A 132565-nucleotide genomic window follows, 5' to 3' on the forward strand; every position below is an offset into this window, starting at 1 on the left:
GAGAGACCCAATTGTCTTCTTAATACAGACCTCAGAAAGGAAAGCTTCCGAGTGGTCGGGGGAGGGAAGAAGGTGCAGACTGGCCCCCGAGGTGGTGGTGCAGGGGTGGGGGGGGCGGGGGGCGGGGGGTGGGGGGGGCGGGGGGTGGGGGGGGCGGGGGGCGGGGGGGGATGTGTGGTTTTCAAAAGGAAAAGGCAGGTTTAGATAGTTGCTGACAGCTCATCACTCCACCCGCCAGGATGGCTGTTCTTTCTTCATTCACTCCCACTCTCCCTCTTTAAATGTTTGCTCAGCATCTGTGGCCACAAGGCGCTGAGGGAATACAGAAAGAAACAAGATGAAGTCAGGACTGACCTCCCCAAAAAGAGGGTACATTTTATGGTATGGGAATTACATCTCAATAAAACTGTTATGAAAGTTTTGATAGAGCTAAACCTGACGAAGCAGAGATTTGCACACACAGCTAGTGCAGAGCATCGGGACTATGGACCCTGAAGTGCATACACTCCTAAGTTATATGAGCATCACCGATGCCTGGAAAACCGTAGTAACGAACAGGATCTAGTGAGTTACAAGCACGAGAGCAGCTCCCTTTTACAGCAACAACTCTGTGTCTTCCGGGGTGAAGACCACATTACAGGGTTGCTCGGCGTCTCATAGACGTTTTTATGTTAAAAATGGGGCTTTTATGTTCAAAAGAATGGGACGTCTAGGCAGAGCACAGAGGATTTTTAAGGCAGTGGGAAAAAGAAAAGGGAATACGAGTTTTTAAGACTGAGAAGCCGTGATCTGGAAGCAAACGTCACGCCTTCGGTGGAGCCGTTGGCACGTGTGACCGTTTGTGTTTCTGTCCCCTCCTCCTAAGCTACGAGGAACAGAACCGCATCTGGGGGGCAACCCGCACGGCGCCTCCCGCCCGATGGAGCGAGAGGAACGGGTGTCGACCATGACTGCCCTTAGCAGCTAGGATGCCCGGCAAGCTGCTTCCTCTGAGATGTTTCTCATTTCAGAAAATGCAAACGCCGCCTGTCACACAGGTAGTGAAAACCCGATGGATGACGCCTGGAACAGTGTCTGGAATGGAGCAGGCGCTCAGGAAACACCGGTGCCCTTGCCTCCAGCTGCGCACCTGTCCCAGGAGGGGACACAGGGCCTGGCCCAGATGCCTGGCCCCGCCCGCCACCAGCCCCTTCCCCCAACCCCTGCCCCAGGGAGGACCACCAGCCCAACATCCGTAGCCCTCAGTGTCACACCACACACCATAGACAAGGGTCATTCGCGTTTTATTTATGACAGCTTCTTAGAACACTCACATCTGGTCCGGGAACAGAAATGTACAGCATGAGGTTTAAATAACTTTCATACACTATGTACAGTCATCGGCAGACGTACAAAACATATATACACCTGTGCTACCACCCAGCGGAGGAGCTGAACCAAACGCAACCCTGCGCCCGGGCAGGGGATAGCTAGAAAAGAGCTGGTGGGCAGGGCAGGGCTTCACGGCAGGGGTCTTCTCTGACCCTCGGCTCTTCCCGGAACTGCCCCTGCTTCCCTGCAAGGCCCTCGGGACAGGAGTTCAAAGGGCTGAACTGGGGTGTGGTGCAGCTGGGAGCTCCTCTGATCACTGGGGGAGGGGGAGTAGAACAAAGATGTCTTAGAAGAATCAGAACTTTCCCTGTCAACTCTATCTTTGCACATCAGAGGGTTGGGAAGGGTTTGGGAGCCAAAAGAGGAGGGATTGTGGGGGGTGGCAGCCAAGCCCTGGCTGCTTGGGGTGCAAAGGGACAGAGGCGCTGGGTTTGGGCCACTTGGCGGGAAGGAGCTCAGCACTCTGGCAGGGCAGGCCCTGGCCACACAACACGGTGGTGAGCACACCGGGCGACGTGGGGATGAACGACCAGGGGGTGTGCCGGCACCCAGCCCAGACCGCTTCAGAGGACGCCCGGGAGCCACGCCCCGCAACGGTGGGAGAGGTCAGGACTCCCTGACCATACAGCAGCCCTGCCCGCGTCTCCGCCACCCCGGGTGGCGTGAGCAGGTCCTGGCAACAGTCCTCCCTCCGGTGGTTTGTGCTTTAAACTCCCTCTGCCCGAGCCACCCGGCCCCTGGCGGGCAGCAGGGCCGGACCATGCCTGGACCCACAGATGGCCTCCCAAGGGGTGGAAGGCGGCACCCAGACCGCCTCAAAGGCTCGGGCGTGCTGGCCTCTCTCAGCCTTCCCCTCTCCTTGGCAAGCTCGAGTCAACTCCAGGTGCCTCGGAGGAGCCAGCCCTGCAGATGGAAGCGAACGTTGGCCTGGTTAACGTTGAGCAGAGGCCTGGCCCAGGACCGCGCCGAGAAGGCCGTGGGCAGTGGCCGGAAGACGGTCCCGTCAGGGGCGCTTGCCAGCGCCTTTGAGAGCTTTCCCGGGGCTCAGCCCCGGGACAGGATACGGGTCAGTGGGGCTGGGATGGACCTGGGATCGAGCATTCAACAATTCGGGATGTCGGGGAAAAAGGGCGCCACTCCGGGGCCCCCAGCCCTGCAAGCCTTTGGGTGGGCACAGCAGGGCGGAAGTAGTAGGATGCGTCCCGGAATCAGGACAGGCTGCGGGCCGAGCCCTGTCGGAGCGAGGGCAGCCCCTGAAGCGGGCGTCCTCGGTCTCCCGCTGGGCAGAGCCTCCTGGGAGGAGCCTCCCGGCCGGGTTTGCCCAGGCCGCCTGCCACCAGCCCTGGCTTGTGCTCAAATCACAACCATTTTGTGCTTCCACATTGAGGATGCTTGTGCATCGAGGGGCGCTGGGGGCCCCCCAACCATGTACCCAGCCCATCCCCGAAGGAGCGGGCAGACTTCAGTGCTCTGGAGCACAGCTGGGAGAGGCTCCCGAGACCTCAAGTTCAGAGTCAGTGCTTCCCGCCAGGACAGCAGAGCCAGCCTGCCGTGAGGTAGCTGACCCACGAGAAGCAGCAGGAAACGGGCAGGGCCTCTGAGCACCTCTCGCGGGCCCAAGGGCCCGTCTGTGCAAGGACAGGCCTGCGGCCGCTGCCCGCTGGCCCCAGGTCGAGGCCTCCAGCCTTGTGTTTCTACAGCTTGTAAACAGTCACGCAGATTCTTCCTTACAGGAGGCAAGGGTGAAGCTTTCTGTTGAGGTGGGGGGAGGGCCGGGGCCCGAGAGGAGAATTGCACCCACTTCTGAGCGGCCGAGGGGGCTCCCGGCACCCCCGCGATGGCCCAGCAGGAGGGATTTCCAGTCCTGAAGACACTGTCCCGGCTCTGGGCGTGTCCCTGCTGCACGTCTGCTCCCCCATCGTCGACCCCAAGTCCAGCAGGGGGCCCTCACAGCAGGACGGCTTTCTGAGCTGGGGGGCAGCTCGGAGCAGTGGGGACAGGGCGAGTTCTGCCCTGGCCACGTGGGGAGGGGCACCGAGGGGAGAGCACAGGGCCACCTCCGGAAGATCCAAAAGTCACTGCGTCTTCTGAACAGAGCTGGGGCTCCCGGCGCTCAGACTGAGTGAGGCCAGGAAGCGCAAGACCAGTTAAGCGTCAGAGAAAGTGTGTAAAAAGAAAAAGAATGCGGATTGAACAACATCCCGGGAGCGGGGAGTCCACGGCCCCCAGGAAAGGAGAAACTCAGTGGAGTCCATCCTCACCGCTGGCCCTACAGGGAGAGACCCTGGCCCGTGCCAGTTAAGGCTTGAACGCAAGTCTCCTGAATAACCAGGGAAAGACGCCAGGGGCTCTGCCTGGCCGGGGTGAGATGCAGGGGGGCTGGGGAGGGGCCAGGCCGGGCGTGCCGCCCAAGCCCCTTCATGGTGGACGGTCTTCCGAGCTGCTTCCTACGTGGCCCACCCGGGGTTCTGGGAGTGGGGACAGCGGGCAGGAGACCCCGCGGGTGAGAAGACACATGTGGCTCTGCGGGCATGGCTGGTGTAAGGCTGCCCGGGGCGGGTGCCAGGCCCCGGCGTAGGAAGGCACTGACGCGCCAAGCGGCCGGAGGCGGGGGCACTAGAGCGGCCCCCGGGTGAGGTCGGGGACGGGCCCAGGCTGCAGAGTCAAAGGGGAGCCGCCCTCCTCTGCAAAGCAAATGGAGGGCGGGGGGCGGATCCCCTCTGGGACTGCTGGCCCCTAAGAGCTGAAGGAACAAGCTTGTGGGAAGAAACTTCAAGTCAGTTTCCAGGAGGCAACAGCAAAAAATAAAACTAAAAAATAAATTAAATAACTGAAGGACGCTGACCGTCTCCCCAAAGGAATCTTTCTAGCAGCTCCACCGTGGCCCCAGCAGAAAGGGACCCAAAGAATTGCTGGGGTCCACGGGGAGTGGCCACTGGTGGCCGAGGGGCTAAGGTCAGCTGCAGGGCCAGCTGCCTGCACCTGGTTTCCATGGTTACCTGAGGGCTATCTTTCTGGGCTCAGAGGCAGGTGCAGTGGCTGGGCCAGAGAATGTAGGGGAGGCCTGCTGGCCGGAGGGGCACGGAGAGGGCTGCCCCACCTCCCGGACAGGCCCCCCGGGCCAAGGCTGGAGGAAGGGCGTGGCCAGCGCGGCAAGAGAACCCGGGACAGGTGGGGGGGTGGGGGCAGGCTGCAGGGAGAGAAATGAGGGGAATTTGGCTTCACAGCTTAATTAGCTCCCCGACCTCCCTGTCCCCGAGAGGAGGGGCCGGGAGGGGGCAGTGTCCCGTAGGAAGGTCGGGGAGAGGAAGGTGGGCAGGAGGCCCACAGCCTCTGTCCCCCGGGCGCCGCCCCGCTGGGCCGAGGGTCAGGCTGTCCTCTGAGCTCACTTCTAGTGGGGGCCGCTGGGTACCAGGCGCCGGGCACTCCAGAACTTCACTGTCAGGTCACTGGGCGGAGCAAGAGAGGGCTGGTCAATTCCTGAAGAGGCCACGGCGGGCCACCCTCGAACGAAGCACGGGCCACATCCCCCAACTTGCCAGGCGGGGCTGGGACCCAGGGGCAAGCGTTGCTTAGGCCGAGGGTGGCTGCAAGGGTGGAGGGGAGCTGGGCAGAGGGAGGGGCCTGCGGTCACCAAGGCCCCACAGGCTTCTGAGCACGGCTGCTCTCCGTTGTTGCTATTTTGTTTTCTTGTCCAGGCCTGAATGCTCCCCCTCTGCTCTCTGCCCCCTGGCACCCCTCTCCTGGGGGTCTGCCCCCCGTCCATGCTCGGAAAGAAGAGGGGCAGGCGGGGCAATCTCGGGGCAGGCAGGATACAGGGGGAGAGAAGGGGGAGGAGTAAAACAATCTCGTACCGTCAAGAAGCAGCTCAGATCGAAGTGGAGAAAGAGGGGAAAGGCAAGAGGGGGAGGATGGGGTGGAGAGAGGAGAGCGGAGGGGCGCGGAGGTCAGGGCAGGGTGGTGGCTCGGCCCTTTATGGCCAGGACTCGGCGCGGAAGGCAGGGGGTGAGTCCAGGGACGTAATTCCACAACTTTACCCGGCAGTCACTGTGGGGGGAGAGGCAGGGGGAGGCGGGAAGGGGGAGGCGGAGACAGGGAACGTGGTCGGAACAAGAAGGAAAAAGAAGAGGCCGTCTGAGCAGCTGCCCCTGGGACAGAGGGCCTGGGCGTCCCTGGATGGGACCAGAGCTGGGGCTGAGGGAGGCGGGCTGCTCTGTGGTCTGAGATGCCTGCAAAGGGGTCCAGGCTGCTGTGTCAGGGGCAGGAAGGGCTGGGACACGGGGGGTGGTCCCAGCCTGGGGCCCAGCACCCCCCGGGCGCTCTGTGAAGGTGGGCTCAGGCCAGGGGCGCCGCGGGGTCTGCTCCATGCCCTGGCCGCGGGGACAGCGCCCGGGACAGGGTGGAGAACAGGAGCAGAGCTCTCTGCCCGGCACCCACCTGGAGGCGCTGAAGATGTGCCTGGCGTTGGTGCACATGGCATTGATGGGGCTGTCGTGGCCCTTGATCTCGCCAATGGGCGTGAAGTTGTCGACGTTCCAGACCTTGATGACGCCTGCGCGGCAGGCGCTCAGCAGCATGGGGCGGCCCGGGACGAAGGCCAGGGCGCACACCCAGTCCTTGTGCGCCGTGGGGATTTGCTGCGGGAGGAGCGAGCCGTGAGGGCGAGAAGCGGGGAGCCCTGCCCCAGGCTCTAGAGGTGAGTCCCTCGTTCCTGCTCCCATGCTCCACCCTGAGACCCTGCACTGGTACAGAGACCTTTAGCCCTCAGAGGGGTCGGAAGAGAAGGAAGGGGGAGACTGGTCAGACCGGGGGCTGAGAGCAGACCCTTCCTGAGAGCTGCTGCCTGAAGGCAGATGGTGGAGGCAGGAGAGGGTACCGACCAGGGGGTCACTGGGGGGGAAGAGGGTGACGGCCGGTGGGGGGGCACAGGAGGGAGAGGGTGCCGGCCGGGGGAGGGGCACTGGGGGGAAGAAGAGGGTGTAGACCAGGGGGGGCACTGGGGGGAAGAGGGTGACGGCGGGGGGGGTCACTGGGGGGAAGAGGGTGTCGGCCGGGGGGGCACTGGGGGGAAGAAGAGGGTGTAGACCGGGGGGGCACTGGGGGAAGAGGGTGCTGGCCGGGGGGGTAAACACAGGTGAGGAAGAGGCTGCAGAAGTGGCAGGCTTGGGGGGCTCTGGGCCAGGACACAGGGCCCCCAAGCCCTGCCCGGGGACCGCCTCTCCGCAGCCCACTGCACCTGCATGAGCTCCTGCTGCGCCAGGTCCCACTTCTTGACGCCGTTATCCCGGGAGCCGCTGAACAGGACGTCCCCCTGGATGGCCAGACACTCGATGCCATCGTAGTGCGGGGGCTCGAAGTTGTGGGTGGGGCCGACGGTGCCCGTCACACACTCGCCCAGCTGGAACATCTGCGGAGGAGGGGCGGGAGGGAGGCTGTCGGGGGGGGTTTCCCGGGGGACAGGAACTGGGGGCAGGGAGGCTGACTCAAGGTGGGTTTGGGGTGTGAGCCTCCTACTCAATTTTTTAATAAATAAACACTACTTGTACTTTAAATAAAACCATTCATCATAACCCCCCCGCCCTCTTTCCCTTTTTATCCACTGCTTCCCAGTCTCCGACCCTCTACCTACGTTTGCAATGACACAACCAGGGAGCAAACAGCACCAGGGCTGACTTGTGCTCTTTGTGGGTTTTTTTCGTATTTATCGTGTACTCAGTTGTGCTGCCTCCCGTCCTGTGGGTTTTCCCTAATTTTCTTGCCTGTCGTTCTACCTGTGGACACTTAGGTTCCTTCTGACTTTTCAGCACATGTACAAGATCACACGTCAATCTTGGCCTCCTGCACAGACCTTGCTCCTTGGGGGTGACTTTTCAGCATAAATCCCCAGGGGTCTCATTATTTCCCATGAGTCCCAAGGCAGTGGAGGGAGAGGGCCAAGGTAAGGAGAGTAGGAGGAGAACAGAGCCGCCACCGAGCCGGCCTCAAGGTCAAGGTCAAGGACTTCTCCGTACCTTAACGTAGTGGTCCTTGGAGCCGGTCACCACCAGGTCGTGCTGGCTGGCGGTCTGGGCGACTGTCAGGCACATCACAGGGCCGATGTGGCCAGTCAGCTTGCCGACGGGCTGGAACCTGGAGGGGAGGAGAGGCCCAGCCGGGGGTGCGGGGGTTGGATCGGGGGGACCCTGGGGTGGGGTTGGGGGTCTACCCTGGGGTGATACGCCAGCCAGGAGACTATCCCCCCTCAGAGCAAGATGGAGACCCAGGCACGAGCCGCCTGCAGCCCGGGGCCGCCCCGGGGGTCCCCCGCCCCTGCCCGGGCCCCTCCCCGACCTGTTGAGCTCCCAGATGCGGACGGCGTTGCCCGAAGCGGCATACAGCATGCTGCCCGAGGGGCTGAGGGCAATCTGGTTGATCTGGTGCTCTCCCTGAGCGCTGGTGATGGTGCGCGTGGACGCAGCCGCACAGGCGTCCCCTGAGACCACCTGGCCTGAGGACCTGCCCGTGAGGAAGAGAGGCAGGGTCAGAGGTAAGGGCTGGGCTGTCCCTCGCGGGTCTCCTGGGGTGGGTCCTGGCTCCTGCCCCGCCACCAGTGCGAGCCGGGCGAGACGACTTACGTGAGGGTCCGGACGCACTTGGCCGAGTCTCGGATGTCCCACACCTTGATGTAGGAGGTGGACACGGAGAACACAAGCCCAGAGAGGCTGCAGTACTTGATGGAGACCACGTTGCTGGGGTGACCCTTCAGAGCTGCGATCTCCTGCCCCGTCACCAAGTTCCACATCTTACAGCTGCGGTCTGCGAGAGAGCGGGCGTGAGCGGGGGACAGCCATCACGGCCGGGGCCAGGGGAACTCCCGTGCCCACAGCCACCGGGGCCGCCAAGGCCAGGGGAGGTGGTCCAGCGGATGGGCTCCGGGTCCGGGGGTGGAAACGTGCTCCCGCCTGCTCCTGTGGCGCACGGACGAGCCCGGCACTTCCCACCAGGGCTTCTCGGGCAAACGCCCACCAACGCCAGGTTCATGGAGAATCGCTGCGGCGCCGGGGCTGGAGTAAAGCTCCCGTGCCTGCCAATCGCCGACCAAATTAACGAACGATGGCAGCAAGTCTCAGGGGGAAAACTTGGAACCAATGAACCTCACCTCGATTCACAGCCCTCTCCCTCCTGCCACGCAGGTGGGTGTATACACACTTCCCACTGTTCTATTAGCCGGAAGGTAACGTTTTCTGACTGTCGCTGGGATTAAGGAATCGTAGGAAGTGCGCAGCCCTAAGTGCTGGGCTCGGGGAGGGGCTGAGATGAGCAAAGGCGGGGCACCTGACACGCTTCCTGGAGTTCCGGAGGCAGGTCTGGAAGGAGGTACTGGATGGAGACCCCATAGCCAGCTAGGAGGGGAGGCCCGGGGTGGGGAGCCCTGAGCCCCGGCAGGAGGCCCCACCTCCTCAACCTGGCGGCTGTGATCCCGTCTCCTGGGCAGCCCGCTCTGGCAAAGGGAGCGGGAGGGCGGGAGGCCCTGACCCCACCTGGCTGGTCCGGGTTCCGCCCACCTTTGGACCCTGTGAAGAGCAGCTCATCCGTGGCGTCCAGGCAGAGGATGGGCTTGGTGTGGCCCTCGGCCATGGAGACGCACTGCAGCGGGGCCGTCCGCGCGCCCCTGGCTCCTCCGACCGGGGTGATGATGCCCCTTCCCGGGAGAGAGGGAGAGAGGTGCCCGTCAGCCCGGGACCGCGGCCAGGCTGAGCGAGGCTCCCGGGTGAAGGACAGGCGCAGGGGCACTCGGGCTGTGGCAGGGGCTCCAGCCACAGCCCCCCAGGTCCGAGAGCCGCGTAGACGGGGGCCTGTGGTGCAGCCTCTCAGTTGCCATCCTGAGCACTTCTGGGGAGCAAGCCCGGCCGGGCACGGCCAGGGGCCAGGACACGCGGGAGTCTCCTCCGTCGCCTGCCTGACCCAGAACCCAAGACACACACGCCCCCAGGCCCCAGCCGGGCGGGGCAGAGGCCCCAGAGCTGGATGGGCTCCTCCGGCACCTCGGCGTCCACAGGGAGGGTGGAGGAGTGCGGAGAGGGAGGGCGCCCAGGCCGCCACGCCGGGGCAGAGACGCGCGCATGCAGGCGTGCACGTCACCTCCACCTGGGCCCCTTTGGACCAGTGTGGTCAGATCCGTGACTGTCATCTGCAAAGGGCTAAGTCCCTCTGGGGAGCCCTGCTCAGCTCTGTGGGAAGAAAGTGCAGGCCCCTGTGGGGAGCGGAGCTGGCATGGCCCCCTCCTCCCCACAAACACTCAGAGGTGAAGGACGCCTGTCCTGAGCGGACCTGAGGACTTCGCTACACACCAGCCTCCTGGAGGGCCTGAGGAGGAGGATTTTTTTTCCCACTGAGGGTCTCTAGGAACGAGCCCCTGGCCAAGCCACGTGCACGTCTGAAACATGGCCTGTTCTTTCCAAAGACAGCGCCGCCCCTGTGGCCGAGAGCGTCTGACGTGACCAATGCCCCGCCCTGCCCGCAGCTGCTCAAGAGCCCGCGGACTCCACCGGCACCCCCACGGACGGCGGCTGGACAGGCCCAGCTGTCCCCGGTGTCGCAGGCACACGAACAGCCCTGTCCCCAGCTCCCCGCTTCTGACGCTGGCTTGGGCCCAGGGGAAGGAGCCGGGGAAGGAGCCCAAGACAGCAGTGGGGAGACCCCAAGTTACAAGGATAACCCTCCGCCCATGGGAGGGGCCAGGGGGTGAGGGCGTGGGTGGCAGCCTTGCAGCCAGGGGCGTCACCCCCGGGGGCAGGAACAGTGAGTGGCGGTTGCCCCGGAAGAGCAGAGGGAGCCCTCAGCCCAGGGTGGCCCTTTCCCAGCCGGGGCTCAGGCCACCAGGTCCTGGGACTTGCCCCTTGTTATGCAGCAGGAGGGCTGCGCGCGCGTGCGTGTGCGCGCGTGTGTGCGTGTGCGCGCACGTGCGCGCGTGTGCGTGTGCGCGGGGCTGGCTGAGGGAGAAAGGTCTCCTGGTACTCCTGGCCTTCGGGCCAGGAGTCGTGGGCAGGGCCACTTCTCTTTCAGAGCCAAGGTCGGTGAGGGAGCCCCCGACACAGCTGAGTAAAAGCCGGGACGCTGAGCCTGCGCGACCTCCGGCAGCCTTCCTCCAGGGCTCCGGCCCCCCAGGCTCCCGTGCCCGCCCCTCCCACCCGGTGACAAGCCACCAGAAGCCATGCCCTCCAGAGCCCCCAGCTCCAGCCTGGCGCAGTCAGAGGCCACGAAGCACCCACGAGAGGGGAACCAGGGGTGAGAAGGGCGGGAGGGGGTCTGGGGAGCCACGGAGAGGAGGGGCCGCATGCTGAGGCCAGGGTGCGGGGAAGGGGGACAGAAAGGGAGCAGCGAGCCATTCTGTGTACCTCAGGACCTCCGACAAAGAGGAGTCGCTGTCATCAGACCTGGGGGCAGAAAATTAGCTGGATTAGGGGGAGAGAGGGACACACACGAGGGAGCAGAGGCGGCAGCAGCACGGGGAGGTCAGAGGGTGGTTATTCTCTGCAGGGGGAGCGGAGAGAGGAGAGGAAGGAGGGCCTGAGGGCAGCGGAGAGGAGGTGGGGCAGGCCGGGGAGCTTGGGGCAGGGATGGGGGTGCGGAGGGGCAGAGGGGACACGGGCCTTGCTGGTCCCAGGATCTCGGCTGCCTCACTGCACAAGCTGGGGGCCCCCTGCCCCCTGAGCGACGCTGCGCCTCCTCCCACCCCTCCCAGGAGCAGGCCTCTCCCAGCAGAGCTTCAGAGACCTGCTGATCCCCAAGCACTGGCCCCACGGGCCGCTGGACGGTGCCCGGCGGCTGCCTCTGCACACACATGGGCCCGACACCCGGGCCACCGGGCAGGACCGGGGTCTGGAAGCCCCCGGAGCTGGGATGCCAGGGTCCCACCCAGAGCTGCTGAGAGGGACCTGTCAAGGTGTGAAGGGCCCCTGGCCGGCATGGGCGTCCCCTGGCTGGTGTGAAGGGCCCCTGGCTGGCATGGGGGCACCCTGGCTGGCATGGGGGTCCCCTGGCTGGCGTGGGCTGGGCTCGGTGCTGTCTTCCCGCAAGGGGGGCCACGGCAGGTTTGGGGCAGGAGCGATGTTTTGCCTCTGTGAGGAGAGGCGATGCAGGCAAAGGAGTAGCACTTCGTAGCCTGGGCTCCGCCAAGCACAGAGGAGCTGTTGGAGCCGAGAGGAGCCCTCCGGGGGCTGCAGAAGGTTGGGTATCGGGGGTGCCCAGCAGTGTGGGGGGCCCAGAGGGGAGCACGGGAGGGCGGGGCCTCTCCCTTCGCCACCGCAGAGGCCCACAGGTCAGAGATCCCAGGTTTGGGCCCAACTCGGCTGCTTTCTAGGTGTCCCGGGGCCTCTGAGCCTCATCTCCTTTGTAAAGCAAGGGAGGCAGTCCTCGCGGCTGGTCTATATACTCCGGGCGGAATCACGTGCGTGCCAGCCTGGGGCGGCGCCGGGGGGCGGTGCCCACCGCACTGGGAGGTGAGTGTCCAGCGAGAGCACTCAGTAGGGGTGAGCTGAAGCCCCACCATGTGACAGAAACGGGGTCTCCTTCTGCAGGGACCCTCCACAAGGGCGCTGGGGCGTGGCCTGAACATTAGCAGGGGTGGGGGTGTGTGTGCGTGACTGAAGCGAACGGAGGGGCTTCAGAGAAGAATCAGCAACAGCAGAGAAGGCAGGGGCAGCTCTGGGTAGGCCCTCGGGGTGCCCGACTGCCTGGGCCTGGCCCCGTGGCTTCCTTCGTGCCCTCTCCTGCGGTCCCCACACGCTCAGGGGACGGGAGGGGTCCACGGGCAGCACAGAAAGGGCAGAGGTGCCGGGAGAAGGGCCAGCGCAGCACACCTAGCGTCTCCCCGCTGCCCGCCTGCCTGCGGCCAGGACCCGCCTGCAGCCTCCCTGTCCCCTCTGTGCCCCCCGCCCCCCGGCGCCCGGCTCTTACTTGTCCAGCGCCGACCCCTGGCTCTGGTTACTGGTGAGACGAGAGAAGACGTTTCGGTCGTTCCGGGGCCGAGTGGGAGGGGACGAGGGGGGCGTGAACCCCACGTCTGTGGACCTGGCAGGTGAGCAGGACAGAGCGGCAGCCGTCAGTCACCGCGCCTCTGCCCACGGGCATGCGCACGCGGCGTCGCCTGCACCACCTTCCGTCTGGTTGTGCGGGCGGCAGGGCAGGGGGTCCTACGGCCCAGCTCCTGCTCGGCCCCCAGGGGTTGGTCCTCGTGATCCGTGGGTTCTGCATTTGGGAATTAATTCACCTGCTCGCCAAAGCCTATCTGTCAGCCCCAAACAACACCCGCAGGGTTCCTGGTCATCTGCAGGCATGAGGACCCAAGTGCACATCTTCCCAGCTGAGGTCAAAAGAGGTGGCCCTACCTCCCTCACAGTGTACACAGCGCCCTTTCCAGTCTATTTAGTGCCATGATTTTCAAATGTTTGTGCTTTTGGTTGGTGAGTTCAGTGTTTAAAATGGCCCCGAAGATGGTGCTGCAGGGCCACCTGGTGTCCGGAGCTCAAGGAAGCTGGGACGTGGTTTACAGAGAAGATACGTGTTAGATGAGCTTCCTTCAGGCATGAGCTTTAGGGCTGTTGGCCCTGAGTTCAATATTAATGAGTCAACGGTACATATTGGATTAGGTGTCTTTAAACAGAAACTCACATGACGGGTTGGTGAAAACGCTGGGACCAGAGGCTCCCAGGAGCCCAGCCCTGTATTTCCCGGGAACAACGGCTCAGGATTCGCTAAGTCGTGTTCACGGTGACTTGACAACACAACTGCCACAAACAGCGCGACCTGATCTCCAGGGAAGAGTCCAAGGCCTCGTGACGCCACCCCTTCCAGCACCCACGGCCCTGCTCTTTGGAGGGTGGTCCTCAGGCTCAGCCCATCCTCCCTCCCTTTGGAGGGTCATCACGAGACCAGCCTACATTCCCCCCAATTGCAACTCAGTGTGTTCTCTCTGTCACGGGGGGGCGGGACGGTCTGTGGGGCCCCGGGCGCACAGATGCCCTTGCAACTCCTCCCACCAAAGGCCCATCTGCAGCCGCGGGCATGGGCGGCTGGACCGGAGGGAGGGACAGGCGCATGTCCCCCTCCCGACAAGGCAGGTGCATGAGGTCACCCTGAGCCCCTGCCCTTCTACTACTTCGCTGTGTGACCTGGGGAGGCCACCAAACATCTCTGAAAATTAAGGCGACCCTGAGAGGCACCGGGATGCCCGAAGAAGCCCGTGGGGCCCCATGAGTGAGTGGCTGGCCGGCTGGGGACTGTCCTCGGTCCTGCGTCCCCTCCCAGGACTGTCCTCGCTCACCTACACTCCGCCCACAGGACAAGACCTTGAAAGGGGCTGGGGCCTTCCAAGGACCCCTGGCCGTGAACGGGGCTGAAGCCCGCTGGCCCCGTGCCCAGGCCAGGCCACTGCAGATCCGCCCACGCTGAGCTCACGGCAGCCGGCAGTTTTTAGCAGCGGCCTTGGCCACCAGCTCCGGTGCTTATGGAGAGACTGTTTCCTGAGCCGCAGCTGACGAAGTGAGGAAGGGGCCGTGGGCGGGGGCGCGCGCGGGGCCGGATGAAAGTGTGCAGGACGGTGTACAGTGGGCCTCCCAGCGATTCCTGCCCCCAGGGTCTAGAACGAGTCCTCACCTGATGGGCTGCCCTCGGTCATATGACTTCCTTCGGGTCAGAGGGGACGTCTCCGCTCCTCGAGACTGCCGGGGGCTGGAATGCAGGGCCCAGTGAGGCCCGGGCCCACCTACCGGGCCCACCCACGCCCCCACCACTCAGCTCCCTCCTTACAAAGTGCTCCCTCTGCTGGGCAGGCTGATGGTCCGGGAGACCTTGTCCCGGTAGTAGGGATCTCGGATGGAGAAGCCCACTCCGTCCTCTTTGATCTCCACGAGGGAGGCCAGGGACTTGGTGATGTTCTTGGTGGACACCTCGAGCGGGGGTCCCAGGCACTCGGCAGACACGGCCTTCATCTGGGCGGACAGCTTGGGCTCACCCTGAGACAGGAAGGGCTGGGTGGACCCACTGCCCAAACACGATGGCACAGAACGGGGAGCTGGGGGAACTCCAGCGGGGAGACGCGCCGCCGGCCTGAGGCAGAGGAAGTGATGGAAGGGCCCCGGCAGCCATGACCCAGGCACGTCTCCCGAGGCTTCTGGAGAAGCCAGACCGACAGGAAATGCCTCTGCTGCCCTTCTCTGGACTTCGCAAACAGAATGGCAGGCTGACCTCTGCTGCTCACCAGCTAATCAGTTACTCAGAGGCTGTGCACAGGGCGCCGCTCCCAGTCTGCAGGGCTCTCCCTTCTCTCTTTACTCAGTCCTGTTTCGTGGTTCCATCTAGTCTAGCAGCTGCTCCCTCAGTGTCAGACAGACTCCCTCCCTGCTGAGTCAGCGATCCGCACGCACAGTAACTAGACATCCAGGGTGGGTCTCTGACTCACATCAGGAGGCAGAGTCTTGGTGGGGAAGTGGGTGAGTTCTGACAGCGAGGCCTCGGGCTATGATGATGTCATTCCACCCACTTCAAAAGGAATGGGCTGTAACGGGTCACACATCTGGGCACCCCGACCCTTTCCAGGTCAGACCCTTCTTGGCCACCGCATCCCAGATGGAGGCAATACTGGGTTGGGGCTGAGGGTAGGGGTAGAGCCCCAGGAAGGTGCAGGGGAGGTGCAGGGGAGCAGGCTGCGGGGAGCCCCCCGCCCCCAGCCGCCTTCTGGTGGGGCTCACCTTGAACTTGAAGTCGTCATGGCTGGTGGAGCCTTTCATGGTGAATGACTGGGAGAAGCTAAGGAAAAAGCAGAGGAGGGCCAGGATGCCGACCGCTGATGTCCCGGCTCCCTGGGACTTAGGTTCATGGGTCCTAAAGAGCCCCCAAGCCCAGGCTCAGCCCTTGACCCCCCGGCAACCCCCCAACCCAGCCCCAGGCACATGCTCGCTCCCAACCTGGAAACTCACCTCCCCTCCGAGAACTCAGACACCTCCTCATCTGTGCTGGCGTAGCCGTTCTCTGCCGGGGAGGAGAGAACCGAGGGGTGAGGCCCCACTGAGCCCTCCCCCTCCCTCCCACCCCTCACCCTCTGGGATCGGACTGCGGCCTCCGGGGAGCCTGGGGGAGGGAGGGTCTCTGAGGGGAGGCAGGGAGCCCCGGGGGTCCCTGGGGGCCCTGAGGCCTGCCCCCCGCCCTGTACCCTGCTGCACGTTGTGGATGAGGGCCTGCAGCTCGGGATGGGCCTCGGCCTTCTCGCGCAGGGCATCAAGCAGCAGGTGGTTCTGGGAGGGGCCCGCTATGTCTGTCTGCCTCAGCCGTCCCTCCAGCAGCCGGATCTGGGCCTCCTTCTGGGCCACCTGCAGCCCCTGAGGGCAGGGAGCGGGGAGGCCTGGGGTTACCCCTCCTGGCCTGGGGCTGGGGGGCCCCCGTCACTGCCCTCCCAGGATCTGCTCCCAACCAGACGCCTCCCCGCTAGCTCCCAGGCCCCAGCCTGTGCCCATCGCAGACCTGTGATGCACCCCCCAGCCCCCCTAGTTTCCCCCGCATCCACGCTGGGGGGCACACTCCCCGTCATGGGCAGAATCGTATCCCCAGAACGCATATGTAGGTGCTGTAACCTCCAGGACCTCAGAACGGGACTGTGTTTGGAGACGGGGTCTTCAGGAGAGCATGACGTTAAAATGAAGTCTCGAGAGGGGGCCCTAACCCCTGTGACCGGTGTCCTTATAAGAGGAGGAAATCAGGACACAGACACACACAGAGGGAGGACCTCAGGAAGGGCGAAGCTGAGTCTACAGGCCCAGGAGCGAGGCTCAGAGGGACCCGCCCCGCCTACACCTCGATCTCTGACCCCAGCCTCCAGGACCGGGGGCAGCAGACGTCTGCTGTTTAGGCCCCCCGTCCGCGGTGCGGGCCGCCGCAGCCCCGGCGGAGGAACACGCTCCCGAGTGGCGAAGCAGAGCTGCGAGAGCTCCCTGGGCGGGCGAGGGGTCGAGGAGCCAGGCCCCTCTGCCCCTTCCCCGAGTTGCCCCGCAGGCACAGACCCCAGGGGAAGGAAGTCCCCACGGCCAGCGCTCTGTCGGGCAGAGGGGACAGGGGACCGACACAGGCCAAGGGATGCCTTCTGTTCCTGCACGATGCCACTGACCCCACTCCTGGGCGGAGCACGTCTGTTTGTTCCTGTTGCCCCATTGGAAGCGCGCGCGTGCGCGCGCGCGCGCGCGCACACACACACACACACACACACACACACACGCTGCCCCCTCCACCTCCGCGGGCTCAGGCCCGGCCCTACTCTGGACGGGCTCGCACCAGATGCCAGGCTCGCCCCCGCTGGAGGCCCTGCTGTGTGCCAGGTGCCACGGCAAGCCTCTGGCCCCGTCATCTCGTTAAAGCCGCGCGCGCAGCAAGCCGTCAGCCCGCTTTGCAGCCTTGGTGCTCGCCGGCGCCTGTGAGGGACGCTGCCGGGCGCCCGCCCGGCCGGGAGCTGTATGCTTCGCCTCAAGGGCGGGTCCCGGGGCTGCCCGCCGCCGGCCTACCTTGTCGATGGACGCCTTGAGGAAGTTGTCTAGCAGGAGGCGGGCTTCGGCCAGGGAGCAGGAGCTGATGACCACCGACGTGTCTGTGGAGTCCAGCTCCTCCTGGACCGGGAGGTGGAGGGCCCACGTCACCAGGGCTGCCGCCCCCGGGCCCCAGCGCCCTCCCGCTGCCCCGCCCACAGGCACCTTGGTCTCCTCCAGCTGCACAATGGTGGCCTGGCAGTCGCCGATGCTGTCGTTGATGTAGTCGATGTTGGCCGCCAGCACCTCGATCTCCTCTGCCAGCTCCTGCAGACCCTTCTCCTCCTCCGGGCTCTCAGCCTGCAGCCGCTCCCGCTTCCTCCTCAAGGCCTCCTGCAGGAGGGACAGCTCCTCCCTTTTCTGGGGGGAGGGAGGAGGCCTCAGGCTGCTGCCCAGGCCGGCGGCCCTGCCCGCAGGGAGGAGGGACGGGGGGTGGGGGGAGCTGGGGGGCACCTTGATGAGCCGCTCCATGTCAGCCTCCAGGTTGGCGATGGCCATCCTCTGCATGACGATGTCGACGATCCTCCGCTCCAGCGACTGCCACTTGAGCCTGGCGGCCTTGCTGAAGCTCTGGCCGGCCCCCTTCTTCTGGAACTTCTTTCTGGGGGGGCAGAGGCAAAGGGGCGGGGGCAGGACCACCCTCAGCCCCTGCAGCCGACGGTCGAGGGGACCCTGGCGCTTGCCTCCCCCAGGGGCTCCCGGTCGCCTCACCTGGCAGGGCGGGCGCCAGACACGGTGGGCATGGGGTGGTTCTCCAAGAAGTGGCTGATCTTGTGGTCCCACTGGCGCACGATGGTGGAGACGGAGCGCGCCCCCGACTCGGCCTCGGACGAGGTGGTGCTGGCCGACACCTCGGCGCCCGAGTCCAGCACGGGCGACTTTGGTCCCACTCGGCCCGCCACCCGCTCAGACATGGGCTTGGCCAGACGCCTCAGTGCAGAAACCTGGGGGCCCAGAGGAGCAGGACCCAGTGGACAGGGTGCCCCCAGCCTGCGGAAAGGCCCAGGTTGGGGCGCGGGGCAAGGAGAATACAGGGCCGCTCCGTCCTGGCCTGGCTTTGGGACTGAGAAAGGTCCAAAGGGTCTCCAACGTGAAATGGACACAAAAGAGGCTCCCTGTCCTTTTGAAAAGTTAACCACTGCGGCAGGCATCTGGACCAGAGCCTGCAGCCCACCCCCTCAGCCTCAGCACTCTAGCTGAGAAAGGCCATCCCACGGGGGCCACCCCAAGTCAGCACGTGGCCAGAGGGAGCCAGGGCCACAGGGGGGTGCTCTCAGGACAGGGGGGCAGGGCAGGGGCTGTGGGGGAGGGGCCATGCTCACCTCCTGGGTTTTCCTCCTCAGGACCATTTCCTGCTGCCGCTTCTGGGACTCCAGAGCTCGGATCTGAAACTGTGGGTGAGAGGACAGGGTGGGGTCTACACCCGGGCCCTAAGCCCGTTCCACCCGGGCTGGCCCTGGAGGTGAGCGCCTTGTGCAGCTAAAACTCGCCGGTAAAGGGGACCCAGCATTTGGGTCTCTTTCTCCACGAGGACACGTCTCTCGGCCTCTTGTCCCCACCATGGGCGAGGAGGCTGGAGCAGAGGGCTGGAAGCTGTTGGTGACCTGGGCAGGGTCCTACCCGGCGGTGGGCTCGAGGCCTGGCTCGGAAGCCCACAAGGACTGGGCTGGGCTCCTGCGGCCGTCCTGCCCTCCCGCGTAGGGCTGCGCCTCTCCTCAAAGCACCACCGTCACCGCTTAGGCCCGCGTGGCCAGAAGGGGCGGCCAGGCATGCGGGGGGCCGGGGGCCCGGGGAACCTCGAGGTGCCCTCACCTCCTGCCGCCGCTGCTCCTTCTTGAGCTGTGCGATCTCCCGGTTCCTCTTGGTCTCCGCCAGCCGCCGACGGTGTTGCTCTTCCCGCATCTGCTTCATCAGGGCCACCTGGGACGGGGCGGGGGGTTGGGGGGGGTTGAGGGGAGGCCCGAGCCCTGCGTGGAGGGGCTGGCTCGGAGGATGCCAGGCCGGGGTGGAAGCCACCAGGTGGCAGTGCCTCAGGGGGTCTGGCCCCACGTTGTCCACAGGAGTCGAAGGTGTCCCACCACCTGGGCAACCTACCGAAGGGAGCGGCCTTACTGCCGGCCCAGCCGTGCAGATGGGACCACTCTGCAGGGTCCAGCCACGGCCCCCAGTGCTCTGCTCACAGCCCCTGGTGGTCCTCACGCAGAGCCGCTGCCAGTGCCCAGACATTCTGGGACCAGCCTAAGTTGCTAGAGGCAAGTGGTCCTGCCTGGACGGAGCAGCGTCCTCTCTCCCACCCGCAGCTGAGCTGCCGACGGGGCGCGTTCCCAGGCCAGGTTCTCACGGTGACGGCGATAAAAACCAGCATCATTTACTGAGCCCACACTACATGCCCAGCCCCGTCCTCATGATGATCAAACACGACAGGCATTATCACTCCTATTTTATAAATAAGAAAGGAGCCTCAGAGAGACAAAATGACTTAAAGTCAGAAAAGCAGTAAGGGATGGCCGGACTCCTGGCCCAGGTCGCTTTGCTTCAAAATCCAGCTCTTACCATGGCCGTGGGGATGGTACCAGGCAAGGTCAGAGCAGAGCCGGCGACCAAGCACAGAGCCTGGAGCCGAGCTCTCGGAGGGCCGGCCAAAGGCTCAGAGAGCATCATCTGGGAGGCCAGAGGGGACCCGGCACAATGGGGAGCCGTGCGCTGGGTCCTTGGAGCACCCACCCCGCTGGCCCCAGAGCACAGAGTGCGAAGTGCACAGGGGTCAGACTCCTTCCATGGGACGGCGCCATGAGAATCAGGTGCGGGCTGTCCCTCCTCTGCCACCGAGGCCTCAGACACACCAGGAATGTCACCAGCCTGTCCTGAGGACAGTTAAGAGAGGAAACGGCCCGGGAGGGAGGCTGGAAGGACTGCGGTGGCTTCTGCCTCAGAAGGCAGGCTGTGTTGGGGGAAGCTACAGAGACGAGGAGGGCTCCCTGCTGCTGGGCCTTTGGGGGTCCAGAACAAATGCTCCCCCAAAGGGCTGGGGCTGACAAGAGAAGCCAAGCCTGGGCTGGAAGCGGACGCAAGCCCCGCCCACAGGGAGCTGCATGCACACCGGGACGGCGGCCCTCACGGAGCCGGGGCCAGAGCCTTCCCGGGGAGGAACGTGTCTTTCTGGACAAAGGTCCATCTGTCCAACTCTGCCTGTGTGGCCAAGTCCCAGGGAGGTCACCACAGGGGTGGTGGTCTCAGAACGGGTGGGAACGTTCCAGGCAGGTGACAGCACGGCACCTGAGGCCAGCACTGCTCTGAGTGTCTCCTCTCCTTAGGACACCTCTGTAAACCGCAGGGCCTGCCCCTGAACTGTGGTGGCAGGGTCTTGGGCACTGGCTCTCGCGGCATCTGGTTAGAATCCTTGACGGCTGCCCTCGGTGCTTCTGACAGGAACCCTGGGCCCCTGCTGGGCACCCTGGGACAGCCCAAGGGTGCTCTTTTCAGCCTCTTTCCTAGGTTCACAAGAGCACAGTTAGCCGGGCAGAGCAGGGCCCCCGGCTGAAGGGCTGAGCAAGCTGAGATTGAAACCCGGGAACACGCAGGGACCCTCTGTCCCTCACACAGATCCTGGGCATTATTGTATTCTTTTTTCAGGCTTCAGAGCCATAGAAAGCTCCTCCCTCATACGGATCTACAGCAGAGTCACCTCCCGCTAAGATGACGGCCGGCCGGCACCAGCCAGGACCACCTCGAGAGGTGTTAGCCAGGGAGCCTCCAGGGAGACAGAGTTAGGACGCAGGCAGAGCCCCCAGAACGCTCCAGGAGCTGCAGAGTGTGCAGTGCAGCCTCCAAATGGGGACAACCAAGGCCCTGGTCCCTCCCTCCTACCACCAGAGGGCGCCCGCCGACCCAAGTCCCCCTCTTCCTCCTGCAGCCCGGATCAGCATCTGCTGGTGGAGGTCCCAGGGGCAAACCAGCTCCCTGGGGCCAGTGCAGGACGGACAGTCTGAGCAGAGCGAGACTGCCCCTTCTCCACCCTGGACAGGCTGATGGGCCCTGGATGTGTGGCCCAGGCGCGGCTGGGGACAGAGCCTGCCTAGGGGAGGTGGCTAGCCTGATGGCTGAGGGTCCACCTGTCAGCATCCGCATCATCACAGCATCATCTCTCTCCGCCGCACACCGGTCAACGCCAGCCCAGTCGGGCGGTGAGGACGCAGTTACTACGGCACCGGGTGGTCCCCTCTGTGGGACCTGTTCCCAAGGCCAGCTGTCTGCAGCTCACTGGGGTCCTGTCCCAGGGCCTGGCACAAGGCTGTGGGGAGCTGGGGTACATGGGGGGCTGGGGCCAGGGCAGGAACGCGGACCAGGCAGCCAAGGGGACAGAGGACGTAAAGGCAGCACGGATCTGCGGGCCCAGGAGGGAATGAGGACCCAGCCGGACGGGGAGGCACTAGAGACAGGAGCCAGACTTGAGCGCCCCGGACGACGGCAACTGGAAAAGGGTGGCGGCAGAGAACTGAGTCTGAATCCCAGCGCTGCCCCAGGAGGCGGGAGTCACTCTCCGAGGAAGTGGCAGTGACACCTGAGCTGCTTTCTCCAGCTCCACCTCGGGACCCAGTGCGGTCGTGGTGCTGGGGGACTGGCGGAGAGCCACATCCAATCATCACTACGTAATTATTATTATTATGAGAATAGGCAGATGTGGCACAGGTGGGAGGCCTCACGTGCACTGCGTGAGGGGCGGGGTCCCTGGGGACCCTCCCCTGCCCCTCCAGGGGTAAAGGTGCTTTCACCCTGGACAACGCACTAAGAGGACCGGGTCCAGGACCAGGATGGGGCTGAAACAGGCAATATCGTGTGTCAAGACAAGCAGCCACGCTGACAGCAATGATTATTTTTAACATGGTAAGTAGGCCTGAAACTACACCCCTGCCCCCCCAGCCCCCTTCTGACGCCTTCATCTCGGTCCCGCCCCCGCTCCACCCTGGCCCCGCCCCCACTTCCACTGTGGCCCGCCCCCGCTCCACCTTGGCCACGCCCCCGTCCGCCCCAGCCCCCGCCCCGGACCCCACCTTGGCCTTCTTCATCTCGGCCACCTCGGCCTGCAGCTTCTTGAGCTCCCTCTCGTAGCGAGACTGGTTCTTGAGCAGCCGCGCGTGCTCCTTCTGCGCAGCCTGCAGCTTCTGCAGGTCCCGGTTCATCTCCCGCAGCCTCTTCTCATAGTCCGCCTTGATCTTGTTGGCCTTCTCCTCCGTGTAGCACTCCATGGTACCTGCGTGCAGCGGGGCAGGGTCTGCGCAGGTCCCTGGGCCCCAGTGCCCGGGCAGCCTGGGCTCCAGTGTCGGCGCGTGACGTGGGCGAGTCACACCCTCCTCCGCCCGTTCCTTCGTGTGAACAAGGAGGGGCTCGGACTAGACACCCAAGGGCATTCTAGGGACCTTGAAGGGGTGATTTCATCCTGAGATCTCTGAGCCCCTGCCCGTCAGCTTGCCATGAGGGGCCTGAGGACCACTCCCGCTGGCTCGGTTCTGACCCGTGACTGGAGGAAAGGGCCGGGACCAGTGGGACGGGGAAGAGTTAGCAAGAGAAGACAGAGTGAGTGGGCTCGGGGAGAAGGAGCGACCTGGTTCTCCACCCTTGACCTTTCCTACCTGAACTGCCAACGTCTAAGGGACATGGCAAACTAGCAGATGCAAACCCACCTCCTCGACCTCCACCCCGTCACCCAGCAGTCCTCCCCATCTCAGTATCTCATCACGTCCTTCCAGAAGCTCCCTCCCTGGAGGCATCTTTGGCTCCCTTCTCTTAATCCCCCACCAACCAATCAACAAAGGCTTTCATTTCCACCTTCAAAATGGATCCGGAATACGACCACTTCTCGCTTCCTCCTGTCCAAACCATCTCTCACCAGGACCTTTATAAGAGTTTCCTAACTGGTCTCAAGCTTCCACTTTTGCTTCGCTGCACAGCAGCCAAAGCGACCTTGCCAGAATGCTTTCAAAATTTACATCACAGGGCTTCCCTGGTGGCGCAGTGGTTGAGAGTCCACCTGCCGATGCAGGGGACGCGGGTTCGTGCCCCGGTCCGGGAAGATCCCACATGCCGCGGAGCGGCTGGGCCCGTGAGCCATGGCCGCTGAGCCTGCACGTCCGGAGCCTGTGCTCCGCAACGGGAGAGGCCACAACAGTGAGAGGCCCGCGTACCGCAAAAAAAAAAAAAAAAAAAAAAATTACATCACACCCCTTAAAACCCCACACTTCCCATGTCCCTCAGAGAATAAGACAAAAATCCTTAAAATGACTGACACACCTGGTCCGACATTTATCCTCTGATCTCCTTGACTCTAGTGTCCCCTCTCACTGTACTCCAGCCATCGGGGCCCTCGTCATGCCACCAACACGCCCGGTGCACGCCTGCCTCGGGGCCTTGGTATCTTCTGTTCCCTCTGCCTGCAATGCTCTTCTCCTCACTCATTCTCTCCAGCACTGTCTCACCTCCTTCAAGTCTTTGCTCAGATGCCAGCTTCTCAGCAAAGTCTCCCACGACCATCCTTCTCAACACGCCCACCCCCTCCCTAGCACACCTTGCCCCCTTCCCTGCTGCATTCTTCCATGACACTTATCACCCCCGGCCATGCTATAGGATCTGCCACTTATCTTATTTACGTCTGTCTCTCCCCACTAGAACGTGCGTCCCAAAATCTCTAGCATCTAGAACAAGGACCCTCTGCAAGACACACTCAATGCATGTTTGCTGAGTAAGTGAACGAACGAGTGGATGAGTGCGTGAGTCATGGGATGAAGGGGCTGAGAGCCATGTAAGGAAGATAACATTGTGAGAAGCAGACTTGTAAATGCGATCAAAGGAGACACCCAAGGAGCAAATTCAGGAAGAAAGGCTGAGGGAGTTCACCTTCATGGGCCTGGAGACAGGATTCTAATACTTAAGGCGATGGTAAAAATAATAGAAATGATAAACTGAGAACGTAGCAAAGGGACCAGAGTTGGACACAAGAACTTTCTGACTGTGGGTCTAAGTGCACACAGTCCAAGGTCAGAATGCCCCGCCCAGAGGCCAAGGTAACCCGGTGGTGCCCTTCTGACGGGGAGGGGCCCCGGGGAGGGGGGTGTGTGGCGGGTACGGGGCGGGGCTTCACGGGGGCGGGGCTTCGCGGGGCGGGGCCTCACTGAGGTTCTGCAGCACGCGGTCCCGCTCCAGCTGCGTGTCCCGGATCTTGTTCTGCAACAGGATCAGCTTCTCCTCGTACTGGTGCTTGAGCGTCTGGAGCCGCCGCTGGCTGTTCTCCAGCTCGTCAATCAGCTTCTGCTTGATTTCGATCTCGCACGTCAGGTCGGCCAGGTCAGCCTGGTAGTTCACCTCTGTGGGGGCAGAGACAGGCTGGACCGGGGGCCGGGGGCCAGGGGCCTGGTGGAGGGGACGGGCCTTCCCCTGGCCAGCCGTGACCACTCAGTGACCAGTGGCGAGAGGAAGTGACACGTCCCATGGTGGGAAGGTGCTGCCAGGTGGCAACACCCTTAAAGAGCTGCCCGGGAAGTGCGCGCCTGGGCCAGGGAGCTGGGGGGTGGGGGGACCAGGCGTCCCACCCACCTCTGCTGTGCCCCAGAGGCTGATGCCCACTCGCCGTGGACGACCTGGGAGCCAGCAGGGCTGGAGGAGGGAGAGGACCCAGAGCAGTCAGCAGGACTCTGGGTCGGAGCAGAGCTGAGGGACACACGTCCCGTTTAGAGGAGTGGGCTGCAAACCAGCCAGACCTAGGTCCAAGGCCCAGCTCTGCATCTCCCACACGGGGAGGCCACCAACCCTCGTGAGCTTGCTCTTCAGTGGTGACAAAGGGAGGAGACCTAACACCTCCGTCCAGGGCGGTAGTGAGGATGCAGAGGCCAGGCCCGTGAAGGGTAGAGCTCACCTCAGTGCCCGGCACCCGCGGGCGCTCAGTGAGAGTTTGCTGCTGCCATCGCGTCCCTGTTGTTTCTGCTACTACTGGTCTCACGTCTCAGTTCGGCCGGGACACCCGCGCCGCAGCAGTTTCTCTGCGCCTGCGTGGCAGGCAGCCCCGCCCCGGGCAGCCCCACCCAGGAGCACGCACGCACGCACGCACGCACCCTTGTCCTCGGGGTCGGAGTCCGAGTCCACCAGGCTCTCCTCGCTGCCCGAGTCCTCGTCCTCACGGCCGCTCTCCTCCGGCTCCTCGTCCTCCTAGGCACCAGGCGCCATCAGAAGGGTGGGGAGTGCAGGGTGCGCGGTGCTGGCGGGGCCTCCCACCCACGCCTCCCAACAGCCTGGGCAGAGCCCCTCTTTGGAAGCCTCCCGCCCCCATCCCCCAGCTGGGAAGAGGGGCTGAAGGATGGACGTCACATGGTGACCAGTCAGATACCGCGAGGCATAAGGAGCCCCTCCCCGGCGCAAGGACGTCATGGCGACCCGCACCCCGGCAGGGACATGGGGGCGGCCCGAGGTGGGCGGGGGACCCTCACCTCCTCGGCCTCATTGTCATCGGTCTCCTCGCTGTTCTCCTGTTGGAGTTTTGCCCTCTTTTTGAAGGCTTCCTTCTCTGGGCTGCCCAGGAGTGAAGGGTGGACCGGTTAGGGTACTGACCTGCCTTCAGTGTGTGGGTGGGGCGGGGGGATGAGGGGGCAAGAGCGCCTCGTCTCTAGGGCCTTGTATGGGGCTGGGCTCCGGTTCTGCAGGGATCCACTGCTCTTCCCTGGCCCCCAGCTCAGAATGAACCCTGGGGGGACTCCACCCTCCCTCTCCTCGGGGAAAGTCCAGCGTCAGAGGAAGGTGGGAGGCTTCTGCCCACAAATGAGACCGGCCCACTGAGTCCCCAGGCCACCCGGGGTACGCACAGCCCCTGCTGGACACAGGGTCCTGGGGGGAGCCTCCCCTCACCTCTTTCTCCGCTGCCTGACCTCCTTCTTCTTGAGCCTCTCCAGGTCCTGCTTGGCTCGGCGGATGACCTCAGCGGCATCCTCCATGGAGCCGGTCGGGACGACCGGGGATGCACCCAGGGAGTAGGGACCCCGGGTCGAGGCCCGAGAGAGGCTGCGACGCAGGGACTCGTTCATGGCCTCGCTCTCCAGGAGCTTGGTCCTGTGGAAGGGAGGGTGGGGGGCGGGTGAGCGGCATTGCCTCGGCCCCAGGGCGCTCAGGTGCGCAGGGGCTCACTCACCGCAGGTCCTCAATCTCCCGGATGTAGTTCTGGATCAGAGCACCGATGGCCTCGCTGCCGTCTCCTGAGGGGGTGGCAGGGAGGAAGAACAGTTAAGATAATAAGTACAGCAAGGACCTTAGCTCCAAGCTGGTGGTCTTATATCACTGTCTCCTCCAACAGGGCCTTTTTCAAGGAGGAATCTATCAAAGAGGGACTTGTCTGTGGGCGCAGAGACACACAGGCGCAGCTGCTAACGGCGAGACTGGAAACAGGCAAATATCCATCAATAGAGGCTGTTATGATAAATTATTCGTCGCCATCACATATGGAACACTGTGCAGCTAAAGAGCATTAAGTAGGCTTGTATGTTTTTAATACGGAAAGATCCCAGGACTTCCCTGGTGGCGCAGTGGTTAAGAATCCGCCTGCCAATGCAGGGGACACGGGTTCGATCCCTGGTCCGAGGAGATCCCACATGCCGCAGAGCAATGAAGCCCGTGCACCACAACTACGGAGCCTGCGCTCTAGAGCCCGCGAGCCACAACTGCTGAGCCCGCGTGCCACAACTACTGAAGCCTGTGCGCCTAGAGCCCATGCTCCACAACAAGAGAAGCCACCGCGATGAGAAGCCCACACACCGTAACGAAGCCTAGCCCCCGCTCGCCGCAACTAGAGAAAGCCCACGTGCAGCAACGAAGACCCAACCCAGCCAAAAATAATAATAATTTTTAAAAATATACAGAAAGATCCCTACGGCGTAATGCTAAGTGGAAAGGGAGTCACAGGACAGTACATATGATCACATTTTCAGAGAAAGAAAACGCCGCCCTGCACGCCCCACGTCCCGGGCTGGGTGGGGGGCGGAGGGCCCAGCCTGCCCGTGCCGGAGCCAGCCTGGTGCTCCTGACTCACCGGCCTTGGCCAGGAGCAGGTTGGCCTCCTGGCTCATGAGCTGTGTGACACGGCTGTTGATGGCGTCGATGGCCTCCTGCATGGCCTTGACCCGCAGGCGCAGGGCCCCGTTCTCCTTCTGCAGCATCGCGTTCTCCCGGAACAGGTCACTGTAGCCCTCGGCGCCATCCTCCCCGATCACCCTCTTGCCCTGGGAGGAGGGGCGGGGCGAGGGGTCAGGGGCGGGGGGGGGGTGATGATACTCTTCCCCGCCACCCCAGCCCCGGCCCCTCCCTCGGCGAGGCGGCCCTGCCAACCTCCCAGCGCTCAGAAACCTGCCGTGGCCCCAGTGACAACAAAAAGTCCACATTTTGTGACCAGCCACTGCAGGCCACTGTGTTCTCACTCCACCTCCCTCTCTACTGCTCACCTTCCCGCCTCCCCAGACACGAACCCGAGGGTGGGAACCCGAAGGGCCCCGGTGGGTGGCACGAAGGAGGACGGCAGTCTGGGTGTGAGACTACAGGGAGGGGTGGAGATTGGAGCACAGAGTCGCCCTCAGTCTACAAGGCGCAGCCACTTGGGCCACTCCAGCCAGCTCAGCGCCAGATCATCACATCTTCAGATTTTTAAAGGAAAACGGAAACTCCCTGATTTTCAGAACGCATGACAACTACGTTGCATTCTTTTAAAGCAAAAGGCGAGTCAAACCAAAACCCACTTGTGTGCTAGGTTCGGGCCAGGGGCCACAGCTGGCGACTTTTGCCTTAGTCGCACAGAATGGGACGCACCCCCGAAGGCACTCGTTTTTCCTGTCTCTGTTCCTTTGTACGTGGCTTGCTGGCATCCTAGGACACCCGCTCCACTTCCTTTTGCTGGTGTCTCATTCATTCCTCAAGATCCACATAAAAGGTCCCCTCCTCCATGAGGCCCTCCCTGACCACCTGAGCAAGGAGGGCCAACCCTCTCCTGCAGCATCCCCCAGGCACGCTGGACCACTCACGTGGTCCCCATCAACTCTCCTCACTCTGTGCCGCAGCCTAGAGTCTTACCTGGTCCAACACGGCATATTCAGCAGACGGGAAACCCCAGCAGAGCGTCTGCCCTACACATGAGATCTATGCAAGCAGGGGTGTGCTCTCCCTTCTCTTATATTCTAAGCCCTGAGGGCTCCAACTTCGTATGCGCAGGTAACCCACCAGGTGAGCCTGGCACTGGGCGCCGCGGCTGGCACATGGCGATGCCCAGGGCGCGGGGAGGCCGGGTTGGGGGGGGGCCCGCTCACCGCCTTGTACTCCATCAGCTCCATCTGCAGGCGCGCAATCTCGGCCCGCAGCGCACTGATCTGCTGGCTGGTCTTGTCCTGGTTCACCACCACCTTGTTCTTGATGTTGCGGGCTCGGTTGGCGTATTTGAGCGTGTTGAGCGTCTCCATGAAGTCCCGGTCAGAGGGGCTCACGCAGGCGATCATGATGGTCTGGCTGGGGAGCATGGGGGAGTGGGGTGGGGAGTGAGGGACGAGGGCATGGCCGGCCCAGGAGCATCACTTCAGAGCAGATCCCGCTCCCGCCTGGAAGCCCTAAGGGCCTGGGCAGAACCTGGGACGTGGGGATCCGGACTACCTAGCCCAGGTTTCCACCCCAACAGTGGTGACCACAGCGAGGGAGGCCGTGATGTGTCATCGCCGAAATCATGGCCCTGTGTGTGTCCTTAGCGCCCCCGTCTATTTTCCCCTTTGGGCTCTAGCACCTCCTTTAGGACTATCCCTCCCTGCTGTGCAGATGAGAAAGCTGGGTCTGACCGTAGTGGCCGACGGGCACCTCGAGGCCTGCGGCCCACAGGGGCGGGAGGGCCCCCTGTCCACTGGGCCTTCTGCCTCCAACCCTCCCACCAGTGTGCCCCTGCGCCTTCACCCCTGCCCCTCCCTGGGGTGGTGGGCAGGTACCTGTTCCCGCCCAGCGAGTCCTGGAGGAGCCGGGTGAGCTTGGAGTCCCTGTAGGGCACGTGCACCACTTTCTTGCTCTGGTCCCCCAAGGCGCTGATCACGTTGCCCAAGGCCAGCTGCGGGAGACCACAGGCGGTGCTGGCTCGAGAGCACCCAGGGAGGGAGGGGGTGGGACCAGCGGCTCGCTGACCCCAGCAGCCCTCAGGCTCCCTGAGGGTTTAAAGGCAGATGTGTGATGGTTGGTGACGTCAGGCAGTCGGGGACAGGGGGAGGGGGAAGGTCCAGAGGCCCAACAGCAGTGACATACGGGGCTCCGGCCAGTAGCCGGCCCGAGGGGGGCCTGGGGAGGGTCTGAGGCTGAGCTGGGCTGACCGCCGCCTGCCTACCAGGCCACAGTTGATCGAGATGCCCTCCTTGGCCCGCTCGCCTGTGGCCCCCGTCCGCTTCAGCCGCTCTGAGCCCGCCAGGTCCACAAAGTGAAACTTGGCGGTGAGTGTCTCATACTCGCCCGAGGGAGCGGTGCCGTCGGGAAGCCCGGTCACGGCCTCGTTCACCTGCAGGGAAGCGGGCGTGTGACTCCCGGTCCCCGCCCACCCTGGGCTCCTCTGCTCTCAGCCCCTGCCCTCGGGATTCGGGGTGCAGCGTGGCTGGGGGGCTCACACACACAGCGCATCTGACTGCGTGCACGTGCCGGTTCTCCCCGCCTGAGAAAAAGAAAGGTCCGCAAGCCGGCAGGCTCCGTCCCCACCCCGCCCTCCGACACGCCGCCGCGGGCTCCTCACCAGGTCGGGCCGGGTGCACAGGCGCATCTGGCACACGTGGATGGTGAAGATGGCGTGGGAGCGGGAGCTCTGCACGTTCATCTGGGTGCTGGCCGTGGTGCGCGACAGGGCGCCCTGCTTCAGGCACTGGATCAGCTGGGGAGTGCGGACGTGAGGACCAGCTGGCTGCAAAGCCCGGCCCCCGGCCCCCAGCCCCCAGCCCCCGGGCGGCTCCTCAGATGCTCACCTCCTCCTGGGAGCTGACGAGGCGGGCGGTGACGCCCGTGGTGTAGATGCCGCCGTTGGCATCCTCGTGGATCTTGATGTTGGACCTGCGGTGGCGGGCGTCAGGGTCGCGGGCGCTGTCGAAGAGGTCGAGGATCTCCTCGTTGTAGAGCTGTGCGGGCGGAAGACAGCCGCTGGGCGCAGGTGGGTGCGGAGGGGCCCCGGGGGCTCTCTCTCGTGTCACAGGCCAGCTCTGCTTTGCAGGTGTGGAAACCAGGCTCTGGGAGGCGACCTGGCCACCCCTGGTCCTCTCTGGGCTCTGGCTCCGGGATCTTTCCCCTGGACAGTGTAGGGCAGCTGGGCCCCGGGGAGAGCTATCCTGAGAGCCCTTCCGCTCCCCAAGGAAGTGGCACCCAGTGCTCAGCCCTGGTGGGGGGCTAAGGACCTGGTGGGGACAAGGGGACTCGAGTCCTCACGTGGACGAACAGCATGTGACTGTGGTTGGGGCAGAGCCTGGGATGTTACAGGGCGGGAAAGGGGGGTGGGGGTGTGGCTCCAGGAGGGAGGGGGGTGGAACTCAGTGGAGAGCTGAGCAGCGCCCTGTCCTATCCCTATGGTCCCTGGGGGCTGAGGAATGTGGGATGGAGAGCAGTCTGGGGGTGCCACCACGGAAGGTGGCCTGGCCAGGAGCAGCACCCCATTTCAGAGGGTCTCAGGCTTGCACACTCTTGTGTTTGGAGTTGCTGGCAGGGAAAGTTTCACCTGCTGGCGTTTGCACCATGCAGGGGGCTGGAGCTGGAGAGCAGGAGGGATGGGGCAGCTGGTCAGTGGCCAACAGAATCCCGAGGGGGGAAGGGGCAGGCCACAGCCCTCGGACATCCGAGGCTTTGATGGCCTTAAAGGGACAGAAATACCCCACAGGAAGGGGAAGAGGAAACGGCAGGGACCGGTGCAGACGTGGGGGCCTTGGTGTCTGTCTGTCTGCCGGGACAAACGCATGGCATCATTTAACCCCTTGTGGGTCACCCTTTGGCATGGGTTTTCTAGGTACTGAACTGCTCTTTGGGCCTTTCTATGGCAAAAGGATGGAGAAAGGAAAAAACAAAGAGATGAGGAAGCTTATAGAAATACACAGCATAGGACACGCAGACACACACACACATATACAGACACACGCAGACACACACACACACATACAGACACACGCAGACACACACACACATATGCACACATATACCTACACACATATGCACACATATACACATGCCTCACACAAACATGCCCCTACACACATCTCCACATACGTATACACACGAACACACACACAGACACAGACACACGCACATGCCTACACACACATACACATATATACACATGTACACACACACGGAGGCAGACTCTTTATCAGAAGCAAAAGTCCAGAAGAATAAAGAGAAACTCTCAAGTCTACAGTACAGGTCCCCTAGGGGAAAGTAGCCACGCTGCAGGCCCAGGAAGGAGCCACGCTGGGGCCGGGGTCGGGGGGCGTGGCGGGGGGGGATCACGAGACCTGGGGATGGCTGGGGCCACATCTCTCCCCCGGAGGACAGCCTGGGTGCAGACTGAGCCCAGGGTGGCCCCACACCCAGCAAACGTCCCAGGGCCGGGGGTCCGTGGGCTGGAGCTGCCCGGCCCAGGTGCGCTAGAGCAGGAGCCTGGGGACACCGGGCCTCACGGGAAGCACCCAGGCCCGCCGGCCTTCCTGGAGACGCTTCTGAGAGGCCCCTTGGTAGGCCAGAGGCCCCCTCCCCACCCCCAAAGCCCCCAGCTGCCACGGTCCCTGGGCTCGGCACCCGGACATCCTCCCAGGGAGAGGCAGGGCCAGATGCCAGAAAGGCCCCTCAGGAGGACCTTCCTGCTCTGGGGTTAGGAAAGGCTCAGAGGGTCAGGAAGGACCTCAACCAGAAAGGGACAGGGCAGGCCGCTCTGAGGCTGGGGAGGGCCCAGCAGAGGCCAGAAGGGGCGAGAACTAGAGTCTCACCGTGTGCTGGGCAGGTGCTTCCTCATCATTCCCTGAAACCCCTACGAAGTAGGTGTCATCACCCCCATTTTGCAGAGTGGTGAAACGACTTGCCCAAGGGCACACATCTGGTACGTGTCGGAGCTGTAATCAGTCAGGCTTTGAAGAGATGCTACAGGTTCTCACTGACTCAAGCTCCGTCTGAGGCAGGAAGCCCCTTCAGTGTCCCACCAGGTGGCCCCCCGGCTCTGGCGGGGATACTTCCACAGCAGGAACCTCCGTCACATGCAGATGCCTCCCCGGCTCCCCAGGCTCTTCCTGCGGCCCTGGCGGGGAGCCCAGCTTCCAGGCCTTGCTGCCCCCGTCTCCCTCCAGCCCACCCATGAGGCCACGGTACCTCCAGGAACTGGGCGCTGACTTTGAACTCGGGCCCGGCCACCCCCTGCTCCTGTGCCCGCCGCTTGCGCTCAGCGATGCCCCCGAAGAGGTGCGCGATGGCCCTCGGGATGATGCCCTGCTCCTCCTCCGCCATCGCCACGTCGAAACCGGTGCCCATAGTGTACGTCTTCCCGGCCCCCGTCTGCGTGGGCGAAGATGGAAGGAGGGTGGCACCCAGCACCCTGGGGGCGCCAGCGAGCCCCGGACCCCGGCTGCGTCCCCCTCATTTACCTCCCAGCCTGGGTCCCTGCCCGGCCTGGTCCCAAAGCCGCAGCCAGCAACGCAGCAGCACCCTCGGACCACAAAACCGCAGCTGCGTCTCAGCTGCTCTGAGCGCGGCTCTGTCTCCCATCAGACAGGGAGCCCGGGGCAGCAGTGGCTGTGGGTGGGAGGAGGCAGCTTACCTGCCCGTAGGCCAGCACCGTGGCATTGTAGCCCTCGAAGCAGCCCTCCACGAGCCTGCTCACGCAGGTAGAGTAGATCTGCTCCTGCCAGGTGTCCAGGTCGAACACAAAGTCATAGGTGAAGGCCTTGTCCTTCCCCAGGAGGACCTGCGGCTCCCCCGGGGTGACTGACGTGCAGATGTGGCAGCCCTCAATCTTCTCTTTTGACAGCTGGGGCCGGATCCTGCCCGGGGTGGGGGGAGTCCTGGGTCAGACCCAGCTGCGGGGGGACTGCAGCCACCGTCCTCCCCGTCCTGCCACCAAGCCTCCACCCCCCCAGGCCCCTCCTGCCCCACAAGCGGGAGGAGAAGGAAGGAAACCTAGGATGAGGGCAGCTTTGTAATACTACGCTAACAATAACGGCAAGAGTAACGTCGACGCCCCCCGAAGCAGCAGCTGCTAACATTTTGTGAGCACTCTGTGTATCCGATCTACGTTAAAGGCATTTTACCTAAATGAATTCATGTATTCGTTACCATAAACCGGCGAGGGATGTATGATTTGCCTGATTCTACAGAGGAGAAAACAGAGGCTGGGAGAGTTTAAATGACTTGCCCAAGGTTGTGTAACGGACCGTGACAGGTCTGACTGACATGAAAGCACGCGCTCCCGACTGGAGCGCGTGAGTCTGTCCCACGGAGCGGGGGAGAGAAGGCAGCTGGCCCCCTTCTGGGGAGGCAAAGCCCAAGACCAGGCAGGGGAAGGAAGGGCGAGGCCTGGCTGCTCCCCCGGGGGCTACGTTCCACAGGGGACCTGCGTCTCTGCCCAGGCCTGCGGGGGCTGCAGGGATCCCGCAGCTCAGGACCCGCCCCCTCTACCGGATGCCGGAGGAACAGTCACAGGCACAAGCTCTTTCCTCTCAGGGAGCCAAGGGCGCCAGACCAGGCACAGCCCTGCGGAGCAGGTCCAGGCAAAAGTTGGAGAAAGGCAGGGACCTCCAGCAGGGGCACCAGCCACAGAAGGGGCCGCATCCCGGACCCTGGGGGCTCCCCGCTAAAGAGGAAGGCAAGCGGCATCAGGGCTAAGGGGCGGGGGGCGCAGCCTTGGACAGGGCCGTCTCCATGCACCGCCCCTTCCCCTCTTCCAAGCAGCCACTGCCGGAGGAGGTCCCCATGGCAACCAAGTGTGAGTCAGTGAGCATGCGTGTGTCGGGATTGGCGGGGAGCGCCTCCTGATGCCTAAAGTAAGGCGGGGGGTAGGCTCCGCGCTCATGGGCTCACAAAGCCAGCCCCTCTGCCGGCCTCTCACAATGAGCTACTTGTCAGCATCCCTCTCCCTAAGCCAACATTTACCAAGAGAAGAAAAGAGTGCGAGGGCCAGGCCGGCAGGCGTCCAGGACCTCGGGGCGCCTCGCTGCAGAGGCGGGCCCTCCAAGCCGCCATCCTGTCCCTGTCCCCGGCTGTCCAGCCCCCGAGGCCCCTCAGAACTGCAGGCCAGGTGAGGTGCTCACCTGGGCCTGCTACCTGCACTTTGCTGCGAGGGGGTTAAAGAGGCCGGGGGAGCAGGTGGTTAGAACCCCAGGTCCAGTTCACACCCATGGTTGGTGGCCTTCCTTCAGCAGCCTTTCCCCTGAGGTGTGGACAGGTCCTCGCACCATGGAGGCTGCCAGGTCCGGACATCCGAGGAGTCTACCACCCGCTCCCCTCATCCAGCCGTTCCGGGCCAGGCTGAAGTGAGAATCTAGCTTCTCAGTCTCTCCCAGACTGGTTTCTGGCTGGGAAGGGAGCTGTGGATTCCACCCATCCTTTCTGCACCTGCAGACCAGAAACCTGACCTGCCAGTAAGACGCCCAGGCTGCAGCGCTCCCACCTACACCGCCGGTGGAGGCGGCTGACACGCACGACCACACCGAGGGGGACGCTGTGGTCCCCACCGTGGACGAGGAAATAGATGGCGCCCGGCCAGTCGCAGGCAGCAGGGGCAGCAGGGTCTGAGCCCGGGCGGTGCGTGCTCTGCTGCTTCGATGCTCCCGTGCTTCATGTGGCTGAGGGGCAGGGCCCAGCGTGCCAGGCAGTGACCTCAGAGGGGACCGGGCCTCAGGCGGGAAACCAGGAGCTCGGGCCCGGGGGGCCCAGGGTGTCCAGGGCTCCCAGGGGGACGAGGGGCCTGGCGGGGGGCAGCCTCTGAGGCCCCTCCAGCTCCCACAGACACCCTCCCTGCCACGTGGGCTGCTTGCGATGGGATTTCTGGATCCGGTTCAAACACCATTTAATTACCACAGGCAGATGGCAATGCTGGTGATTGGAGGAAATTGAATCAGGGTCCCGGGAGCCAGTGGGAGCAGGGGAGGGGAGCAGCAGCCCTGCCGGGCAGAGTCCGTTGACAAGGGGCCAGCTTCTGCCCCACCCACCAGCCCCCAGACCAAGAGGGCGGCCGGAAGAGCAGCCTAGGGGACAGGGCGTAGAGGAGGGACCCCAGGTGTCGCGGGGTCAGCCAGGCATTCACCCTGGGACCCTCCAGAGCCTGGCACATCCCGGTGTGGGGTGCTCTGCAGTCAGAGAGCCAGCCCCATTCTACGCACCCGTGTGCTTGGCAGGTATGACGGGTGAGTACTGCTACGGAGAGAATGGGGTACCAGCTGGGGGACAGAGGACACGGGCCCAGGATGAGTCACTAGTTACCAAAGCCACTGACCTGGATGAGGAGGGGAGTGTGTTAGTCCCAGGAATGGGCCTTGAATGAGTAAGCGGAGATGGCGGCAGAGAGAATGAAGATTGCATAGGTGCCTTCCACGTGCAGGTGCTGGGCCAGGCACCGGCCACGGACCACCTCACTTAAGGGAGGTGATGAGCTGGGGATTTCAACGTCCATTGTCCAGAGAGGAACGTCGAGGCTTGAAGCAGTTGAGTCACACACAGTAAATACAGGGAAGCTGGGAGTCTGAAGCCTGCGGCTTCTCCACTTGTCCAGCTGCCTCCTGCCCGGGAAACTCAATGTCTAGGTGGATATATAAACTCCCTCCACGCATCACCATTAGGGGCAGGAGGCAGCCGGGGGGAGTCCTACCACAGCCTCACACATGCGCCAGGCTGGGCTCCGGCACCCAGCTTCAAGGCACAGTCCAGCGGGGGTGGGCATCCTGGGGCGCCTGCCCACCACACCCTGCCCAGTGGAGAATCTGAACCCAGGCCCTGCAGGCAGGAGATAAAGACGGTCCGTGGACAAGCCCCTGCCCCATCCTCCTGTGGTCCAGGAGCCCCCGCTTCCTCCTGTGTCATCTGGACGACCTCTTCCCAGCTTTAACTTTCTAAGAACTCCATCGCCCTCCCCTCCGGCAGCTCCTGTCCCGGCCCCGCCTGGGGTGAGGTCACTACTGTGGGCTGCCCTGAGAGCTAATGGCCCTCCGCCAGCATCACCGCCCCAGATGAGGGGAAGGAGGCTGCTTCCGTCTATGTAGGGTGGCAGGATGGCAGGATGACACCACTCCCAGCCCTGTTCCTCCCTTGGGGCGCGGGCGGGAGGTCAGGGGTGGGAACCAGGTTCCAGGGTCTTGCCAGTAAACCATGGACGCTGCGTGCTGTGGACCAGATGCAGGGCCGGGGTGAGGTGAGTGAGGTATTCGCCTCAAGTGCAAAATTTAAGGGAACATGAAAAAAACTCAGTAATCAATAGAGATCATGATTTAATGCAATGTTTGGAAACTCAAGTTGGCAAACCGTGCTGCCTGTTTTTGTCAAAGTTTTGTGGACCCAACGTCCAGTATCATTTCTGTCCAGAGACCCCCCTGAATGTCACCCATGGGCACCTCACCCCAAGCCCCATCCCCCCCAAACCTGCCCATCCCTTCTCCAGGTCCTGCAGGGGGAGGGCGGGCGGACGGCCCCACTAAGAAAGGCCCGGAATCTCCCAGAACAGAGCCCGGTCTATTCGCCACTCGGCAACCCGCAGAGAGGGCGGTGGGAGGGGGCGGGGGCGCGGAGAAAGGGGCGGTGCTAGCTCTTCGGAGGCGGGATCTGGCCCAGGGTCCTCGGTGCGCAGCGGGGCGGGGCTGGGGGGCTGTGGCTGGTGATTTTAGTATCTGTCCACACACGCTGGCGCAGAGGGACTGCGGGCGCTCGTGGCCGCCCCCTCGCAGGCTGATGCTCCAGGCGGGGGACAGAGGCCGCCAGCCCGAGCCCAGGCCTGCGGCAGCCGCTGAGCTCAGCGGTCCCCGGGCTCTTCGGGGAGCCGGCACAGGGCGGAAGGGGCGGACAGGGGAGACAGGCAGGCCCGGGAGATGCTGATACCGCCCAGGAGGAAAAGTCCCTCCCTCAAAGGGTAGCCGGCCGGAGCCCCACACTCCACCCAGTCCTCGGCGACATCACACAAAGCCGGCCAATCATCGGCCAGGGCTCCGCCCAGTAACCTTGGGCTGGGGGAGGGGCAGTGGGTGTAGCTCAGCTTCTCAGGTAAAATCCGTCCTGCCTGATCAGCTGCCTCCGGTCCCTCCTCTGATCCCTCATTGACCTGCCCCCAAATCTTTGCCCAGAATTCCTAGGGATGCGGCCCCCAGGCTCTTTCCCCTCGAAGAAGTCTTACTTTTCTCTAAGAGGTAATAGGCCGTGATATTAAGATAACTAACCAAGAACTGTTCCAGAATCCTAGAAGATTCTTCCAGCTGTGGTGTATGGTCTGATTCCTGACACCCTTTTTTGCTGGGACCTGGAACCCCATTACATCTCTGCTGACTCAATTCCCCAGTAGGTAATAACCCCGCACTTAGGGAGTAAGATGCCTCTTTGCTGGTCGCTGTACCTGCCACACTTTGCACACGTTCTAAGGGGGGTATCCCCCCCCCCCGCCCGCCCCAATTTACAAATGAGGGCTGAGAGAGAAATTAACGCAGCTCAAGGTCACACAGCTAATTAGTAACAACGTCTTCTAGGAAGACCACCTTTCCTGGCTGTGGGCCTGAAGATTCAGTGCAGAAGGAGGGAGAACCAGCCCGCATGCAGCTGCCCACCCGTGAGTAATGTCACTCTGGGGGCTTCCAGGCTGGGAGACACCCTCTCAGGCCTCACCTTGAAGTCTCTGAGAACCACAGACCCGGAAGAGAATCTCCCCTCAGATGGCCACGGTCACCCATGTGACTAGTTAGTCCCTTTGGAAAAAGCCCCAGGGATATAAGCCTATCTGCTCTTTTCTCCTTCAGGACCCCCTAACACCTTTCTGGAACCCTGAATAGGAGCCCCTGGGCAAGTGGGTCAGCCCAGGGAGGCCCAGAGAAGTAAGGACACCCAGCGCCCCGTCTTGGGGTGTGCTGCTCCCAAGGTGGCCCAGATTTCACGGCCTCCCCTCCTCAGGCCAGCCCACAGTCGGCGTGCATGGCTTCATCTGGAGCTGGGCTGTCGTGGCCTCCGTCGTGTGTGTGTGTGTGTGTGTGTGTGTGTGTGTGTGTGGCAGGGGACACTGAGAGGAGCCCCAGGACCTCCTGTCTGCCTGGCCCACCAGATCACTCAGCCATGCCATGACCTGCCGGGGATCACCTCGTCCCCATCAGTGACACAGCCAGACCAAAGGGGAAATCAGCTACAGCGGGAGGGATTCAGATAAGCTGGCAGAAGGAACTTCCCGCCTGCAAAGGCTGTGGAGCCCTGGGAAGGGGAGCCTGGAAGAATGTGCAGCCTTCCTCCTGTGGAATCATGGTCACTGACACCACCCGAGCCTCATCTGATAAGGACAGTGCCTAATATCTTTTGAGAACCTATGCGTGGAGCCCCTTTACATGCATGAACACATGTCATGTGTAAAGACCCATCTTTACTGAGGCCCAGAAAGGAGAATCTGAACAAGCCCGAAGTCACACACTCCTAATGGTGGAGGTGAAATTCAAACCGAGCCTGACTGTGCCCAGTCTGGCCTCACCCTCTAAGCAGCCCTGGCGCGGAGAGAGGTGGGCTGGAGAAAGATGATCCTGCTGCCAGCTGCCAGCAGGGCTGAGAGCTGTCTGCTGGGGAAGCATTTTCCCATTCCGTAGTGAAGAAAGCCAAGGCCTGGGCAGGGGAGGCAGGGGGCCGAGGACGCAGAAGGCTGCTTCCCTGCGTGAGCACGGCGCCCACCTCCCTCCGCGGCAGAAAGAGGACACCCGCACCCACTTTACCAGGCGTCCTCTCCTCTCCCTCCTCCTCCCACCGTGGCAGCCTGCCAGCTCCGGGAAGGCGGCTGGAAGCAAAATCCCTGCTCTCTCTGGGGAGTCTGCCTCCCAGACACCCGGGGGCTTTAGCCGACTTAGCGCAAAGCGTCTTCCCGTGGGGGCCAGTCCTCTCTGAAGCAGGGTGGCAGGTCCAGCCTGGGGTGCTGGCCCTTTCAGCTGCAGGGGTGCAGTGTGGGGAGCCCCGGGACAGCCAGAGGGCCCTGGTGTCCCCCCGCCGGCCCTTCTCCTGGCCTCCCAGACCCTCCCCAGCCCAGCCTTCCTGAGGCTGCTGCAGGGAAAAGACTGGCTCTGAACCCCCAAACAAGAAGGCTTTGTGCGGCGGGGTCAAAGGGCATGGGTTTACAGAGCTCAGCCTGGTGAAAGGGGTCTGTCAGCCCCCTCTGCCTACTTCTGCCCTCACACATCTTCCCGGGAGCACAGGGAGTGGTGCAGACACTCAGAGGGAACCTACAGGAAACCTGGGGTTCCGCACACCGACCCTACTCCCTCCTGAGGATGCCCTTAACCTCTCTCTCTCTCTCTCTGTTCATCCAGGGTTCTGGCCACTGCCTTCTGAGGAATGCCCAGACAGGCCGTCCAATGGGGGAGGGCGCGGGGAGTCTTATCCATACCCCCCCAGGGCATCGGGATCTCAGCTGGGCCCAGGCACCCCTAGAACAGCCGAAGCCGGCCCGGGGGAGGAAGCAGGCGGGTGGAGGGGCTGGGAGGGCAGGAGCTGGAGCGAGGAGGGGCCGAGGGCGGCCAGACCCGATCCGGAGCTTCACAGGCCCCTGCCTGCTGTTGGCCACGCGAGTCTGCAGGCCTGTGAGCCTATGAGCGGCAGCTCAGGGCCTGGCCAGAGGGCGTTCCCAGCTCAGGGAAGCCCGCTCAGCTGTGCTCCGGCATCCCGGGGCATCTGGCAGGGGTTTCCCATGACCTCCCAGGAGACGCGGCAGAGCCCAGAGCTGTGCCGGCATCTGCATCTGGTGGGGGACAGCTCAGTGGGGACTGGGCCCTGGGGACACTCCCCTGCTGAGGAATGCACAGCAACAGGCGCCTGGCCTGAGCCTCTCCCCACCCCGCTGGCCCTGGTCCCCAGCCGCCCTGCCAGGCTCTCCTCGGGGCACCTTAACTCCGGCCTCAGGAAGGACCAGTCCGGCCTAGAGGAAGGACTGGTGGCCTCTGCCACCACTCTGATGGCGGGCTTCCACAGAGGATGGCAGAGGGGTAGGGGCTCAGGCATCCGGGGGTCTGGGGATGGGGAACCGTGGCCCTCCATCCCTTCCACCCGCAGAGCAGCCAAGGGGAGAGAGGGAGTGCTCCAGAGGACAGGACGCTGCAGCCAACAGTGCTGCCACGGGCTGTGGGCTCCGTGGCCCCTGCCACTGAGCTCCACTGCCCCATCCCCCTGGGACAGAGAATTAGCCCCCGGGGTCAAGGCCGAGCATCCCTGCCCCAGCAGGAAGCCCGGCAGCCTCTCAGGGCCCCGCCTCCCCCTAAGGAGCTGCTGGGCTAGAGGTTAAAGGAGAGAGACAGGAGCCCACGGACACTTGGGGTGGGGGTGGGTGTAGACTTGGCTGTCCTGGAACTTCCCTAGAGGGTGGCGAGGTGGCACTCAGGCAGGAAAACAAATTCCAGGGGCAGCTGTGTGAATCTCAGGAAAGGGGAGAAGGGTGGCTCCCACCCAGTGGTGGGGGGAGGAACTCCCCCAAACTAGGAGCACGTGGGGACAGGCAGCCCACAAAGAAGGCCCAGCCGGCCTCACCCGCCACATCTGCGCAGCCCTGTGTGCCTCCCCGAGTACCTTCCCGCGTTCGCGGTCACGGCCATGACGTGTGGAAAGGGCTGGAGGAAACGGAGGCACAGAGGTGCCCAGAAAGAGCGAATCAGCAGCCGGATGACGAGGCCACGTGGAGCAGGGTGAGGAGCACGTGCTTGGAAGCAAGGGTGCCCCGGGTCCAAATCCAGACGCCTCCATTTACGGCTGTGAGCCTGTGCCCATCTCCACCTCGCGGGCTTCCGTGGGACAACGCAGGCGTGACACCTGGCGCTCAGTGAGCGTGCAGGAAATGACAGCGCCCAGCCCCGCCCTCCCTGCTCAGTCCTTCCATCACAGCGAGCTTCCTGCAATCAATCGTCAATCAATCAATCCAAGGGCTGGAGGTGAATTCCTCTTTCTACCTAACAGTCACTGTGGCTTAACCTAGAGAGACACCGCTTAGATACGCTTTAAGGGCTTTTTTTTTTTTTTTTTTTTTGCGGTACGCGGGCCTCTCACTGTTGTGGCCTCTCCCGTTGCGGAGCACAGGCTCCGGACGCGCAGGCTCAGCGGCCATGGCTCACGGGCCCAGCTGCTCCGCGGCATGTGGGATCCTCCCGGACCGGGGCACGAACCCCTGTCCCCGGCGTCGGCAGGCGGACTCTCAACCACTGCGCCACCAGGGAAGCCCAAAGGCTTATTTTTAAAACATTTCATTCGCACTTCGCTTCTCAAGAGTCACCCTTTAAGGACCGGCCACCTTCTACTGCATCCAAACCGCTCCTCTTCACAAATGGCCAAACCAGCACAAAGCGCTGATCCCATTCTACAGTGGGTAAAACTGAGGCCCAGAAGGAGAAACAGAAATGGGGCCCCACGACCCAGCCAGTAACCGACTTCGTGGGCCCCAGCCCTGCCCTCTGCCCGCACAGCTGTAGGAATAAGGGTGCCAGGAACATGTCACCTCTGCCACTTCCTCAGCCCCTGCCCCCACCCCCCTCTATGAGGTCTTCAAAGGCTGAGAGCCAATCAGGCAGGCTGGCTGGGGCGGGGTGGGGGGCACGCTTCCGGGGCCTGCGGTTACTACACTGCACTTCCTGGTGATGACATAAGCCCTATTTCTGCAGCAGAAGCCCGCCACCAGGACTCTCAGGTCTCCACTGGCCACAGGAGGCCCTGCCTGGGCCTCAGTTTCCCAGGTCTGTGAACTGGACAGGAGGGGCCACAGGCGGCACTGGTTGGCCCTGACTGGCCTTGGACTCCACCAGAGTGGGGGCAGGGGGCGGGGAAGGGGGTTTCTGAGGCACGGCATCCCCACCCTCACTCAGTTTTTTCTGTCTTCAGTGTCTTTGTCCCAAACCACCGATTCTCTTGATTCAAAATTTAGACGGACACTGAGACTTCAGAGGAGCCTGGATCCAGGGGAATACCTGCAGCTACAGAACCCGAGCGAGAGAGCAGGGGTGCCATCTGACTGTCCCGGGGCCCCTGGCTGGTGCGCCCCATGCCCTTTCCAGCCCCTGCCTGACCCTGCAGTGTCCAGGGATGGATGTGGAACCGGCAGAGCCCCCATCCCCACCCTAGCAGACTAAGGAAGGAAGCTTAAGGAAACCAGGCAAAGATAAGGGGGAAGGGGGTTAGGCCACCCTGAGGGCTCCCCGAGGGCTGGGGGCTCAGAGCTGGGGGCTTGAAAGGGTCTTAACTAAATGCACCACGTGACTTGGCTTCCTTCCCCAATCTCAGCTTTGCCAACTGGCATTTCTTAACAGCCACCCCTTCCCCTTCTCCCCCCACTGGTCAGGCCTATATTTCTGCAGCCTGGGGCAGGTCAGCTCTCCCCAGGGTCCCCCCCAAACCCCGGCCCCAGGTAGAAGCAGGGCCCTAGGCCAGCCTCGGAGCTGAGAGAGTCCTTATCCTACGAGGGGATTTATGGATAAACGTATCACGGGGCAGGCTGGAGGGGCTGGCCTGGGAGTCTCGGTGCAGAGCTCAGGGGCAGATGGGCCAGACTCCAGGGTGGCCTGGGGTGGGGCTTCGGGGTCTGCTCACACGCACACCTTCTCCCCTTATCCCACAGCCCCAGGTCCTGAAAGTCGCCTCCTCTGGCTCTGCACCCCCTTGGCCTTCCCCATGGCTCCGCAGACAAGCCAGCTTTGATCCTCATCAAAGAGATTATAGGGCCAAGAGCCCTGGGCCTAGCACTTCTTACCTAGTCTAGCAGCTCCCGGACCTCCACCCTTACACATACACACAACACCCGCCCCCCACCCCGCCACCGCCCAGACCAAGTCTGTCTCTTTCCCGGCCTCCCTGTCTCAAGAGTTGGACCCAGGGCTTGCCATTAGTTATTCTCAGTTAGATATAAGAAAGGGTTTCCAAAAAGACAGCTCAGCGCGTGCTGGGCTAGGCTCTTGGCAATTCCAAATCCCTGGGGCTTCCCAGCAATGCTCTACGCTACTCCAGCCCACCACCCAGTCCTTTAAGTGGGACAAGCGATTGCCGAGGGTGGGGATGGGGGGGTTGAAGGGGACCCCAAAGCCCGGAGAATTCTCCCCTACAGCCCCCCAGTGGCACCATCTGCTCCCCGTCCCAGCCCCAGCCCAAGCCAGGTCCTGTCCTCAGCTTTGTGATTAGAAACTGGGCTCTGTCCAGGCATTGTCTGCCCTCCACGGCCAGCTGCGCACGGAGGTCTGGCGTGTGCCTGGCTGGGCGCTTGGGCTGGGGTGGGAGGGGGGAGTGGGTGGGGCCTTCACCTTCCAGGAGGGCCTGCAAGCCCGGCTCTTCTGATGCTCAAATCTCCCCACCCCTCCAACCAGATCAGCAACAGAGGCAAGGAGTGGGGGCGTCCGGCTCCCCCCAAGGCAATCTCCATGGAAGCAGAGATGACGCCTGTCACTGGCAGAAGCTGGAGCAGTGGGCAGGCACGGTGCCCTCTGGGCGGGAAGGGTCCCGGGAACTTCTGGCGGTGGTGGGAAAGGAACACCAGCTCTTCCTCACTCTGCACAAGGTGCCAAGGCCATGGGTTTTCCCACGTCTTACGCTGCCCCAGTCTAGCCTGGGGGCCCTGCTGGGAGGGGGGGGCTTTGTTCGGCTCTCTCGGGTAAGATGGAGTCTAAAGGAAAGCCCCCTGGGAGGGGCACCCCCAGTGCCTTCCTTCCCAGGCCCGGTTCAGTTTCCTTTTATGATGCGCCCAGACTCTCCCACTCTGCTGCAGCTGTCTTATTTACGTTTCCCACTCCCACACTCCCACCCACACCGTGCCCTCGCCCTCGCCCCTCCAGGGGATCCTGCCGCACAGTCAGCCACGCAGCAGCCCGGCCCCGCCCAGCCAGCCCACCGGGCACCTTTGGGGCTCCTCTTTGTCTCAGGCTGTCCGGAGCCAACAAGTCTGTGCCCAATGATGCTCTGAGTGCAGCGGGGGACGTGGGGGGAGGGCACCTCGGTCTCCCTCCCTCAACCCCAGAGCTGCGGTCAGCAGTCCCCGGACCCTCTCCGGGCTGCGGAGGGCTGGCCAGGTGGCTGGTGTGTGTGTGGAGGGGGTGGTGGCACCTGCCCTGGGGTGTTTTCCATAGTCATCTCCGAGTGACTGCCCTGGAATCCTGGAATCTGGGTCATCTACAACCCAGGGAAACCAGAGACCTGCTCAGACCCACCCTAGACCCGGTCTCAGACTCCCACCCCCATCACACAGGGCTGAATGATGTCCTCCACCATCCCTTCATTGGTGATCAGTCCCAGACTGGCACTCTCCCACCATCAGACCCCCTCAAACAGAAAAGCCCAAATCAAAAACGGAGGGGTGACATGGCGTGAAGTGTCCCCACCCAACACAAAGCCCCGCACCTCCAGGTGCCCTGTCCTCTGCCCACCTCACTTCTGCCTCTATGTCCCTTCAAGTCCCAGGTAAGTCCATGCGGCCCTGCCCCGCTCAGTTCTGTCTGAAGGCCTGAAGATGGACATCAGCGTCACAGCATCCTGCCCTCTCAGAGGCAGAACCTCGGAGACACCCCATCCTCCCTTCCCAGCCCCAGCCCCTCTTGGGACAGGGCCGGCAGGGTTCTCTCCAAAGCGGCGGACTCCCCAAGGAGGGCCAAGGCCCCATCCCAGCCCTTCCATTCGTGCAGCACTCGATCTTTGTCTGCGGAACCGGCCCGGGGGCGACGTGCTGCCTCCCCAGCTGGACCATGAGCGCAGGACCAGCCGGCTAGGGTGGATGCAGGGAAATTTCCCCCCATCCACTGTGCCCGCATGAGACAGCAGCCCGTGGGGAGGCGAAGAGGAAACACACAGACGCTCCGGCCTGGGCCAGGGCTGGGTGTGAAATACCGGATTTCCTTGTTTATTCGATTTTCTGATCATTAAGGGCTCCCAAGAGGGGCCCGAAATTACCACCCAAACAAAGCCACCTCCAGCCGCCCGCGGGGCCGCCGATCCCTGCGGGGGCCGGGCCAGCACGCGGCGCCCCCCAGCCTGGCCAGCCCGACCTCCGCGGACGCCGACTGCGGGTCGAGCGGCTCCCCGGGACCCCCGGACCCCCGCCCCGCGCCCACGCGAGACAAAGCCGAGTCCTCCGCGCACGCGCCCCGCCGCCCGTCCTACCTGACGGCCACCTTGACGCAGCAGTCCCCCTGGCCCGCCATGGTGCTTCGGCGCCGGGTCCCGAGTCGATCAGGGGCGGGGGCTTGGGGGCCAATGCCCCGGGCGGCGGCTGCGGCTGCGGCTGCGTCTGCGGCTGCTAGAGGCGAGGGCGCGGGCGCTGCGGACGGAGGCTGCGGCGGCTGGAGGTGACATGCTCGCGGGCGGCCGGCGGAGGGCTCACACGCGGCCGGCGGAGAACCCCCGGGGCCGGGCCCGCGCGCCCCCTCGAGCCATCGGGCGGCGGCGCAGAGCCAGCTGACAGCCCGGGCGCGACCCGCTCCCCACGACGCGGCTCCCGCGCGCGCACCTCCAGCCCCGCAGCGCCTCCCGCCGCCGCACGAACAAAGGGGGCGGGGGCCGGCCCGGCGGAGGCTCCGCCCCCGAACCAGTCCCGGCTCCGCCCCTAGCTCCGCCCCCGAGGCTGATGCACCAATCGAAAGCCCGAGCCGGCAGCAGGGGCGGGGCGGAAGCCTTTAAAGGAACCCCTCGCCTCATGTCCACGCGTTTGCTGGGGGCCTGGCCGGGTGCCCCGGGGGGCGCGGAGGGACGCGGGCCGAGGAGCTGACCGCGCCGGAGCCTCGGACCCCGGAGCCGCAGACCCTCAGCCTCGGTGGGACCCCAGCCCATTAATGCGGAAGCCGGTACGCAGAGAGGGGAACTACCGAGGTTACACAGGAGTTAGTGGCTAAGCCAGGGTAAGAACCCGGGTCTCTGGGCCCAGCGCTTCTCTGCAAAGGGTCCCACAGCGCCTGGCGGTTTGTATTCTGAAAGCGCCCGGAAAACCTCCCTTCTGCATTTATTCCAGTGAATTTGCCAGCCTTTATTGAGGGGGATTCTTGCTAGTGTCTAACTAAAATTCCCTCCACCTCCACCCTGCACCCTTCCCTACAACTTCTGGTGAACCCTAAAGTTCATCTTTGGGTTGATCCCCGGCCAGACGGCCCCTCCCTTCTGTGAGACCACGGAGGCTCCAGTGACCTTTGTGATCCACAGATGACCCCTCTCCCCGCCTGGCTCACACGCTGCTTGTTGTGGCCATGGGGGCAGAGGGTCAATGTGGGAGGCCCGAGCTGCCCCAGGGAGACAGGGAACAAAGCGGGCACTCAGCTCCGGACACCTGGGTAGAGGTTGTGCGGAGGTGAGTGGGAAGGGGGTGTGGAGGGCAGCTGCCTTCGCTTGGGTATAAAGGACAAGGGGAGCCCTGGGAAGTTGAAACACGGGGCAGTGATGGCGGTGGCCAGTGCCGTGGGAAGTCACAGTGGCCTTTCCAGGCCCTCTGCCCTTCATCTGAGCCCGGCCCCATCTCCCTGCCCCCAGCTCCCAACATTGGGGCCATTCACGGGGCCCCTCACCAGCTGCCCTCCCCGCCCCCCCGCCCACTTCAACCAGCTCCCTCCCTGGAAAGCGCCCAAGAGGAGGACCCAGCTGCAGCTCCAGATGTGGAAGGAGCGCTCTAGGGGGGCGGGGGGGCGGCGGGGGAGGAAGGGGAGTCTGACTCCAAGCCTCTTGCATCACCCACAGATGATGAAACCATGCCAGAGATTTTGGAGAGGGTATGGCCTAGGGGCTGAGGATGCAGCTTCGGTGCCATCCCCCTTTCTTTCCCTCCCCCACCCAACCCACAGATAACTGCTCCATCCGTAGCCCAGATCCCAGTTTGGTTTGACCTACTATGGTCAAACCAAAAAATAAAGATAATTTCTAGGGCACATTTCAAGAGCAAATCAGCGCCCCCGACTCCCTACCCAGTCCTGATGGAAGACAGCAGCGCCCGCCAGCAGTGCCCCAGGGTGGAGGAGGGGCAGGGGAGTGGGGGAGCCCGGGGGGATCCTGCCCCTTCCACTAGCATTGGAACCTAGAGGAAGGTCTTTCTGGGGCCAGCAGGTAGGTTCTCCGGCCCGAGCAGGAGGCCAGCAGAGTGCTGAGTGAGATCCTGCACATTCTCTTCCAACCGAGATAAGGTGGGGAGGAGACTGACAGTTAGGGACCAGCTACACAAACGAGGTACTCTACATGCACGTTTGCATTTCACGCTCATCACCTTGTGAGCTAGGCTTTATTCTTCAGTTTTGCCGACAGGGACACTGCGCCTCACCCAGCGTATAAGCAACAGACCCAGGATTTGACCTCGTGTGTCGGGTTCGAGGCTCCCAGATCACCTCCGAGCAGCTGCGCAGGGAGCACAGCTCCCCAGCTTGTGTTCCAGGCTTGTGCTCTCGGATGACAACGTTGCATTTTTTTTTTTTTTTTTTTTTTTGACAACGTTGCATTTTGCAAAGCTGCTCTTCTGCCCACCAGACTCTGGGCTTCTCCGGGGCCCGACTCTGGTTTCCTGCCTCCAGAGGTCCTCTCTGACTTCCGAGAGTAGGTGACCTTCTGACTCACAGTTTCACTGCTGGGAAATGGCGCCAGAGCCGCTGTCTCCCCAGCCCCCCACCCCCCCCATCTCTCCAGGTCACAGGGTGTCGAGCCAGGAGGAGCAGGGAGGCACATGGGATGGAAAGTCAGGCCTCCTAGAGGTCAGGGCCTCAGGGAGGCTCCCTCCTGGGCCACCAGGGAGCAGCAGGGCAGCTAGATGTCCAGACTCCTGGAGCTGCTGTCCCGAGGCGAGAAGGTCAGATGGGGATCCAAGGGGTAGTAAGGAGGCCTAAACCACAGACTGGGCAGATTTAGTTACAGGGCCAGGGGAAGCCCAGGAGGGCGCCCGCCCTCTTTGTGGGTGTCCAGCCTCAGCGCAGCCCTGCTTCCTCCTCAGGTGTGTTCTCACCCCACCCCCTCCTCCCGCTGCCCCTCTTTCCTTCCCTCCTTCCCAAACCCTGAGGCTTCTCCGCATCAGCTGCCTGCATGCGTATCTCCCCCCCCCACACGCGCGCGCACACACACACACACACACACACAGACACACAGACACACACACACACACACACGCACACGCTACCCTGTGTTTGGCCCCATCCTTCCCCCTCCTGGACTGCAGTTTGAGCCTCAGCTCTTGTCCCGAGCCGAGGCCCTCCCCCAGGCGTGTTGGACCTCCATCATCTCTCCTGACGGGAGCGGTGGGCGTCTGGGCAGATGGGACCCTGGGGAGTTGTGAGGGGAGCTCCGCGGCAGGAGGCTCCCGGGCTACTGCGGTGACAATACTCCGGCAGCACCTGGGGGCAGCCATCTGGCCCAGATCTCTCAGGTCGGCCTGGTTCTCAACCCTACAGTAGCAAATCAAAACACCTAAGAGATACCCTCAAGCCCTAGAAAGCTCCCCGACGGCGACCTTTACTTCAGTCCCGTTCTGTGGTTCTTCTTTAGCATTCGCACCAGGCCCTGGCATTTGGAGGAAGTATCTGAGCGTCGACCTGGAGTTCTGGGCGTGCAGGGTACAGAGCTCCCGGCCTCCAGCTGCAGCCCCCAGCCTTGCCCAGCTGGGTTCCTGGGAGATCAGGCCTTAGCCCACCCTGCTGGCAGGCGGCCCAGCCAGGGACAGAGCCCAGAGTCCTGCTCGCCAGCAGGAGCTCCGAACCCCAGAGAGGGCCTACTGGGGTGCAGACGTGGGGACCTCTGCTCAGCGAGGGCACAGCCTGACTTCCCCTGTTATGGAAGGAGACAGACTTAGCCATAGAGGAAACCAGAATTTGTTATAAATAGCAAGAAAGAGAGAACTGCTGTGGATTACAAATACCCAACAGTCTCTTTAAAAAACAACAACACACTACTTTTGGTTTCAGATGTTGATGAGGGTTTAATACACAGTGTAACCTCAAGTACCGGGTCTTCGTCCATTCCTCTCTGCAGTGCTTTCTAATACAGTGTTAGAGCCCAAGGCGGGAGCAGGTGCGGGCAGCCTCAATGTCCCAGAATCCTAGAGTCCCTAAGGTCATCTAGTTCAACAGCTAGTTCCTCATCTTCAGGTGAGGAAACTGAGGCCCAGAGAGGTGAAGAAACCTGTCCAGAGCCACACAGTAAGCCTCTGAGCTGGCGCCAAAAGCCCCAGAGGGGGCAGTTTCCACCACAGCGTGATAGGACCCGAAGGCCGAACGCCCGAGCCTGGGCTGTGTGTGAGCTCACGACTTGTGTAAAAGTCAAGTCTGCACAAAATAGCAGAAGACAGCCTGGAAGCCGGAGTCACAGAGATGTGGGTCAGGTCCAGCTCTGCCACTTGAAGCGGGGTGACCTGGGCAGGTTCCCTAACCTCAAAACGAGGACGCTCACACGCCCCTCATCGTGGTCTATCATGAGGTCAAAAAGGGGTAACCTGGGTGGACCACCCAGCACGAGGCCCTGCACAGCAGAGAAATGAAGTTCCTTCATTTCCCGTAGAATCTCTGTCCCTTCTTTCATGCGCCCCTGTCCTCTGACTGGACAGAGGGCGAATTTGTCACAAAGACTGACAGGAAGTCAGAGATGACTGTGGGTGAGTCTGGGAGCAGGGGGTGTGGCGGTGAGGTCTGCCCACCCGAGGGGGTCCTTGTTGATCTGGGAGGAGGAGAGTTTCCGGCCTCTGCAGGCTGCTGGGTGGAGGGGCCCCGGTAGCTGGGTACGTGTCTGCAGAGGGGGGAGACCCCTGAAGAGCATGGATGCCCCTGGGCTCAGCCTCCCTGGGGGCCACCTGGAGGAACATCTGAATTTCATTCTACTCGCCCCAGGGCTACCCCGTGCCGAGGGTGTTACGTGTGTTTTTTATAATCCTCACAAGTCTGTGAGGCAAATACTGTCATTGTTCTCAGTTTGCAGAAGAGGAAATGGGCTCACAGGTCACTTGGCTAGTGTCGTGGTCATTAATGCCTCCACCAAATATTTCCGGCCCTCTGCCTGTGGCATAGGGCAGGCCGCATGCCCTCATTCTGGTGTTAGCCGTGGCCCTGGGACGTCCTTTGACCAATGAAATGTGACCAGAGCTCACACGTATTACTTGTAGGTGGAAGCTTTCTGCGCCCCTGGCATGGCACACAAGTTGATGTTGTTCAGAGCGTACGCGAGACGTGAACTTTCATTGTGTTCAGCCACTGAAATCACGAGCTTGTGTGTTACCTTGGCAAAGCCCACCCTACCCGAACTGACGTCCTTAGTAAGGCGCAGAGCCAGAATTCTGGTCTGGAAAGATGCCTGAGGGCCCAGAGCCTCCCAGGACTCTAGCTGCCCGCCTCGGACTCACAGACGCCCCTTTGGGCTTCTGGTCTCCGTGCCGCATGGAGCCTTGTGGGCAGGTAGAAGCGGGTAGCAGCCTCTCTGCTCCACCTGTCTCCGCCCCCCGTGATGTTTGCAGATTGCTGGCTCCTGGGGACTCACCGAAGGAGCGTGGTTTCCCATCCACCTCTGGCCGGCTGTGCTGAGCCTCCCTCAGCGGTCCTCGGGAACCACTAAGAAAAGCAATTAGAAAAACCCCAGGGCCTTTCAGTGCCACTGCCCATTGCCTGCCGAGGAACGGTCGTGGAGGTGGGTGTCAGGACACACCTGTGCTAACCCCCAGCTCAAAGCCTGGCCCTGCTCAAGTCACCCTTTCCCTCAGCCCTCGCTGAAATAGGGCTGCCGCAAAGGGTTGGGTAACTGCCCAGAGACCCCAGACAGATCCAACTTCTCAGAGGCAACGTACCAACAGCTGCCACTTCTGAATGTGGTGCTTGGTGCCGTGCAGAGCGCTTCAGATCTGGGCTGTCCTGTACGGCTCCCGGCTCCCCGAGGAGCTGGGAGCAGCTCTCATCCCTGTAGAACGAAGGACACCGAGAGGTGCCCAAGGTCGCACCACAAGTGGCAGAGCGGGGTTCAAACCCAAGCAAGGGTTTCCCGCTTCCTCCTGAGTCGGATCCCTGTGGAGGAAAAGGGTGGTGGGGCCCCGGCAGCTGCAGAGCTGCCACCTGCTGCAAAGACCCGGATGTTGGTGTCCTAGCAGCTTTTTGCGGCGCCGAACTGGGATGAAAGGGTAAATGTGGAGTATCGCACAATGGACGCTACTCAGCAATGAAAGGGACAGGACCATCGGTACACGATAGGGCACGGATGAACCGCAGAATAACTGTGCTGAGTGGCGGACGCCAGCCCCAGAAGAGCCCGTGCCTTGTACGTCCACGGAGGTGAAAATCTAGAAAATGCAACCCGAGCCATCGAGTGGTTCAGAGGGTGCCTGACTGGGGGAGGATCTCGAACAGAGTCGGGAGGAGCAGAGGAGGGGTCACCAACAGGCACCCAGAAATCATGGGGGGGTGGACATAGCTATTATCCTGGTGGCGCTGGCAGCTCCACGGGGGTAGACATTTTTCAGAAACAATCCAGCTGTGTACTTTATGTCCAGTTTATTATAAGTTAATTATCGCTCAACAAACTGATTTTAAAAGAGGTCATTTGCTCTAACCTCATTGCTCACACAGAGGTGCAGGGCGGCTGGTGACTTACCCGGGTCACTAGGACAGTCACCTGGAGTCCTGGCCACCTGAAGGTTAGCTGAGCCCTCTGCCTGGCCCCATGTGGCCTGCGGGCTCCCGGAGGGTCCCCCTCCGCCAGCAGGAGGACAGTGGTGGGGAATTAGGAGCACAGAGAGGGAAGGTGGACGCCAGCCAGGACCCGCGCTGGGGGAGCCAGAGACGAGGTGACGCCACAGGACTGGGGACCCCGAGAGAGGAGGTGTGGGGGTGGAGCCCCCCGCCCCACCTGGTGAGGCGGGGGAGACGGCCCTAGCCAGGGCCCCAGGGGAGCCATCCCCCTCCCGCTTCCTCTCGCGAAATTACAGATAACCCCACCCTGCCCGGGAGCTCTTGATTTCTGTCCCGGAGGGAGCATCCTTTCCTCGCGTTTTTTTTGTTTGTTTGTTTTTTTTAACATCTTTATTGGGGTATAATTACTTTACAATGGTGTGTTAGTTTCTGCTTTATAACAAAGTGAATCAGTTATACATATACATATGTTCCCATATCTCTTCCCTCTTGCGTCTCCCTCCCTCCCACCCTCCCTATCCCACCCCTCCAGGCTGTCACAGAGCACCGAGCCAATATCCCCGTGCCATGCGGCTGCTTCCCTCTAGCTATCTACCTTACTACGTTTGTTAGTGTGTATATGTCCATGACTCTCTCTCGCCCCGTCACAGCTCACCCTTCCCCCTCCCCATAACCTCAAGTCCTTGCGTTTTAATAGCTTTTTGCTTCACCCAAAAGCTGCAGAGCCAGTGGCCAGCAAAGGAGCATTTAACACGTTAAAAATAGGAGGAGAGGGAGGCGGTGGAGGGCGATCACGCAGGATTAACCTCTAAAGTGCCGGCTCGCCAAACATGCAGCCAGACTGAGTGCCAGCACCCCGGGGTGTGTGTGTGTGTGTGTGTGTGTGTGTGTGTGTGCTGAATCTCACGGGACGATTGTAGGGGAATCTCAAAGGCCCTTTGACAGTGACAGCCTGCATCGGCCTGAGGTGAAATTATCTCTTGAGTCCCGGGGGGGGGGTGCGCCCCCATCCCTGACTCCGGTACCAGTTGACAGTGGGGACTCTTTGCCTTGAGGGGATTAGGGAGGAGGGAGGGTGTGGAGAGCATGAAGGAACTTCTTTCCTCTTTGACTTCCAAACTGGGTTGGAGGATCCCAGGAGAAGGCCCGCCCTGGGGGGCCTTCGGGGGTCTAAGTCTGGACCTGAAGTAGCACGAATGCGGAGGGGAGGGGCGCCCAGGTCTGCCTCCCACCCCCAGGCCAGACTGAAGAGTGCCCCTAGGTCCGGCAGAGGAGGGGGTGGGCTCCGGAGAGACAGTTAAACTCACAGTGCCTAGTGCAGAAGCCGCTGGGCACCCCTGCAGACACTCCTCATGGTCCCCTGTCAGTGGGGGCCCCTCAAGTGGTGACAGGTGCCGGGAGCGCCCCCCACCCCCGCACGCTGCCCGAGAACAGCCCTGACCTGGCGCCCACCTTGTGAGACTCTCTCCCAGCCGATGTGTGTGATCAGGACATCAGGACACACATACACAGCCCCCAAACGAAAGGCGGGGCTCTGCTCCCCAGAGGGGCGGGGGTGGGCTTGTGGCGCTGGGCAGTGGGGAAACCCACCCTCATTGTAGTAGGTTAAATATTGTCAGATTGCCTATTTGTAGACAAAAGGGGTAGAATGTTGGCAATTTCAAACGATTCAATGTAATGCCTGTTGTTTAGCGGTTTACTTAGCGTGTCTCTGGCGGTTGCCCTTCCCACCTCCCTCTCTTCCCTTCTTCCTCCCTTCCTTTTCTCCTTGCTGGGGACACAAAGTTGATAAAGAAATCTACTACCTTTGGGAAACACTGTATACTTGCAAAAAACAAGCTGTAGCCTCCTAGGTATGATACAATGTAACAAGTGCTACAGTAAAAGTGAGTGCTAAGAATCATCAACTGAATAAAAAAGCGCACGATGCGAGAGCTGTGAGTTCAGTTTTGTTCGGGGACTTACTGAGGACGACAGCCCGGGAGACAGGCTCTGCGTAGCTCTGAAGGGGGGAGTCAGCATGCCTGTGATTTGGAGAAGGGGGGCTGCACTCAGGCACACCTCTCGGTAAGGGGCTGCTCGTCACCAGGAGCGGATGCTTCCAATGATGACTTTAGTGCTTTTCTGGGTGTGAGAAGATGCACGAAATTGGGCTCATCAAGTGTGAAACTATAGAACTCTCTGGAGGCCTGTTCTGCCAGTTTCTCACAAAGCACAGAGAGCCCCATTCCTCGTCGCTCTGACCTCGTTTCAGCGGGAGTCGAAGGTCCGCGACACAGTGTCAGTGACTTCATTCTTGTGGAACTGGGTGGTGAGTGGCCTTCTCTAGCTGGCAGAGTTTCCTGGGGCCATCAGAGGGGCCCGGCTGAGACGGAGGATGGAGGGCTACCGGGTGCAGAGGGGTGCTGAGCGCGTGGGGCTGCGTGGGCTTGGACGGGCGCTTGGCGGGGTGTGGGAAGGGGCTTGGGCCAGATCAGTAGAGGACAAGGTGGGACCGGGTCAGGGATTGTCCTGCGATCCTCCTGATAATACGGGGTGCCGGCAGCTCAAGAGCAGCGTCCAGGCCCCTGTCGGACACCTGGCCTCACTGCTTCTCGGTGGGTGAGTGACTTGGCTTTTCCCGGAATGGGCCCCACAGCAATACCCACTTCCTGGACGGTGTTGCAAAGGCTAAATGTGAGATTGCGTCCGTCAGGCACCGCGTGAACCGGAACCGGCCTTGATGACGTCAGATGTTATCATTCTCTGCATGACGACACCGCTGGTGGAGATATTTTAAAGGGCCCACGACTGGAAGTGGGCTGGGCTGGGTCTGCAGGTCTCACTGGCCTCCTTCTGGAACCAGGCTCCTCGCACGGACTCGGACGCTGGGCTCCACGGCCCTTTCCTCCTCTGGGTCTTGGTTTCCTTTCTTAACACAGTGGAATCTCCTCTGCTGATGGTTTTATTTAAACAAACAGCCCTCAGCTCTCCCTCCTCTGAATCCTCCACATCCCCGCCTGTGACCCTCAACGTGCTGCTGACATCCTAGCGTTTTTGAATTCGTGTTCGACACCAGAATTATTATTTGACCCTCTGTATTTATGGCAGGCTTCTTTTAAAATGCTTCTGTTCCCTGGCTTACTAAACTGGATTTAAGTTCCATTTAGGAGACAGCAGTATGGCACAGGAAAAAGAAGCAATGGGATTAGAAAGCTCGGGGACAAATCCAGCCCTGCCCCTTCCAGCTGGGAGACGCTGCCCCTCAGTCACCTCGTCGGTAAACCGGCAGCAGGAACCTTGGTGCAGTGGGGAGTGTCACTTGCCATCATAAGCCGTCAGTCCCAAGGCAGGAGTGACGTGTTACTGGGATCAGATGCCAGAAACTGGGTCAAGGTTAGCTCTGGGTCGTCAGTGCCTTTTCTAGTGACCTGTGGAGCCGGCCTCCGCACCCGAGGGCTACGGCTAAGAATTGCAGGGCCTGTGGGAGGACCAGGCCCGACGCTGAGATGCTGGGCTGAGAGCCGAGCTGCCCAGCATCCTGTGAGACGCTCAGCCTCCTGCCGTCGTAACCTCTGGATTTTCTGCAGCCAGCGTCTGACAGAATCGAAACAGCAGCTGCTCACTGAGGGCCGGGCCCTTCCAAGGTCACTTTCACACCTTCCAGCAGCCTGCACTGTAGGAGTTTATCCCCACTGTACAGGGCGAGGGGCAGAAGCTTGAAAGGGTCTGTGAGCGCCTCGCATCGGAGCATGGAGGCAGGTGGAGGGACTCGGGGCCGCACGGGTGGGTCCAACTCCAAGGCTGTGCTCCTTCACCCTGCAGAGGGCAGCCATGCCCCTGCTTCAGGGACCTCTCGGCCCCATCCAGAGCCGGGCCTGGAAACGCACTGGGACCACAGCTGGGGCGGGAGCCCCCCCGGCCCCCCCCGGCCCCCGCTACCCCGCTCTGAGGAGGGCCTGGAACCGAGCCCAGCCTCCTCGGTCCAGAGATGCTCCAGCTGAGCTCCGCACCTCCCAGAAGGCAGGGATAGCTCCCCTGGGTCTCAGCACCTGGCAGGAGGCTCAGCGCCCCCCCTCCCCCAAGCTGGGCCCCGCCCCCTCTGGCAGATTCCCCCCCTGGCCAGTGCCCCCAGGCGACAGAAGGTGGCCCGCCAGCCCCTCTGGACACCGGCTCTGTCGGACGGCCCGGCTGACAGGAGGGGCCTGCCTGCTCCCCGCAAGGCCCCGGGCCCTCAGCCTTCGACACCCGTGTTCCTTTTATACTTTACCTGAGTGGCCTGGGGGCCCTCTATGGAGAAACCCAGCGATTATTTGAAGGGGAGCCGGGGAGAGGCAAGATTTTGTACATTCTGACAAATTAGAACGTCCTGCACGTTGCAGAGGAAACTGCCTGAACTTTCGGAAAGGGTGAGAGCTGGAAGGTTCCTCAGAGCCCGTGTGCATGTGTACACCTGTCACGGGGGCTGGGAGGCCCGGCACAGACGTGCCGAATGGCGCAGGCCTCAGGGCTGTGGGGCTGAATCGCGCCTTGGCCCTCCTACCCGCTGCGGGGCCTTGGGCACATTACCTGTCCTCTCCGTGTCATACTTGGAAAAGGAGGATGATACTTCCTCGGTATCAAGAGGATTAAATAACTAATCTATGCAGAAGGCTTGGAGCAGGGCCTGCTGTACTGTTGGTATTCTGTACAGGTTAGGTACTGATATAAGATGCTCCGGTCCCACTTGTAAATGGAAACATCCTTCTATAGACCTTTGCAGCGTACGAAGCCCTTTCACGTGTGCCCCAGGTTATTTAGTTTTTCAGCCACGCTGCGAGGGGGATTATTTCAGCTCCCCGCCAAGAGGAGGCATTGGAGGGGACAGTTGGAGCGGCTGGCTGGGTGGGGCTGAAACTGAGGAGTCAGCCTGCACCCCTGGAGGCCGATTCCTGCCCCGCCTCCCCGGGCACTGGGCAGTGAGGGCGCGAGGCTGCAGCCCTGAGCAGGTGGCCCTGGGCGGGCGGGCTGTCAGCCGGGGCAGGGCCACACTTCTCAGCACTTCCCTGCATTGATCTGACAGTGACTGAGCCGCTCGTCTGTGTTGAAAAGTGCTCAGCTCTGGGGTTAAGGGCCAGCCTGGTGGACCTGCTCCTGCTTTCGTGGAACTTGGCCTCAGTCCGGTGTAAAATAAACATCACAGAGCAGGGGTGACCCCGGCCGCGATGGGGAAACACGTGTCCCGTCGCTGGGCCACCTCGAGCGTTTGGGGTCTTCCGGGGGATGCATTCTGCGGGAAGTATTAGAGAAGCTGAGATGTGGAAGATGATGGCCAAGGGGTCCGTGGGGTTGAGGGTTCGGGAAGTTTCTCCCCAGAACGGCATGTGGCGCTCAGAGGGGCGGGCAGCTGCCCCCGGCTGGGCTGCAGGGGGCTGGGAGGGCAAGCACCCCGGCATGAGGGCCAGGGCTGGGTCGGAGCTGCCTGCAGCCCAGGCAAGGGTTCTGCACCATATTCTGAGGCTTTGGGGGCCTTTAAGGGTTTTCCGTTGGGGGATAAGACAGCAGGTTTCTCTGTTTAGAAGGGTCAGGGTCAGGCTGGGAGGGAGGGGGGTGGTGCTGGGAGGCTGTTCCGAGGCACAATAGACAAGGCATGAAACGAGGACTGAGTGTCAGGAAAGTCACACGCGGAGGGGACAGGTTTGAGAAATACTTGGAGGGGGAGTCCCCAGGGCACAGTGGGGGAAGGTAGGAGTCCGGACAACACTCAGACTCCCGGGTTGAACAGGGGGTAGGGCCCTGAGGTCAGCAGGCTGCGGGGACGGGGGAGGAGGTCGACTTTGGACACGATGTGCTTTGGGCAGGAGTGGGACATCCGCAGAGCTGACAAGGAGCGGCACAGGATCGACGCCTAGAGGAGACGGGCCGGCCGCGCAGTGCGGACTACCAGCCCTGCGTTAGGAGAGTGATGGGAGCGTCTGGGGGACTGAGCCAGCGGGAAACAAGGATGCAGGACACAGAAGCCTGAGGACGCCCCTCCCCAGAGAGGTGGCTGGCCTGGGGACAGGTGACAGGGAGGCTGCAGGAGGGAGACGGGAAAGGGGAGGTAACTCGGGAGAGCCAAGGCCACGGGCCTTGCAGGAAGGAGGGAGAGGTGACAGCACCTCACGAGGGCTAGAAACTGGGTGAGCTCAGACTCCCAGGGTCTCAGAGCAGGGGTGGGGCCGAAGGCGGCCCGCCTGGCACCAGGTGAGCGCAGGGGAGGGGAGCCGGCCCAGGTGAGAGGCGTGGTCCTCAGGAATGAACTAACCAGGTGGCAGGGGAGAGACAGGTAGACAGGTGAGAGACGGCAGGTAGACAGCAGGTAGCTGGACGGCAGGGGGATGGCCAGGATGGACATGCAGGTGGAGGAGGGCAGTGAGGAGGGGCGGACGGTGGCTGGGCTGGCCGAGGGTCGGCTGCAGGAGAGCGGGCTCCTGCTGGGTCGGGGGGCCGGGCGGGGAGCGAGGGGCACAGCGGGCTGTCCGTCAGGCTGGTGACAGGAGCTGTGGGAGGGATCTTCTGGGGGCATCTCTGTGCAGGAGGGAACAAAGCCTTGCTGAGGGTGGAGTGGGGGCGGGTCCCTGGTGCTGAGGTTTGAGGAGGAGACGAGTGGAAATGGCTCCTCTGACGGGGACCCCGGGTCTGCAGGGCACCAGGGGCGTCATCCCCCTGCCCCATGCGGCTCCCAGTCTGGGCGGCGGGGTTGCCAGGAGGTGCACGGGAGGCCAGTGGGAGAGCTGACGGCGGGGGAAGCGTCTGCCCGGGGAAGAGGGGAGGGCGCTGGTGGGACCCCAGTGCTAACTCTGCCCCTGGCTGGCTGTGTGACACAGGCACGTGAGCCACCTCTCTGGGCCTCCAGTGTGGCATCCTCAACATGGCCTCTCCCGCTGCTGGAGAACGAGCGGGTACCACGTGCGACGGTGCTCTGGGGCTAGGATGTGTCCGCAGCCGGCACGCAGGAGGGAGTGGGGGCCACAGCCCGTGCTTCGTCCTGTTACACACTGCTCCTCGGTGGGTGCGGGAGGGGAGGGGGGCACTGCGGGCCCTGCTCCCCCAGGCGGACAGCAGGGCCCCCCCGAGGCTCTGGGGCCGGGCGGGCCGTGGACTCTGGCCAGGACAGTGGGGAAGGGTGGCTGCAGGGGACCTGCCCGGGGGGCTGCCCAGCGACGTCCAGGAGCACCGCCTCCTCCACGGTGGCCCCTCTGCTCCTGCAGAAGGATGATGCAGAGGGGCCTCCGTGGAACGGCGGGGGTGTGTGTGTGCGGAGGGTGTAGAAGGGCCCCCAAAGGAGACGAGCAGAGACAGGTGCCCTGTTGCAGGCCTGGAGGCTTTAATGTCCTGCTGGCACTGACCAGGCCTCTTTGAATGACCCCAGAAGCTCCATCCCATCACGCCTCTTGCTGGTGAGGAGAAGGGCCTGTCCATCTACCTCCTGACCTTGTGGGTGGTTCCTGTCTGTTTGTCCGTCTAGCTGCTGAGACGGGGGGGCTGCCGTGCTGGGCCAACCCTCCCGCGCCAGCCCCCCACCCTTGGCCATGCCGGCTCTAAGCCCAGGCTGACGCCGTGGCCTTCACAGCCTGCGGGGAATGAGGGTCTCCTGGGAGCCCTGATGCTGGTCGAGGCTTCCCAGGGAGGACCCGAGGCTCCAACGCCCCCGGGCACTGGCCACACCCTCCAGGGTCTCTCGTCCCTTCAGAAGCTCAGCGGCTGCCACCTCCACTTCCTGCAGTTCCATCTGGCAGGCTTCCACCAGGGTGTGGCCCGTTGCCATGACGAACTTAGCGTCAGCCGCCAACGTGTCCAAGCCCCCTCGAACCAGAGCCTGCAGACGCGAGCGGTGGCCGGGTGGGTCTTCCCGCGGAGCCTCAGCCCCTCTCCACCCCGGGCCATTGCAGAGCCACCCCGGGATGCAGTCCAGTGCCTTCCTAGCCCCCTACCTCTCGGATCAGCAGGGCCATGGCTGGGGCCGGGCACCCGGGGGTACCATCCTTGGGGGGTGCTTCCTCGGGCACCAGAGACTGTGTCCCCACAAGCTGTTCCGGGTGCACAGAAGCAAAGACCCCTCAGGAATGCTGGAGCCCACTGGGATCAGGAAGCCCCGGCTTTTCAGACGGAGCCCCAGCCAAGATCCCCAGGAAGGGGGGACCAGGGGTCCCGTCCCTTCTGCTGTTGAATTAGCACTGCAAGCTCCCCGGCCTGTGGCCCATTACCTGGCAGGGGTTGGCAGGTGCCCGAGCGCCGCGAATCGCCCTCCGGGGCAGCTGTCCCTGCAGCCTCTCCCCATGGGACTTGCTGTGGGGTCCTGTGGGCACGGTGGGCCGAGGGCCAGAGGGACTGCTGACTCCTGCTGGGAGCCCTGGATGGACAGAGCTCCCCTTGGCCAGTCAGCCCCGCCCTGAGATCCTCGGGGTCCTAGAGGGTGACACATGCCGAGGCCCAGCCCACCCCAGGCCTGGCGGGACTCCCCACTGCCCATCTCCCCAACTCTACGTGCCCTGGTCCCTGTCCCTGTGGGTTCGGGAGGGGATCAGGGCCAGAGCCTGACCAGCTCTGGCCAAGCTGATCTTGTGTTTGTGTGCGTGTGACTGTGCATGTGTGTGTGCGCGTGTGCGTCTGTGTTGGGGAACACAGCAAGCACCCTGGTCTCCTGTGAACTCCAGCCTCCTCCGGCCCCTACTGTCACGCACAGCGGTCCAGGACCCACTGAGAGGCTGCCCGGTCATCTGCTGAAAGGCAGAGCTGAGGTGTCAGTGTGTCCAGGGCCGTCTTCAGCAGGGGTGGAGGGGTCCGAGCTTCCTGGTGTGCCAGGGAGGGCCCTTTCACAGTGTACCACCCGCCCCCGGCTCCCTCAGTCACCTGGGTGGCCCCCTTCCTCTGCCTGGGTGAGGAGCTGGTTCCCATCGCCACAGGCTCCCAGCCCTCCCGGCCACAGGCTCCCCAACTGGACGGAAGAGCGGCTCCCCAGGCCTTCCTGGGAGAAGGTCAGCCCCTCGGGAGCACAGGAGAGACTGACCCAGGGTCCCCTGGGGCCGGGCGGAGGCTCCTCCTCTGGTGGCAGGCGTCTCTGTATCCCCTGGGAGCTCCCCTTCAGAGTGGACGCTGAAATGGAAGCACGGCTGATGGGGCTACAGGCTCCTGCCCTCTGTGGTCCCCACACCCTTTCCCTCTGGGTCTAGGCCCATCGCTGTGGAGAGGCCAGCCTCCTCTCCTCCCATCTGCACCCCTTTGCTCTCTGGCCCCTCCCACACCTGCCCAGCTCGGGCCTCACACCCCTGAGGACACTGCGTCTCAACCTCGGGTGCACGTGGATCACCCGGGAGCCCTCACATCTGGTCGCGGGGTGTCCCGCCCAGAGCCCACAGTTCTGGAAGCTTCCTCCATGCCCGTAACCAGTTAGGTCCTGGGCCCTTGGCCTGCTCAGGACCTACTCTTTGACCTCGTTTGGTCACAGTCGGATCACATGGCACGTTCTCCCGACAAGACTGCAATCCTCTGGGGGCTGGGCCGGGTCTGCACGTCCACAGCACCCAGCACCGCGGTGACCCCACGTGCAGGCGCCCTCCAAGACTTGTGGGCTGAATTTGAGGGGTCTCAGGCCAGAAGGGGGTGCAGGCAGCCCCAGCCTGGGAAGTAGTGGTTCCCCGGGCCTCTGCCCTGTCCCACCCATTCCTGAGGCAGGGGAGCCCAGCCTCTCCAGGCCAAGGAGACGCCCAGTCCCTGGGCCCGCTGTCTAGAATAGAAGCTCTGCTTGGAGCCCAGCCCATAGGTCACGACGGCCGAGACCCTCTCTGCTCATCCTGCTGTTTTTCCTGACACTCATGTAATCACAGATCATATTCAGCCCTGGGTTGGCGACATGGGAACCACCTGGAACCCAGATCCAAGGGCTGAATCTTAATTCTTCAGGTTTCGTAGGATGCGCCCTCTTCTAACCTAACGTGTGCCTTTCCCGGACCCGCCAAGACCACGGAAGAAAAGCACCGCTGGGCACTGCCCGACACCGACCCGAGGCTGCCCCCTGCCGGCTACACACGTCTCTGCCGTCCAGGCCCGGCCTCCTGCGCAGCGAGGCGTGGGCTGGACCGCAAAGGGCGCAAGGCAAGCAAAGCACACCCTCCACGTTTCGGGGTGCCCCCAAAGGCCCGGAGTCCACTAACCATGTCTGCCCAGTCTCACCCCAGCCCCTACGTGCCGGGCTGACGGTTGCCGCCACTACCTGAAAAATGCCGGGCTGTTGCCATGGTTGCTGTTGCCACCGGCAACGTTGGCGTTGGCATTGTTGGTGTTGGCACGGGCAAGAGGGTTGGTGCTTGGATGTTGAGGGAAGTCCTCCAAGAAGACGGGCGACTCCAGCTCCTGCATCTCTATTTCAGTAAACTGGAGGGGTCTCTGGTTGGCCATGTGTGGAGGCAGGGAGTTGGTCCTTTCCAGGAAGCTGTCCACCCGGCCAAACAGGCCTCCGGTCCTCTGGGGGCGAGGAGGACAGGGGAGGGACTGAGACCAGGCACCAGGGATGGATGTGCGGGGGCTGTCACCCTGGACGACAGACGGCGCCGGGAACAAGGCCAGAGGAGAACAGAGCGGGCTGTGAGGCCGGAGAAGAGACCATCGCCCTCGGGGCGTTCTCGGTTTGATGGGGTACGCGGGACACCCGTAAGAACTGTACGGGAACCAGACACCGGGACGGGAAATGCAGGGTGTCGGGGAGCCCGGAACCAGGCAGTCTGGAGGACGGGCTCTAGTCCAACCTCCGAAAGTAACTTGCTGAGCGGTACTGGACTCAGACGGTCTCTCTGGGCCACCATTTCCTCATGAATAACCCAGAAGGTTCAGCTGGGTGGTCGTGAGGGACCCTCCAGCTCTAGGAGGAAGGACAGTGAGACAGGAAGCAGCTGGGGCATCTGATAACGGGGGCTTTCGATGGATGGACGTTGCCTCAGGCTTGTGGGGAGGGGAGGCCGGGGAGGCTGGACAGAGGAAGGTGGGAAGGACGTGACACCTCAGGTAGGTAGGTCATTGGTTCAGAGTCCTGGGAGGTGTGGGCGGCGGGTATCCTCAGCTCCCCCCGTTCTGCACGGCGGGGCTCCTGGCCTCCTTTCCGTTCCCTGGCCTGGAACGCGCACGCGCTGGCGTGGCCGGGGCCTCACTCACCCGGAATATCCCTTCCTCCATCGCGGCCTCCACCATGGCTCTCTCCAGCTCTTCCTCGGCCGTCAGGTCTCCCGAGATGGTGCGGCGGATCTCAGGGGCTGCCTCTTCCTCAAGGGTCCGCAGTCCAGCCTGGGGACACAGAGGGACTCAGCGGCCCCCCCAGGCCAGGAGGGGAGGATGCACTGCTTCTCACGGCCTCCCCGTGTCTCCCTAATCCCGGCAACCAGGGCTTCCCTGAAGGCCCAGCTCCGCCCCACCCCCTCCCGCCCATTCGATCCCCCTGGGCTCCTGCTCTGCTGCTGGGCTAATCCTAACCCTGATGGCTCCCAAGGCATCTTCTCTAGGCCTCACAGGGGTCTCATCCCCCGCCCAGGCCTCCAGGCCGGGAAGTCCTCTCCTCAGTGCAGTCTTTTAGACAAGCGATCTCTTCCGAGGGCACGCGCCAGTTATACCATTTTTTGAGCTGATCAAAGTTCATATCACCAGCAACGGGACAAAGCAAGATTGGTGTCACCTGACAGTTTGCAGTGACAATGCAGCATCACTTCTGGGACATTGCTGTCCAAGATGCAAGCCCTCAGTCTGTCACGAGGCAACACTGCACAAACCCAGACCGAGGGACGCACTGGCTGGGAATCTTCAAAGTGTCAACGTCACTTCAAGGAAAGACTGAGGGACTACAGACTAAAGAGATATGACAGCTAAACGCACTGTGTGATTCTGGATCCGATCCTTTTGCCATAAAGGACATTATTGGGACCACTGGCGCAACTTGCATGGCCCTGAGGATTCCGTGGGAATCATGCATCAGTTTCCTGATTTTGGTGGCCACGTCGTGGTTATGTAGGAGGGTTATGGAGGAGAATGCCCTTGCTGGCAGGAAATACACACTGACCTGTTCTGGGTTGATGGGAATGACCCTCAAACGGTTCAGAAAGAAACATTTTTTTTGTATCATACGTGCAGCCTTTAAAATTGTGAGATTGTTTCAAAGTAAAAATTGAGGTACATTTGTGAACGCACAGCCCGAATACGTGAATATTTTTTGAATGTATCCTTTATGTGCGATATACTTAACATAAAAAACTGAAATTAAGAACAGGCAAGATAGCCCAAAGTTCTAGGTTTCTTTGCGCACCCAATGGGTCATTTCAAGCACCTCCCCTCCCCCGGGAAACCTGTTCTCTTTGGAGACCACTGCTCTTATCTAACCCAAATCTCTCCCTTGTGTTCAGGGGATAGGACCATGGTTTTGGGTCGTATCATGCAGGGCTGGAAGGGCTCCTGGTTCTTCCCTTGAGGTCGAAGCATCTTCCATCCAGAGCTGTCATCTCTCCCCCTACTCATCCCGGCTCCGTCCTGCCCTGTCTGCCTCCACCGCTGCCCCCAAGGACACAGAGAGGGAGCTGGAGGCTCGAGAGCATCTCAGCAGCGGAGCTCCCTGGTGCTCGGGATGGGCTTACCTGGATCTGCACGGTGTCCTTCTTGGGCCGGTACCCATAATATTCCTCCTGGCGCCTCATGAACTTCCGGAAGTGCTCCTGGATGAGAAACGTGGCGTAGAACTTCCCCACCGTCACCTCGTCATCTGCAGGGGGGGCAACAGGGGCCGGTGGGCTTCTGAGGCTGGGGTCAGCGTAGCCGGGTCCAGGTGCCCCTCGCGCCCCCCTCCTCTGCTTGCCGATGTGACCCCGATGGCTGCCATGGGGTCCACCCAAGGCATTCGCGGAGGGCCAGGCTGCTCTCCGACTCCCGCGGGGCTCCCTGGAAGCGACCTTCTCCCCTGCCCTCGGCCGCCTCTGCTCCCCGGTCTCCCAAAGCGGCGCCCACCTCCTATGGGCGGGATGACCTGGTCCAGCAGCTTCATGCTGGTCCTCTTCCAGATCTTCTTGATGATGGCCCGCAGCTCCTCGTTGGCCTGTTCGAAGTTACCTGGGGGCAAGGGACAGGCCAAGCCAACCGCACTTGACAAAGCCACCTAGCACTCCCCGAACCTCTCGCTCAGCAAACGTTGGCTGGGTTTTCCCTCGTGGCGGCTGCTTTGTGGGGAGGGCATCGCTGTTCCCTCGGGGCCGCCTGACCCTCGGGTCACACACGCACTCCCCACAGGCCTCGGCTTCCAGCACCTGGAGTGGCTGATTGGAGAGGCTGTCGCCCCCCCATCCTCCCCTCCGCCCACGCAGCAGCCTTCCATTCCCCACACCCCGTGGTCTGTCCCGCCTCCTCCAGGCAGCTGTCCTGCTCCTCTGCTTCATGCCTGTGAAGGCCCTGCTCACCTGGGCGGTAGCTCTGATGCCGCTGGGTCCCTGTGTGAGGGACACCCCCATCTCCTCCCCACTCCCATCCCGTCTGTCCTCCCGGCAGGGGGGCCTGCAGGTTCAGTGGGGCCCCGTGCGCACCCAGCAGCGGTCCAGCGGACCCCGGGTGGCCCCACCCCCGTGCTCACCCCGCCACTCCCTGGCCCACCCGCATCAGACCCGGCTGTGTGGGAACAGAGCCTTGGTGACCTTTGCCCTGCAGAATGTGGGGGCTCCCGCTGTGCCCTGAGGGGCATGAGAACGTTGTGGCCGTGGCCTGGGTCCTCCCTCTGCTTCTCCCCGTGACTCTTGATTCAGACCTTTAGCTCAGATTCTGGTAGAATCCGCTAGAAAACTCAGCCCCTGAGAGGAGGGGACTGCCCGCACCTTCCGTCTTGATCTTGAGCGCCGTGCGGACCAGGGCGAAGAGAGTGGCGTTGAAGGTGACCGTGCCGTCGCTGTTCAGGGGCATGTTCATGCCCACCAGCCGCTGTGCAGAGAGGGGGCTCACTGCCAGGCCGGGACCACTGAGCCGGGGGGCCATCCTCACCCGGGCTGGTGGCCGGCAGGGGAGGGGACCGGGCGCTACGCCCTCCGTGACGGAGGGGAGGATGAATTGGAGACACTGTTGAGAGTTTAGGTCCCAGGCGTGTGGGGACCCAGGAGACGACTGCTCTGAAATGACTCACCCAGTCGGGCCCTCGCCAGTGTCCCTGCCCCAGGGCCAGGTGGGGGACACCCCTCGCGGGCAGCTCTGGTTACCTTACATGCTACCCGGTGTGGGCAGAACTTCCCAAAGCCCAGAGGGGGCTGGATCCTCCTCAGCAGGGTCACCACGTCCAGGTGTTTGATTCTGCCCCTGCGGTAGGACACCAGACCTGTGCACCTGGCAGCCCCACCCAGACCTCCCTTCCGGCTCAGAGAATGGCCGAGGGCGGGGGAGCCGGGAGACAGGGGGACGCTTCCTGATTTCCAACCGTGCTTAGGGAGTGGAAGCTGAGTGTCCATTTTAAAGAAGAAACGATGTTTGAATTCACTGTTGCCCACCACCAGGAACGGGCTCTCTTTTTGGGGGGGTGGTAAGAGGCCAGAATCCCCTCAGATATGGGATCTCCGGGCTGGAATCTGGACCTCATTTCTCCCATGGTGGAGCCTTCGCTGGGTTTTAGTCAAGCTGCCTGGGGGCTCTCGGGATGTATTAACAGAAGTAGAGGGTATGGATCAAGGGAGGTGGAAGCTCACTTCCAGGGGCTGGTACGGAGCTGGAGACCGTGTCATAGGTTGGGAGATTAAGTGAGATACTGCACGTCGTGCTTGGCACAGCACCTGACACCTGGGAAACAGTCATCGAATGTGAGCTCATTACCTTCTTAGGAAGAAGGTAAGGCAGCTGTGCTTCCCAGCGTTAAAGTGCACCCGGACGCCCCGAGGGCCAGGTTAAGGGCAATGCAGATTCTGATTCCGTCATTCTGGGGTGAGGCCGGGGAGGTGGGGGCGGGGTGGGCTCTGCATCTTTCTAGAGCTCAGCTTCTTGGTCAGTGGACCACACTCTGAGTAGCCGGGGCCTAAACTGCCTGGGGAGGTAGTGAGTTCCCTGCTCCTAGAAGCATCCAAGCGAAGCTGGATGACCATCTCCCAATAAAGGCGAGGGGGCTTCTGCCCTGGGAGGCTGTAGGATCCCTCCCAACCCTGAGGAACTCCAAGTCTCTGTTTCGGGCCCTCGGATAATAAAGGGAGAGGCAGCCCCCTCCTCGTCGTTAGACTGGAGAGTGACTCGCTGTCGGACTCCAGGACGGGGTCTAGACCAGAGGAGTGGATGGTTGAGGGAGGGCCCAGCACAGAGCCTGCAGGAGGGACTCACTTAGCCTCTGGGTCATACTCTGCCCAGATGGCCTTGAATTCGTCCAGGTGATGAGGGCCCAGGATGGACCAGTCCCGTGTGAGGTAGTCAAAGTTGTCCATGATGACAGCCACAAAGAGGTTGATGATCTGCAGGAGGAGAACCGTGGGTTCCCTGCTTGGAAAGGCAGGTGGCACAGGGGGCGGGGCGGGGGGAATGGGGGCATCCACGGGGTCTGGGGTCCGTAGCTTCTCCTGCCTGGGCCCTGCCTCCGAGCCCTTCTGGTGACTACATCCCGCACACGAGCAGCCTGTGTCACTGCTCCGGCCCACGCGGTGTCCACTGCCGGGGCTTCTGGGGTTCATCCTTAAAAATCCCAACCTCAGCCTCTCGTCTGCCCCCCAGAGGGACGCTGGTCTCCCCCTGTGCCGCTCTTGTCTGTCCTGTATTGTTGGGTGTCCCTTTGAAATGCAAGGTGGCACTCAGTGAGCGCCTTCAGGGCTAAGGCTGTGTCCTGTTTGCCTTTCTGTCCCCTGCACTGAGCCCAGGGAACGTTAGACGCTCAAGCAAGCGCCTTAGTGAACATAGAAAAGAAAAAGAGTGAAGAGCGAGGGCCTGGGGCTGGGGGGCTCTTTGTCTCCCGCGAGTGCAGACAGCAGCCCCGGAGCCTCAAAGCCACCTGTGCTGTTTCCGAGCCCACTGCTACCTCCTTCGGGACCTCGTTTCAGGAGTCTCAGCCTCCTCACTGGGGGGCAACTGCCTCTTCCAGGGAAGAGAGAGGGGCGAACGGCTTTACTCTGTTTTAGGGTGGAACCTCACTAAATTCTTTTGATTACCAATCGCTAACGACAACAGCAAAAAAGGGCCAAGCTCTTAGCAACTCCTCTGGAGCAGGCAAACGCACTCGGAAAACTCAGCCACGCCCAGGATGACCAGAACAGGGACACCCTAGCCAGAGTCCCGTCTCCTGAGTCCCTGAGCTATAGGTTCCTGGAGAGACAGAGGCGACGGGAGGCAGCGGGGTGGGGTGTCACCCTGCCTCAGCGCATGTCCCCGCAGCCCGGCCGCCCCGCCCTCGGGCCTCACCAGGAAGGCACAGAGCATGTAGAAGCTAATGAAGTAGTAGTAGGCGAAGTCGGTGCCACAGGTGCGCTCCTCCCCCGGGGCGTAGTCCGACTCGGGGTCGCACAGCTGGCCGTAGCTGCAGGCCAGCAGGATCTCCTGCCACGCCTCACCCGTGGCACACCTGGAAGGCAGGGCGCCGTGCGCCTCTCACTCTGGGCAGCGGCGGAGAGCAGGGCGTCGGGGGGAGCAGGCCGGGCGCCCCTGAGGACCCCGGGTTCACGTGCTGCCCAGTGTGAGCCAGGCCCCACTGCCCCCTGTGCTGCGTGCGGTCCCCCCCAACTCTACCCCTCGTGGGGCACCATAGGCAGGAACTGAACAAAGAAAGGGGGCTTCTCGGACAGAGGGGCAAAATCAATCCAGGATTCAAGTCATCGCTGGGGCAGCAAGAGAGCAAGAGAGCTGACCCGGGGTCGGCGAGGCCTCCCCCTCCCCACAAGGAACATTCGAGCTCCATCGCCCGCCTCAGTGCAATGAGGGTGGGGCGATCTGCGGGACCCCACTCAGGACCGGCTGCCTCCTTTTCAACCCCCAGGGCACAGTGGAGACGAGGGCCACTCGCGCAAAAACGATTTAAACAGCGGCTCTGGCTGTACGGGGTGAGCATCTGAAAAGGACAGCAGAGCCTTGGCGCTCCGGCGCACTGGGCCCACACACATGAAGCCAGCCTGCCCGCGGACTAGGGGAGGGGTGGGGACAGCTGGGGCCTCTTGCCTGAAGAGCAGAAGCACGGCCTGGGGGAAGGTCTGGAAGTTGTTGTTCCGGTTGATCTGGGTCCCGTCCACCAGGGCAATCTTCCCGAGCATCTGCAGACCAGGAAGCACGCGACGGTGGCACCGGCATAGGTCTCCCCCGGCCCATCTCCCACTGCCCCCTACTTCCTCCAAATCCCCTCCACTTCAGGCCCCGTCAGACCTGAAGCCAGACGAGCTGGGCTGCAGTTGGCCCTCGAGCATCGCAGGGGTATAACTTTACAGTCAGCCCTTGGGCCCTCCGTATCCACGGATTCAAACAACCGCGTGGTACCACGGTACCACGGTACGTATTTACCGAAAAAATCGCGTATACGTGGACACGCACAGTTGAAACCTGTGTTGTTCGAGGGTCACCCGTATTATCAAGGTTGGGTGAAGTTCTTCTCCTCAAGCCAAAGAAATCTGGGGGGGGTGGGCCAGTTGTCCTAACCAAAAGCTAGTCAGGGACTCAATGTGCTCCAGGAGATCGTAGGCCGAGACCACCCGAACCTCTGACGGGGCCCTGGAGAGCAATCTGGCCCTTGTCCGTCTGCCCACAGAGCCTCCCCCGCCTCCATGCCCCGCGCTGCTTCTGCTTGACATCGCTGCGTCGTCTGGGGACCACCTCCTCCTCTGGCCCTGCAGCTGAGCCCAGGGCTGCCGGGAGGCCAGACGGGGGAAGGGTCCAGCCTGCACGCCGGCCAGAGGCTCCCCTCCCGCCCCTCACCTGCATGCCGATGACGGCGTAGATAAAGAAGAGCATGACGATGAGCAGAGCCACGTAGGGCAGGGCCTGTGGGCGACGAACGGAGGCTCAGGGCGCAGGGCCCCGCCGCCTGCCCCGCAGCCCCGCCCTGCCGTCGTTCACGTTCACCGGGCCCCGCCCCCCGCGGCTGGGTGGGCGGGGCCGCACACCTGGAAGGACTTGATGAAGGTCCAGAGCAGCGTGCGCACGCCCTCGGCGCGGCTCAGCAGCTTGATCAGCCTCAGGACGCGGAACAGGCGGAAGAAGGCGCTGGAGATGCGGGCGCTCTCGTCGGGGTCCTGCGGGGCGCAGCCCCAGGATCAGTCTGGGGCCGGGGCAGGGGGTGAGGGCAGGCAGGCGGGGCGGGGCAGAGTGTGCGGTACGAGTCGTGCTGGGGGGACTCCCAGCCCGCCCCGCGGCCCCTGCTGAGCACTCGTGCTGGCCCTCGGGGGCCTGCAACGCTGGCGGTGACGCGGGCTGGGCGCCAAGCAGTGCGCGGAGTGGACGGCGATTCTGCCCCCGGGGCAGCGGAGGAGGCGGCGGCCAGGCCCCGCGCCGGCTCTCCTGGGGCTCCTGCCTCATCCCACCTCCTCCCCGAGCTGCCACTCTGCCGAGGACCCTGGCAGCTCTCCCGCCCCTCCCCTAGTGTCCACCCAGTGCAAAGTCTCCCAGAAGCTCAGCTGCTCTGCGGCCATCAATTCAGTGGCCACACCCTGCCCCGCACAGGGCTCTCCCAAGCCGGGAGGCCTCTGCCCACGTGCCAGCCTTAGACACTGGATGACTCCGGCCAGGGAGAGCCCCCTGCCCGGCGTCCCGTGTCCCCACAGGCTTGGTGCTGGTGACCTGTCGCTAAGGTTCTGTATCAGCCAGTTCTCTCTGGATGTTGCCATCAGCACAGAGGCCCTGTTTCCCAGGGCTCCGAGAAAGCCACTGCATCCATGCACATTCTAGTAGCACAGAGCTCCCCCCCCCTCGCCGTCCCCACCCGGAGCCTCTGGGGCCTGCCTGGGGCAGGGGGCCCTGAGCGCGTCTGCCCCATGCAGTCCAGCGGCCAGGCCCGAGCATGCATGCTGCAGGGCAGAGCTGGCGGGCGAGCCCTGCAGGCTCATGCAGCCTGGAATTACAACGTTCCCGCAGCTGCCACCCAGGCAATACAGTCCCCCGCTGGAGGCCAGGAAAGTCTGTGGAGAGAGAGAGGAGGGGGTGGGGGGAGGAGAGAGAGGAGGGACACGGTGGGAGGGCGGTGAGGAGAGGCGTCAGAGAGGACAGGCCACATAAGAGCTAAAGAGAGAACGAGGCAGAGAGGCAGGGGGTGAGAGGCCCCTAGTGGCTGCCGGCCAGGGTCGGGCGGGTGGGTGTTGAGGACGGAGCTATGGGGACAGTGAGGCCACAGGCTGGGGGCAACGGAGCCAGGAGAGGAGGGGAGACCGAAGACGGGCAGGTCCCTTCTCGCCCCCAAGATGCAACCTGTGTGTCTGGCGTCTGTGGTGCTGGGGCCGTAGGGGGGTGGCACGTGGGAAAGTACCTGCGCTCATGGTCACGAGGGAAGTCACACCCCTGTCTCCTGAGTCCAGGGGTGCTGGCCAGGTCCCTTGTGCTGCTGAGGCCCTTACCGGGGTCCCATCCTCTGTGGCAAAGGCCCTCTGGGGGAGTCTGAGACCCCCCAGCAGATGCATCTCTGCCCACCCCCCCCAGCCCCCCACCTGGGAGCAGGACCTAGGCTTCCATCTCAGGGCCAGGCTCTTAAAGGGTGGGCACGGGGTGTGGGGAGCAGCCTTTGTTCCTGTTTACTCTGAGCTCCTCCCTTGGGCCACATCTCAGGAGAAGCCCTGTTTCTGGAGTCCTGGGATGGGGAATCATTGCTTTATCTCCTAATGACTTGTGGGGGGACTGGTTCCCAGTATGCTATCTCCCCACCAAGCAGCATTCTCCAGGGCAACTTTCATCTGGGACACTGGTTCTCAGCCCAGGGTGGGCATCAGAATGCCGGGTCCCCACCCCGGCCGAGTAAGTCAGCTCCTGGGGCCTGGGCCTGGCTTCCGGGTGTAAGTGCACCCCAGGTGATTTCACGTGCAGCCCGGGGTGACAAGCCACGTTCCAGGCCCGTGCGGCCAACACGGTACCACCAGCCACACGTGGCTCTTTGGGTTACAGTGAAAATTACATAGACTTAGAAGTTCATCTCCTCAGTTGCACTGGCCACGTTTCAAGCGACCAGTAGACACTTGCGGCTCGTGGCTACTGCACTGGAGAGAGCAGAACCGGGACTGCAGAGAGTGCTAACGGACGCTGCCGCCCTAGTCTGCTCCCTGGTTTATACGACAGGAATATAAATCCGTATTTTAATTCAAAGTCTTAACATGACTTCAAGCAAACAGTCCTGGTTAGGGGCATCTGCTGTCCCTAAAAACCAAAAGGTGAGCAGCGACGCCCTCGGCCCTCCTGCACCGAAGAAACTGCCCTGATTAACCCCAGACTCCCCGGCACAGACCTCAAAACTCCAAGAAGTAATTTGTCATTTGAGCTGAGACTGCGCTGGTGAGAAGTGCTGCTCTCAGACCCTGGGGCCTTTGGGGGGGCTATTTCCCAGCAGGTGTCCCGGTTTGCCCAGAAGGCAGCCTGCCCCCCTCAGCCCCACCCCCTCCGGGCCTGCTTGGACATGGGATGCTCCTCCCCACGCCGCTCCTCCCGGCTGCCCCTGGCAGGCACTCTGGGGGCAGGGGGGAGGGGAATGCCTTGTGACTTCAACCTCTGGCTCCGGGATCTGCCCCTCCCTGTCCCCTGCTCCCCTCCTTCACCCGGCAGCCACCTCAGCTTCAGATCCTCAGCGAGGCCACCTGGAGGGCTCCACCTCTGGGATCCTGCCCTCTGGCAGAATCCCCCCGCCCACGCCCTGCTGCTTTTCATCCCACCCCCAGGCCTCATCCCCTCCGTCTCTCCTGGGCCAGCTCCTGGGCTCACATACTGGCTACTTGTACTGAGACCCAACGAGCCGACCCTCAAGACCGCAACGATCCTGGTATCTGACCCCTTGTTCCAGGCCTCAGGGCTGCCAAGCATGACTCCAGGGAGAAACTGGGCACTCGCCACCACCCCCATCCCCCCGCCCAGACTACCTCCTGGCAGTGTGGCAGCCCCATCGGCTTCCTGCCGTGGGTTCATGACAGCAGCTGTCCCTCAGAGGCAAGTCACACTGTCACACCCACCGCCCTCCCTCCCCGAGGACTCTGCCCGCTCCTCAGATGCCCTCGAGGCACCCAGCATGGACGCTGCCTGCCCGCCTCCCCCACACCCTGCCCCCTTTCACACTCTGCATTCCTCACGGCTTCTGTCTTACACTCATCTTTTCCCAGGGCTCTGAATCGCATCCTTTCTACCTCCTGTGAGACCCTAACAGTTTCCTCAGCGGTCTCTTCCCTCCTCCGTGCTGGCTCCACCCACAGCCTCCGCCTCCTCAAAATGAACGGGAGAAAATATTTGCAAACGAAGCGACTGACAGAGGATTAATCTCCAAAATACACAGGCAGCTCATGCAGCTCAATAACAAAAAAACAAACAACCCAATCCAAAAATGGGCAGAAGACCTAAACAGACATTTCTCCAAAGAAGATATACAGATGGGCAAGAAGCACATGAAAGGATGCTCAACGTCACTAATCATTAGAGAAATGCAAATCAAAACTACGAGGTATCTACCTGACACCACTCAGAATGGCCATCATCAAAAAATCTACAAACAGTAAATGCTGGAGAGGGTGTGGAGAGAAAGGAACCCTCTTGCACTGCTGGTGGGAATGTAAATTGGTACAGCCACTGTGGAGAACAGTATGGAGGTTCCTTAAAAAACTAAAAATAGAGCTACCATACGGCCCAGCAATCCCACTACTGGGCATATACCTGAGAAAACCATAATTCAAAAAGAGTCATGTACCACAATGTTCATTGCAGCTCTATTTACAATAGCCAGGACATGGAAGCAACCTAAGTGTCCATCGACAGATGGATGGATAAAGAAGATGTGGCACATATATACAATGGAATATTACTCAGCCATAAAAAGAAACAAAATTGAGTTATTTGTAGTGAGGTGGATGGACCTCGAGTCTGTCATACAGAGTGAAGTAAGTCAGAAAGAGAGAAAGAAATACCGTATGCTAACGCATATATATGGAACCTTAAAAAAAAAAAAAGGTTCTGAAGAGCCTAGGGGCAGGACGGGAATAAAGATGCAGACATAGAGAATGGTCTTGAGGACACGGAGAGGGGGAAGGGTAAGCTGGGACGAGGTGAGAGAGTGGCATGGACATATATACACTACCAAAGGTAAAATAGATAGCTAGTGGGAAGCAGTCACACAGCACAGGGACTTTGTGACCACCTAGAGGGGTGGGATAGGGAGGGTGGCAGGGAGACACAAGAGGGAGGGAATATGGGGATATATGTTTACATATACCTGATTCACTTTGGTATAATCACTTTGTTATATAGCAGAAACTAACACACCACTGTGAAGCAATTATACTCCAATAAAGATGTTAAAAAAGAAAACCACTGAAGGGTGTCTGCTGCCCTCTAGTAACCGCCTCCCCCCAGACTCCTGAACTGGCCGCCGTGATTTCCCGGCCCTGCAGCCCCTGCTCCATCCTTGTAACTGGCTGCAGTCCCCCAGTCTGCTGTCTGTCACCCCGCAGCTCACGGGTGGCTCTCTGGTCCCAAGCCCCATGGCCTTGCCAGCTGGAACCCTGTGGAGCCCCAACCCCCCAGGCTTCGGCCACCCGCTCCCTTCCTCGATGGGGCGGCTGCCACGTTCTGGAGTCAGTGACCCTCGGTTCCTGGCCTGCGTTTCCAATGACGCGCGGCTCATCCGCACACGCACACCAGCACCCAAACCCCAGCACCAGAGCAGAATCGTGGAGGTGGCCCCCCATCCTTCTTCTCCTCGGGATACTGAGTCTCCTCGACGTCTTCCTTCCCGGGGCCCTGGGCGGCACTCACCTCGCCCCGCTACACCTCCCAGAGCCGCGAGCTTGTCCTTACGTCCACCCCGACTCTCATGGAACCCCTCGTGCTCGGGGGGCGAACTGCCGTCCCCAGAGCCAGCCCTCCCCGGGACACAGGGTCTCCTGCCCTCTCACCCAAGGGCTTAGCTCCTGCAGTTGCCCCTGTACTGCCTGATCCTCCCATGAGCCCAGGATGTGCTCTAATTTCTCCCATTTTCAAGAAAACTCTCCTAGGCTGCACGCTCTCCTCCACCTTCTAAGCCATTTCTCTTCGTAGCAAAAAGAGAGAACTGTCCAGGCTCACAGCCTGCCCTGCCTCTCTTCAGCCCACTCCAGCCGGGCGTTCTTCCCCGAGAGTCTCGTGAGACTGTCGGGCCGGGCTCCCGGGAGGGACACCACCAGGCGCGGCCTCCGGACCTTCGCTCTCTAAATACCCTCTTCTCTCCGTGGCTGGTCTCACCCCCTCCCACGACTCTAAATGCCAGTTCCTCCAGTAGTCTCCGATTTAGATCTCCAGCCCGAGCAGCCTCTGCGCGCCAGGGTCATGTCTCCATTCGGATGCCCTGCGAGCGTCCTGAGTTGTCACGCCCCAAGCGGGACTCTTGGTTTCTGCCCCATGCCTGCTCCTCTGGGAGTTGGCACGTCACAGCAAATGGAAGCTCCGTTTCTTGGGCAAAATCCTTGTACTCACCGTGGATTCGTTTTCCTCTCACCCTGAATCAAGCTCATCAGCAAATACTATCAGCTCAGTGCTCCAAGCAGCTCCGGTACTGGCTACTTCTCCTCTCCTGACCGCCCCCCGCGTGGCCCTTAGTGTCCCCTACAGCTTGCTGTCAGCACAGCAGCCCAAGGGATCCTCTGAGAACTGAGGGCAGACCAGGTGTACACGCCCCCGGGGCTCTCATCTCCCCGCAGCACAGAACCCAGGATCAGAAGCGTGGCTCTCCAGGGCCGACGCGACCCGGCCCCCGCCCTCTCTCTGAGCTCACCTCGCCGCTCACCCCTCACCCAGCCGCCAGGCCTCCCGCTGGTCCTCAGCCGGCCCACGTGCTCCTAACTCCCTACCCAGGCCTGCGCCCCCCGCCACGCGGCCCACCCTGTGCTCCATGCAGGGCTGTGCTCAGTACCACCGCCGCTACTTCCCATTCCCTTCTGTCGAAGGCTCCACCTGCTTGATTTTCTTCATCACACGCGCTGGCCGCACCGGCCACGCGACAGATTCACTTGCACTGTCCGTTCACCCCCCACCCCGCCCCGGTGCTCTCGTTCTTTGCTGTCCCTCTAGCCCGTGGGAGGCGCTCAGTATTTGAGGAGTAGATGAACCTCTGCCTCCCACACTGTGCCCCCTGCTTGCAGCCGCTCCCACCTCCCGCCCTTCGCCTCCAGGGTAACGCTTTAGAAGCGCAGCTTTCATCCTTCCACGGCCCTGTTCAGAGACCTCCAGCAGCGCCCACGCTGCCGGCTACACAAGGTCTGCACGCTCGTGTGCTTCTACCAACCGGACCTCTCCGCGCGCCCCGAACCTTCCGTTCATTCGTCTCCCTCCGGTGCCCTTGCGGCAGCAGCCCTGCCTGTGCCGCTTGCTCCCACCTCCCTTTCCTTCAGGAACCCCTTCACGTGACGCCACCCCCACGGAGCCTTCCCTGACCATGCCACCCAGGGCCGACCTCTCTCCTCCACCGTGCCGCTTGCTGTGGGCCGCCTGGCACACTCACTGTGCCTGGAATCTGAGGTGTCTGTCTGCTCCACAGGATTTGTAACCTGGGGTGACGGGCTGCACACGCAGCAGGTACCCCGCAAGGGTCTGTGGCCTCAGCCCCACCCCAGCAATGGCTGTGTCCACCCGGTACTCACGTCAATCTCACTGAGGATGACGTCGATGATGCTGCCGATGACAATCAGGAAGTCAAACACATTCCAGGGGTCCCCAAAATAGCCCTGGGGGAGGGGCCAGGGGTGAGCTGTGGAGGGGAGGGGCTGGGGTCCCCAAAATAGCCCTGGGGGAGCAGCCCGGGGTGAGCTGTGGAGGGGAGGGGCTGGGGTCCCCAAAATAGCCCTGGGGGGAGGGGTCCGGGGTGAGCTGTGGAGGGGAGGGGCTGGGGTCCCCAAAATAGCCCTGGGGGGGGGCCCGGGGTGAGCTGTGGAGGGGAGGGGCTGGGGTCCCCAAAATAGCCCTGGGGGAGGGGCCCGGGGGTGAGCTGTGGAGGGGAGGGGCTGGGGTCCCCAAAATAGCCCTGGGGGAGGGGCCCGGGGTGAGCTGTGGAGGGGAGGGGCTAGGGTCCCCAAAATAGCCCTGGGGGAGGGGCCCGGGGTGAGCTGTGGAGGGGAGGGGCTCAGAGGCCAGCAGAGTGCAGTGGTCCCTGTCGGGGGGATGCAGAACTGCAGGGCCAGGCAGGGCTGGGCCAAGATGCCACTTCCCACGGGTGTTCCAGGGCCCCACCCACTCCCGCTCCCCTCCCCTTGCCTCCCCTCCCCCCAGAGCATAAAGTGGTCCAAGGGGAGGGCGGTGTGCCTGGGAACTCAGGATTTGGGGTCCTGGTCCGCACGGGGAAGTCCTTCGTCCCCCACTTGAAGCCCAGTCCAGTCTGGCCTCGCAGGCAGACCTGACACGGGGGTCGCGGGTGGGGAGTGGACGTGGAACCCAGGACACAGCAGGACGCTCCCTGGCCCGGGGGCTGCTCTTCAGAGGCTTAAGGGAAACGGGGCCACGAGACAGGCTCAAGGAAGGGGCGGGGCAGGGGCAGCCGCATCTAGTCCTGCCGGCCACGTCTGGCAGCCTGAGCCGCCTGCCAGCCCCGGGCTGAGCAGGCTGGGAGCAGAAATGCCGGAGGTAGGGCGTCCTGTAGGACGGGGTGAGAGGGCTCCATGGGAAGGCTCATCCTGCCACGGGACTCACCCTGGCCTTGAAGGCCATGAGCTTGAGGACCATCTCCACCGTGAAGATGGTGGTGAAGGCCACGTTGAGGATGTCTGAGATGTGGTCCATCTGCTCCGACTGGTTGTAGTGCTGCGGAGGCACAGGGAGGGGCTGGGGGCCGGCTCTGCCCCTCGGGGAGACACCCCCAGAGCCCTGCTTTCTTCCTCGGGGCCCCTGCCCACCTTCCTTTAACCTCAGAAAACTAGAGCCCGCTCTGGCAACGTGCAGAACCCTACCAGGTCCCTGTAACATTTCCCAGGAATCGCTCAGCCTTCTTAAAATAGAGTTGACACGACCCCACTTCCTCCACAAAACCTTCCCAGGTAGTAGAAGGATCTGGCGTCTCCCCTGCCCCACCCCGTCTTGGCAAGACTTCCTGACTCTGCTGCCCAGCTCAGGCCCCCACGTGAGCCGCGGCTCGTGGACCCCTGTCCGCACTGGGCCCGCTGGCCCCGTGACTCCCTCCCCAGACCCTCCCCACCGGCAGCGTGGGGTCGTGTCGTTGCCAGTGGCTGGGGCTCCGGGGCCAGGGAGCCTTGCTGTGTGATCCCGTTTACGCGGGGCGTTAGGGATCAGGTGCTTGGTTAAGGCTTGAGAAGGACGCTGCGGATGTGACGCGACTGTAGTGTGTCATCTCCTCGGAGGCAACCGTTCTGTGAATACTACATCCCCTCTTCTCGGGACCGGAGCTGACGTTGCAGCCTTCTCCCCCATCAGGGCAACAGCAGAAGGAGAACAGAGGAGGCGCCCTGCGCTTCCCGCACAGCCCCACCCTCCTGCGCAGCCGCCTCCGGCCCCAGAGCAGCCACAGCCGCGTGTGCGCTTGAACCACGGCCCCGATGAACCGCTGAGGGCCTGACCCCCGGGCCGGCGTCCAGTCCACCTCCCTCCCCACGTGGCACCGCAGCATGGTGCCTGGCGCAGAGCAGGTGCCAGGAAGAGTCTACTGGGGGTAGTCAGCCTGGAGCCCCCTCCCCCTGCCCTGCCCAGGCCCTGGCCCGCTGGGCGCTGGTCTCGGGGGACCTGGTCCCCGGGGGCCTTACCTGCATGCCCAGGCAGATGGTGTTGAGCATGATGAGGGCGAACATTAGGTACTCGAAGTAGGAGGAGGTGACGATGTACCACACCTGGTACTGGCACGGGTTTTTTGGGATGTAGCACTTCAGGGGGCGGGCCTTCAGGGCGTACTGCACGCACTGGCGCTGAGACGGGACGCGATGGGCGGGTCAGTGCCCGGGGCCACCTCCCCCCCCCACATCCACGACCACAGGCTGGAGGGACCCTGAATTCAGCAGGCCAAGGGCCTCTGCTGGGCTGTCGAGGGGAAGAGTTCCGCTGGGCCGGATTCCCCTGGAACCATCACAGCCCATTTGCAGCATGGCTCTCACCCAGCCCAGGGGCTCTGGGCATCACGACGGGTCCACAGGAGACCCCACCCGACCACCGTGTGCTGCTTCAGGCGGGAGATGGGTCGGAGGTGGGGCTGGGCACCCAATGGAGGGTCTGGGATCACCCCCTGCCCAAGGGCCCCTTTCCCTGGCCTGAGCCTCGGCCCGGGGGGCGGGAGGCCTGGAGCAGGCAGCCCAGCACCTGGTTCTTGTTCAGCTCGCAGTTCTTGTACTCGGTCTCCCCCTGCTCCTGGAAGGTGACGATGACGAAGCCCACGAAGATGTTCATCATGAAGAAGGCGATGAGGATGATGTAGACGATGAAGAAGACGGCCATCTCCGGGCGCTCATTGTACACGGGGCCCTTGTCCTCCTCGTGAGAGTCAATGGCTCTGTACAGCAGCCTGGGGTGGGCAGAGGACACAGGGGTGGGTGCTGGGCGGGGCGGGATGCGCTGGCTTCCCCCAGTCACCGGGGCAGAGAGGCCCACACCGTGCCACCCCTGGTCGGGCTGTCTCTGGAGTGAGCGGTCGGCACCCCAGTCCCGTGCGCACCCCGCGAGAGCCAGGGTGGCTGCCGAGCCCCCGCGGCGCCCGGCGTGCTGCATGTATACGTGGCCTCTGGCCGCGTGGCTGGGCCCCGCCCTCACTCACTCAGGCCACCCCTCGAAGGTGGACACCGTGAAGAGTGACATCATGGCCGAGAGCACGTTGTCGAAGTGGAAGTTGCTGTGCGTCCACTGGCGGGGGCGCAGCTCCACCTGCGTGGGGTCCCCATCCTTGTACACATAGTAGTAGCCCCTGAGGCGGGGAGACGCGGTCACCGCACTGTGCTCGCGGGTCCCCCTCCGCGTCCTCTGGGCCCCGGGCGGTGAGTGTGAGGGAGGAGGGCAGGTCTGGACCGGGGACCCCTCCCGAGGTCACTCGAGGAAGGGGCTTCTGTGAGCCTGAGGGGCTCAGCTTCCCAGTGCCCCCTGCGGAAGGGCCACCCTGCCACCCCCCACCCCACACACCTGCACTCCTCCTCTGTCATCTTGGACAAGTCATTGCAGCTGAAGAATTTCCCCTGCATCCAGGAGGGAGGGAGGGAGACAGGTTGTCATGGAGACAGGATGGAAAGATGGGGTGGAAGGGAGGAGGGAAGGCAGGGCCTGAGGGCAGCCTAACCGCGGGGGCAGGGCCCCACGATAGTCTGCATCAGGTCACTGTTCCCTCAGCCGCCCGCGGGCTCCCCGCCAGGCGGACAGCTGTGAGGCTGGGAGCCAGCTCCTCAGACCATGAGCTTTGCTGAGTGCCCCAGGCTGGGCCTGAAGAAGGGAAGTACGGAGCCAGCTTGGCCTCTGCTTCCCGCTCAGGAGCCCCTGCCCCTGCCCCTGCCCGCACTGCTGGGGCTGCCCCATCCACCCCTTCCTTCTCAGGCCCTGGGGCGGTGCAGGGGTGGAGCCCAGCTGGGCCCGGATGACACATCTTCTCTCAAAATTGAGCAGGGGTCCCGGCACGCCCGCTCCCCCCAGGCTGAGTAGGGGAGCTCTGGGATCCCCTCTGCTGACTGCAGCCGAAGCGGTTTCTCCTTTGATTTACGTCACATATCGGGCGCCCACGGAAGATTTTGTTTCAACAAAAGGAGTTGATTGCTAGGTCTGACTGTGGCTAAATTGTTTGAATCCACAGATGCTGGTCCGGGTCCCTCAAAGGTCGGGAGAGGGAGATGCCTTGGCCAGGGACACAGGAGCAGCTGAAGACACGGCCACCCTGTCACTGCAGGCTCTTGCCGTCCCTACCACCTCCCCCTAATGTCACGGAGCAGAGGGTGAAGGTGAGGCAGGGGACGTTGGGGCAGGAGCCGGCAGAGGACGCTGCTGCCACTGGGCAGGCTTTTGGGCACTTGAAACCAAACACCCAATCTAGTACAGAAAGCAAATATAGTACGGATACGTGTGACCGGTGCATTACAAATATGATGAAAATGCCACCTGTACCTGGCGTTTGACTATGATCTGGGCGGGCACTGGGGGTCTATCGATAAGAGACTCACACACACAGGGGGTGGGGGTGGGGGAGCAGCTGCTCACTCATTCTTTCGGGGAGCGCGTCTTGGGGGCCCGGATGGGTGCCAGGGTGAGGATGAGTCCTGCAGAGACTCTGCCCTGAGGGGGTCCCAGGGCCCCCAGGCTGCAGAGGCAGAGGCTGGGGATGGGGCGGGGGGCGGCCCTGGCTGGAGGGGTGGGATAGGGCCGAGTGCAGGCCACTGTAAGCACCTGGTTTGGCGGCTAAGCTGTCTCCGTCCAGACACCCCTCCCGCCCCTCCAGGACAGAGACCAACAGGACCCGGTCCCCTATAGGTCCTCTGGGAGCCCCACCCTGATGGCCCTCCCCAAAGCCTGCCCCTGCCCATGGAGAGGGCCTTGTGGGGTTCGCTCCACAGCCCCCTCAAGCCCTAGCAGAGGCCCGGGCCCAGAGGAAATGCTCCATAAATGTTTGTTGAATGAATGAGTGATTGTAAGATGATGCCATTGTATGTCTAAGAATGACTGAGGTTACATGATCGGGATGGTGCTTTGCGGGTGGGAGCAGAGGGTCATGGAAGGAAGTGTCGTGAATGTGGGTGGCGCCCTCAGGTGTCCGTGTCTGTGTCCTGCAGGTGATCTAAGAGCCAGAGGCATCCGGAGCTGGGCGCACAGAAGATGGCCTGTCGGGCTGATTGCTATGTGGGAACGAATATCGGAGTTCTCCCAGGAAAGTGAGCACGGAAGCGGGGTGGCTTCCACATGTGAAACGACGGATCCCCACCCGCGGAAGCTTGCGGGAGACACACCTGCTGGCTCAGGGGGTGCGGAGGCTGGGGCGGGCGTGTCCTGGAGGGGGTGGAGAGCATGACAGCGGGCTGGGTGATGGCAGGCCCGGCGGGGGGCGGGGGGGGAGCCAGTAAGACAGCAGGTGGCCCGCAGAGCCCCGGGGGCCAGGTGGCGCGTCACCTAGGAACCAGACTCAGGCTCTCGACGGCTTAGCCTTACCCCTATGCGTTCAGGACATCTGCCGTCACGGTTTGGGGCTCCCCTCGTTTAGAGGGAAACAGACCGGCTCTTGCCTCGGCCCGAGAGCTGGCAGCGGAGCTGGGGGAGTGAGGGCAGGAGGGGCTCACCTTGAAGAGCTGGACGCCGATGCAGGCGAACATGAACTGCAGGAGGGTGGTGACCAGGACGATGTTCCCGATGGTGCGGATGGCCACGAACACGCACTGCACCACGTGCTGGGGAGGGAGGCCGGTCGGCACCTCTCCCCTCCCCTCGCTGGCCCGTGCCAGCCAGGGGACCCCCAGGGCGCCAGCCTAGTCGCCTCCCGGCTTGTTGGGGGCAGAGAGGGGCCCATGGGGGCACGGCTTCCCAGCCACGCCACACCCCCATTGGGCAGAGGGGATGGGACGGGCCCGGCAATGGCCGGGCTGACTGAGTGAGGCCTGGCAGCCCTGTTCTCCCCCCAGGGTCCCGCCGACCCCTCTCACCTTCAGCCCTTTGGCTCTGTTGATGGCCCGGAGCGGTCGGAGTACCCTCAGCACCCTCAGGATTTTCACCACGGAGATGGCGCTAGACCTGGGGGGCAGCCTGCTCAGCCCTCCGCCTGCCACCGGCTCTCCGCACCCACGCCTGCCTCCCCCAGCTCCCCTTAAGCTCCGCCCCGGCCCCTGGGCTGGTTTCCTCCAGGGCTGCCCACAGACCCTGTCTCTCCCATCAGACTGGAGTGCCCTGGGCACCGGGGCTGTGCTCCCCGTGGGGCTGTGGAGGGGACTCCCTGCTCCTGTCCGCATCCCCCCTGCTCTCTAGCACACGCTCTGCCCACCTAGCCTTGTCACTCAGTCCAGTTGGTGACAACCCAAGGGACCCCCCCGCCCTGGCCAGTGGTCCCGAGAGACTGTCCCCTGTGGCTCAGCGCCCACCAACCAACAGCGGCTGGGCTGCCACTCTGGGCCCCGGCTGCCCCGCTCACTCGAGTCCCATGGAGATGAGGGACACGGCCACCACCACCAGGTCCAGGATGTTGAAGTAGTTGCGGCAGAAGGAGCCCTTGTGCAGGAAGGCCCCATAGGTGGTCATCTGGGGAGAGAGGTGGCATCCTGGGTGGGGAGGACCCTGGGGACACTCGTTGCTGGGTCCTTAGGGCATTGCCCTGTTCTCTGCACCCGCCTCTGGGAGCACTGACACCTCTCATGGGCAGCGAGGCCAAGGGAGCCCTGGGTCTCCTTCCTTACCCAGCCACAGGGGGATGCCCTGCCCTCTGCTCTGCAAATTGATACAATTCTTCCTCTCCCTCCTCTCTCGAAAGCATCCTAGGCATGGTTGGGGCAGGCTGAACAGCCCGTCGAGGACTGAAGACCTTGCCCAGGCACCCACCCCTGCACGCGTGCTATATCTCAGCCCAGAGGGGCCCCTTTCTCCTCTCTGAGCACATCCCACACATCGCTGTACAATGCGTTTGCATTGTTTTGTCCTCCTTGACTGCCCCTGCTCTCTCTCTAATGAAGTCCTGTCCAATTTCAAGGCCTAACTCTAAAGTCACCACCTCCAGGAAGTCCTCCTGGACCTCAGGGAAGCCACCATCTCCCTCTGATCAATTTCTTTAATAATCGGGGCCCTGAAAGAAAGGACTGTCCTCACTTCATACTGCAGCCAGCTCTGGGCCTGCTCTCCCTTCACGGCTCCCCTCTCCCCTCCTGGTTAATGGAGGTGAAGGCTGGGGTTATGGGTTCTAGCCACAGATGGGAGGTCTCTGCCCCCAGACCCCATCCCCCACCAATGATGGTGTGAACCCGGTGTGTCCACCTTGAGAACGGGAGGGCAGTGGTGTGCTACGGACAAGGGGTGGGAGGGCCGTGAGAGGGCGGAGCTGCCAGAAACCCACCCAGGGCGACAGCCGCTTCTCTGGGATCCTAGGGGAGGCCTTTCAGTCGCTGGTAACAAAGGTCTGGGAACAGATCACTGCTCCCGGGTCCACGCTTAGGCTAGCTGCGCCCTGACTGTGGAAGAACGTGCCCAAGGCTTCAGAGACACGCAGGCCGCGGGTTGACTGTACCCCATGCCTCCACACCCCTCCCGCTTGCCCGCTCGCACCAACTCGTGAGCTGAGACCATCCGGGCTCCTGGGTCCTGGGAATCTTTCCCTGCTGCTCTCCACCACCTTCTTGCTTTTCCCTCCTCCCTGCAACCCAGCCCCTGTACGGCCTGTGTAAGCAGGAGCCACAGCAGGTCTGGTCCCTGGCCTGGAGATGCCCTTCGCCCAGGCTGTCTGTCTCACAGTCTTCACTCACCTTGAGTACAATCTCCACAGTGAAGACAGAGGTGAACACGATGTCAAAATACCCAAGGATCTGGTGACAGGGCAGAGGTCAGTGAGAGGAGGGGCAGAGCAGTGATAGCACCATCATCTTCATCGACATCACCACCATCCCCATTGCCACCACCATTACTGTCATCACCACCAGCATCACTACGGCCAACATCACCACCATCATCACCACCACCACCATCCCCACCACCATCCCCATCCCCACCGTCACCATCACCACCACAATCCCCACCACCATCGCCACCATCACCATCACCATCACCACCACCATCACCACCACCATCCCCATCCCCACCACCCCATCACCACCACAATCTCCACCACCACCATCCCCATCCCCACCATCGTCACCACCACAACCATCACCACCACCATCCCCATCCCCACCATCGCCATCACCACCACAGTCCCCACCACCACTATCCCCACCACCATCCCCATCCCCACCACCACCATCCCCACCACCATCCCCACCACCACCATCCCCACCACCACCACAATCCCCACCACCAACACCACCATCACCACCATCCCCACCATCCCCGCCACCATCACTGCTAACATCCAGCAACAAGAGCCCGTGTAGGCCGAGCGCTGTGAGGCAGTCTTGGCCCTCCAGGGATTTAAACTCTAAGCCACTCTGATGCCTGTAGCCACACAGAGGAGACAGTGAGCTCTGGGCATCAGGGTGAGGTGTGCGGTGACGCAGGCTGGGTGGGGATGGTGCCGAGCTGGCTGCCGTCACCTGGTTCCTCACGGACTCAGTCCGGATGGGGTCCTCAGCGGCCAGTGCGGCGCTGCTCAGCAGGATGAAGAGCAGGATGAAGTTGGTGAACCAGGTGGCGTTGACGATGCGATGGCACAGGACGCGGATCCTGCGGGGGCGGGGTGGGGGCGGGAGGCTGTGACCCGCCTCCGTTGCTGGACCCCGCCCTCCCGGTCAGTGGAGAAGGACAGCCGGCAACCGGGTGGTCTCTGGCTGGCCTCGCAGGGCCCTGTCCCACCTTCTGTTCCTGCAGCCCCAGTCCCATCCCGCACAAGCCCTCCCCCAACACTCCACCTCATCCCACGGCATCCCCACTAAAACAACGGGGCAGGCCCATCTCCATCCCTGAGGCCGACAGCTGAAACTCCATGGGGACTACAGTCTGTATTTTAAAGGTGTAAAATTGTGAAGCCAGTGAGAACTAGAGCTTATCCCCTTGTCCTGCTCTTGGAAAGGAACCCAGAGATGTGATCGCTCTTAGGAGTAAGTAACTGATAAGGCTTAAAGCATTACTTCTCCCAGAGATTCCGGCACTTTCAACCGGGCACAAGGTCTTAAGCTAAAGGAATGACTTTCTCACGGTGTAATTGTAGGCCCAGGAGAAGGGGGCCTTCTCAGAGCAGGAAGCAGCCCTCTCTGAGAGCCCCACCAACCTCCCTGCCCCGCCACCGAGAGGCCACCCACTTATTGGTGGGGCTGAAGATGAAGAAGGCGCTGGCTTCTGGAATGGGCACCGCCTTCTCCTTCAGCTGCAGCTCGGCCAGCGGGCGCGGCCGTGGGCTTATTGGGATCTCGGGCTCGTCTTCCTCATCGTCTCCTGTGGGGGAGGGGAGAGAGAGGTCGGGGTGTCTGTCCACGTTTCACTGTTCCCCTGGCTCCTGTGCTCTGACCCCAACCGTGAACCCCCCGCAGCCAGCAAGCCACACGGGGCACGAGGGCGCCAGCAGAGTCCAGCCAGGCACCTCCCTTCCTTGCGGCACACGGGGCTGAACTGTCCAGACAACGGTCAGGCTCAGAACCTCCCAGACGTCGGGCCGGGAGCAAAGGTCTGGGAGCCTTGCCGTTGCACCTCCTGTCTCGGGGCTGGACGCACCACCTCGAATGCTCACCAACTGGGGGTGCCGGGGAGGGGCCCTGCTTGGCACGAGGCCAGAGTGCTGGGCCCGGCTCCGCCCCTGACTCTCAGGCCAGGTGGGCTTCTGTCCCTCCTGAGTGTGAGACCCTCAGCTCACGACATTGACAAGGGGCAGGAGGCCTGTTGAGATAAATGGACTCGGAGCTTCTCTCCTGGGGCCGGGTCCCAAAAACCGTCATTCAGGGAGGAGCCGCCAGCATGAAAAGAAACCAGGATTCTTTCCTTCCGGGGCAGGTGTGGGGTGGGAGGGGCTGGGAGGGGGCCCCTCGGGCTCATTTGCTGAGTCTCAGGGCCTTGTGAGAGGGAGCTGTCCCCCCAAGTCCTCAGCCGCAGACTGGGGGCACTGTGGGAAGTTGGGGAGCCCTTTCCTTTGTCCCCTCGCCCACAGCTGTCTCCTGCCAGCCCCTGGCAGGGTTCTCCCGCTCTCTCCACCACGGCGGCCCCTGCAGGGTCTCCTCCCGAGACCCCACTTCTTCCTGCCAAAGAGCATCCTCACGGGACATTTCCTGCCTCGCCTGGGACCAAGGGCCCCAGAGACACATTTTATGCTTAATCGCAGAGACTGTTAATTCTTAGAACTCGCGTATTTGCTTTCTTTTCCCGCCTTAATTCTGATTTTCTCCGCCCGCGCCCACTGTGTTGACTTCGTTGTGCATATCTTTCGTTGTCAGCCATTTCAGATTATTTTTGGAAAGAAGCAAGATAAACACATTCAGCCCCCTTGGTAAGAACGCTCCTCCGCAGCCCACCCCGCGGCCCCTCCCCCACCCTCCCCCTTCTCCCCAGCCCCTGCCCCTCCCCCACCTCAGGTTTCCGGGCTCAGCCTCTCCCGCCTGCACAGCGGCCACTCCCATCTACTAGGAGATGGTTATTAGATGAAGCAGATGAAGTCGAATTATTCTAAAACCCAAATGTCCCTTCAGGCAGGTATCTGAAGAATTATCATTAGTCTTACCTATACCAGCTCCATCCTCCCTACATTTTACTTGGCAAAATCCTTGCATTTTTTCCTTTCTTTTTCTTTTTCTTGGATTTCTATAAGGCTTTTTTTCTCAGTTTTAATTTTTTTTTTATTAAAGTGTAGTTGATTTACAATGTTGTGTTAATTTCTGCTGTACAGCAAAGTGATTCAGTTATACACATATAGACATTCTTTCTTTTTTATATTCTTTCATTATGGTTTATCACAGGATATTGATGAATGGATAAAGAAGATGTGATACACACACACACACACACACACACACACACACACACACACAATGGAATATTACTCAGCCATAGAAAAGAACACAGTAATGCCATTTGCAGCAACATGGATACAACTAGAGATTATCATGCTAAGTGAAGTAAGTCAGAAAGAGAAAGACAAATACCATATGGTATCACTAATCTGTGGAATCTAAAATATGACACAAATGAACCTATCTATGAAACAGAAACAGACTCACAGACATAGAAAACAGACTGGCCGTTGCCAAGGGGGAGGGGGCTGGGGGAGGGATGGAGTGGGAACTTGAGGTTAGCAGATGTAAGCTTTTATATATAGAATGGATAAACAACAAGGTTCTACTGTATAGCACAGGGAACTGTAGTCAGTGTCCTACGATAACCCTTCATTCTATCTATTGATTGCCTGTCTGGTGCCAGACACTGCTATTTGGAGCACAAAGGGTCCCGCTGGAGCTTAGAGTCGCTGGCGCAAACATGCTAATCAGCTGATTCCACAAATAGGCATGAAATTGCACCAGTGACCCAGAGCTGGAAGGACCCAGGAGTGAGCTAAGAGACATCGCCAGCTCTTGGGCACCAGCCTCTCCCAGGTGGCCTTTTAACCTTCACCGGCTTGGGAGCTCCCCCCAAGTGTTCCCTCCTTGGCACCGACGACGAGGGCTTCTGCTGCAGCCACAGGCTGTTTGCACCTACGGGGCGTGTGTAGCGCATTCGTGGCTGTGCGCTATGCATCCCCCTCCCCTCCTGCACCACACGGGCGGCTACACTCCCCTTGTGAGTTATTCTGTGTGGCTGGAGGGGCTGGAACAGAAGCCGTGTGTGCCCACGAGTCTCTGGGCTCCTTGAAGACCAGATCCTTAGCCCTGAAGTGCACAGCCAGTACTCAGTAAATACGGGCTGAATTAATTGAAAATAAAATGTGTGCATTTTCCCACTGTGTGTATCACAGGGGGAGGCAGGCTGGCAGACGGCTCACTTGCAATACGAGGTACACGAGGGATGTCTGAGTCCTGATCTCCTCGTGGATGGGTCCAGGTAGGGGACACACAGGAGAGATTTCGTCCCTGGGGAGAAGTCACCCCAGCACACCCGCCCCGGGTCCCAGGACTCTCACCTGGGAAGTCGGCTGACGGGTAGGGGTCCTTCACCTCATTGACATTGGATTCAAACTCATCGACTTTCAGCTGGAGGAAGGAACACGATGAAGGTGAAAACCCGAGCTGTGGTCCCCACCTAAGGAACATTGACTGGAGGGCCGTGTAGGCGTCAGCTCACCTAAGCCTCCCTGTGGCTCGGGGCGGGGTGAGGCAGTGGGTGCTATTATGGTCGTCCCCGTCTTACAAAGGAGAAGCCAGGAGCAGAAAGGTCAGCCAGGCTGCCCAAGCTACCAGGACCCCAGCCTGTCTGAGCCTGAGCCCCTCACCCCTGCTTAGTTCTCGAGAAGAGAGTGGACTGCCCCAGGCCACGACCCCTGCTCTGGGAGCCGGTTCCTGCCCCTCTGAGCTCTGCTTCCTCAGCTCCAGGAAGGCTGAGCAGGGCCAGGCTGACAGGCGGGACAGGGTTAGAAACGGGGGGAGGCTGGTCTGGGCGGCTCTGAGGCGAGGGGGACACCCTGACTGGGGTGGAAAGCTGGGACTCAAAGGAAGTCTGGTTCCTGGATCGAGGCGTCTGTGTCCTCAGTACAAAGGATTCCGCGAGACAGAGCTGCCCTCACCTGGCTGGTGCCCTCACCTGGCTGTTACCCAGGCAGACAGCCCCTCTCCTGCCTCCCCCTGCCCCCCGGCACCCTAAGGCACCAGGCGAACAGGGGACTTTCAGAGGTCCCTCCCCGTGCGGCCCCTGAGAGCGCCCCCCGTGACGGGCTCACCTTGGCCGTGGTGGGAATGCCCTCCCCCTTGGGTTTCTGCTCCAGCTTCTTGGCCACCATCGACTTCTCCTCCTCTGACTTGTCTGGGAGCCCCCTGGGTTGGAAAACCAAGAAAGCCCAAAGTGGAGGACCAACTGGAAGATTCTGGGGGACGCGCCCAGCCTGAGGACACTGCAGGCTGACCCCGCGCCCAGGGGCCGGGCGCATTGCGTCCTCCCTCTGCAACGAGGGAACAGGACAGGCGTCCGCCTGCGGCCGGGCAAACCCAGGGGCCGTTGGCCAGTCCCCGGGGAGGGTCCCAGGCCGCAGAGGGTGAAACGGCAAACTCACAGGTGCCTGAGGCTCAGCAGAGGGAAGGGACCCCCTCCAGGAAGTGTGGTGACAGGGCGGAGGCCCAGCCTGCCTGGCTCTGCCCTCGGGGTCCCGCCTGCCGACTGGCCTGCAGTCCTGCCCCGGGGACACCTCAGAGACTCGGCCAGCGGCCGCAGTGGTTTGGCCTCTGCTCCCCAGGGAGCCCCTTGCCCGGAGCGGCCGGAGCCCTGCAGGTCCCTCCCTCTGGGCGCGCCCCGCTCACCTGGACATCTTCCTGCGCCTCCGCTCCTCGGCCTTGGCCTTCTGGGCCGACGTCAGGCTCTCCGCCTCCGCCAGGTTGTCCACCGCGATGGCCAGGAAGACGTTGAGCAGTATGTCTGAGGCGACCCGCTAAGGAGCTTGGGGGGCGGGGAGGGACGCCCGGGGGGCGGGACCTGCCTCCTCCCGTGCTCCAGTCTCCCCGGCTTTCTATGACTGATTCCTCCCGCCTGTCACCAGTCACCCTGTGTTTCTCTAACATCCTGCCGGAAGGAAGCGTCCTACAGCTACACCCACACTGCCACCAGCTGTGTCCCACCTCCCCACCCCCAGGAGCTCCCCAGCAGCAGGCCTGAGCACCGTGACCCCGCTTTACCCCCAAGCCTCCTCCCCAGGCCCTCTTCTGTGCCCTGCGTCTGGGCGGATACAGTTGCCGCAGACGAACAGGATGATGAAATAGATGCAGACGAGCACCCCGGGGTAGGTCGGGCCGCCGTAGGCCATGATCCCGTCGTACATCACGGAGTTCCAGTCCTCAGCTGTCAGCACCTGGCAGGGGAGGGAGGGTGGGGGATGCAGAGGGACTTGAGGGTCTTCTCTGGGGACTGCGCCGTCCAAAAGTCCCCTTCCAACCCTGCCCCCAGACCGGTCCTCTCTCTTCATCCCGGGTGAAGTCCCTGCCCTCCTGAACCTCTCCTGGGGGTCCAAGACCTCATCGTTGGCTCTTCGGGGCCAAGGAGCTTGATTGTGGCATGAAGGCTTCCACGAGCTCTGTTCCTAAGGCCCAGGCTTAGCTGTGCTGCCCACACTGGACCCCCTGCCTTTCCAGCCCCCAGAAAGAGTGCGAAATGTCAGGTGCCTTGAAAGACAGGATGCCTGACCAGCCGGTGGGGTGAATGGAAGAACGAGGGTGACACCCTGTGTAGGGCCGGCCGGTTGTCACAACTGCCCTTCCCACTGGCAACACCGAGGTGGCGTCCCCTGAGTACTGGCCCCACAGAGAGGAGCGTGTGTCTGCTCTGCGCTCACGCAGCTCGTTCTGGAGGCCGGCCGTGGCTTTAGTGAGCAGTGGCTAAGCCATGTCCCCGCAGTGGGAAGCGGTTTGTGTTCCTCTGGGGCTTTTGCAGCCTTGGGGAGGGACAGCCCACCTTGTCTGACCTTGTGCTCAGAGATTCTAGTAGCACGTGGGAAAGAAAGCTCCCTGCCCACCCAACTCCTTCACTCATTAACCGCTGGCCTACTGTGGGCCGGGGCTCTGCTGGGCGAAGGGATGAAGACACACAGGACACACTGGACACAGCACCCAGCCTCCAGAGCGTGGAGGAGACAGACAGGCGACTGTGGCCTGGAGGGGATGCGGGGGCCCAGAGGGCAATGTCGGATCACGGAAGGCTTCCTGGAGGAGGTGATGCCCAATCTCCAGCGGCAGGCAGCGGGCTTTAGCCTACCTGGAAGACGGTGATGAGGGCCTGCGGGAAGTTGTCGAAGTTGCTGCGCCGCACCTCCGTGTCCTCAAAGTCGTACCTGCCCCCGAAGAGCTGCATGCCCAGGAGGGCGAAGATGATGACGAACAGGGACAGCAGCAGCAGCAGGGACGCGATGCAGTGGATGGAGTTCAGCAGCGAGGCCACCAGGTTGCTCAGGGACGTCCAGTACCTGGAGGAGACGGGCAGCCCTCACCCCCGGCGTCCCTGCAGTCGGCGCGGCTTGGGGGAGGCTGGGGGCTGGTGGGATGCGGGGGGGTCGGGCAGGGCTGCCTGGATCCGGGCCGCACACCCAGCTTCCCTCCGCCAGAGCACAGGTCTTGGTCTGTCATTTCATGTTAGTAAGACGGCCGTTTAGCTGCTGGCGCCACCACTGGACTCTGAACCCCACGGGGGTGAGGACCACCCCTTCCTGTGCAGCCCCGGCCCAGACGGCTGTCCCACCACTGCCCCCTTCTCTGCTCCCCTTCCATCTTCCTTTCCCCCTCCCGCTCCCAGACGCTTCTTTTCCCCTTTCTTCCACCTTTTCCACACCACAGACAATGGTGAGAGGTAGGAAGACAGGAGAGGCCGAGGTGGAAGGGGGAAGGTGCTTTCTGCTGCAGAGGTGCAGGATGGGGCAGTGCGCGCAGGTGGGCGCTCACTTGGTGATCTTGAAAATCCTGAGGAGGCGGATGCAGCGCAGCACGGAGATGCCGAGGGGTGTCATGGCCCCTGACTCCACCAGCAGGATCTCCAGGAGGCCGCTGCACACCACGAAGCAGTCGAAGCGGTTGAAGATGGACATGAAGTACTGGCGCAGGCCCAGCCCGTACATCTTCATCAGCATCTCCACGGTGAACAGGGCCAGCAGCACCCGGTTGGCGATGTCTGCAGGGTGGGTCACGCAGCTCGGTGTCACTCTCCTCCCTGCCCTGCCTGCCTTGGCCAAGCCCTCCACCTTGGACACCCTCCCTGCATTTTCAGGGCATCTTCCTTTCCCTGCCCTCCGGATCCAGGAAAACCTGGTGAATTTTCACCATTGAAGGAACGCAGTCCAGATTTCTAGGAAACTAAACGACACTGTGTTCAGCAGGTCCACCCTCCTCACTCCACTGATCAACCCGTGAGCATTTTAACCCCATTTCCCTGATCTCCCAGAAGCACTGACACTGTTGCGGGATCTCAGTTCCCTGACCAGGGATCGAACCCGTGCCCCCTGCAGTTGGAAGTGCAGAGTCCTAACCGCTGGACCGCCAGGGAAGTCCCTTCTTGCTTTTTCAGATGTTCCCTTTCCTTGGCTTCCAGGACGCCACATCCTTCTGCACTTCTCCTGCTTCTCCTGCTTTTCCTGCTTCTCCTGCACCCTCTCTGCAGACGCACCCCTACCTCAGCCCTGAGTGCTGGACTTGAGCTGTGCGCGTGAGTACACACCGTCCTCTGGGGATCTGGTGATGTCTTCTAAGACCACAGCTTCGATTGCCATGCCTGCCAATGACTCCGGATTTACACTCTTCAACCCAGACCTCTCCACTGAGTCCCAGACCTACTTTCCATCTGTCTCCTCGACATCTCACTGGGATGTCTCAGAGGCACCTCAAACTCAACATGCTCAAGTCTAAGCTGATAGGTACTGCCCATCCTCCCCCATCCCCCCCAAAATACCTGGTCACTGACTGTCTTCCCCATCTCAGCAAGGGGCACTACCAGCCATCTATCTGCATGGGCCAGGAACCTCAAATTCATCTCTGACTCCTCTCGGCGGGCACTGTTCGCATCTTGTCCACGTTTGGTCATTGACAGTGCATTGACAATGCCTGGCACATTCAAGGGGCTCTCAGGAAGACTGGTTGCAAGGAATAAATGGATGGACGGATGGACGGATGCAGGAATGGTTGCATGGATGGATGGATAGATGAATGGGTGGATGGATGCGTGCATGAAGGAAGGAATGGATGGATGGACGGATAGATGGATGCCTGGATGGGTAGATGGATGGATGGATGGACGGATAGATGGATGGATGGATGGATGGATAGATGTATGCCTGGATGGGTAGATGGATGGATGGATAGATGGATGGACGGATAGATGGATGGATGCATGCCTGCATGGGTGGATGGATAGATGGATGGACGGATAGATGGATGGATGCATGCATGCATGAATGCATCTGATCTGTAGCATTGTCTCCTATCTCCTTTCCACAGAAGAAGACAATCTTCTATTTTCCTTCTTTTATCTCTTTCATTATTTTATTTTAGGCCACACTGCATGGCTTGCGGGATCCTAGTTCCCCGACCAGCGACTGAACCCAGGCTACAGCAGTGAAAGCGCTGAGTCCTGACCACTGGACCTCCAGGGAATTCCCTCTTGCATCATTTTAAACATAGTGTCTTCCTACCATCCAACCTCCCCTCCTCTGTAATCCGCCTCTTGTTACCTTGTATTGACCTCCACTGTTGCCCTCCCTATACTGACCTGACGTCACTTATCAATATCTGTCTTTTCCTCTGGCTCAGGAAGCTCCTTGGCGGCAAGAGAGGTACATTCCTCCTCCGTGTGCCCTGCATTCTTTACTGGGCCTGACCCAGAGTACGTGTGTAATACACAGTGGGTGAAAGATTGCTGTTTCTGGAGTAAAACTTGAACTTGGATGCGTGAAGCGCTCAATTACTGGTCATCTGTACGTCCAGTGTCTGTGATAATTTGCCCAGACATCTGGCGAGCACCTGGAGTGTCCCCAACTTGTTGCTGTTACGGCCCCTGGTAATGCCACGAGGAAAAGAGTACCACTGCCTAGAAGTTCTAGAAAACAATGTCGACATCTAACGACTTCTTCTGCAAAACCTGAGGGGCCATTGGCCAGCACTGGCCACCGGCCGCGTGTCTCACCTTGCAGGTGGGTCAACCAGAGAGGCTGGTGGTGGTGTTCCGAGGCGATCGACAGGGTGTTGAGGGCGACGATCAGGATGACCAGCCAGTAGAAGACCCTGGACTTCACCGCGTCGTGGCATTTCCAGCGGAAGACGCGGTTCCACCGCCTCCATTGTCGGCTGAGAAGGCGGGGGGCGGGGCCGAGGCTGAGCTCCTCCAGCTCCTCCCCAAGGCCGCCACACTTAAGTCTCACCACCCACTCCCTCCTCCAGCCACATGAGAGGGCCAAGGACCTGAACTGCAGAGACAGATCGCAAATCTTGCCTCTTACAGCAAATGTCTTCACCTTTCAAAGGAGGATAGTGATGATGCCGACCTCAGACGGAATGAGAGACGAGGTCCGGCGCAGAGCAGGGCTCCGTGCGTTTCCAACTTAATCAAAGCAACCCTGGCATGCCCCGTTTTGCCCGTCATAAAGGCAATTCTTTAACAAATTGGTCATATCTGGTGTCGGGGAGGGCGCGCAGAAAGGCACCTCCACGGTCAGATCGACCTCTGTGTCGCAATTACCAAGGTTAGAACCTGTGCTCCCTTTGACCCGGCAAGCCTGTTTCTAGGCATCTGCGCGGCAGAAATGTTCACCCTTATGCACAACGGTTCCCTGGGGCACTGTGTGTATTGCCCCAAACTGGACAGCTTACGTAAACAGACTACAACATATGCGCACTGTGGAACATTTTACATTCAAAGGTACAACAAAAGACGGTGTGTGAGCTATATCACACCTTGCAGAGATGTGGAGGGACCCGAAATGCACGTCACTAAGTAAGAAAAGCTGATCTGAGAAGACCACACGCTGTGTGAGTCCAATTAAAGACATCCTGAGAAAGGCAACACTATGGAGACAGGAAGATCGGTGCTTGGTTGCCAGGGGTGGGAGGTGGGGTGTGAACAGGCAGAAACAGAGGATTTTTAGGGCAGCGAAAATACTCTATGTGGTACTATAACGGTGGGTACACGTAATTATACGTTTGCCCAAACCCACAGAACGTCCAACACCAAGAGTGCGCCCCAATGTACACTATGCACTTGGATGACGCAGGTTCATCAGTTGTAACAAACGGACCATCTGCTGGGGATGTCGATGGTGGGGGGCGCTGGGCGTGGCTGGGGGAGGGGCAGGCGGGAAATCTCAGCACCGTCGGCTCAATTTTGCTGTGAATCTGAAACTGCTCCGAAAAAAGAAAGTCTTAGAAAAAAAAAAGAAGGGTTGTGTCTGTATAAAGTTGCCCTCAATAGAAAATTCTAAATTTAAAATGTCAGTTGCCAGTTTATGTGGGGATCGTATTCATTTAGCCAACGAGCCCTCCCGCGTGCTGGGCACTGTGTTTGGTTCTGAGGTGACAGTGGTTAATATGAGAAACCTCATCGTGTAAAAAGTGAAAACAAAACCGAAAAAAGCTGGGGTGTGTGTGTGCGTGCGCGTGTGCGTGTAAGAGAAATGAAAGCGTGCAAGAGGCTTCAGAGAGATACAAATCTAACTGTTACCATGGTTACCTCTTTGAAGGGCAGAGAAGGCCATCTTTTCTTTGATGTATTTCTCTATCGTTGGATCTTTCAAAATCACTGTCACGTATGAATTTGGAAAAGGAAGCAGCCAAACAGAACACACGGTCCTCTCCAGCTTCCTGCCTCCAACCCCCCCGCCCGCGACACTCATGGTGGTCACAGGCTAACTCCCCATCTGGAGCAGAGGTTTCCGGGACTAATTATCCCACCGGCTCCCAGTTTCTTCCTTACGTGGTGAGTAAATAGGTCATCTGCCCAGTGCTCTCCAACTGCGCTAAGGGAAAGAGACCCAAAAGCCACCTAGGGAGGTGACCGGGGTCTAACTACATGTCTCAGGGAGCTGCGGGCTGGGAGGACCCGCAGCTGGGCAGATACTCACATAAACTGGATGACTTTGTTCAAGCCTGCGATTTCATACAGGCTCTCTGTGTCAGAGCCGCCTTCATCCAAAGCCAGCTTCCCTGGGGACAGACAGGTCCAGTTGGCCAGGCTTCCGGGCCCCTCTGGGCTGGACACACCTGGAAAGGGCCCGCTGACCGGGGACACCTGTGACAGCGACCCTGGGTGGGCCTGGACCCCTCCCTCTGTGATTTCCTGAGCCCTAGAGAGCCTGCATCGGAGGGGAGGGCGGGTCCCCAAGGGGCGGTGCAGCACTTTGGGACCTTGTGCTCCGGGAGGGCCCAGGGCACACCAGGCCGCCTCCACCGCAAGGTGTCAGGCTAGGCCTCTAGGGGCCGGGTTTTCTTATCTGCAAAGTGGTGATGCTGTTCCTGCCCGATGGGCCCCCTGGGGCTGCAGCGGGGGGGGGGTGGGGGGCGGGTGTGGAGGTGCCCCTGTGGGAGCTGACTGCGAGGGCAGCTCTGGGGGGGCTGCCGACCTCGGCCCGTGGCTCCAACCTTCTCTCAAGTCGTCCACATCCATGACCTCGCCCTGCGTGATCCAGCTCAAATAGCCCCGCAGGTCCTCATCCAGCTGCTGCTTCTCCCGCAGCTTCTGGAAGGTTCCCCTGGACTTGGCCTTCTCCCGCTCCTTGGTGAATTCCCTGCAGTGGGGCGGGGGAGGGGGAGGAAGAACGCAGCTTCCTGGGGCGAGGGAGCCCGTTCTGCGGCTGGACGTGCCCCCCCGGCCCAGTGTTGCTTGGGGTCCGGGGCCCTTTTGGGAGGCTGAGGGGCGGCCCTCTCCCCCTCACCAGCCCCGCCCTCCGGGGCGCCCCCGACCCCGTTCCTTCTTTTCCTCCCATCTCATTTCTCCCGCCTTGTCTTGGGTGACCTTGGACATAGGGGTTAATGACATGACCGTGCATTGCCCTAACAGAATTGCCATGAACCCTCCGATTTTCCGTACTGCCCCGACCCTTTAGGCTGCCTGAGTAATTTAGCTCTGCTTACAGACTTAAGGCCCTGGGGGACATGCTCCTGGGCCTGGAAGAAACCAGACAGCAGCAATGGAAGGAAAGGACCCGAGGGTCAGCGAGGGCTCAGAGCGGCAGGGGGAGCCCTGGGCCCCCACGCAGGGTCCGCCCTCCCTGGGCTCCGAGGGGCGGGCTGGGGGCAGCAGGGTCGGCCCGCACCGCCCGCACCCTCAGCGCTGCCCAGGGCAGGGTCCAGGAGGGGCTCTTGACCATTTTGAGCCCCGGCCCCTTTGGGGGTTCCGCGAACCTATGGGTTGCTCCTCTGAACAGCGTTGTAAAATGCTCCAAATGAAACCACAGCTTGACAAAGGAACCGAGGAGTTAAAACATAGTTGTTGAGCTATAACGTGGTGATAAAGTAACATATATGCTTCTTTATTGAATCATTAAGTAGCAAGGTCAGGCGCAGTCTGATAACTGTCATAATTTTGAAGTAGTGATATTTGCAACACCTGTGATATGACAAGGGATTCCTGGTGGGACAAGTCATGGGCAGAGCTGGTACCACGTCATGGAAGGAAGCGCTGCATTTCAGTTGGACTCAAAGAAATAAAGGCAAGTTCTTCCTACCCTAGTCCACGGACCCCCTGAATTCTATGTCCAGAGTGCCTGGAGGGAAGCTCTTGCGGTGGGCACAACGGGGCCGATGGCCACTTCCAGGCTGCCCACCGTAGCTGGGTGGAGCCGTCACGGACAAATAAGGACCATGAGTACTTAGCACTTCTGATGTGCTGGCCTCCATTCTAAGTACTTTACGGGTATTAACTCATTTAATCCTCCCAACAGCCCTGTGAAACAGGCACTGAAATTATTCCAATGTGACAGATGTGGCTCATGAGGCACAGAGAGGTTAGGTAATTAGTCAAAGGTCACACAGCCACCAAACAGTAGTGCAAGGGTTTAAACTTGGGCCTCTCGCTCCAGAGTCTGTGTGCTTAGCCCGAAGGCCATGCTCAGTGCCGAGCTTCAGCCCAAGCACCTCCAGGGACAGGAGGCTGGGGTCTCGGGGCTTCACGTGGACAGAAGGAAGCGAGGATGGGAGAAGGCTTGAGGAGAAGGGAGAAAGGTGAAGACTGGAGGGGCTCCTGCCTGCATCTGTTCTCTTCCTGGCTAACAGGGAGAATGCTCCTGGCTAAAGGGGAGCCAGGGATGAGCGGGGGTTCTAAGCCACATCTCCCTGCCCACTGCCTCCCCTCCTTCCCCTCCCCCTCCTTTCCCCGCCCCCCCTTCTTCCTCCCCTCTCTCCCAGCTGTCTTTGAGCCCCTTACCCGCTCAGCACGCCCAGCACCAAGTTGAGGATGAAGAAGGAGCCCAGCAGGATCAGGGTGACAAAGTAGATCCAGGGCCACTCGTTCCCAATGGCATCGTTGACCTGGTCCAGACGCAGGTGTGAGCCCCATCCCCGACGTGAGGGCTTAGGCCCCCTTGTCAAGCTGGCCCATGCACCGCACCCAATGGCGGGTCAAGGAAAGAGGCCATCTGGGTCCGGAGAGGAGCCTCTTCTAGCCTGAGGACCTGGGACTGGGCCTTGCTGATGGCTACCGGCCGGTGAGACTGAGCCCTGCCTCCCTCCGGTCCCCAGGCTCCCTACCTGCCCCTGTCATGCCGGCCACCTCCAGTCGGCCCCTTTACAACCGAGATCCCTCACAGTGGAAGAAGCACTAAAAAGCCTTGGCCTGCGCTTGGCCGGCTCCTTCAGGAAGCACGCCTGTGACCCTGGATGAGGCGCCGGCATCTCTGAGCATCGTTCCATCTGCCTCCTGAGCTGATGATGGGAGCTCGCTCCTCACAGGCTGGTCACGGGTGAAACAACACGCGTGACCGTCCTTGGAAACGTTTAATAATTGGCTCTCATAATCTGAGTTTACGAGAGCTACTCCCACTAATCTTTCATATTTGCAGAGCATTTGATGGGTTTACAAGCAACCCCCATAGGTAGTGTCAACCCGCGGCTGAGCTCCGGGGTGGGAGCCGGACGGTTAGAGGTCAATCCTTGGCCGTGTCGCTCACTAGTCCAACAGCGGCCAAGTTACTGAACGTCCCTGAGCCTCGGTTTCCTTATCCGGAAAATGGGATCAATGCCTCCCACTGTTGGAGGATCAAAAAAGAAATGCAGCCTAACTCTTGTATCACCAAACAAGTCAACTTCTCCAGCAAGAGAACGTCTACGGCACTAGGTGCCCGCACTGCGGTAATTCAGTTAGTGCCCCCGCTAGCCATCGTAACTACCCTGAGATGGAGTTATAGTATTTTTATTTTATAGACGAGGAACCTGATATCCAATCATATTTATATGGAAAAGCAATCTCGCCCAGCAGCAAGAAGAGAGACTCAAAGGGCCCTTCCTTCCTCGGGAAATCTGAGATTCCACGCCATCGGCACCAAGTCACTCACAGCCAGGATTAGGGACAAGTTAGGACGTGAGACCAGAACCCGCCGAGCTCCGGGTTTCCGTCCCTTACCTGCTCTTGGGACTGCGGACACAGGTGGTACCTCGGCCTCCCCCAAGGATGCTAGGACACACACCTGAGGCCCAGAAGGGCTCCCCGGGGAGGGGCGAGGAGAAGCGGGAAGACCCTCAGCCCGGGACTGGCAGGCCCCACCCGCTCCCGGCGAGCCTGTGCTGGGGAGACAGCCGGCGGGCTCAGGCCCAGACCCACCCAGTAGAGGACGTCGGTCCAGCCCTCCATGGTGATGCACTGGTACACGGTGAGCATGGAGAAGCCGAAGTTGTCGAAGTGGGTGATGCCGTGGTTGGGGCCTGGCCAGCCGCCCCGGCACTCGCTGCCGTTGATGGTGCAGCGGCGCCCTGACCCCGTCCGGGCACAGGGCGACGGCTTCTCGTTCTCCACCGTGGCCACGATGTCTGTGGGCGGGCGGGGGTGGTAAGCACCGGCGGAGGGGCAGTAAGAGGGGGCAGCAGGGTGCGGGTCTCAACATCAGTTTAAAGTCGGGGAGGAGGCCTTGCTGGGAGAGTGTGGTGCAGACCATAGGGGGCTGGGCCGAGGGCAAGGATACGGATACGGATACACAGATACGGACAGGGACACAGGCGTCTGCAGGCAGGAGCTCGGGCCCAGGGCCTCACTGGAGGCGTGGCTTCTCTGGACTACAACCGATGAAGCAGATGTGATGTATCGTTTGTACCCACAGAGCTTTGTAAAAGGAGGCAGCAGCCCAGCGGGGCCGGAGGTGTGGGCCGGGCCTCACGCTCCGGCTTGAGAGCTCTGTCTAGGATACAGAAGTGGGGATGCGCTGGACTGGGGGGTGGGTCTGCTTTTAGCGGGGGGTCCCCAGCAGGACTTAGCATCCAGGGAGCCCCTGAATGGTGCTCTTATTGTCTCTAAAGCCTGAAATTTGGGTGACGTCTGGGTCCCCTTTTCCCCTGGGTAGGTTTGGTCTCCCCTTGTGTTCAGAGAGGTCAGACCGTGAGAGATCGAGTGGCCTTCCTTAACCTTGTTACCAGGGGGCTCAATCCTCAGGAATGGGACAGGGGGGCACAGATGGTCCTGAGCTTGGTGTGTGGTCCCCAGCCCCTCGCAGCTGGGTATCCCCCATCCCAGAGGGGCTTGGGAGCGCTACTGGTCAGCACTGGGCAAGACCTCATGTGAACACCAGGCGAGACCCTCGAATTTCGTTTGAAGGTTGTGCTAGAAAGCCCCCTCCTCTCTGCCCTGATAATGTCGACGAGAGGCCAGAGATCGTCATGGGGACAGGAGGAGGCTGAGACGGAGCAGGTTAGGAACAAGCCCAGCGAAAACGCCGTGAGAGGTGTTGTTGGAGCTGGGCTGCCGTCCCCTTAGGCGAGCGCAGGGAAGTGGGGAGGGTCCCCCAAGACTCTGCAGGTCTCCGCCACCGAGTTAGGGGCTCGTCCTAACAGAGGTCACCTCTGTCTTGTGCTGGGTCCTGTTCCTGCACCCCCAGTGTCAGCGGCACTCGGCCCGGGGAAGCTGAGGACCAGTAAACCGCTGCTACCTGAGAGCGGGGACCCGGGAATACGGTCCATCCTTTCATCAAAATGCCCAGGGGCTTCCCAGGTGGCGCAGCGGTTGGGAGTCCGCCTGCCGATGCAGGGAACGCGGGTTCGTGCCCCGGTCCAGGAAGATCCCACGTGCCGTGAGCCATGGCCGCTGAACCTGCGCGTCCGGAGCCTGTGCTCCGCAGCGGGAGAGGCCACAACAGTGAGAGGCCCGCGTACCGCAAAAAAAAAAAAATGCCCAGACTCTATGTGCCCCCTCGTTTCTCATTCTTTGAACAGAGGTAGGGGCGGGGTTTTCCAGATCAATGTGACATGTGATGTCGCAACAGACCGAATGCAGCGATGGGAGAGCTCGGCCGACATCCACTAAGCCAGGTCAGTAAAGCGGTCCAGAGAACATGTAAAACGGTACCACTCTTGTCGCCAAACATTTTTGGTTTGGTTTGGGAAAATAAAGTTATTTTTCAGTAATTTTTTTCAACTTTGAGAAAGTACATTATTTATGTTAGTATGTAAGTGGTCTATTACTATTCTTTTTAAAACGAGTTAATAAATTAATACTATGACATTTTTCTCGGTTTTCATTCCCAACACCGTACACATCAACAGACAAAACCTATATAAACAAAAACTCTTTGGGACCCTCAATAATTTTGAAGAGTGCAAAGGGGTCTTTTTTTTTTTTTTAATTAAAAAATTTTTTTTTGGCCACACGGCACGCAGGATCTTAGTTCCCTGACCTGGGATTGAACCCACGCCCTCGGCAGTAAAAATGTGGGGTCTTAACCACTGGACCACCAGGGAAATCCCCCAAAGGGGTCCTGAGAGCAGGCAGTTTGAGAGATGCTGGTTTAGAAGGTGTAGTTCAAGTTCATCCAGGCCCCGAGGTAGCTCATCTCTGACCAGGGGCCATTCGGCCGTCGGGTGCTTCCTGAGTCCCATTCAGACCCCACCCTGTGGGCCCTGGACTAAAAGCTAAGACTCGAGCTACAAGGCAAGTACAGACAGAAATTCGGGCTGGTCCTGAGCCTACATGTCAATCCACAAGTGGCCAGAAAGCCCAAGGGCACCAGCCTTATGTGGGGCAGGGGTGCTCAGAGGAAGCACCTGACCGTTCACCCCCCTTGCCCCCTGACCCCAGCAGAGCTATTTCCCGCCCAATCTCCCTTGTCCAGGAGAAAGCCATCCCCAAAGTCAGTGGATGGGGGAAGCAATGACCTAGTCCTGGGGCTTCTCCACGGCTGGGTGAATCCCCCTCTCGAGACATCCCCAGGCCTTCCCGACACGCCGGCCCGGAAGCTCACCCGTCCCGATGAAGTAGCAGGTCTTGTGCATCTTGCCCTTGAAGAGCTCCAGCCCGATGATGGCATAGATGATGGCCATGAAGAGTACAAGCAGGGCGATGTGGAACAGGGGCTGCATGGCCTTGAAGACGGAGTTGAGGACCACCTGCAGGCCTGGGGGGGCGTGAGGCCAGGGGGAGAAGGATGCCTTAGCCCCCCTCTTGGTCTCCTGGCCCTCCCTCGGAGCCTCCTCCACACCAGGGTAGGAGGGGACCCAGGACTGGGGCGAGGGGGAGGGGCTCTGCCACCCACTGGGCACCCCGGACACCAGCCGGAGCGGTCTGAGCACGCGGAAGGCCCTCAGAGCCTTGACGTCCAAGCCAGCGCCTTTGCTGCTCATGGGGGCTGTGTTGGTCTGGATGACGTTGACCTGCTCCAGAATCACGGTGAAGACCCTGAGAAGGACGAGAGGGACAGAAGGTGGCCCAGCGGTCCACTAAGCCTCTGGCCCGGGGCTCAGGGGCCCCGTGTCCCATCCATGCTCAGGGTACCGGTGGAAAGACTGGGGGCAGGCGGCAAGGTACAGTTCATCAGTCGCTAGCAGCTCTGGTTTGGTGACGCCCGTCTGGGGAATTTTAGAAAAAATCCTGAGGCCACGTTCAGGCTCAGTAAGAAGAGTGTCGGGTCCATGTGTGATGGCCACTCTGGGTCCTGGAGGGGGCAGCTACGGTCAGGCCGGGGGCTGAGCACAGCCCGTGGTGGGTGGAGGGTTCCAGCAGCCCACACTCGCGCTCGGAGGAAGGGGGAACGCGGAGGAGAGAGCCCGCAGCTGGTTCTCCGTCGAGCTCTCCTTCACTGCATTTCTGACAAAGCCCCGTTATGGTCCTTCCTGCTCTCAGTGTGCTCAGATTGCCACTATCCTTTGAGGTCCATCTCAAGTCCTTCTTTAGGAACCCTTCCGTTGATATCTGAACCCCCTGGGCTGCACCGCGTGTGAAACAACGGTGCGCTGCGTGGCCTTGTTCTGCACAGACTCGTGGCCTCCAGCCAGGCAGTCCGTCAAGGCAGAAGCTGACTCACAGAATTCTCTGTGTCCTGCTGTGCCTAAAGGAGCACTCGGCAATTAGCAGAGAAGGGATATGATTTTTAGTGAGTGGAAGGGCAGCCTAGTGGTTAAGGGCAGGCTCTGGAGCAAGAGTGCCTTGGTTTAAATCCTGGCACCGCCACTGGCTGGCTGTGTGACTTTGGGTGGGTTGCTTGACTTCTCTGCGCCTTACCTTCCTTAAATGGAGAAAATAAGAGGATTGTTGGGAGAATCAAACGAGATGGTACATGTAAAGCACAGAGTAAGTGTATGACAAACGCTGCTGTTATAATTAGGTCGTGGCTACCAAATCTTATGTTATGGGCTCAACCACGCTCCCCCCCACTCCAAATTCATACGTTGAAGTCCTAACTTTTGGGGCCTCAGAATGTGGCAGTATTTGGAGATAGGACCTTTAAAGCGGTGATTCAGTGAAAACGAGGCTGTTCAGGCGGGCCCTAATTCAGCCTCCCATCCTGGCCCTTGGAAGAAGAGGGAACTTGGGCACACACCAAGGGTGCGTGTGGATGGAGGAAAGACCACGTGGGGACACAGCGAGAAGGCGGCCGTCAGCAAGCCAAGGAGGGAGGCCTCAGGAGAATGCAGACCTGGCCACACCTTGATCTTGGACTTCCAGCCTCTAGAACAGTCAGAAAATACATTTTTGTGGTCTCAGCCCCCAGTCTGTGGCATCTTGTTACAGCAGCCCAAGCAGGCTCATACGGGTTATTAAACGTCTGTTCTCATGGACCCAAATAACAGGTGCTCAGCACAGGCCCATGGAATAAATGAATAGATGATAGTAAAGCATGAGAAGTTTATGAACGTCCAGAAACTGCTGGGCACTGGAGCCACTCACACGTTTCCAGTTTTGTGTGAAGAGAATAAGGAGGGCTTCCCTGGTGATGCAGTGGTTAAGAATCCACCTGCCAATGCAGGGGACATGGGTTCGAGCCCTGGTCCTGGAAGATCCCACAGCCGCGGAGCACCTAAGCCCATGTGCCACAACTACTGAGCCTGTGCTCTAGAGCCCGCGAGCCACAACTACTGAAGCCTGTGCGCCTAGAGTCCGTGCTCCACAACAAGAGAAGCCACCGTGATGAGAAGCCTCTGCACCTCAACAAAGAGAAGCCCCCGCTCGCCGCAACTAGAGAAAGCCCGTGCGCAGCAACAGAGACCCAATGCAGCCAAAAATAAACTTATTTTTTAAAAAAAGAGAGAGAAAATAAGGAGACTGGCGGTGCCTGGCTGCGGAGGGTGTGAGCTGTGGGCGCCCCCCCACCCCTGTCCCCGGCCCACACCCCTGCACTGCTGCACCTGCCTCCGGGCCCTCGGGCAGCCCGCTGAGCTCAACCGCACCCCCGGGCCTCACTCACCCCAGGAAGACGATGATAAAGTCCAGCACGTTCCAGCCGCTGCGCAGGTAGGCGTCCGGGTGGAACAGGAAGCCGTAGGCAATGATCTTCATGGCGGCCTCAATGGAGAAGACGATGAGGAAGAAGTACTCCAGCTTCTCCTGCAGGGCGAGGCAGTCACACCACGGCTCCCCTACCTCTGCACCCTGTTCCGCCGCTCTGCGGCCCGGTCCACGGCGTCCCGCGCCGCCAGCTCCCTCCCTCCCTCCCTCCCCCCTCCCCCCACGGGTGGTCCCTCCCCAGGGGGCCTCTGCTACGTTGTGTTCCTCCTCCCACTTTGTCTTCTTAGCTGATCCCTAGCTGGAAATGCCACATGTATTTCCGTCTGGTTCATTTCCTATCTTACGCACTACAGTATAAACTTCATGAGGTGTGGGGGTTTTTGTTATTTTTTTTTTTAATGACTTCACTTCTCAGGCCTAGAACTGGACGAATGAATGAACGGTCAGGGCAGCCCCCAGAGTGAAGGCCCCCAGATGGCTCTTGTTTGGGCGGCTTTCTCCCCCCTCGTCCTGACGACTCACAGTAGGAGGTGGGGGACAGTCCTCGGGACTCCAGCTGGGCCTCCCGGCTGCTCAAGGTCTTACCTCTCATGTACTTTTCTGTAACCCCCGGCCCACCCCAGCTGCCCACACCTGCTGCGGCCTGCAGGCAGCCACTTAAAGGGCACAAGCACCGACGCGCCAGGCGGGTGTCGGGGGTCCCTGTGCCTGGACGAGGCCCCACAGCTCGGAGGCCAAGGGCTTCGGCTTAGTGCCCCCTGCAGAAGGCCTTGCCCGCTCCCCCAGACCCTCCCCTGCCTGTAGGCCGGCTCTCTCAGCCTCCCATCCTGGCCCGGTCACCCTGCCCCATCCTCTGGGCCCAGGAGAGAGCTATTTCCGGAGAAGCAGGTCACTCTGTCAGAGCTCCAGGCTGACGCCGCTGTCCTTGCAGCCATCCCAGCCAGGCTGGTGGCTTCTAGAGCTCTGCACACGCGCCCCCACCAGCGAGCCGCCCCCCAAGCCCACCCCGCCCCGGACTGGGCTGCAGCCCTGCAGGACCACAGGAGCACATAGAGAGAACTGGACCACCGTCCTCTGGACCTCACAACCCAAGCCCATGTCACCGTCAGTCACCCACACCCAACCCAGAAAGCCCGCCACCACTGGGCCAGCACACTACGGAGCCATCACTGTATTGGGGCCACCCCGCTAGTGACCTGGAAGAGAATTTACTTTAACTTCCGAGTGGGTAGATGTGGAAAGCAAGGGAAGAGGGCGCCAACGGCTCGTTACTACGGATCTGGTCCCAGAACCCTCCCAACTTGGTATTCAGAGCATTTTCCTGAAAGCAAGTTCTCCCTTTGTATGTTGAGGGGGAAACTGAGGCACATATGGGCTAGGCCTGCTTTCCTTAACCTGGACCCTAGTCCCTTCCACCAATTTGTAATTCCAAAGCTTTCTCCTTCCTCCAGAAAACAGTAAGGTAGGGTTAGAATGCAAAGCAGAACCGATCCATTCAAGGGCCTGTGTAGGGCCACCGGTGGGAACTGGGGCAATCGCTCCACGGAGAGGCCCTGCCAGGGGGTGGGTGCAGCACGGCCACGGCAGGGCTGAGGGGGCGGGGGTCCATTCCCCCACAGGGCAGGCTGCCCGGGAGGCAGACGCAGCATCAGGAGAGAGGCAGGAGGCGCAGAGTGAAGTGGAGTCAGTGTGTAAATGCCCAAGTGGCTGCCACCCCAGGGGCAAGGCAGAAGTGGGCTTGAGGGGAGGGAAAACAGGGCCCAAAATAGCTGCTGTGCTCACAGGCCGGGCGGCCGGCCATGTCCCCGGAGGGCCGCCTGCACCTGCCCCTGCCTGTCCGGCTGCCGCCTGGCTCCCAGGGGGCTTGTCGAGGGCCCTGGGGTCCCGCAGGTTCCGCGGCCCGAGAGCTCCCCCGGCCCGACTCTGGAGCTCCTGGAATTAGAGCACACTGCGTGGGAGCCCTGCGTATGCACACCCCCCGCCCCCGCCCTAGGAGAGGCAGGGGGACGTGTTCCTTCCTGTGTCACAGAAACTGTGCCACTGATGTCACCTTGGGTGGCCCCCGAGCCCCTCCGGCCGGGGCTCTTTCCCTGGCTGCCGCGGGCGGCGCTGGCTGTCTGTCCGAGATCCACGTCCTCAACCTTCCCAGCCCCCCACCTCCCATCCCCGCTTCCTTAGGCTCCCCACTCCAGCGGGCAGAGAGGAGCAGGGGGTTTCGGGCATAGCGGTTCTCCCGGCAGCTCTGTTTCCCTGGGTGAGTTCCTAAGCCTCCGTGAACCTCAGTTTCCTCGTCTGTAAAACAGAGATGACGATTGCTCCCTGCCTGAATCAGCGGAGGACAGGAGACCGTCGTGTGGGAGCGTCCGCCTTGCCGGGCCCCTCCCGACACTCAGGGGGTGACAGCCTTTCCGCACCGCGTGCTCTGGTTCTCGCGGAGCTGTGGTCCGAGGTCTTGTCTGGGGGCGGCTCACGGGCCTGGGCTCCGTCCGGCCCACCTCTAACCCAACCAGATACTCCCTGCCCCAGAGCCTGCTCCTCCGAGGGGTCTCTGTCTTGGCCAATGGCCCTGAGTTGCCCAGTGGGGACACCCGGGGTCTTTCCGGACCCCTCCCGTTGCTCTGCCCTGGGTACCTCCACCCACCCAGCCCAGGCCTTTCTGCACCCTAACATTTGCTGGATCCACCTGCACTCCGCACCGGCCGGCCTGTCCCCCAAACTCGTACAGCCTGTGTCCCCACGCCTCCCCACCTGCACGACCCCCTGACAGCCCCCGTGTGATGTCCAGGCCCTGGCTCTCCCGCTGCCCCGGTCCCGGCGCCCCTGTCCACAGCGGCCCCTCTGCCTGTGTCCCCAGGTCCGTCACCCAGCCGACGTGTCATCTGCCCAGATCCCTCTGAGCCCCCAGGGCGAGCTCCCCCTGTGTGGCCTGCAGTCCCCGTACCACCGTGCTGCTCTCCACCACCCTCCGCCAAACTGCAGCCCCCCGAGACCACGAGCGGGGATGCCCCTGGTTTCTCTGCCACAGGACGGAAGAGGTGACATTCCCTCAACGGCAATGGGAGCTGGGTGGGGGCCAGGGGCACCCGCGGGCAGCTTCCCTGAGTCTCTGATGGTGGTGGCTAAGGCGGGGCTGGTGGCAGGACTCCCCCAGCCCACCAGGCAATGATGCTCACCCTGGGCACGACTCCCCTCCCACCCCTAAAGACCTCTGGGGCTCAGGGCTTTCGCCCTTGCCATTCCCTCTGCCTAGAAGGTCCTTCCCAGACAGCCCCACGGCTGCTGTCTTCTTTCTTTAGGACCCCAACCCCAAAGTTGCCAGAGGCCCTCCGGACCCCTCCTCCCCTCCCCCAGCTGTCTTCTTCCCCTGCTTGGGCTCTTTGTCAGCAGCTGTCACTGCTTGACGTGCTCTGCTTCTCTCCTTCCTTTGACTGTCCCCCCCGACCTGACTGTACAGTCTAGAGCCTTTGCTGTGTCACCGGCATCTAGAACCACGCCGGCCACGTGGGTGTCTGATGTGTCAGTGTCCCTGGCGCTGACCCACTGTCGTCACCCTGGGATAAGCGATGTAGAGGCTCTGAGAAGCAGCATTTGGGAGCCATCAGAGCGACGTGCCACACCCTCCAAGCACGTGGGTGGGTCACAGACCAACATGGGCTGTGAGTCCCACACGGCACAGGCTGTGCCACGGTCCCGCGTGGGAGGACGGCTGGTCAGCCCACGGCTAGATGAGATTTAACAGCGACAAAGTGGTCTTTCCTCACAGATTGTCTGTGGAGCTCTGCTCTGGGGCACACAGTACCGCCTGGCGCACAGTAGGTGCTCCGGGAGTGTTTGTTGAATGAATACACAACGGAAAATTTAACCTCTGCCGCCACATACCTCCAAAGCAGGTGTGGCCTCACGATCTCTGTTCCCGAGAAGGGATGCTAGACCCCAGGCTCTGGCTCCAGGGCAGGGAAGACGTGCCTGCCCCGGCCCCCCCCCCCGCCCCCCGACCTCGAGGGAGGACCATAAACCTGTCTGTCTCTGAGGCGAGGGCTCCGATACCAGCTCCCTAGAAGGAAGGACCTTAACTACCAAACGTCCCTCCACAGACAGGCCTCTCACTGGGCCCCTGGGGCCACGCTTGGCCGGAGGTGGGCCTGGAACGTGACCCTGACCCACAGGCCTTGCACCTACTTCTGGGGGTGCTGGAGCCAGACCCTCCCAAAGTCCTGGGCTGGAAACAGCAGGGCTCAGGCTGCATCCGCCCCGCTCACTGCCTCTATTTTCGGGCTGAGTCCTCTCTCTCCAGGGGTCAGCCACCCTGGCCCGACGGCTCACCCGCCCTGGCAGGCCCCGGGCTCTGTGGGGAGGGGGTGGCAGTGGGCTGGGCTCCCTCCAGGGGGCCTGCTCGGCCTCAGTCTCCCTGTCTGACTGCAGAGGGGCCGCACTCCTGCCCCGGGCACTGGGGCTTGCCCGACAGCTGGCCTGGACCCCAGCCTCCCCGCCCCCCGCAGCCCCTTGGAGGGCTCTGGGATCTGCAGGGTCCACAGAAAGACCCTAACAGGCTGGTCGGGGCAGGGCTGCAGAGAAGCCACAGGCAGCTGTGGTCACAGGTCCTGGGAAGGCGGCCGGCCCATCCCAGGGCTGAGGCTCCTTCCTTAGGCTCAAGGCACTGTGACCTGTTAGGACACAAATCTTACTGGGGGGCGAGGGGAGTGGCGTTCCACTCTATCTGTTAACTCTTCAAGGCACGTCTGCTTCAATGAGCCACAGTGGGTTTGTCTGAGGGTCGGGGAGCTGGCGCCTGGAGGGGGGTGGCCCGTGGTGGTCCCCAGCCAGCGCTCGGGGCAGGCTGGCGGGCACGGCTGCCACGAGATGCTTTTGCCAGTCAGGGACTGTTTCCCTCCTGGCGTCATCCCCTGTCTCACCCCTTAAGCAGATGCTGGGCCCTGCGCCTCGGGAGAGGTTTGGAGGCAGGTCCCGGATGGTGGTTTGCTGAGGCCCGACCCTGGTGTGGGAGGCATGGTGGAGGCGTCTCCCCAGCAAAACCGAGACTCACCCCAGGGTTTGGAGGTTCAAGGGTAGATCGACCTTGGGCCTGCTTCCCCACAGCACCCTGAAGATGTGGCTGGATCTGGGAGAGGGGCCCTGAGGACCCCTGAGAAAGCAGGGTACGGGCTTGACAAGGCCTCCTGCTTCCTGAACGTGGAGACAGCGGACGGCGGCCTGGGGAACCATATGGCCAGAACAACACGGCCTCGGCCCGGCTGGGCGAGGCCCTACAGCCCCTGCTTCTTGGTGCTGCCTGAGACCCGGGGCTGGGGCCGCAGGATGACCAGAGAACAGCCCTGACTGAAGAGGGATGTGGGCTTAGGACCCAAACAAAGTTGGTTTCTAGGAATAAAGATGGTACTTCTTGGGCACCCCAGTGGTGCGTTGAGCTTCCCCCCTGCTCTGCTGCTTTTCCTACGTGCAGCTGAGGGAGGTGGGGCTTGGAGGGCAGTGGGGCTCCAGCCCACCTGCCCCGACTCGGCCCACAGCATCTCGGGGAAGCCGGCCCGGCGTCCTGTGACCACACCGCCCGCAGGTGTCCCGGGCCCTGGCATCTGTCTGCATGACCACCTGAGCCTCCAGGTCTGGAAAATGACCTGTTGGAGTGAGGGAAGTGGCTATATTTATCCCAGTGAACTCTCACCCAAAAGGGTGCGGTCTGAGCGGGCTTCTCCACCACCCTGCCTTCCCCCTGTCTTCCCGCATGGAGACCAGCTCCCATGGGTCCGGGAGGGTCAGGCATGTGGGACAGTCCAGAAAAGGGAGCCAGCGGAGCTGCGGGTCACAGAGGAGGAGCCTCTTCGCCTGGGGCGGGGTGGTGATGGCGGAGGAGGGAAAGCGGGGAGCCCACCTGGGAGAGGGTGGGAGGTGGTACTGTCTTGGGTAATCGTGGTGACAACAGCTCTGGGTCATTAAGCTCCTGTGCCAGGCCCTGTTCTAGCCACACACACACAGTTCATCCTCACAGGGACCCTGAAGGGGAGCACTCTTACCCCCATTTAACAGATGAGGAAACTGAACCACAGAGAGGTTAAGTAATTTCTCCAGGATCGCTGAGTGGCAGGGCCATAATGTGAATCCAGGGTCCGTGGCCTCAACCACGCCGTGCTGGGAGGGGGAGAAAGGGCACCCAGGGACCCCTGGAGGGGCTCATCGGAGCCTGTCCCTCACCCCCCAGGCCTGGGCTCGGAGGGGCTTGGCTGTGGGCTAGGAGTACTGTGAGGGCAGAGAGGGGACAGAACGGCCACCTACTCTGCCATCCCCGTGTGTCTGCCAGACACTCGTCACCACGACGGTCCTGGGGGGACTCTGAGTCCCCTCGGTGGGAGAGGGCAGGCTCCGAGCGGCGCCTAAAAGCCAGGCTCTCCTGTCATTTTGCCAGAAGCTTGTCCGGTGGCCCCGGCTTGGACGCCTGTGCCCTGCAAGTCCAGGGTCTCTGACGGGCCAGGCCAGAACTGGGGTCCTTCCGAGGGGAGGTGGAGTGGGCTGTGGCCTCAGCAGGCACATTCCAGACCCTAAAAAAAGACAGCGCCCTGGATGCCAGAGGCTTAGCCAGCAGCAACCGGAGCCCCAGGAATGTGCAGGGGCTGCGGTCTGAGGGCAGGCGGGCTTGGGAGGGAGGGAGGGAGGGAGGGAGGCCCCGGAGGAGAGACAGGCCCATCCAGTCCCGCCGGCCTCCCCACGCCTGCAGCACCAAGGCTAGCTTGACCGTGCTACCAGAAATCATTTAGAACTCGGAAATCAGGCACCGCGTGCTTGTTGGAACCTTTGCTCACAGGTCCGGCCAAGGGGTCTTTCGTTGTCTAGGGCGGGTTTCTCAGCCTCAGCACTCCCCGCGTTTGGGGCGGACAGCCCTTTGTCGGCAGGTGCGGGGCTGTCCTGTGAGTTGCAGGGGGGGAGGTGTAGCAGCATCCCGGCCTCTGCCCTCTAGACGTTAGCGGAGCTCTGGACACAGGCTCCTCCCCAAGTTCCAGGCGCCGCCCAACGCCCCTCCCTAAAAACCACTGACCTGGGGGCTGTACCGTTGTTTGAGTCTCAGGATTCTGCCCAGGAGAAGCACAAATGGTTTCTGCCTGATAGAAACCGTCATCCCACGGCCACACTTCCATGGCCCTGTAGCTAGCCCAGTGTGCCACCCGGCAGGCAATCCTAGCCTATCACTTTTTCTCCGATAGCATGGATTCCTGTTTCTCAAATTCTCTTTGAGCCAACTCTACCCTCTTCCTTGTTCCATTACCCGTTGAATTAACCTCTGACATGCGTTTCTTCTATATTTTAATCAGTTTTTACTTTTAGTTTGTGGGCGAAGTGATAGATCATTTCTAGCCTGTCCCCAGCACTGGTAACTCTGATCACGGCTCTTGTTTTTCCACGTGGGTCCCCTCAGGCTGGCCCAGGCTGGAATGGAGACCCTCCCAAAGGTTTCCTTTAATTGATTCAGTCAGGGAGTCCCCCAGGAGCAGGGCTCCTTCTGGCCTCAGGGAGCAGGTAGCCCTTCGAGGGGCAGAGCTGGACTTGCAGGGTCCTGGTCTGGTGCTGGTCTCAGCCTTCACCTCCCTGCCCTTCGCTGGCCCTGGGGCAGCTCAGGGTCTATTCCGTCCTCCTGCTCCCCTGACCCACGGAGCCCCTTTGTGACCGGAGTCCCCAGCCTCCACTCGGCTGCAGAACCCTGGGACAGCCGTGTTAGCCACTGGTCCTGCAGGCCTAAAGCAGCCTGCTCTCTGGGGCAAGGAGGGGTGGGGCTAGATCTCAGCATCTGTCCTGGCCTGGACAGGCAGCACCTCCACAGTCGGGAGAAAGTGGGGTCTCACGCAGGGAGGGGCCGGGGCCTGCTGTCCTGGGACCCGCCCCCCGCAGGCCACTCCCCAGGGAAGCAGAGACCCCTCTCTTCCTGTGTCCCCTTCTGATGTCCAGGGAGCCGCGCCCAATGCCCCACCGAGGGTACAGGTCTGCCCGCGGCGTCCACTGGGCATGCGCTGTGCCTCAGTTTTTTCATCTGTAAAAGTGAGAAATAGTGCTGCCTTGTGAGGCCGTGGTGGGCACTCAGGGGGACAGTGCACTGAGAGCCGTCAGAGCAGCGCCTGGCGTGGGGCAGGTGCCCGACAGCCGAGGATGAAGATGATGATGGCGATGATGACGATGGAGATGATTGGCTAGAGGATGGGGCCGGGGGCGGGGTCAGGAAAGCCGTTCAGAGGACTTGGATGTTGGAAGGAGAGGAGAAGGTTTAAAGAGATTGGGGACAGGTGCGGGGGGGTGAAGAAGAATTTTTTGTCTGAAATAATCCTTTGGTCATAGCTGCTAGAGATTATACCCTTTGACTCTGGAACAACCTGGGGTCTCTGTGACCAGGGGCTTTGTGGCTGGGGAGCCCACGCTGAGGCACTGTGACCCCCACATAATAAAGATTCCTTGTGTCGTTAGACAACGTGGCATAATTTATAAGGGCTTGACTCATCCAGAACCTTCTCTGAACTTTACAGTGTTATCCCCATTTTACAAGTGAGGGAACTGAGGGCACAGAGAAGTTAAGTAACTTGCCCAAGATCACACAGCTGCAGCTCCAGAGCCCATCGTCTGAACCACCGTCAGCTTCTCCAGCCCGGCTGATGCAGTTTTCAGCCTCAGTGAGAGCTGGGGCAGGGGCGGGGGGAGAAGGAGGAAAAAGCTCCCGGAGGGGCCCCCTGGGAGGCCTGACACCCTGATTGTTCCCAGGACAGGTGTCGAGGCTTCCCTCCCATGAGTGAGGGTGCCAGCTGCCTGGAGTCTGCACACCAGGCCCCTGTGGGAAGCCTTTCTTGCCCCCTGACCTTTCCCCCTTCACCCCAGCTAGTCTGCAGTCACCCGAAGCGAGGGAGCTTCTGTCGCCCAGTGCTCAGACCTGCAAATCTCCGTGCTGGGTGGACGCAGGCCTCTGCACCTGCACCGTCGGGGGTTGACCTCGCCGTCCCCCTCCCCCAGTCCAGCCTGCTCCTCCCCCAGGAACGCCTGTCTCGGAAAGCAACACCACCATCTGCTCCGTCACCCTCTCTGAAACCCGAGTGTCACCCTCGCCTTCTTCCTCCCCTCCCCCATGCTCTGTCCCCACGCCCATCAGGCCCCGAGTCCACAGATCCCCCCCGCCCTAAATCTCCCACTTCTCCATCTTCACCGTCACCTGGGCCTCAGCTCCACTGGACACCACTCTCCCTGCTTCCGCCCCCCCAACCCCGTTCTACCTGATGGCCTGAGACATGCTCCGAATCCCAGCCCGTCTCTCCACCTCGTGCCTCCAGCCCTTTGCCCGCGTGCCCCCTCACCCAGAGCGCTCTCCTGCGGGGCTGCCACAGCCTCTCCTCCATGCCCCACACTCATCTGCGACCTGCTCCAGGACTGGCTGGCCCAGCGCAAGAGGCAAGTGCACGGTGCTTGTTCACAACCTGTGCCGCTAAAGGTGCGGAAATGCCTTCCTTCCACGCTCCCTTTGTCAGCCTATCGTGGTGGGGTTTATGGCCTATTTAGTGTTTTGAGGAGGGTGCAGACCCTCCCAGGCACCTCCTCTCCGTGACCCAGCGCACATGCCGCCCCCAGCCATGCCCTGGCCCTTCACACGGGCCCAGTGCCTCCACCCAAGGTGGACAGGCCTCCCCCAAGGAGACACAGAGCACCGGGAGGGAGGAGGGCCAGAAGCCAGACCCTGCAGGGCCCTCTCTGAATGGGCCATGGTGCTGTCAGCCCAGGCTGGGGACAGCCACCTCCACGGCTGTCCTGACACACCGAAGGGCACGTGTGCCAACCCTGACGCTCCCGGGACCACGCCCAGGCTCTGCCAGGTGGCCTCCCAGGGGACTGAGCTGAGAGTCTGCTCTCAGAGACAGGGGAGGGGTGGGAAGTGACAGAGGCAGGACCACGAGTGAGCCACGGCCCTGTGCCCCATCCCCGTTGAACTTCACTTACAAAACATGGACTCAAAGATGAAATTATCAGATGTTTCGATGCCATGACCCCAGAGCATCACCCCCTGAGCACAGGGCCCTCCCGAGTGCAGGTCACACCCCGTGAAGCCGGCCCTGCCCTCCAGGCTCAGGTCAGACATGCCATCCGCTGGGGCCACCCTGACGCCCCCGTCTCACTCAGGTTCTCCTCCCGGACAACGTCTAAGTGCACCCAGACCTTGCATGTTTCCCATTTCATTTTAACTGCTTGTTTGATTGATTGGATAAATTAATCTCTGTCAAGATGGGAATTATGTCTGTTTGGTTCACAAGTAGGTCCCCTGTACGTGCCAGAGATGTAACAGGCACACGACAAATATCTGTTAAATAAGAAAGTTAGTGCAGAGTGGGTCCTTGGGCCTCCCTTCTCCCAACCATGGTTCTGTTGGATGACTGGAGGGGTCCCAGACCTTCCTCAGATTCCTACAAAGTGGCCAATAGGGCGACGAAGAGAGGAAGCCCCCATCTCCCTCCCTCCTGCTCTAACTGCCCTCCCTTCCCTCTTGCTGGCTTTTGTGGAGATCAGCATATAACTACAAGGAGAAGCGGGGAGGCCTCAGCTAGGAGCTGGCTGTGTGACCTTGAGTATCACCTGCCCTCTCTGGGCTTCACAACAAAGGGTCCCTCACCGACGAGCAACGACCCACCCAGCTCTGACCTTTGACGTGATGGTCGTTACTTTGGGAAGGTTTCCGGTCCGGTTCTGCCAGAGAACTCATCACCCTGTCTCTACGAACCCTAGAACTTACCCAAGACTCCATCACTCAGCCCACAGGCCAAAGGCAAGCACACAGCACCGTGTGAACGTTTTAGGGTAGCCGTTTTGCTTCAAGATGGCAGGCGACATACCCGCTAAAGTCTGATTCTGCACCTTCAAGGAGGGTGGAGTTTCTTTCCAAAATAGTCAACTTCTTAAGGAGTTGAAATGGAACCGAGGCCCCCTGATATGAAGTCCTAAAGGGTGGAGTGGATGCAGGCCCCCCCTGGATTCCAGAGCAGAGACAAGGGACCGGCCTCATGGGGCCCAGCCCCCGAGGAGCACCGCCCCCGCCTGCCTCACCGCAGGGCCTGCCTGCTCCGGCTCCCACTCTCCGAGCTTTTCCGCTTATAGCCAAGCACACACTTAGAATCCCAGCTTCTCCCCAGCTCAAGATAGATTCCTATGGAAACCAGCGCAAAGCAGAGGCAGAAACAGATGCCATCCTTCCAGGCCCTGGACGCATGCGTGACGGTTCTCCTTCCGCCCACCCCGCAGAGTTAGTGCAGGAAAAGGGCGCTGAAAGGGCGTGTCCATCGGCCTGTCCCCTCAGCGGCCTGGTAAATGCCCAACACCTCCAGGGGCTTCCCCAGGGACCCTCCTACCGTCACCACACTGGTGGCACAGCTATCCAGGCCAGGTCTGAAAGTCAGAGCCCCGCGTCTGAGACCCTGGGAGAAGACGCGTGCATGGGGGTGACCCCCTGAGCCTCAGTTTCCTTGTCTTGTAATGGGTCTAATAACGTTACTGACTTCCTGGGGGCAGTTACAGGAAGTGATTAGCACAGAACCTGGCATCCGATAAGCACTTAATGAACACCAAGCATGTTATTGTGATCTAGCTCTTGGGTAAGTCCGTCTTTTACCCCCCCCTAAGCCCCAGTTTTCTCATCTGTAAACAGAGTGAGCTGGGGAGGAGCCAGGACAGCCTGGTTCTGGAAAGCCCCTCCCAGCCGCGGCCTTTTCTGGCCTGTGGACTTGTCACTGGTGCCGGTGTGAGGATGGCGTGGCTCTAACACGTGTGCTCTCTCGCCGTCAGGCCATCCCGGAAAGGCAAGCCCCGCGGAAGCACGGTCCCTCCGGGTTACAAGCAGGGGAGGGAACTCGGCACTCAGCCCCCATCGCTGGCCCTACAAAGCCTCAGTTTCCACATCTGTCAAATGAGCCTAGTTTAGGGGCCATGGGGAGGAGGACGTGGCTTACTGGCGCAAGGAGCTCAGCACAGCGCCCCTGGCACAGTACTGATATCATGGAAGCCAGCCCGGCCAGGTTTCCCTGCAAAGCTCTGAGCCCCTCAGCCAGTCCTGCAGGTGGTGGGGACGTGGGGTCTGTATCCTTGGGGGCTGCAGCTCCAGTATCATCTACCAGCGCGCAGCCTGGGCGGCAGGCCGGCAGGAGGAAGGGAAGACCCCTCTTACCAGGCCAAGGTTCAGAGCGCTGCTGTCGTCCTCCGGCATGGGCAGGTACGCGGCCAGGGCCACACAGTTGGCGAAGATGGTGAGTAAGATGATGGTCTCGAAGGGTCTGGTGCAGGGTTAAGGAGAGCCCTCGAGTGAGGCGTGGGATTCGTGGGATTAAGGGGAAGGGCGCACTGGGGGTCTGTCTGGACTGACTACAAGGCCAGGCTGGTGGGCCCACGTTGCCCTCCTGCAGGGCACAGACGGGGCCAGGCTCCTGTGGGGCACCCGCCTCCCTCTCCTCCAACAGGGAGCGTCCACTGAGACGCTTTGGGACCACGAGGCTCTGGCTCCTGGCTGGGGGCTACTCAGACTCAAGGCCCGGGGAGTCTTAAGCCCCCGTCTCAGTACCCATCCCCCCAACCCCCCAGCTCCACCGACCACTGCTCTCCCCGCTCCGCAGAGCCACGGCCAGACACGCCGTGGCGTCCTCGCAGAATCAGCAAGGGAGGCTGGGGCTGCTGCGGCCTGGGCTAAGCACCCCCGGGAAGCGGGCCGGGAGGGATGAAACCTCGACTCTGCAGCCTGAGGAGGGGACGGTAACCGACGGTAACCGACGGCATCCGTGGCCCCAGGGCCATGCACCCACCCACACAGGCCCTGCCAGCCATTTTCCGGAGGGCACTCCCACCAGGCTCCCTGGATTTGCTGGTGAGTAGCACAGCCCCCGGGGAGGCTGACCGTTACAGGGTGGCTGTGGAGGGCACTGAGGGGGAGAAGCGGGGAGGCCCGAGCTCTTCATGCGTGGTTGGGGGATGCCCTGTACAGATGGCTAGAGGGAGACCCCACGCCTTTCCCAGCCACCTTCCTCTGCGGTTTGAAGAGAGGCGGCCTCGGGGCAGAGGACTGGACAGGGGACAGGATGCAGGCGAGAGACACGGGTGGGGAAGTCTGCCCCCGACCCCCAGACAGGAGGGCACGAGGCTCCTGGGTGCCACGTAGGGGCAGGGCTGACTCCTACCCAGACCTTCCAGCTCCGCCTGGGTTTTCCTTGTCCCTGCGGCGCCCTTACTCTCCTTTCTTCTAGGGAACAGCTGGTGGGAGCCTGGTCTTCCAAAACCCTTCAGAAGTATTTCAAATATGCCCGAGCAGCTCACTCAGCCCCCACTTGACGATGGCCTCCCCCCTCTGCATCTCCTTCCTCTCTGCCCCAAAGAAGCTGGAAATTTTCATCATTCTTCCTCGCAGAGCTAATGCCAACGTAGAAGGGGGCTCATGTCCCTGTGCCCACGTGGTGCCTCCCACCCAGGCCTGCTGTCACAGCAGAGCTCGGTGCAGGCCCATCTCTCCTCCCCGCCCTGCCCGCTGTCGCCTCCCCCCACCCCAGTCCTGTCCCATAACCCAGGGAGGCTGAGAGGAGCCCTCGACGCTGGGGACTGGGGATTTGGGCACACCTTCCAGCACCTTCCAGAGACACTACAGAGGCACTCAGGCTGCCTCCAGGACCTGGGCCTCAGCCCCGGGGGCCCCTGCTCCTCGGTTGAGGGCTTCCTTCGCAAAGGCTCCCTGCTCCATCGCCAGGCCCCGGTCTCCGGCCCCCCAAGCCTGTGATCTGTGAGCCCCGCTCCTCGCCTCCCCTGACACACACACACACCCCGTGCAGCCCCTTGGCCCTGAAGGATACTTCCATTCCACGATGCTGATGCAGGCCCTCCTCACGGGGTTCTGGAGAGTCAAGCAGAACAAGGCCCGCGGCGGCCTGGGCAGGACCTCGGGAACCGGCTTCTTGGGCTGCTTCTTCCTCAGGCCCTCATCCTGGGGCGAGGACGGCTCCATGGCTCCCGGAGCCTCAGCCTCTCTCCTGCTCTCCACCCGCTGCCCTCTCTTCCCCGAGTCCCCAGTGCCCCTGCCTTGGGGACTGGGCGGCTGAGCCCCTGGGCGAGCCTGCCCTGCTGAGCCAGCCGGGGCGGGCCGGGGATCACTCTCCCTGCTCCCAGCGAGTAAAATTAGCCTCCACGGGCTCTCTGCTGCCCAGCCGAGCTCCCGCGGCCAGGCAGCTGTCATTCCTCCCCAGTCCAGCCAGTGACAGCCCAGTATGTCCCCAGGGAGGCTGGGGGTGGGGCTGGGGGCTCACACATGGGTCTGGGCTGGGGCAGAGGGAGACAGGATGGAAGGTTTGAGGCTGGGGCGACCGAGAGCTCACGAAGTGCTATGAAGCCACAGGCTTCAGACTAGCCCCTTGGTGTCAACGTTCAACCCACCCCTCCCCGCAGGCCCAGGACACTGTCCAGAAAGGGTGCCGGGTGGTCCAGCTCAGTAGGAGTCCACAGCCCTCCCTCACATCTCTACCTGCAGCCGTCAGGCCAAGATCCTCCACCCTCACCCCATGCCTACGCCCCGTGGGGGGGGCTCCTGGCTGTGCCCACCTTTCTCCCCGCCCCCCCCCCCCAGCCTGCCCCTAGCTGTGCAAGGGGCGGTGTCTATCTCTGGGACTCTGTGCCCTCTCCACACTGCCCCTGGCATGTACTAAGCTCTCTGTAAATGTTAGTTGAATGCGTGAGCTAACAGAACACCCCACACAAGTGCTTGAGTGGGAAGGAGACAGGGGTGCCAGGGAAGGGAAGGCGGACAACCACCCGGGAATCACAAAACCCAACGTCTTTATTTAGCCCCGTCGTGCCGGTACACCCATGCGGTCCCCATGCCCACAGAGTACAGTCTGAGGGGGGAACACGCAGTCCTCACCCACCCCAGGGGCGGGGGAAGGGGGGAAGGAAAGGGCCACACTGGGGCGTGGGGTGGGTAAGGCCCTCCATTAAGGAAGCCGGAGGGCACCACCAACGCACACACTCCGCCGCCTCCTGGGCTGAGTGCACGCTGAATCTGGCCTGCGCCTCTCCCTCTGGGCTCCTCTGGGGGGCGGGGGTGGGGGAGGTGACAAGCAAGTCCTCGAATCGGACGCTGGCGTCTGAGGCCATCTCGTGGAGAGCAGGGGCGTGGCGTGCGGACCAGAGCAGACTCGCCTCCTGGGCTGCGCCCGTGGCCACGGAGGGCGGAGCAGGACCTCCACGACCGGGGCACCTCCGACCTTCCCTGCGCGGGGCTGAGGCCCAGTCGGAGCCCGACCCCGGGGTGGCCGGCATGGACGGGGCGTGCGCCCTCGCCGCCCCCCGACAGCCGCTCTGGCCTCTCTCGTGCCCCCGCTGGAAGGGACGGGGCCGTGGTGGCGCTGGCGGAGGGAGGGTGCCGCGGACGCTTGAGCACCCCGAGCCCGGGCGGCCCCAGCCCGGTCAGTGACTGCAGTCCTCCGACTCGAAGAAGGGCGAGGAAGAGCAGCACGACGGCTCGGACGAGTCGGGCGCCAGGGGGGCGCGGCCGCGGGGCTCGCGGGGCCCAGGGCCGTCGGGGGCGGCGCGCAGCAGTTCCTGCAGGTGCTTGATGTAGCGGATGGCGGCGCGCAGGGTCTCCACCTTGCTGAGCCGCTTCTCGGCCAGGGCGCCAGGCAGGTGGCCGCGGAGGCGCGCGTAGCCCTCGTTGACGCAGCGGACGCGCTGGCGCTCGCGCTCGTTGCGCTTCTGGAGGAAGGCGGGCTCGAAGGGGTAGTGGCAGGCGCCCAGGGCGCCTGGGAAGGGCGCGCCGGGGAACGCGGCCGCGTAGGCGTCGCAGTAGGGCGGTCGGGCGGCGCCCGGGTACAGCAGGAAGGGCACGGCGCCCAGAGGCTCGGCGTGGGCCGGGGTCGCCGGTCGGGGAGGGGGCCCGATGCCCAGAGGCAGGCAGCCGGGGGGCGCCGCGGGCCGGCGGGCCGCCAGCGCCCGGCAGAAGTCGTCGTTCATGGTGCCGCGCGGAGCCGGACCCGGAGCGTGCCCCGAATCGCCCCGACTCGGGGTTTGCGCGCCCTGCCCTCGGAGCGAGTCACATCGCCAACCGCGGCTCCGGGCGGCCGGACTGGTCAGGGCTTCTTTTCGCTCTGGGAGCAGGCTCCGAGGTCCCCCTAAGGCGAGCCATCGCGGCGGACCATGAGGCCTCTGCAGAGGCTCCGCGGGCACGTCTCAGAGCAGCCGGCAGGGATGTGGGATGGGCGCGGGCCTTCCCAGGGCGCAGCCCTGCAGCTCCAGCGGGCCCCACGCCAGGGTCTTGGTCCTCGGGGCCCTCGGGGTCCCCGGGCTGTGCACCGGGCAGGAGAGGGTCCCGGGTGCCGTCTCTAAAGAAGAGGGTGAACATATCAATTAGGAGAGGCCTTGCTGCATCGTGGGCTCGTTTGTGTCACCCCGCCCTCCAACGCGATGGTAAGCATCACGAGGGGAGGCAGTGGGCTGCAGAAGACATACGCGCAGAGCCGGGTTCAAATCCCGGTTCACCCCTTGATGCTTGGGTGCCCTCTCTGAGCCAGTTTCCAGTATGGAGATAATTAAAACATCCCTCCCAGGAGATGAATACTGAATGAGGATCAAATGAGAAAAAAATATACCCAAAAACGCCTCCTCCAGGGCCTGCCTTATAAAAGGTGCCCAGCGACGTCATTTCCTTGGAGGAACACGTCTGGTCACTCGCTCCTGCCAGGGCCTCACATCTGGAGGCTCCGAGCCTGCTTACGGAGTTGGCAGTGGAAACCCCAGCGGCAGCCGTAAGGCAAGTAAGGGTGGGACTCTATTGAAGGCAATGCATCTTTGGTTCAGAGGAGCCCGCATGTGGTCGGGACTTTCAAAGCCCTCCCGTGTGGAGTGGCACCACCAGAGCGCTCTGTGCCCCAGTCCCCGGGGAGGGGGGCTGGGATGTGCCCCCTCAGCCCTCCTGGGTTTGTCCTTTCTGCCACTCCACACAAGTGCCTGTGATTTCAGCTCCGTGTGGGCAATGCTTGTTGCATAACTGAGAGGGAGGATGAGACAGGAAGCTGGGCTGGTAGGGGGTGGGCCTAAGTCACACGCAGCCCCTTTCCCAGACTCCAGGATGCTGTTACTTCAGAAATAATTGGCCTGGTTTGCATTTAAGTCACCAACTCCTCTCAGCCGCGGTTATCAGAGTCCACTTCGTCGTCATGTCCTCTAGGCATTCTCTCTGACCTGCCCCTTCCCCGTGTGTCCAGTATCCTGTCGATGCCATCCTGCACTTGTCACACTGCCCTCCACGGGAGATCTCAGGGTTCCCTGAAGGAGCAAGTGAGCGGGTGCTGCAGCCCACGTAGCAGTGATGGGGCAGCAGGGCCTCAGGTGCGGGCCAAGGCTTCGACCTGACAGAAGGCCCAGCTCTGTCCCTGACAGGGGAAGGTCGCTGCCACACTCGGGCTCCCGAGAGTCCCCTGCACCTTCTCGCCTTTGTCCTTTATCCGGGTCCCAGTCTGTTCCCAGCTAGCTCTGCCCTCCTGAACGGAAACCGGGAAGATTCAACAGCGTTCAAAGCACTGCCCTCGAGAGACTGTGTGAGGCAGTGCAAAGTCACATGCCCCTCCCTCGCCCCGCAGCCTCCCAGGGCTCCCCTTGGAAGGGAAGTGTCCTTCGAGGGACGGTTCTAGAAAATCTCTTCCAAATACCCCTCGGCTCCGGACGCTCTGCGCATTCCTGGCCTCACCCTCGGCTGACACGGACCAGGCGGCTCACGGGGGCCTCTCTGCTGCCCCCGGCCCTGCCCCAGGCTGATTGCCTGAGTTCTCCAGCCCCCGACACAGACTCTCCAGGCTGTGCATTCTGAGTCTTCAACCAGATAGTAAACCGCCGGAAGGCAGGGCTTTCTCCCATTCTTAGGTGGTGCCCCTCAGTCCCTCGCCCAGTGCTGGGCACGTAACCAAAATTATTTGCTATCAGTGCTTTTGTTTTATAAAACTATGGGATCCAGGGCTTCCCTGGTGGCGCAGTGGTTGGGAGTCCGCCTGCCGATGCAGGGGACACGGGTTCGTGCCCCGGTCCAGGAAGATCCCACGTGCCGCGGAGCGGCTGGGCCCGTGAGCCATGGCCGCTGAGCCTGCGCGTCCGGAGCCTGTGCTCCGCAACGGGAGAGGCCACAACAGTGAGAGGCCCGTGCACCGAAAAAAAAAAAAAATATATATATATATATATATATACACATATATATGGGATCTAGACTCTCCTCTCCTGCATGATCCCTGTCTATTCATATTTGACTTAATTATTTAAATATAATTTGATTGAGGTCAGAAGCTCATTTACATCTAATGACAATTTTAATAAATACAACTTAATATCTATTTGTGTCAATTCAATACCTATTCATTTTCCTCACGTGCTGTTTATATTTTTTATGACTCTTCAGAAAAGTCACTCAAGCAAGAAACCTCGCAGCTTGACCATGTATTTCTTGAACTAGTTCTCTTTTTACTGTTAGAAAAGGACCGATAACCTGGCAGCGAGCTCAGGTGAGGGCACAGCTGCAGGCGAAGTGTGATCTGCATTTTCCTCCGCGGAATGCTCTACCCTGGCGAGGAGCGGAAGGACACCGGGTTTAGCAGGCTATCCTCAAGCGGCCTGAGAGCACGTACTTCCCGAGAGAATCTGTGCGTGGGACTGCCCTCGGCTCTGGGATGGAGTGGTGGACAAAATCCATGGTGAAATAATAATAATAAAATAATAATAATAATAGCGATCGTTTATTACTCTTGCTGTGCAAGACTTCGTGCCAAGTGCTTTACGTGAAACACCACACTTAATTCCTACATAATTCTTGTGAGGTAGGTGCTAATTTCATCCGGTTGTACAGGTGAGAAAAATGAGGATTGTAAAGGTTAAGTTACTTGCCCAAGGTTCCACAGTTAGTGATCTCATGAACTAGTAAATGCTAGTCAGCCCTACCCTTCTCCCCCTGCCCCCGATTCTCTCACTATTTCTCCTAGAGCTTCACGTTTGAACCAGAAGTTCAGAGGGGCTTGTGCTGACCTAACACGAGTACCTTACTAAACTATGACTCCTGTTGAAGGGGATGTTCCACTGCAGATTCTGATGATCACGCTGTTTGAGCTCCTGCCCTGGTAAGAGTGGTACCACAGCTCACCTGGGTGGTCCTTGGGAAGGTAATGGCCCCTTGCAGATGCTCTTAGGAGGATGGCCACTGACTTCTGTCGTTGGGAGGGGAGGACCGAGTTTAACCAGAGTCAAGTACCGGGAGCCGTACCCCTGGGAACGTGGTGAGGAACCCCCTCGCCTGAGCTTAAAAACACGAATACTGGGATCTTCCTTAACCTGCAGTACCTGGACAGGATCTGACCAGCAACGGAGAACCAGCCCATGGGCTCAGCGCCCAGACTGGGCCGAACCAGTTGTCGACAGCGGCACCGTGTGGCCGTGAGGAGAAATGACAGTAGCAGGTTGCTGAAATTCCAGGTCCCGACTCCGTCATAACTACCCGCCCCGGGGACTGAGTCCCCAGGTCTTTTGGAAAATTCGGGGTACTGGAGGACTCCCAAGAAGAGCCATGGGGTGTCTCGTTAACATCGACTACTTTCCTCCCTGAGTGGGTGGATCAGTTCACGTCACTTAAACGTTCACTATACAAATACATAAAAGACGCATCGTTAAAAATATTTTGTTTCCTGCAATTTATTTGTAACAGTATGAAGCAACTTACTAGCTAAAAGCCTGCTTCTGAAATAGCGCGTGGGGGGCTGGCCCCGCCCACGTGAGCCGGAGGAGACTACTGTCCTGGAGGGAGGGGTTGAAGCAATACTCTCCACCTTTCTAGGACCCTAGTTCCTCCCGGGCGGAGGCTCTCGCCCTCAGCGCCTCAGGTGTACTTTCCCGGGCCTGGGGGCAGATGTGCTCGGTGGGAGGAGCCTGATCGTCCACGAAGCTCACTGCCCGATGGAGCTGTCCCGGCTGCCCTTTTATGACCAGGACGTGTTCACAGTCATGCCCGGCACGGTCATATATTGTACAAGGAACGTGGTGACACCCAGTCCAACTTGCAGCAGACAGAGTCAGGAAGCCCCAAGTGGGGTCTCCTGGGCCTCCTTCCCCAGTCCTTGCTGCTCCTAATTCTGCATCAGGTGGCATTTGCCCCACCCCACCCTAACAGCTATTAGCTACTTGTGGTCACATCCTGCCAGAGGCTCTCCCTACCACCCCCCATGGCGCATCATTACAACTTCCTGTTGACGGCTTCATGAGCACGGCCTGCCCACCCCAGGCCGTCCCTGTCCTAGGAGTCCGGCGTCACCCGACCCCACCTCCCCCTTTCCCCAGCCCTACACTCTTTGTGGCCAGCGGGCAGACAGAGAACACTCTCCCCGGAGCCCTTCCTGACCCCATCTCCCGCCCCAAGTTGTAAACTCCAAGTGCAAGAACTCCTGTCTCGGGCTTCATCTTTGAAACACACAGTCCCCGTTGCATAAATGTTTGTTGATTGACACTGGGTATCCCTGCAGAGGGCTGAACCATCTTGATGGAGCAAAGGGGGCTGTGACCTCTGAGTGGGCTGGACCATCTACAGAGCAGGTAACATAATTCTCCCTTTCCAGGTTTTCTCACTGTCTTCACCGGGACCGGAGCCAGAGGTGGGGGACTGAGGCCAGAAATTGGCTGAAAATGTCACTTCAGACTCGGAACAGGGCTCGGGAAGTGGCTTTGGGAGAGGTGAGTTCACTGTCCTCTGCCTCTCCTTCCACTCAGGGGTTCCTACAGCGGCTTGTGTGTGGTGGAGCTTATCGGCACCTTCATGAAGACATCTTCCAGAGCCTCTCCTACCCCTGCCATCCCAAGCTGGGAGGATTTGTAAGGAAACCAAGGACTTGGAATGACAGCACGCATGGGCTTCACCCATCCCCTGCCTCCAGGCAAGGTAGCCGCTGAAACCTTTCCCCAAAGGGCTCCACGAATACGTTGAGAAATGCAGCCCCTTTATTCAGTCCCTGGAGATCCCCAGGGCGCATCCCAGAGAAAGCCCTGCAGTAACGAAAGCTGCTTGCGTTTAACCCAGAAATCCCCAGTGGACCTCAGAGCGGTTTGTTGTTTTCTTTTCCTCAGGCCTCCTAACATCAAGTAGAATACATTTCAGGGAATTCTACCTTAAAATCTCCAGGATAAGCAAATGTTTTTTTCTTTTTAAAATAAGAAATGTCACCATCTCCCTTCGGAGTCTATCTTATAGCCTGTAATTACTTCTAGGAGGATAACCTCACCACTCCCTCCTTATATATCCAACACACCCAACCAAACAATCAGAATCTCCTCGGTACCACGCTGGATCTGACCAAGGACAAGGGCAGCCAGGCCCGGCAACCAGGACCCCACAGAGGGCCCTTGAGGGCTGGAAACCAGCGCCTCCTCTTCTGGGCAGCTGAAGGGCCTGGCCGGCTGGTCTCGGCCTCTGTGCTCCTCTAGTCCCGTGATGAACGAGGCAGCGCTATTCACGCACGGACCTCAGCCCAGAGCCCGCCTAGCCCCCCTCATGCCCTCCGCGCTGTGTTCCCTGCCACAGGGTTTGCCCCAGGCCACTACCTGCAGCGACTTCCCGAGAGGAGCCGTGCGGAGCTCTGAGGCGGTGATGGCACCAGGTGCCCAAACACGGGGACGCTCGGCTGGGACTCTGGAAGGAGGGGAAAGGCGTGGGGAAGGAAGGCTGCCATGGATTAGGTGGCTTTCGATGCCTGGCCTTGCTGGGTGCCCTGCTCTCCTGTCTCCTGTGACCCTCAGCCTGTTTACAGAAGAGGAACTGGCTCAGAGAGGCTGGGACAGCTGCTCAGGGTCACACAGCTGGGGTGCAGCTCACCAGGGTCTGTTTAAGGTGATCCACGAGGACCTTCTTAGCCAGGTAGGTGTGCTCAACTTTTTGGCAGGAGTCCTGATTTTTATAGGATTTCTTGGGGGCCAGAGTCGGGGGAGGGGCTCGTCTTCTTCCTAATTCCCTTGAATGTACCCGGCATTTACGACGCTGGGGAGTCACAGGAAGGTGTTTGGGGAGGTAGCTGCCCCCAGTCCCCAGGAAGAATATCGGGCTCCCCGGAGCACCTCACGGGCCCAGGAGCCCCCCCTGAGAGGCAGCCCCACAAGCAGAAAGCACGCTTTAGGCCAGACTCTCCTAGACCGGATCCCGGCTCTGCTTTCACTGGCAGAGGCGCTAATTCTACAGACCTCAGTTTCCTCACCTGCAGAATGGGGGCAGTGACACTTCAGAGGTTATTGTAAAGTTAAGAGGAACCTACGTGGGTCACCTGGCACCTAATAGGAACTGAATCACTGGCAGCTGGCATTGCCAGCACGGCTGGGGCGGCCCTGGAAAGAGCCCCTGAAGCTCTAAGATCCTGGGATGTGGCTCTGACAGGCCTGAGTCCGCAGATGCCACCCCCGACACTGCAACTGGACACAGCACCAACGCCCGCGTCCAGCGGCTCCCCAGAGCCACGTCTGTCCTAGTACACGTCCGGAGGGAAAATTCTGTACATGAGGGCCTGACCCTTTTCTCAAGTCTTTGAAGGACTAGGGTAACACAATTCTCTAAATAAGGTGAATGTATTCACTGTGCGTCCTACCGCCTACCTGCGGATTCACCCGCCAAACCTCTCCTGAACCCCTTCCGGAACCCCATGGAGGGCGGGGTTCAGCAGAGGACCACCCAGACTGCTGTGCCCAGGTGGGTGGGCAAGGCAGGACTGCACCTCACACTTCCGCTCTGAGTGCACTCACTACAGCCCTGGGAGGTCATCGTCCCCATGTTCCAGACGAGGAGATGGGGGCACAGAGAGGTTAAGCAACGTGCCCAAGGTCACACAGCTGGTACAGGGCAGAGCTGGGATTCATACCCAGGCACTGGGGCTCCTGAGTAAGTGAGAGGTAGGAGCCAAAGGAGGTGAGGAGAAAGTGAAGACAGCAGCGTGATATTCTCCGTGTCAGGCACTCGTCTCAGTGACACCTGTGCGTGCACACGCTCACGCACGCGTGCACAGTCACTGAGTCCTCACTACAAGGTAGGGACTACCATCACCCTTGTTTTACAGATAGGAAAGCTGAGGCACAGAGAGGTAAGGGAACTTTCCCAGGGTCACACAGCGGATGAATTTTGAACTTGGCATTCGAGGCAAATTGGTGTACACCTTGGGACTGGCCAGGCATCCTCGTCCTGTCCAGGAACGAGTCTTTCTTAACAGCCCAGGAGAATGAATAAACCTGAGACTCGGAAGAAAGTCTGCGCCAGACGGCGTTCCTACAGCCTCACCCCCCCACCCTTGCCCCCTGCTGTCAGTTACACCTCAAGGGGGAGGAAGGGGCTACAGCTTAGGTGCCAGGACATCTGAACTCTTGGCCCAAAGCCACCAATAAGTGCTAATGCGACTCGGTGGACAAGCCTTACCCAGAAAAACGGCCTCTCACCGGACTTCAGAGAGGGTGTGTGTAGGAAGAGCTCAAAGGGGTCCAAAGCCTCGTGGGAGTGGCGCTGGGGGCGCAGGACGGGGGCTGGGGAAGGGAAGGCAAAGGCGGGACCCTGACCAAAGTGTCCACGGGAGCCCAGCATCCAGCCCGCCTCCTGGTCAGAAGGATGCACACTGCTGTCAAGTGCACCTCCGGTGAGGCCCTTCCGGTCACTGCCTGCACACGCACGCCCTCCAGGGCAGTTCTGAGCCCTTGGGATTAGTCAGTGCTAACTTCAAGGGAAAAAGAGGAACGGAAATCATTCCATGGGCGCTGAGAAGGCACCAGCAGCCTGGACCAGGTGATTCTGCGGAGGACAGCGGCTCTGACGGGAAATGGGGCTGTGCCTGAGGCTCCCTTGGTGATGACCGGTCCCCTGGGGCGGGGTTCACGGGCGGAGGGGGCAGTGCGGAAGCCTCCGCCCCCTGCCGCGACCCCGCTGGGCCATCAGTGTGGCCATCTCCCCACCACCCCCGGGCCTGCTGCCAGCTGTAGCACCGACATCAGACAGAGAACCGTGCTTGGGGCCCCAGTCATCGCTGACTCAGGGATGGAGGAAAGGGGCTCCCTTCGCCACAAAAGGGAGCCTCCCTTCTAGGTGACTCACGGGGGGGAAAAAACCCTGGGGCCACAGAATAAATGTTTGAGGTTTCCCGAGGGCCCTCCCGACCATCGATTTGGGGCGTTTATAGGTGGGAAGTGACCCTGGCTCCGGGGCTCCCGGAACGCAGTGATACCTCGGTCTGCAGGAGGGAGGAAGCTAACTCTCACTGCTCACACACAGGTCTCGTTGGGTCGTCAGCGCGCCCTACAAGGAAGGGGTCTTCAGCCCCGTGTGGCTGGAGGAAGTGGCTGGCAGGGCCGGGGCAGGCGCCAGGTGGGCCCCCAGGTCCCTCTCCTGTGCGTGCGGGATGCCCAGGACCCTCCTGGCTGTCTCATTCGTGCAGTTACCACGTTTTAGAGAGAATCGGAGCTCTCTGCATCTTGTGGAAAACGTGGCTTATGACAGGGGCTCTGGGGCCACTTCCCAGCCAGGGCCTTGAGCAAGCCCATCTGTCCTCAGCGGGGCGGGAGACGATCAGCACGGTCCTGGGGGAGAGCCCACCGGAAAGCATCCTTGCCAGCACCTGCCTGGCTCCCGGCGGCGGCCCCGACCTCACAGCCGCTCTGGACGTGCACATCGCCACGCTCATCTCCCGAAGCATGGCTCTGACCGCGTGGCTCCCAGGGACAGTCCATCGCTCCCTGGACCTGCACCCCTCGCTGGGCGCTGAGGGGCCTCAGCTCTCTGCGCCCCCAGCCCAGTCCTCAGAACCACCCGCCTTTCCTCTGGCGTCTCCCCTCCCCGCCTGGGGCTGCTCCCCGCCTGGGGCGCCAGCCCCGCTTCCCAATGCCCATCCACGTCCTGTGCCTCCTTCCAGAACAGTCTGGGTCTCTTCTTGTCCACGGTACTCCCCGGCCTCTCCTGTTTGGTTCTTCCTCTTTCTCCCCCGAATGCTCAGGCCTGTGCATTTGGGGATGCTCTACCGGGGGCCCCCGGCCTGCTGTTCCCCCACCACCACCTGTGTGCCTCGTGCTCCCTCAGAAGAAGGGCAGGCCCATGCCTCCTGCATCCCAGCCTGAGGCAGGGTGGGCCCTGCTCCCGGCACCCAGGGGGTGCCCACGCGTGTGGTCACCTGCGAGTATCCCAGGCTGATCGGAGAGCGTCACCGTGAAGCAGGTGCTCTCACGGGCCACATCTGGTATCTAAGGTCTGCGTGGAGCATCTCTGCAGAGGTTGTGGGCCTGAAAATGTGTAACTTTTCTATCTAGATGCTTCCTTTGGGAGTGGGGTAAAAAGCACAGGCCCTAAATGGGGGAAACATGGAGTCTTAACAGGAACAGACCTCAGCTGACCTGACAAGGAGGCAGGGCACCCTTCCCTGGGCACCTGCCAGGTGCTCGCAGCTATTTAATCCCCTCGAGATGACTTTTCATCCCCCATTTTGCAGATGGGGAAACCAAGGCTTGGAGAGTTTAAGTGAGCTCATGTTTCCATAAATGGCAGGACAAAAAAACAACAAAAATATTTCCGCAGCCCTTGCCCTGTGCTGGGCACTAGCGTGACCTCTTGGCCTATGCGACCCTCACAATGGTGTGACGAGGCAGGTACCATGTAACAGGTGGTGGGGGAGACCAGCCAAGCCGGCGGCCTGTGGTCACACAGCTGCTAAGGGACGGGGCTGGGATCTGACCCTGGCGGCCCGCTCCAGAGGCAGTGCCCCGAACCGCTGCCCTGCACACCCAGGCCCGCTCCCACGCCAGACACGGGACAGGCTCTCCCCTGCCCTCACCCCTCACATTCAGTTCCTCTCCAGGACGCCCCCCCGAGCTGATCCCCAACCAGAAAATCCACACTTTTAGTCTCTGGATACTGGCAGGCGGCAGGCATCCAGCCCAACCCAGAAAGACGCCCCACTGGTGGCGATGCCCTGGGCAGCTCGGCTAACCTCCCCTGCTCCCCGCGGAGGTGGGTGCTGGCCCCCACCAGCAGGTGGCCGGCTGCTTTCTCTCCCAGGGCAGGTGACCGAGCCCAGCCTAGCTGTGCTCCAGGCCGGCGGAGGCTTCACGATGCCCGTTACCTCTGGGGCCGCTCCTCGCGCAGCGTGGCTCCACTCCGGGCCGGTGACCGGGGCCTCCCGGAGGACCAACCAGGGTCCCGCCGTCGCCCACGGCGTCCTCGGCCGCCTCTGGCCGGCTTCCCGTCCCGGCACAGGAACCAGCTACACGTTACCTGATTAAGCTTCAAACGGTGACACACCCAGAGGGGAGGGGGAAGGGCGGGGTGGGGGCACCTGTGATCTGGGATCAGCTCCGAGGAGGAGAGAGGGCCACGCTAGCCTCCGCTGATTGGCTCCTGAGTCCCCCAGCAAGACGTACAAAGCTCCTGCCGGAGCCCAGGGCCGGTGGAGATGCTGTCCTCCAGGGCTGCCCGGCCCAGGGCCAAGGGAGGGCTGGCACACCCGGCCCGGGGGCGGGAAGCTCCAGAGCCTCTAAGACAGGCATCTGTGCAGGAGGAGGGTTTGAATCGGCGCTGGGGCAGTGCACGGGGTCCGCAGTGAGGAAATCCCAACGGTTGGGGGAAGACTGCCCCCGTCTCCAGACTGGCTTTGCTGATACCATTTTGGGTGTTGGGTGATCACTGCGCACCCCTGGGGCTGAACCGGGAGCTAGGACGCCAGCCTCTGCGGGGACGCGGCTCCAGGACCACCTGGCAGCTGAGCCAGAGGGGCCCTTGGAGCTCACCCAGGCCACCCTCCTCGGTGGTCAGCGGACGAAGCTGGCACCCCGAGCGGGCAGGGCTGGCCCAGGACACACAGCCGGCTGGTGTGGCCTGTGGAGCGACGGCCCAGCTCTGTCTGGCAAAGCCTGCTGACCTGGGGGAGTCAGCAGGAAGGGGGCACCTGTGTCCTGGCCCCTGGCTTGTCACCCTGTCGCATGTTGAGTCCCATGCGGCTTCCTCGCGGGCAGAAGGAGAGTGGGGAGTGGGCTGAGGGGCCCCCAGCAGCAGCAGTGGGGAGACGCCCCTGCCACGCAGACACAAACCACACCCAGCAGACACTTACACATCACCCCGTGAGGTGAGTTACTATTCCCGCTTTTCAGCTGAGGAAACAAAGACAGATTAACTTGCCCAAGGCCACACAGCTGGAAGGGTCAGCGCTGGGCCTGGACTCAGGCAGCCTGGCCAGTGTCGCCATGCTTGGCTGCTACACGATGAATCCTTTCTGGTAAAGTCCAGGGTCTCCAGCCCGGGGTCTGTTTGGAGGCTGGTCTGAGCCGCCCTGCACCATCGGGCCAGCAGAACCTTGTCAAGACCCCCTCTCAGTACTCTGTCACCCTGTTAGGCCAACGGGGGCACTGGAATCTCAAGTTGTCCACAGGTGTCAGAGCTGATGGTGGCCCAGAAGCCAACTGGCCTCACCAAACCAGCACCATTGGCACGCGGCTCCTTCCAAAATTTCTCCCCCAGTTCTGCCGTTTCTGCCATGTCTGAGGACCCCTTGTACTCGGTGTCTTCCTGATAGTTTTCCTTACGTGTACCCACTTCCCTCCTTTCACTTGCCCTTCACATGAACATTCACAAAATCATGCAGTTCACGTGCTGGTTACATTTTGATCCAATGC

At 61.5% G+C, this 132565-nt stretch overlaps 3 protein-coding genes across 3 annotated transcripts; all 3 read right to left on the minus strand.

The window, feature by feature from the left end:
* Nucleotides 1-1273: 1273 nt before the first annotated feature.
* On the minus strand, nt 1274-46098 carry KIF21B (kinesin family member 21B). Its single transcript, XM_059998807.1, is given in 36 exon segments — nt 1274-4820; nt 5809-6008; nt 6608-6778; nt 7383-7500; nt 7702-7866; nt 7986-8166; nt 8916-9052; nt 10749-10787; nt 12310-12423; nt 14008-14082; nt 14161-14366; nt 15102-15159; nt 15330-15381; nt 15563-15728; nt 16902-17003; nt 17088-17282; nt 17376-17523; nt 17634-17866; nt 18245-18313; nt 18735-18842; nt 21974-22173; nt 24089-24280; nt 25025-25118; nt 25397-25478; nt 25812-26012; nt 26092-26155; nt 26986-27175; nt 28250-28445; nt 28910-29025; nt 29296-29463; nt 29692-29826; nt 29918-30067; nt 32292-32474; nt 32737-32959; nt 45246-45598; nt 45600-46098. Coding segments are annotated over 36 exon segments (5454 nt in total). The 5' UTR covers nt 45912-46098; the 3' UTR covers nt 1274-4762.
* Nucleotides 46099-59015: 12917 nt separating this feature from the next.
* CACNA1S (calcium voltage-gated channel subunit alpha1 S) lies at nt 59016-118906 on the minus strand. The gene is made up of 44 exons (XM_060011353.1): nt 118735-118906; nt 117072-117177; nt 104847-104986; nt 102699-102841; nt 102408-102560; nt 99785-99990; nt 98393-98496; nt 96610-96755; nt 96093-96174; nt 94163-94323; nt 91933-92158; nt 91253-91460; nt 90233-90353; nt 89809-89923; nt 89235-89328; nt 88482-88551; nt 85684-85816; nt 84979-85108; nt 84196-84255; nt 82878-82984; nt 82396-82483; nt 82036-82143; nt 79907-79959; nt 79548-79694; nt 79097-79298; nt 78550-78708; nt 77486-77596; nt 76444-76527; nt 70714-70770; nt 69760-69888; nt 69572-69637; nt 68825-68916; nt 68075-68234; nt 67010-67137; nt 65911-66007; nt 65536-65638; nt 64682-64783; nt 64315-64439; nt 62852-62980; nt 61917-62167; nt 60714-60799; nt 59911-60002; nt 59638-59733; nt 59016-59522 (listed from the first exon to the last, which is right to left on the minus strand). Exons 1-44 carry the CDS (start codon nt 118884-118886, stop codon nt 59271-59273), a joined length of 5574 nt encoding a protein of 1857 aa, XP_059867336.1. The 5' UTR covers nt 118887-118906; the 3' UTR covers nt 59016-59270.
* An 802-nt stretch (nt 118907-119708) lies between these two features.
* ASCL5 (achaete-scute family bHLH transcription factor 5) lies at nt 119709-120888 on the minus strand. Its single transcript, XM_060011365.1, has one exon. It carries the CDS (start codon nt 120881-120883, stop codon nt 120341-120343), a length of 543 nt encoding a protein of 180 aa, XP_059867348.1. The 5' UTR covers nt 120884-120888; the 3' UTR covers nt 119709-120340.
* Between the last annotated feature and the right edge of the window lie 11677 nt (nt 120889-132565).

The sequence above is a fragment of the Delphinus delphis genome, chromosome 1 (genome assembly GCF_949987515.2).
Source record: "Delphinus delphis chromosome 1, mDelDel1.2, whole genome shotgun sequence".
NCBI lineage: Eukaryota > Metazoa > Chordata > Mammalia > Artiodactyla > Delphinidae > Delphinus > Delphinus delphis.

Excerpts from the sequence above, each read along its gene's own strand:
- CACNA1S (XM_060011353.1), bottom strand. The coding sequence starts at position 118,886 with ATGGAGCCGTCCTCGCCCCAGGATGAGGGCCTGAGGAAGAAGCAGCCC. Across the intron at positions 82,985-84,195 it reads CTGTGGAGATTGTACTCAAG|ATGACCACCTATGGGGCCTT; the intron begins GTGAGTGAAGAC and ends CTCTCTCCCCAG. Across the intron at positions 79,960-82,035 it reads TCGGCGTCCAGCTCTTCAAG|GGGAAATTCTTCAGCTGCAA; the intron begins GTGAGCCCCTCC and ends TCCTGGATGCAG.
- ASCL5 (XM_060011365.1), bottom strand. The coding sequence starts at position 120,883 with ATGAACGACGACTTCTGCCGGGCGCTGGCGGCCCGCCGGCCCGCGGCG.